We start from the raw sequence: 143354 nt of genomic DNA, 5'->3' as shown, positions 1-143354 counted from the left end.
CAGTCACAGAACCAAAAGCCAGCACAGTTGATGTGTTTCTGCCAGGATCAAATGAGGTAAGAATATATGACAAACAGCCATGTATCTTGCCTGTCTCCTATCTCCTCCCTTCATTCTGATGAATTAGCCCCTGTTAGGAAATAGATTTCTGCATCATGCAGTTGTGAAGACAGCCCAAATGCCTGTAACAGCTGAAGATTCTTGTAGGTCACAACCTCAATGGAAGAGTGGGGAGAAATTGATGAATAGGGAGAACACCAAGGAAGGTCAGCATGGTTCTTTACCTTCACACTTGGACTTGTGTAAGTGACTCCTTGTAAACACAGGAAGAAATTTTTAGTCTGCTAAGAGGTATCAGTTCGCTGGGGGGAAGCATAAGTAAAAAAGACTTTGCTCTTTGTTTCTGGCTCTATCTAAATTCTAAGTTTTTGGTACCAAAACCCGGTCTCCAGACACTCACCAAAGTGGGTAAAAAGTAACAGTGGTGACTTTCCTTTATGCTCCTCTGGCCTCCCAGCTCTTTTGTTGGTTATTGTCATTGATTATTATCACAGTATAAAATATCATCCTGCACTGCTGGAACCCAGGGCATTGAACCCAGGCAGGGCCCAGGGAAGAGGTAGGATTAGCCCCTGGGCTGCAGAGCAGAGGGCCATGGAGAAGAACAGCAACAGCCTCCAGGGACAGACCAAGGATATATGCAGAGGGGCCAGGAGAAGAGGCAGGGCAGAAACTTGGGGCACCAGACCAGGAAAAGAGGGTATGGAATGGGGAGCAAGGAGGAGACAGATCCTGGAGAGAGTCCTTGAGCACTGGAGCATCATCAGAGGCTTCTGCAGGCAGGGGGAGGAGGCATGAAGGTTACCAAACTGATGTGAGACCTCCATGTCAAGATATTCCTGGACTGACTCTGGAAAACAGTATGGAGGCTCCTCAAAAAGTTAAAAATAGAACTACCCTGTGACCCACCTACTGCACTGTTAGGTATTTATCCAAAGGATACAAACATAGTGATTTGAAGGGGCACATGCACCCCAATGTTTATAGTAGCAATGTCCGTGATAGCCACACTATGGAAAGAGCCCAGGTGTCCATTGACAGATGAATGGCTAAAGAAGACATGGTATATATATACAATGGAATATTACTCAGCCATCAAAAAATTGAAATCTTGACATTTTCAATGACGTGGATGGAACTATAGTGTATTATGCTAAGCGAAATAAGTCAATCAGAGAAAGACAAATAGCAAATGATTTCACTCGTATGTGGAATTTAAGAAATAAAACAGAAGGGCGCCTGGGTGGCTCAGTTGGTTAAGTGACTGCCTTCAGCTCAGGTCATGATCCTGGAGTCCCGGGATCGAGTCCCGCATTGGGCTCCCTGCTCGGCAGGGAGTCTGCTTCTCCCTCTGACCCTCCCCCCTCTCATGTGCTCTCTCTCATTCTCTCTCTCTCAAATAAATAAATAAATAAAATCTTTAAAAAAAAAAAAAAAGAAAGAAAACAGAAGAACATACGGGATGGGGCAAAAAGGGAGAGGGAAGCTAACCATGGGAGACTTAACTACAGAGAACAAACTGAGGGGTCATGGAGGGACATGGGTGGGGGATGGGCTAGATGGAGGATGGGCTTTAAGGAGGGCACTTGCTGTGATGAGCACTGGCTGTTGTATGTAAGTGGTAAATGACTAAATTCTACCGCTGAAACCAATATTACACTATACGTTAACTAAAGTTCAAATTTAAAAATATGTATCTCTCTATTCCTGGACTGTCTAGGCAGGTGGTGAGGCCACTGAGCCCGCCACGCTCGCTGCTTGGGACTGTCCAGTGCCTGCGTGGCAATACCGTGAAACACCGCTGCCAGTGGTCTCTGTCCACCCAGCTTTGTGTGTTTGCTTGGGCTAGTTTCCTGAGGCCACTGTCACAACTTACCACAACCCTGGTGGCTTAAAACAACACAGAAGAGGCTTGAAGCCCCAAACCAGGGTGTCGGCAGGCTTGGCTCCTTCTAGCAGTCCTGAGGGAGCGTCTCTTCCATGGCTCTGTCCTGGCTTCTGGCGGCCGCCCGCCGTCCTTGTGGTTCCTGGCTCTGCAGCCACGTCACGTCACTCCAATCTACGCCTCCGTCTTCACGCGCCTTCTCTGTGCGTCTGTGTCTCCTCTTCTGTTGCTCTTATGGGTGATGTGATGACATTTAGGACCCACCCGGATAATCCCAGATAATCTTCTAATCTCAAGATCCTTAATTTAATCAAATTTGTTACCATAGAAAGTGATATTCACTCCTTCCCAGTATTAGGAAGTGCATATAACTTTCTGAGGGGCCACTTCAGCCCACTACGCTTGTCTTTATTGATAAGACAGTACCCAGGCTTTTCTCCAGAATGTTCATCAATTATGTTCTTTCCTCTTGGTTTCTCCAGTAATTTGTAGTTCTGAAGATGAGGGCTCTTTATAAAGGTTCCCCCACCAAGTAAAAACCTGAGAAAAAGGTTAAATACAACAACAGATAAATAAATTGTCCTGCCAAGCACTTCACTGAGAGTTTCTCAAGTCGATTTTAACAAAGCAGTAGGCTCCCATTAAGAGGAACTAGCTCCCCTTCTGACGTAGCCACAGATTAATTTTTTAATTAATTTTTAATTAATAAAAACATTTTATTAATGACCTATCATCATTGCAAGCACACTGCAATGACTGTGTAACATATTCCTTCAACGCTATTTCCCTGAGTGTTCTGTGATTGTTTCTCTCACTACATCTTCAAAACCCTAGGTAGATGAGCCAAGCCATTTCTTGCCAGATTTTTACCTCACCAGTTAGCTAGTCCCACATCACACTGTGCAAGGGGGCTACCTACAGTTCCTCGTTGTCACTCTTCCCCATATTTCTAGATGGCCCATTCCCTCTATTTGAAGTCTTTGCTCGAATAGCTTTTTCTCAGTGAGGCCTTCTCTGACCACCTAGTAAGATTACAGACCACTCCCACTGCCCCGGTACTGTCCAGCCCCCCTCATCCTTCATTTTTCCCACAGAACCCGACACCTTTAACATTCTAGATATTTTACTGATATGTTTTGTTGATGATCTTTCTCTCCCATTAGAATGTTAGCTTCTTAAGGGCAGTGATTTTCCTCTATTATGTTCACTCTCTATCCCCAGCATCTAGAAGGGTACCTGACAGGTAGTAGGCCTTCAGTAAGTACTTGCTGAGGAGCTTGGTGACTGAGCACTAGGTCTGATCTACATAGTACTTTATACCAGTTTTACTCTTCCAAGGCTGGGGACCTTTGTGTATAACACCAGAGTACATACCCTATACATATACCTCTTACTCTAATTAGTTCTGGAAATGGGAGACAGGTAATCCCAAAATCTTATGTAAGTCCATTTTTTTGTTTTGTTTTATTTTTTACCTTTCACTCCCACTACTCTATCTGAAGCTACTGGAATTTGTCAAAGAAAGCTAAGACAATATCTCCCATAAACACAGACACAGAAATCTTTGACAAAACATTAGCAAATTGGATCCAGCCAAAGATAATACATAGAGACAAGGTGGGGTTGATCCTGTTGAATTGAGAGTTCACTGGAGCTGACGATGGTCAGGCCACAGCCCTCTCACCTTCACCGTGGGACAGGGCAGCTCTAGAAAGCATGTGGTAATCCCAGGAGGTGACCTTGTGAAATAGACTGTGGCTGCCAGAAATCATACTGGGCTAAAAAAGAGAAAAAGAGGTTTTTGTTTCCATGCTGCTGCTGCTGGTGGTGATGTCTTAAGGATTTGTCCTATCAGATTACTCTGTAGGACCTTCTTGGTACTTCAGCAACTAAACCGCCTTGACCAGGATCCCAGATAAGAATTTGAACCTTGTCCCTGAATTGTACTCTGCTAAAAAATGATACTATAGTAGCGATCCAAGTTTCCATTTGTCTTTCTCCTGGGTCTGTGTCCTTCTCTGACACTTCCCTTTTCTCCTGCCTCATTTGTAATTTATTTGCTCACAATGTGCTTTTCTTCTTTGGTACTGCTTTTTCTTTCTTCCATCATCTTTTTTACTATAAACACATTAAGTTTATAAGACAACCAGACTATAAAATCCACGAGGGCAGGAACTCTGTCTTTCTGTTCACCCATGCGTGCCTAGCAGTGCTGGGCATGTGGTAGGTTGTTGGGTAAATAACTTGGATGGATGGATGGACAAATGAATGGCCTTTTAGTGAACTTAATCCATCACAGTACTAGGTTAGTCCTTTTGGGGTCTTCTTAAAAACATATGTTCTTGCTAACTTCTACTTAAGATTTTTTTTTTAATTATACTTATTTTAGCATTCCAGTTATTTGAAATCCAGATAAATGAATGCTTTACTGAATAATGAGATTGTGAGCAGACTTGCTCATATACTCTTTTTCATTAGGGTCTGTTCCTTTCCAGGTCTGGTATGACTATAAAACATTTGCTCATTGGGCAGGGGCACGTACTGTGAAGATCCCGGTAGCCTTAGACACCGTAAGTCATTTTCAGGCTGTTATTTTTACCTGTTGTGTTATATCCGTCTGCTTGGGCTGCCACCATAAAATACCACAGACAGGGTGGCTTAACCAACAGAAGTTTATTTTCTCACAGTTCTAGATGTCCCAGATGAAGGTGCCAACAATTCACTTCCTAGTGAGGACTCTCTTCCTGACATGTAGGCAGCCACCTTCTGGCTGTGTCCTCACGTGGCAGAGGGAGAGAGTGAGCTCTCTTAATGTCTCTTCTTATAGACACTAATCCTATCAGTTAAGGCCCCACTTTCTGACCTCATTTATCCTTAATTACCTCTTTCAAGGCCCTATCTCCAAATACAGTCACATTGGTGGTTGGGGCTTCAACATATGAATTTGGGGGGGACACATTCAGTCCATACCATATGCCTACATAGAAAGAACCAAGGGCATTAGTGTTCTAATTAAAAACATTTAATTGTACACCTTAAATGGGTGAGTTGTATGGCATGTGAATTATACCAATAAAGCCGTGAAAACGTGAGATGAAAGTATCCACGTATAGCCTGATTTCACAGTATGAAGCGTCAAGGACAAACAGCTCTTCCCATATATTTCCATTTGTACGCCTAAGAAAAATAGTAACTCTGAAAACGGAGTAAAAATGGCGGTCACCACACACACCATACAGAATGTCCTCCTACAGGACCGAGTCACAAAACATGAGTTTTCAGTTGTAACCCTGGCCCTCTAGGCCCAAGGGAAGGCTGTCAGTTACGATGGTAGAGTCAAGGGGGCCCATCCAGACTGAACTTGTGAAGGGAAGTTTGCTCTTGCCGCTAAATCACAACCACTACTGCAGACCCTAAGTAGTGTTAGGATTCATACAGATATATTGACGTTATTTTTTAAAGCTGTTATCAGTAGTATGAACTCCATAATGAAACGATTTCAGATGTCAACTTTCAGATCTGAAAGATCCTTAACATTCATCTACTCCAATCCCTCGTGCTTACAGGTGAAGAAACTGAGTTCAGAGAAGTTAAATTACTTGTCCGGGGCTGTGGCTAGATTGTGGCAGAACTGAGATAAGACCCCAGGTCAGCTGCACTCCCACTTCAGAGCCCATTCTTTACTAACTTACTACCTCGGTCTTTGGGGAAAAAAGAAAAGAAGAAGTGATTGGTTGATGAGGGGGAGATAAATGTGCTTTACTTCTTGCTGCCAACTGTGAGTCAGAGGGTGGACATCTTAACTACTCCACCGTCACTCCCAACTTCACTTATATTCTTGTACTTTTTTCCCTCTTGTACTCAGAGCGAAGTACAAGCCCCCGTATGATCCAAAGAGCTTCCTTACAGAGGATTGTATGGGGACGCAGGAAATTTCCTGGGCTTTCCTTGCTGGGAATGCCATTCCAGAACCATAGCTATGGGCCATGCTTATAAACCTGCGGTTAGAGTCACTTCAGGTGTCTTTGGTGGCCTCTACAACAGAAGTTTCACAAATTTACTCTCAGAATTGAGTCCATCACCCTGGTGATTCAGGGAAGCAGGGAGCAGGAAGAGTGTAGACTCTAGTAAGGACAGAGTCATCTCCCTGAAACCAAGAAACCATAATATTTTTTATGCACACATACATACATGTGGGCCTACTTACACAGGTACAAAAACTCACTCCTTAGCAGGGCCCTAGAAATAAACACGTGTATTATTTGGCAAGAAAATTAAAAATACAAAATAGGAACTACTGATAGGATAGGCAGAAGAGATAACAAATTGATGAAGGGTGAGAAGTTTCCCTGATAATTAAAAAATGGACCACTTTTTAGTCTTGGAACTCTTTTCCTTTTAATGCCATGGCTTCCATATTTTCCATCTGTGTGTTCACAAATTTCTTTCACCTTTGAGTCTATACTTGTAAAGAATGGGAGTCTTGTATAATGAAATATTTTTAGATTCTGCATTGAAATTGCTTTCTACGAATACTCCTTCCCTGAGCATATTGTTCTGTTACAGATACCGGTATTTCAGCGAGGTGGAAGTATAGTACCAATAAAGACGACTATAGGAAAATCCACAGGCTACATGACTGATTCCCCATATGGACTCCAGGTGGCTCTAAGCACTAAGGTATTTGGAAAATGTTACCTTTACACATCTCATTCGTTACTACTTTATCTCTTTACAGGAGTAGTGGCCTTTTGAGTATGTGACACTATGTAAAAATGATAAGCCCCAGTGATGGGATGGGTGCTTCTGATGTTTTTCTAGAAATCAAAGTTTTGAATCATTTCTGAATCATAGTCCAGCTTACCTGGCTTTTCTGGAATTGTTCTGAAGAGAACTCTAAGAACTAGAAATGATAAAAATTTCCTCCGGGGCACTGTGACCCTTGGTGCTCTGCAGCTTGGCATTGATTACCACTGGACTAATTGACCATTGGGCCTAGTCAGCCTGCCACATGGATTAGCCCTAAAACTCTGTCTCCTATAAAAAGGTGCCTATATCTATGCAACATTTCAGGAACACCAGACCCACACAATGACTCTGTTCTCATCAGATGGCTCAAACAACTAAGATCTGGGGTAAAGCTCAGAAGGATCCAGAATTTGTCCTTTTTAGAAGATTTTTTTTTTTAAAGATTTTATTTATTCATTTGAGACACAGAGATACAGAGAGAGAGAGAGCATGAGCAGGGAGAGAGGCAAAGGGAGAGGGAGAAGCAGGCTCCCCACTGAGCAGAGAGCCTGATGCGGGACTCGATCCCAGGATCCTGGGATCCTGACCTGAGCCGAAGGCAGATGCTTAACCATCTGAGCCACCCAGGCACCCCTTTAGAAAACCTTTTGAGCCAAATGAAACCTATAGCAGACTCCTTTCCTGTCCATTTGCCCACCTATAGTACCAACACAAACTCTTCCTCTTCTACAGGACTGAACACAAATTCATACTCTTATGCAAATATAAAATAATTAAGCTTGCTTTCCTATCTGTTTCACTTAGGACATTCTTATTGGGCCAAATTACGAGCCTCAGACCATAGAATAAATACAAGAGACTCAAGATCCATAGCACATCAAGCATTGTCAATGAACAGTAAACGGCCATTGGCGTGCTGTGACTTTGTTTGACATGCCAGAGGCGTCCTCCTACTGAAAGGAAATAGGAGCCAGATGCTATCCTATAAGTGGAGGGCTTCTAAAGATAGCTAATCTCATCCATTATATACTAAATTTTTTTAGCTTTAGTTTCATTCTGTGAACTTTTTTCAAAGAAGCCACCTATGCCACTGACCATATTTTGTAGTTTAAATTTTTTTCAAGATCTTACTCTTTGAGCTCCTCTTACGTGACTTCCTTATTCATATTATTTCACTAATGGGTATTGAATGTATATATTTATATGACTACATTGTACAGCTTGAATATTAAGTTTTTGTTTAATAAAATTCTTCACAAATTTTTTACTTCCTTTAGGGGGTGACATGCTTTTCCTAGTAAGCTATTATATAAGCACATTCTCTTTCTATGTTTCTATGTTTCACTCTCCAGGATTCTGCCACGGGTGAATTCTATCTCGACGACGGCCATTCATTCCAATACCTCCACCAGAAGCAATTCTTGCACAGGAAGTTTTCATTCTTGTCAGGTGTTTTGATCAACAGGTAAAAAGCTGTGTGCTTTCTTAAATATGCGATCCTCAAAAACACAGCTAATATTTTAAGGTACTACTTAAATTATTGATGGTCATTTATGGAGTGTTTTTTTCAGCTTCACTAAATAATTGACAAGCACAATTCTAACGTATTTAAAGTGTACAACATGGTGAGTCACTACATGTATATACTGTAAAAGGATTCCCACATCAAGTTAATTCATCCATCACCTCACATACTTACTTTTTGTGTGTGTGTGAGAACACTTAAGTTCTACTCTGTTGGCAAATTTCAGTTATACAATATAGTATTGTCAACTGTGGTACCATCATATACATTAGATACTCAGACCTTATTCATCTTATAACAGAAAGTTTGTACCCTTTTACCAGCCTCTCCCTATTTCCATTTGCAAATACAATTTTATTTCTTCCTTTCCAATTTAGATGCCTTTTATTTCTTTTTCTTGCCTAATTGCTCTGGCTAAGATGTCCAGTACTATGTTAAACAAAAATGGTGAGAAGTGTGCATCCTTTTCTTGTTTCTGATCTTGATTCAGCTTTTCCCCATTGAGTATGTTAGCTGTGGGCTTGTCACATACAGCTTTTATTAAGTTGTGGTACATTCTTTCTTTTTCTTTTCTTTTCTTTTTTTTTTTTTTTTTTTTTTGAGAGAGAGAGAGCAGGAGCATGGGAGTGGGAAGGGGCAGAGGGAGAGGGAGAGAGAGAATCTTAAGTGGGCTCCACACTCAGCATGGAGCCCGATATGGGGCTCCATCTCACGACCCCGAGATCATGACCTGAGCCAAAATCAAGAGTTGGACACTTTACCCACTGAGCCATCCAGGTGCCCTGAGGTACATTCTTTCTATACCCAGTTTTTTGAGTTTTTATCATGAAAGGATGTTGAATTTTGTCAAATGCTTTTCCTATACCTACTGAAATAATCATATTATTTTTGTCCTTTTTTGTTAAGGTAATGTGTCACATTTATTGATTTGCCTATGTTGATGCATCTCTGTATCCCAGAAATAGATCCCACTTGATCATGGTGTGTGGTCCTTTGTTGAAGAATTCTACATCTGTGTTCCTCAAGGATATTGGCCTGTAATTTTCTTTTCTTATACTGTCCTTGCTAGCTTTAGTATCGCTGCCCTCATAAAATGAATTTGGAAGTGTTCCATTTTTGGAAGAATTTGAAAAGGATTGATATTCTTTAAATGTTCGATAGAATTCAACAGTGAAGCCATCTGGTCCTGGACTTTTCTTTGTTGGCAGTTTTTTATTTACAGATTCAGTATCCTTACTAGTAATTGGTCTGTTCAGATTTTCTGTTTCTTCATGATTCAGTATTGGTAGGTTGTATGTTCTAGGAATTTATCCATTTCTTCTATTTTATCCAATATATTATTAGCATGTAATTGTTCATAGTAGTTTCCTATGATCCTTAGTATTTCTGAGGTATCAAATATAACATCTCCTCTTTCATTTCTAATTTTATTTAAATTCTAGTATAGTAAACATACAGTGATACGTTTCTGATTTTATTTGAGTCCTCTCTCTTTTTTTGTTGGTGAGTCTAGCTAAAGATTTGTCTATTCTGTTTATTTTTTTTTAAACTAGCTCTTAGTTTCATTGATCTTTCCTATTGATCTTTTTAGCCTCTGTTCCATTTATTTTCACTCTGATCTTTGTTATTTCCTTCCTCCTACTAACTTTGGGCTTAGTTTGTTCTTCATTTTATAGTTCCTTGAGGTGTAAAAGTAGATTGTTTATTTAAGATTTTTCTTTTTCTTAATATAGGCACTTATTGCTATAAACTCCCCCCTTAGAATTGCTTTCGCTGCATCCCATAAGTTTTGGTATATTATGTTTCCATTTTAATCTAAGATATTTTATTTACCTTTTATTTTTTTGTTTGACCCATTGGTTATTTAGGGGCATGTTATTTAATCTCCATATATTTGTGAATTTTCCAGTTTTCTTCTTGTAATTGATACCTCCTCACCTACCATTATGGTCATAAAAGATGCTTAATATAATTTCAGTCTTTTTAAATTTGGTAAGACTTGTTTTTAGTTTAACGTATGGTCTGTCCTGGAGAAAGTTCCATGTGTGCTTGAGAACAATATGTATTTTTCTGCTGTTGAATGGAATGTTCTGTATATATCTATTAAGTTTATCTGGTCTAACATGTAGTTTAAGTTCACATTTTCCTTACTGATTTTCTGTCTGGATGATCTATTCATTGTTGAAAATGGGGTATGTAAGTCCTCTGCTATTACTGTGTTGCCATCTATTTCAACCTTCAGATCTGCTAATATTTGCTTTATATATTTAGGTGCTCTAATACTGGGTGCATAAATACTTACAAATGTTATATAGCCTCTTAGTGAATTGACCCATTATATAACTATCTTTGTTGTCTCTTATTACAGTTTCTGGCATAAAGTCTGTTTTGTCTGATATAAATATTAGCTACCCCTGCTATTTTTTGGTCTCCATTTGCATGGAATATCATTTTCCATCCCTTCACTTTCAGTCTGTATGTGTCCTTAAAGCTGAAGTGGGTCTCTTATAGGCAGCATATAGTTGGGTCTTGACTTTTTAACCATTCAGCAACTCTGTCTCTATTGATTGGAGGATTTAGTTCAAGTTACTTAAAGTAATTATTGATAGGTGATTTGGGGTCCCATACTCAGGTGGGGGTCTTAACACCGGGGCAGTAGGAGTGTGGTCCAAACCTTTCACTCTTCAGGGAGAAGTTGGGAGTTCCCCTCCTAATTGTATGGCACTGTCCCCGGGGTAGTGGTCACGGTAAGCGTGTTTCAGCCTTTCCTACCTGATTTGATGTGGCTATTTCCTCAGTCACCTGATGTATAAGAGTCACTCAGCTAGTTTCTGTATCTCTAAGAGGGAATTGCTCCACAGCTTTACATTTGGTGCATCTGTGGGAGGAAGGAAATTCAGGGGCCTCTTATGTTGCCATCTTGGTCTGGAGTTTCTCTGAAGTATTTTTCAATCCCCCTGTGAACCTTCCTTCCTTATTGTCTCCATCTTCCTGTTCTTCACTCTCTAAAAAATAAAAAATTCAGTTTAAGTTCTGATTAATCCCATTTATCTGCCCATTCAGCAATTCGTTAAGTATCCGATTTCTTAAAATCTGATTGCAGTGTCCAAGTCACATTTGAGACTTCAGTGTCCTTAGGTGATTTCTCTCCAAATGGCTTGTTAAATGGATTCTGGTTTGTCTACTGGTTAGGCAGTCCTCGGCACAGGGAATCATCGTTTCCATCTCTTCATCCTAGTAAACATGATAACCATATGGTTCATGCCTCCATAGGGAAAGATGGGAGGAGAACTCCCAAGGCTAGGATGTTGACCTAATAACCAGTCCAAACCCCTATTCCTCTCATTTTCCTAATACCACCTAATATCCATATTCCAGTTGTGCCGACAAAAGAGGTCGTTATCCCAGCAAGTGTGTGGTGGAGCAGATCTTTGTCCTAGGCCTCAAGAAGCAGCCATCTTCTGTGACCACCCGTTCATCTGGTGAGAAAACAGGTCATTTGTTTGTGTAAACATGGAAGTATCTGCAGCAAAGAAATGATTAGTCCTAAAACTGATGTAGCACGCTTAGCCAAGTGGACCCTGCACTTTCTGATGGAGGTCAAATATACTGGTATCTAGGGGGAGCAAGGCCATCCTGCTTCTCCTCATCAACTGGGCTTTCTGTGAACTGTAAGCTGTTGATATTTTTCTAAGGGAAATTATTTGGGGCTTGAAATAATATTGTAGCTTCTCTGAATGTATTTTTGACTGTAGATGTCTGAAGCCCCAGAGAATCCTACCCATGTTTATGGAGTTATTTAAAGAGCTATATCCTTTCTTATCTACTGAATTTCTTAGATAAATCACTTTGTTCCTTACAATTTCCTTTCAACCAATCTTGCACTCAAAATAATGGAGTGTTTAATGTTTAAAAAGTTCATGGACATCCATGGGTAAAAGTGCTATTAAATTGGATTCTCCCAGGTGGGGTATCAGGTTTTATGATCGAGTCAGAAATATTTTAGATTCAAAGGAAAGATTTTTTTCTCCTAGATATTCATTAAATTTTTCCTCTTATTGTCCTGATATTTAGATGGTAAAGATGAGCCTGTGGCTTTTACATATTGTGCCCAAATGTCCACCCTGCGGCTGGAAAAGCTGTCGCTGAACATCAGCACTGACTGGGAGGTCCACGTCCGATGATGGTGCAGTGTACCCGGGGTGAGCGTGGGAAGCAGCCTGCACCTTTCAGCCTTGCCCTCGGCCTCTTCTGAGATCTGTGCTGCATGCTAATTGACTTCTCTGGCTAAAAAGTATCCATTGATCAGCAGCTTACTAATGAGAATAGACTTCAGGTTTTACATTTTTAGAGGTACTAGTCATACTCTTTGTGTCAAACACCACTTCTTCTCCTAGATGCAACTAGCCCTGCGACATTTATAGAGTTCATTAATCTTCCACTGCTTATTGGACCGTGGTGCTGTGGTAAACGCTGTGGCCCAATGAGTAGCTTCTCCTTGAGCATAGCTGCATGGGTTTGTTTGGTTGTTGTTGTTGTTTTTGTTGTTTTAAGGAAACTCTACCCCCAACGGGGGCTTGAACTCACAACCTGAGATCAAGAGTCGCATGCTCTACCAACTGAGCCAACCAGGCGCCCCTGGATGGGTCTGTTTATGTGAGATTTGGGCCAAGCGCACCTTGTGTGGCCCATTTGTGGAAGCTTGCCTCAGGCCACACAGCAGAGTCAGGCCGGCTACAGCAGCTGAGTTACTCGAGGCCTGTCTCCAAGTGGACAGCAGCCTCTGGTACCCGGCCCCCCCAGTTACCTTTCACCCACTTAGACGTGGGCAAAACAACCCTTTTCTGCTTGTACCGCATACACCGCAGCAACAGAGGGTTACTCACCCCTAAAGACTGACTCGGGAGCAAAAGAGAATTCTTCTCCCTGTCATACTTTTTGGGCTTCAAAGTTCCTAATTAATCTTCTTAAAATCCTAATTTATCTTAATTGTTTTTATTAAATACTGTTTACTAGCCACAGAATATTTGTAACATGAGTAAGCTGTAGCTTATAATTAATAATAAAATGAATATCCATTTCCCTACTCCTGATCTTCAGAAATAGAACACAGGGCTGGGAGGAGGGTGAGGTAAGCGTACTTGCCTTGAGCAAAAAATTTAAGGGGATACAAAAAAAATGCAATCATCAAAATAAATGATATTTTAATGCAGTATTTTTTAAAAATCAAAATTAATGCAAAAAATAATAACAAAATATCAAAATTTTAAATAAAGACAGGATCGGTGTTACTGAGGTTTCCTTTTCCCTCAGGCTCCGATATGGCTTGGCATGGGCTAGAACATTCCAACAGCCCAGTCCCTCAGGAGCCGCCGGGGACCGCCCACGGCCGGCCGCAGCATCTGTGGGGCGACCCCGAGTCCTCGGCGCTCCTACACCAGTGCGCATTTTCACGTGTCCTTCACCCAGCAGCTTGCCGACTGCCACTTCTGTGCCTTGTGGTCCCTGGGCCGCCGTACCCACCCCCTTCCCCCCCAATGCAAACCTTACCATCCCTTCAGGCCCCACCCAAATGCCGCTGTTCCACTAAGCCTTTCTAACTACCCTAAAGACCCCGAGCCCCTATACCCGTGAGCAGTGATGTTGCCCATCTGTGAAATGTTGCTGCACTTACAATGTGTGTTCTACTTCGCATTCTCAGGGGTGGTCCCTTAACGTTTCAGTCTTGTCTGTCTTGTTCCCTGGCTAGAGTGCATGTTCCTTAAGAGCACGTTACATTTGTCTTCTGTCGGCCAGAGCAGCGTTATCCTTGGCTTTCACCAACTATTGGCTACAAGTGGTTAACTGATGAATTTGGTTGATTAAAAAATGAGAATTGGGGCGCTTGGGTGGCTCAGCCGTTGAGCATCTCCCTTTGGCTCAGGTCATGATCCCAGGGTCCTGGGATCGAGCCCCACATCAGGCTCCCTGCTCCGCGGGAAGCCTGCTTCTCCCTCTCCCACTCCCCCTGCTTGTGTTCCTGCTCTCGCTGTCTCTCTCTCTGTCAAATAAATAAATAAAATCTTTAAAAAAAAAATGAGAATTGAATGTATTTGTTTCTGATTTACTTTTCTGACAGGACTCTTCCCTCTAGACGAGTAGACATTGTGCATTTCCTCGTGGACACGTTTCATTATATCAGTTGAGATTTGGGCTTTGCACCGTTTGTCAGCTCATACAAACATTTGCAGATTCTTTGCTATTTCTGTAAGTTGTGCAATTCAGGAGAAGGGAGGAAGGTGACATTAGCTGAAGCAGTATTTCCCAGCTTCAGACTTACCTTAGCAACCTACAGTAAGAAACTGAAAATGGGGTGCTTTTACCTAATATAAGTGATGGCTTTTAATAGCATTTAAAGTTGAATAATTAAGACCTATCTTTAGATGAACATCTATCTATTGCATTTATTTTTCCATGTGAAGTATTTTGGGGGGAAGGAATGAATAAGAACTAGTAAATTGTGGGAAACTGCTCTACCTTGACCCAGAATGATACCGAAACGTTCACTTAGAGACACTGAGTGGAGAGAAATATAGTCTGGGTGTTAACTGTTCTCTGCCCTTTACTGCTTCTCCCCCTCCCCCACCCCCTGTTCCTGCAGCTGTGCCCAGAGCGCTGTGTGGGGGTGAGTTGACCTGCAGGTGTTCGATTACCTTGTTGTGGCTAATTCTTGACATGTTACTCAGGAAACTGGATTTCATGTAAGAATTAGAATAATTTCCACAGGGATTGAAACAAAGCTCTCAAATGCATGATGTGTCTCTACTTAAGGCTTAAATGCCAAGGAATGAGTTGACAAATTAGTTTAAAATCAGAAACTGCCCAACAGAAAAACAGGCAAAGGTAATTCGTAAAATAAAGTAAAACAGACAAGCATGAAGGGTGCTCAGCCTCATTAATAATCAAAGAAATGATTTTTTTTTTTTTTTTTTTTTTGCCTGACTGGCCAAGATGAAAAAGAGTGAAAATGTCCAGTGCTGATGTTGGTGTGGGGACAAGTCATTCTCGTGCATCACAGGTGGAGTTATAAATAAGTATAACCTCTCAGCATGAGTATCTGGCATTAGTGTCGGAACTTTAAATCTGCATACTCTAACCCAGCAATTCCACTTCAGATAAATCAGATAAATTGCTCAGAGCTACTAATTGCAGTGTGATTTACACTGTGGAAAACCAGGAATAAGCTGTGTTCTCTAACAGGGGGCTGGTTAAATACAGCCCTTTCATACAGCAGAATACTATATAATTATTAAAATAACAATATATACATCAACATAGAAGAAACATTTTTGTTAAATGTTTGAGTGATTTCACTTATGTAAAAGTTATAAACTGAAATCGAGGGACATCCTATACTCTTCAAAATGTAAAGGCCATGAAAAACAGGTCTGAGGAAATGTTCTAGATTGAAGAGGGTACAAAAGAGACATGACAACAAATGTGTGTGTGATCCTGGGCTGGAATCTGGGCCTAAAAGGGCATGATTGGGACAGTTGGCAAAATTTGAATGGGATCTTTTGATTACATGGTAATATTCCTAATTTTGAGGGTTATACTATAATTATATAGAAGAATTTCCTTGCTTTTAGGAAATACATACTAAGGTATTAAAGGGTAATGAGTCATCATATCTTTAACATATTCTCAAATGGCTCAGAAAATGTATGTATGTATGAGAAGGAGACAAAACAGAAAAAGGCAAAATGAGTTTAAATGTTACAATTGAAGAAACTGGGTGAAGGATATATAGGAACTCTTTATGCTGTATTTTCCACTTTCCTATGTTTTAAACTATTAAAAAAAAAAAGTTGAGCCATATCTCTATAATATCTAACAGCTTTAAACTGTTTGCTTTCTAGTATTGTAAAAGCTTATAAGCTGTGGCATATAAAATAGGATGAAACCAAGTTAATAAAAGAACATACCTCGATTTTAATGCTGCAGACCACTTCAGAATGTTCCTCAGATCAGCTCTTCTTCACCTGAGAAGCGCTGGACCACGTCAAGTCCTCTACTTCAGGGACACAAATCCCATCCTCTTGTTGGCTAGGACACAAAGGAGAGTTAGTCAGATCTGAGGGCTGAAAGCCATCAGCAGAAGGGAGGAGAGGGAAGGAACAAAAGCTGGGAAGCAATGTGCTTTGTCTTGCAGAACCAGCAGCCAGCCAAGGAGACTCCCCAGCCAGGTGGTTCACCAGATGGCCTCTTATGTGAGCCAGTTTTGGCTGGTTTGGAGCTGAGGACCTGCCAAAGAAGCCCCCCTGAGTTGTCCTAAAGTTAACTTTAGCTCATTATAATACTAAGATCTCCTCCCACGGGCTGAGTTTTCTGCCATTTTTGAACATACAATGTATGCACTAGCATGTTGACATGCTAGGCATGCTCAGTTGAACCAAAGTGCCTAAGCATAGAATATCTCTAAGTTTCTTAATGTATATACAAGTTCCCTGCTCCTGCCCCCCAATACAGAGTTAAAGCTTCTTGTACTAACCCCACAGGAAGACAGTACTTTGAGAGCTATCTTCCCGTCCTTACTTGTAACAAGTAATAAAAAGGTCTTTGTTTTCAACTTACTTGGGTTGTGTTCAATTTAATGCACACCAAACGGCAAAGCCCTTGAGTTCAGTCGTACTCTGAGCACCAGGCCAGCAGCCCCTGGCCCTACACACCCACACTGTGGCAGCACTTTGTTGTTCCTTCACCACAGAGGTCTTACCTGACGGCAGCAGCTGACCAGAGAGCCTTCAGGAGGGCTCACACTAAGAAACAGAATACACGTGGGGTGCCTGGGTGGTTCAGTCGGTTAAGCGTCTGCCTTCGGCTCAGGTCCTGATCCCAGGGTCCTGGGATCTAGCCCCGCATCGGGCTCCCTGCTCCGTGGGAGGCCCGCTTCTCCCTCTCCCACTCCCCCTGCTTTTGTTCCCTCTCTCACTGTCTCTCTGTCAAATAAATAAAATCTTAAAAAAAAAAAATAGAATACATGTTTACATGTTGATGGGGGCATTTATTTTAGGGCAGATGACCTGTATAGGGACCAGAGAAAGTCCTTCATGCGTTTGGAAGGTCGGCTTGGTCACCATCCTTCTCTTCCCAGATCTGAGTTATCCAGAAGATCCTGGCTGTGGTAAATCTGAGGTGGTCGGTTCCTCATAGAAGTGATCCCAAGATTTGGCTCCAGTTTGACTAGGTACCAAGACATTGTCCGTCCAAGGAGGCTGACTGTACTTGAGACTGACCTATAGGACTAACTATGTTCTGGGCACAGCTCACTTCAGAATAGGTGAACTCCCATGTGTCAACACGACCAGGGCCAATCCCAGATCAGGCCATTCTCCTAAAGGCTCCCTAGAGGAGAAAGCACAGTCTGTCACCAAGAGTTTGTCTTAAAGTTGCGCTGGGCCCTATATCCTGGTTAACTAAAACCAGTGAATCTGGGGGTGCCTGGGTGACTCAGTCTGTTAAATGTCTGCCTTCGGCTCAGGTCCTGATCTCCAGGTGCTGGGATCAGCCTGCATCAGACTCCCTGCTCAGCAGGGAGTCTGCTTCTCTCTCTCTGCCTCTCCTTTGCTCCTGCATGTGTGTTCTCACTCTCTCTCTCTCTCAAATGAATAAATAAAAACCTTAAAGAAAAAAACATGAATCCAATCACCACAGCCATAGAGAAAATCGCAATTCTGGAGTTTGGTCTGTGGGCAGGGTTCTTTCTCTTTTTCACACCTCTTTCAGTATCGGGGTATCATAATCATAGGCAGCAGAAACACAGTCAAAACACATAAATATCTGGAGCTTAATGGTTTTTCATCCATAATTGACCATCCTACCCAAGAGCCTTCTGGGAAATGGAATTCCTATGACAACATCAACCTTTCCACTCTGCTTTTAAGATTTCCACCTACCAAACCTCCTGAATGCCTTGCGTAAATCCCAGGGGCAGCACCCTAGACTAAAATAACTTCTAGGCCCAGGACACAGAAAGCCACTAGCAACTCCACTGGAAACAGATTACCATATTAACCACAGACAATGGAAGCCATATAAAGAGCATTCTAGGAGAAAGAAAGGATGGCATCTGATATCAGATCTGCCTGTCTTATGACCAGCCTCGCAAAAGACTGCAGTGCCCCAGAAAGGCCGGCCAGAATTCGACAGCTGCTTCTTGACAGTTGTTTCTAGCAGGGCTGTGGTATTAAATTCCTCTCCAGTCAGAGCTAAGGGAAGGGGAGCCCTCACTATTTATATGCAAGGATCCAGCGATCTTACACCTAGCCCACATTACTGGAGTCCTAGTTACGCATTCAAGTCCCTCCCTGGAAATCCGAAAACCTGGGGTCTAGTTTGGTTCTGCAGCTGAGTGATCTTGGCTATGTCATTTAATCTTTCCAGGTCTTGGTTTCCTCATTTGTTGAAGAAAAGAGGTAATTTCTAAAATTCTGTGAGCTTTCCACGACTTCACTATAAAATTACAGCAGATATCTCAAGTTTCCTCATGTAAAATAGGGTTAATCAAACCCGCAAGGTGGTCATACAGATTTAAAATATTCTATGTGGGGGGACCTGGGTAGCTCAGTCGGTTAAGTGTCCGACTCTTGATCTCAGCTTAGGTCTTGATCTCAGGACCATGAGTTCAACCCCCATGTTGGGCTCCACACTGGACGTGGCGCCTACTTAAGAAAAAAAACATGTATCCTATTGAGTAAGGGATAGGTGGGGCTAGGTAGGGAGAGATAGGTAGGGGGCTACATGACTAGGCTCACGCAGGGGGCTACGTGTTCAGGTTCATAGAAATCCTCGATGTGGAAAATGCTAAGGCGTACAAAGCCAGAGATAAGGGAATATAATGAGACTAACAAGAGTACCTCGTTTGTCTTAAATGTCAGAGACAAGATATCTCTGTAACAGCTACAGCTGGACCACTGAAAATTACCAAACGTCAAAGAAAAAGTAAACACCGTTGTCTTAGTGGTAGAGACATCAAGATTTAAGTTCCCTAGTCAGTTCTCAATAAAAGACTACCAGGAAAGCTCACAGTGGCAACCCATTCAGGACCCCTCTCACTCTAGAAAGCTTTTTTCTTTCCTTTCTGTTCCCCCCTTCACTAAATAAACTCACTTCACTTCACTTCACCCTTTTGTGTCCGCGAGATTCATTCTTCGACTCCGTGAGACAAGAACCCTGCAATCCTGTAACACTATGTGTATGGAAAGGAAAAAATAGTAACTTTACTTTGCAGAAACCTGGTAGATTCCACCTTAGCCAGATGATCAAGATTGCTGTCACCTGTGATAAAACACAGGTATATCATGTACCCCCAAATGAGAAGGGCATATGACCACTGTGATATTCTTTCCCCAAATCCATAACCTGTCTAATCAAATGAAAAACATCAAACTCAAGTTGAGGAATATTGTATAGCATGCCTGCCAAGTACTCTTCACCAGTCCCAAGTCATGAGACAAAGACTGTGGAACCATCAGAGATGGGAAGATCCTGGGGAGACATAACAGTTAAATGCAGTGCAGGAGCCCGAATCGGAGCCTGTAACAGAAGAGGAAAAAACAAAACCATTAGTGGAAACACTAAAGAAATCAAAATAATGTCTTTTGTAGATTAGTTAATAGTATTTTACCAGCATTAATTTCTTAGTTTGAATCACTGTACCATGGTTATGTAAGGTGTAAACATTAGGGGAAGCTGGGTGAAAGGCATACGGAAACTCTTACCATCTTGCAACTCTTTTGTAAATCTAAAATTACTTTAAAATTAAAAGTTTTGAAAGCTATGTGCAGTGGCTAACTCACAGCAGGCACTTAATGAATGATGGGTGTTATAAGCAAATGCATTGCTTCCAATAGAGTTAAATCAAAGAAATATTTATTGTTGGAAGAGACAGTGATACAAAGCCATTAGTTGGCTGTGTTGGTGCCGGAGGAACCATTCCAATCACAGATATTGCATGATGTTGGCTGAAATATGTTATAAAAACTAGTTCTTTATCCTTGAAGAGACTTCTGGGAATTGAAATGTGCAGCTCTTCACATGCTCATTCCCTGCCCTTTGTCCTTGGGCCCAGATTGGATTTCTCCCAGAAAGCAGGAGTTTCTACAGCTACTAACAAGCTGAATAAACCTTGTTTTTTAGACCTGCTAATCTGAGAGGGGGTTTTATCCACAACAGTCGTTAAAGCAAAATGAATAGCACCTTGCACTCCATGTGTTTGATATTCCCATCCTACTACGACAATAGGCTCATTTTATCACATGCTCATGTTAGTTACAAGTTACTTGGTGAGACAGCCAAGGAAAGCAAGGTCAGAGGGTGTGTGGCCCAGAGACAGCTCCTCCCCCCGGGACAAATAAGCCAAGATGCTTTGATTGCATTAGCAAAGCAATAAGAAGGGTAAGAAATTTCTCCTCACATAGGGAGATTTCATTCAACAGATAGACAATACATATTTATTAAAAGCTTTCAATGCGCTTAACCCTGACAGTGGAATGGGGACCCAGGGCCCAGCTTCACAGAGCTTACTGTCTTGTAGGGCAAACAGAAAGCTCAATGAGCAGAAACAATAAAATGTGGGTGGGTGCCGTGAAATTTCAAGATGGTATGGAACAGTGGGCTGGGACTCAAACGTTTGAGGGTGGAGAAAGGAAACTTCTCCCACTCTGCTTTCCATGTCATTGTTGAGTTTGAGAGTGGAAGTCAGTCTTTTTAGAGGCTCTTCTAGTGTAGGCAGATAGGCATGCTCTGATTAGAGACACTGTGACCATGTGATCCTGAGCAGATTACACATATCCCAGTGTTGTACACATGGGAAATATTCAGTAAATGCTCAGAGACTGAATGCTGATCTGCACCAATGAGTGACTCTAATGCAACCTGATCTAACCCCAAAATAATGTTAAATTTAGGTCACCTCTAACAACAACATTTATTGAGTGCTTAAGACAATCCTGGCATTATTTTAAGTAGTTTACATAAATTGTTTAATTTTTATGATAACTCAATAACAGAATGACTATCCACATACCCACTCTATAGGTGAGAAAACTGAGACATAGGAAAAAAGGAAGAAATAACTCACCTCAAGTTATATAGGCACAGCCAGCAAGCAACGAGCCCAGACTTTGAACCCAGGCGGTCAGCCTTCAGGCTGCCCTCCCCTATCCTGCCTCTCTAAGAGTAGTAGTAAAGGTCCTTGGGCATTTCCTTAGGGGACCGGAGGACAGGCTGAGGGTCCCTACAAGCAGCAGCTCCAGACACAGGGCTCCTCAAAGCTGCAGCCCCAGCGACCATGAGCCTGGTAGTCCTCCCTGTTTTCAGCTGTCACTTTCCACCTTCTCTCATAGCCTCTAGCCTTGGGCTGGTGAGACTGGTCACGTGGGAGCCGGCAGGGCCACAGTCTAGGACAAGCCCCCACTGAGCCACACGTGGAATGTAGCCATCTCCTGACGGCCCGGGTAGTAGCCACCATGGGTACAACACAAGGCGGACGACACCAGGCGCACAGTTCCCTTCCCCAGAGCCACTTGTGTTCTTATCTGAGAGCCCTGAAACCCACTCTTTTGGAATGACATCCCCCCGGGACTCAAGAGGCAACGCGATTCAGTGACCAATTCCACCTTCTGACTCAGCTGCCTAATGTGACGTGCCTGCATAGTCTACTCAGGGGCCCTCTTTGTAGCACATTTGGTCCAGTATTTATTTGGGGGGTGAGGAGAGACAAGAGGTATCTAGGTCAAGTGGGCAAGAAAGAGACAGGCATTTTTCTCAACTGGGGACTCTGCAGAGTGGCATTTTCCACCCAGACAGCTCCACGGATGCTGACACCATAACATTCTAGAAGAGATGCCAAACCCAACTGAATAATGTTCTGATAACCTAGGGTTTTAGAACGTAAAGATTATGTTCTCAACGATGTCTAGAATATCCTCCTAGAATTCAGGATCTCACATTCACTCTGGCTACCTTTTTTCTCAATATTGTTCTGCATTCACGTGGTGGCCGATGGGGGGACGATCTGCCTACGTGCCGACTCAATAACGCATCAGCAGTTCTTGGCTAATTTTCAGCGTCCAATCTCCTCAAATATTCCCCTTTCGTCTCCTGATAACACCAGCACTCAACGACAACGCGGGAACGTCCCTAGCCGGGTCCTTCTCGCTCCACCACGCCGTCTGGCTGCACGCTAGCCTCCCGGGCTCTCATACTCATAATCTTCCTTCATGTCTATTTTTAGTTTTCCTGGCTCAAGCTTCTCCAGGCCAGTGAAACACAAGCCTCCCTCTCCCCTCCGCCTCTCCCTCTGGCATGCGACCCCAGGTAAACACCGCCGCCGAAACCCTCTAGTGCTTCTGCCTCAGGAAAACCTCCGACTTAGGGATCACGGCTCGGCTTTTAGGATGGACAGAAGCTGGATGACCTTCTGATGGGCTTTAGCTCCGGGTGTGGATGTGGACGTTTTTCTCTCAGATGACAGAATCACTCCAACTTCCCCTTGGCCATTGCTTCCTTCCCTTGCAGGTAGCTGGATCTTGTTTTCCTTAAAAAACCTTTTCCTTTCAAATTTGCCTGCCATGCCAACTGTCATTAGCGCATCTGTGGCCCCACGGACGGGGGCGGAGCCCAGGTCCCCCGGGCCGATTCCCCAGCTGGGCCAAGGCAAGACCACCGAGGCCGGGGGCGCAAACCCAAGTGGCATCTATTCGGCCATCATCAGCCGCAATTTCCCCATTATTGGAGTGAAAGAGAAGACATTTGAGCAGCTTCGTAAGAAATGTCTAGAAAAGAAGGTTCTTTATCTGGATCCCGAGTTCCCACCAGATGAGACCTCTCTCTTTTACAGCCAGAAGTTCCCCATCCAGTTCATCTGGAAGAGACCTCCGGTGAGTAGCTCGCAGGCTTGGGGTTTTTTTTCCCTCCGAGAAGTCCTCCCCATCAGCACCTCCCCGCAGCTCCACAGTGCACATGGGCAGGAGGGGGAAGGATCCTGGCAGCCCCGTGGGCTCTGTCCTCAGCGGAGGCCAGGCCCATTCTCACTCTCTTGCTCTCTTTTTCTGAAAAACATCTTGCTTTGTATAAAAGTAATGGGAACTCAGTTTAATTCATCCTATAAAAGTAAGCATCCCTTTCCCAGAACAAGTCTTTGTAAGAGTCCTTCCATTTCTCGGGCTAAAATCATGATGTTGTTCCTTAGTTTGTCAGTAGCCATGACTTTCTGCAACACAGAAGCCCTGGAAAGAGGAGAGTAGCCAGCAAAGACCACTTTTTCTAGCATTAAATGTTAGGATGAGAAGAAATCCTAGCAATCATTTTTGTCCACATACCTCACCCCACAAACGAGAAGGGCACACAGAAGAAGTACATCCAGAGAGGGCATGACAGCCCGGATTAAAACCCCTTCTCTTTAGGTAACTCTTCCAGCCTCCAGGTTTCATTTATAGTGATCTATCAGACCGAAAATCCTATCCCCCTACTCCCCTCTCTGATCAGACCTCGCATACGACTCTTATTCTTAATTCAAGGAATTTATTGGGCATCTGCTAGAGCCAGAAAGTGGGCAATTGACTGAGGAGACAACAGTGAACAAGAAAGACAAAAATTGGGGCACCTGGGTGGCTCAGTCGGTTAAGCATCCAGATCTTGATTTCGGCTCAGGTCATGATCTCAGGGTCCTGGGATGGAGCCCCACATTGTCGTGGTCGGGGGGCTCTGCGCTCAGCAGGGAGTCTGCTTGAGATTCTCACTCTCCCTCTGCCCCTCCCCCTGCTCACTCCCCGCCCCAAATAAATAAATAAATCTTTTAAAAAAGAAAGAAAAAGAAAAATTCCTGCTGTCCTGGAGTCTAGAATCCTGAAGGGAAGGCTGTCAAGAGAGAACATTCAAATACTATGGGATCACAAGACAAGGGGAGCTAACCCCATCCAAGGAGAGAACGCCCCCCTACACACACACACACACACACACACACACACTGAGGAGATCATTGAAACTGAGGCTCAGTGCTATTCATTAGCTTAATCAAGTTACTCTGGGACCTAGTGCCATGTTTTTCTTTCTAACCTGAGATGCAATGTCCAAGGCTCCTTTCCTCTCCTGATAGTTCTGTGGTAAGTCCTGTGACTGCCCTGAGGACCCTCAGTTTAGAAGAAAGGACTGGCAAGAATTTCATTCCGCAGCCCAGTCCCTGCCCTGCTGCTAGAGGAATGGGACATGTCACATCCCTGTTGAAGTATCTTCGATGACACTGTTCTCCCCTCCCCACATGCCTTCAGGATAAGTCCAAACTCCTTAGCTGAGCTACAGGCCCTCCCATACAGGCCCCTGCCTACCTGTCCATCTCATCTTCACCCTCTCCCGTTGGACCCCGACACATTCAGCTGCTCTGTTGCTCCAGATCCTGTATCTCAAGGCCTTTGCTCATGCTCTCTGTTTGGAATGACCTTGTTTTTATCTGATCTGCTCCCCCTCCCCCTCTCCCCACTGCTCAGGTATCACTTCCTTCAAGCTTTCACATATCTGTTCCCCATCTGCTGAGAACTGGAACCATTCCTGGTCATCTCTGGACCCCCTTAGCCAGGGAAGGACCAGGCCCACAGTGGGTACTCAGCTGCTGGTGGTGAATGAAAACCCACAGCTGGAGGGCATTGAACATTAAGAGCTAAGGGCAGCCCAGCACTCCAAGGTGGTGGGGGTGTTCCTAAAAGCCTTTTTATTTATTTATTTATTTATTTTAAGTAGGCTCCATGCCCAGCGTGGAAACCAACTCAGGGCTTGAACTCACTACCTGAGCTTGAGATCAAGGGTTAGACACTTAAACAACTGAGCCACCCAGGCGCCCCCTAAAAGTCTTTTCTAATACTACTGCAGAGAAAAAAAAATTCACAAATGCTGTTTTTAGTGAAATCATTGGTGGATTTTAGTCTTAAAAGCTAGACTTGCATATTACTAAGAACAACGTAAGGGTCTGTTATGCTCTAGGCTCTGCGTCAGTCCTAAAATGTATACTGTCATTGTCAGTGTGACATTGGGGGGCACCAGAAGACCTGTCTGTTTCAAACTGTGCCCCCCCCACCAACACCCCCTCACGTACAGGTGAAGTGATTAAGGTCCAGAAAGGGCAATCACAAGTTGATTGACATTGAAACAGTGAAATGATTCCAGAAATTTCTGAAGTATAAAGCACTTCTTGGAGACCTAAGTTTCCCATGCATTCCATAGACTTCGTAACCTTTACCTGGTTCGAGCAGTCTGAAGTGGAGACTGTATCCTAGGAGAGGCCCTTCCTGCTTTTACTATGTGAGGCACAGAATCACTGAAAGCCAATCTGAGTATTCGCAATCAAGTAGTACTTATTTCAATTGGATGGTGGTGGTGGTGGTGATGGTGATGATGATAAGGGGAGAATTATTCAAGCCACCTATAATTCTAGTTAAGATGATGCTGTACTTTCAGCCTTTCCCTCCTCAAAGAAGGGACAGCCAGGCCCTCTGTCCAGGCACACCCACAATCTCTTCCCACTCACTCACCAGTGCTACCTCACTCTTTTCCTCCTCTACTAGGGAGCTTCATGCATTGAGTCTCCAGGCCAAACTGATTCCTTTTGCCCTTCCTTCTATGATCTATTTCTAGAATCAGAAAGCAAACAAACCATACAACACTTCCCAATTGTTGAGCCAAATTTTCTGATGACAAACCCCTAGACAGAAGAGAAACAGGGCCTCTGAGAAACTGATTACTCTTGCCCAATTTCATCAGGGAAATGCAAATCAAAAGCAATGAAATATCACTTTGTTAGAATGGCTAGAATCCAAAGGACATAGAAGGAACAAATGTTGGCGAGGATGTGGAGAAAAAGGAACCTTTGTGCACTGTTGGTGGGAATGTAAATTAGTACAGCCAATGTGGAAAACAGGTTCCTCAAAAAATTAAAAATAGAAATACATTATGATCCAATAATTCCACTACTGGGTATTTACCCAAAGAAAACAAAAATACTAATTCAAAAAAATATATGCACCCCTATGTTTACTGCAGTATTATTTACAATAGCCAAGATATGGAAGCAACATAAGTGCCCACAAACACACACACACACACACTGGAATATTACTCAGCCATAAAAAAGAATGAAATATTGCCATTTACAACATAGTAGTTGGACCTAGAGAGTATAATACTAAGTGAAATAAGTCAGACAGAGAAAGATAAATACTAAATGATTTCCCTCAAATGTGAAATCTAAGAAACAAAACAAATGAACAAATAAAAAAGACACACAAAAAAAAAGACTCTTAAATACATTAAACAAACTGGTGGTTACCAGGAGGGAAGTGGGTCGGGGAATGGGTGAAACAGATAAAAGGGATTAAGAGGTAAAAACTTCCAGTTATAAAATAAATAAGTCATGGAACTGAAAAGTACAACATAGGAAATATAGTCAATAAGACTGTAATAATGTTGTTTGGTGACAGATGGTGACTACACTTAATGAGGTGAGCACTGATTAACGTAATGTATAGAATTGTTGAATCACCTGAATGTTGTACACCTGAAACTAATATAACACTGTATGTTAATTATACTACAATAAAAAAGTAATAAATGGGGCATCTGGCTGGCTCCGTCGGAAGAGCGTGGGACTCGATCTCGGGGTCATGAGGCCCACGTTGGGTGTAGAGATTACTTAAATAAACAAAAATTTTAAAATAGTGATAATAATCATTACATTTTTCAGGTCAGGTCTTGTTACCACTACAAAATTCTCTGATTTTTTTACAGATACTTAGCCAAATGTGCTTAACAAAATGTGAATCCTTAGCATGGCAGACTCCAGCTTTTCTCTTCATGAGGAGAATTCATAAGGAAAAATTAGGAAGATTCTTATAACTACAAAAAGAATAATTTCTCTCTAGGGGTGGACATGATTGTTGTTTATAGTGGGGGAAAAAAAATGCTAGTTTATTTACAAGAGGGAAGGAGCCAGAACAGAAACCCAAGTGGGGTGGGGGGGAAGCAACGGGGCAAGAGGCCACATACCCCAGTGTCATCCCTCCGCTTGACCTGACACCCAAAGACATCTTTTTTAAGATTTTATTTATTTATTTGAAAGAGAATGAGTGAGAAAGCACAAACGGGGGGAAGGGCAGAAGGAGAGGGAGAAGCAGGCTTCCCTCTGAGCAGGGAGCCCGATGCGAGGCTCCATCCCAGGACCCTGGGATCATGACCTGAGCCGAAGACAGATGCTTAACAACTGAGTCACCCAGGAGCCCCAACACCCAAAGACATCTTTACTCACGAACTTGTGAAATGCCTGGGGTGAGTAAAAAGTAACTTGTTGGTAAAGGGAGGAAGTGCCTTCAGTTACACAGACAGGATGAGCCAGCACACCCAGAGGCCAGAGTGTGGAAAGCACAGTAGTGGGGAAAGAGAGAGCCATTCGGAAGCAACTGCCTGGAACCCCCTGAATGCTGGTGGGGGGAGGCCTCTCCTCTCCGACGCTATGAGGTGGGAGTTCCGGATCTCTGAGGGACTGTGAAGCCCCAACTAACGCCTGGAGAGTGCCCTGCTTAAGAGAAGCTGACACATGGTGCAGCCACTGTGGAAAACAGTATGGAGCTTACTCAAAAAGTTAAAAATAGAACTGCCCTACGATCCAACAATCGCGCTACTGAATATTTACCCAGAGAATACAAAAACACTAATTCAAAGGGATACATGCACCCCTATGTTTATAACAGCATTATTTACAATAGCCAAGAAATGGAAGCAGCCCAAGTTTCCATCCATAGATGAATGGATAAAGAAGAGGTGGGATGTATATATATATAGGACTATTATTCAGCCATAAAAAAAAAAAAAGAAATCTTGCCATTTGCAACGACATGGATGGAGCCAGAGTATAATGCTAAGCGAAATAAGTCCGAGAAAGACAAATACCATACGTTTTCACTCGTATGTGGAATTTTTTTTTTTTTTTTTTTTTTTTTTTTTTATTTGAGAGAGAGAGAATGAGAGACAGAGAGCATGAGAGGGAGGAGGGTCAGAGGGAGAAGCAGACTCCCTGCCGAGCAGGGAGCCCGATGCGGGACTCGATCCCGGGACTCCAGGATCATGACCTGAGCCGAAGGCAGTCGCCTAACCAACTGAGCCACCCAGGCGCCCTGGAATTTAAGAAACAAATCAGCAAATGGGGGAAAAGAGAAAGAGACAAATTAAAAAACAGATTCTTAATTATCGAAAACAAACTGGTGGTTACCAGAGGGGAGGTGAGTGGGGGGATGGGTGAAATAGGTGATTTAGATTAGGAAGGGCACTTGTGAGGTGAGCAGCAGGTGATGTATGGAATTGTTGAATCATTATATTGTACACCTGAAACTAATATTACACTGTATGTTAACTGGAATTAAGATAAAAATTTAAAAAGCCAAAACAAAAAAAGAAAGAGAAGCTGACACTTGCTTTACCATTTTCATCCCAACTTCAAATCTAAATAATCACCATCACAACTTTTAGAAGTTTATTATATTCCCCAGAATACCAGGAAGATAGTATTAAAACTGCTCTCAAAAATTCCTTATAGGGCACCTGGGTGGCTCAGTCGTTAAGCGTCTGCCTTCGGCTCAGGTCATGATCCCAGGTTACTTGAGAGAGAGAGAGAGAGAGAGCACAGCAGGGGAAGCGGCAGGCAGAGGGAGAGGGAGAAGCAGGCTCCCGATAAGCAGGGAGCCCGACGTGGGGCTCGATTGAGAACCCTGGGATCATGACCTGAGCCGAAGGCAGACGCTTAACCCCAGGCGTCCCAACCCCTTTAATCTTAAATAGCATCCTGTTTTCTGGCCACACCAAAATGTCCCAGGCTTGTCTTGTACATTTCTTCCCCCAGACCTGGAATGAATCATTTTTGCAAGTAGCCTGGTTCCTTTCAGTCTGAAACAAAGCTAATGGAAAGGGGTGAAATGTGGAGTATAGAGGACCACTGCCTCCCGAGCACCCAGTGCTTGGCCACTGCATCGGTACCCCGAAGTTGGAAGCTTCCTGACAACCCGGGGTGACAACAGAGGTCTCTTGCTCTCACGGTCCCTTCCATGTGCCCCAGCCCCTGCATAAATAACACTCTTCCCTGGGTGTCTTCCCAGCCAGGGGGTCACTTGGCTCGCCGTTACTCAACTCTAAAAAGAAGAAACTCCAGGTTGGCATAAAATAAAAGCTACTCCCTGCCAGTGTGGAATGAGAGGAAAGAAAGAGAATTATAGGAAAACCCAGGCTGTGTGCAGTGAGCCCTCTGTTTCCAGGTTAGGAGCCCAGTCGCTGGCTACGTAGCTTCTTCTCCCAGGGATATTACTTATCTTTCCTGAACCCAGCTCAGGAGGAAGGCTGCTTGCAACCTGATTGAGAGTGTCCTCTTCTGTCAGACAATTTAGAGAGAAGTGGGATCACTGGGCTGGCTACAAAGAGGAAGACCTGAGGGCATCCTGCAAAGTGGTTAAGAAAACTAAATTTAGAACCAAACAGACCTGGTCTGAACCCTGGCTGGCTCAGCCACTAACAAGTCAAATTAGGGGTGCATGGGTGGCATAGTCGGTTGGGCGACTGACTCTTGGTTTGGCTCAGGTGTGATCTCGGGGTCATGGGATTGAGTCCCACAAGGGGCTCCACGCTCAGTGTGGAGTCTGCTTAAAAGACTATTTCTCCCTCTCCCTCTGCCCCTCCCCACCTCAAATAAATAAATCTTTTTTTTTTAAGTTTAAATTAATAAATACCCTTAAGATGCCTGGGTGTTAAGCGTCTGACTCAATCTCAGCTCAGGTCTTAATCTCAGGGTTGTGAGTTAAAGCCCCATGTTGGGCTCCACGCTGGGTGTGGAGCCTACTTTAAAAAAAAAAAAAAAAGTAGGGACACCTGGGTGGCTCAGTCAGTTAAGTGTCTGCCTTTGGCTCAGGTCATGATCCCAGAGTCCTGGGATCAAGCCCAGCTTCTGGCTCCTTGCTCTGCAGGAAGCCTGCTTCTCCCTCTGCCTGCCACTCCCCCTGCTTGCCACTCCCCCTGCTTGTGCTCTCTCTCTCTCTGACAAATAAATAAATAAAATCTTTTTTTTTTTTTTAAAGCCCTTTAGAGAGTGAAAAGGCAACCATGAAGTGGGAGAAGATATTTATAGCACATCTAACCCTTAAGCAATCTGTATCCAAAGATGCCTAAAATTCAACTTGAAAAAGACAAACTCAATGGAAAAATTAGCAAAAGACAGGTATTTCACGGACAGCAAGTAACAAAGATCCAGAAATACATGAATGTATGAAAGATGTTCTGCCCATAACGGGCATAGTGATACTGTCATTGAGTAGCTGTTCTGAGCTAGCACCCTTGAAGTCCTAGTAGGTGTTCAAGGTAAGGTAGTAATTCCTAGGAGCCGCGACAGCAAAGGACTAGAGCATAACTCAGTGATGAAGGGCACAGGCTTCGAAGCCAGACAAACTTGATTCGAATCCCAACTCCACCTCTTAACAAGGTGGCCTCGGGCAGGTTACTGACCATTTTCAGGTCTCAGTTTCCTCATCTGTGAAAAGAATACGAAAATCCTTACTTCCATAAAGTTGTTGTAAGGATTAAATGGCATGTTGTAAATGACATACTGAACACAGTGAATCAATAAATAATGATGATGGTAAATCAAAGGCAAAATGAGGTACCCCATTGAGAGCCAGCCCTCTCTTGACTCAGTAGTCATGATAGCGCCGTGCTGGGGTGGGGTGGGGGGAGGTAAGTTCTGGTGAAAGTGTAAATTCAATAAATAATTAGGACTGCCTCCCCTTATATTCCGCAAGACAGCAGCTCCTACTGACAGGGACAGAGATCTAGACATCATAGCGAAGAAGCTGAAATAGCTCAGCAGTAAAATGCTGAAAATGGGGGACGCCTGGGTGGCTCAGATGGTTAAGCGTCTGCCTTCAGTTCAGGTCATGATCCCAGGGTCCTGGGATCGAGCCCCACATCTGGCTCCTGGCTCAGCAAGGAGCTTGCTTCTCCCTCTCCCCGCTCATGCTTTCTCTCTCTCTCTCTCTGTATCTCTGTGTCTCAAATGAATAAATAACAGCTTATAAAAAAAAAAAAAGCTGAAAATGGGAGGGGCAGGGACAGAAACAGCCAAGAAATGTATGAAAAAATGCATTTCCCTGATTATGAATGAGGCAGAGCATCTTTTCATACATTCATGTATTTCTTGACCATTTGTTACCTCGCTGTCCATTAAATACCTGTCTTTGCTAGTTTTTCTGTTGAGTTTGTCTTGTTCAACTTGAATTGTAGGCATCTTTGGATACTGATTTTTTTTATTGGTTAGATGTGTTATAAATATCTTCTTGGGGCACCTGGGTGGCTCAGTCGGTTAAACATCTTACTTCAGCTCAGGTCATGATCCCAGGGTCCTGGGATCGAGCCCCGCATTGGGCTCCTTACGCAGCGGGGAGCTTGCTTCTCCCTCTCCCTCTGCTGCTCCCCCTGCTTGTGCTCACTTGCTCTCTCTGTCAAATAAATAAATAAAATCTTTAAAAAATATATTTTCTCCCACTTTGTGACTTGCCTTTTCACTCTCTTAAGGGCTTTCTTAGTTTAAAAATTCTTAATTAAAATCTCTTAATTAAAATTCTAAATTCTTAATTTACTATTTTTTTCCTTTATAGCTAGTGCTTTTTATGTTCTGTTAAGAAAGTTTTTCTTAGGGCGCCTGGGTGGCTCAGTTGGTTAAACGACTGCCTTTGGCTCAGGTCATGATCCTGGAGTCCCTGGATCGAGTCCCGCATCCGGCTCCCTGCTCGGCAGGGAGTCTGCTTCTCCCTCTGACCCTCCCCCCTCTCATGTGCTTTCTCTCATTCTCTCTCGCTCAAATAAATAAATAAAATCTTAAAAAAAAAAAAAAAAGAAAGAAAGTTTTTCTTAGGGGCACATGGGTAGCTCCATCAGTTAACCTCCAACTCAATTTTGGCTCAGGTCATGATCTCAGGGTCATGAGATCGAGCCCCACATTGGGCTCTGCTCTGGGTGTGGAGCCTGCTTAAGATTCTCTCTCTCCCTCTGCCCCTCCACCCTCCACCCCCCACCCCCGCTCTCATGCATGCTCTCTCTCTCTCTCAAAAAAATTAAAATTAAAATTAAAAAAAAGTTTTTCCTAAACCAAAGTCATTCTTCTTTATTATCATTTAGAAACTTAATTTTTCTGCCTTTATATTTGGGTCTATAATCCATCTAGAAATGATTTTTCTTATATAAGATAGGGATCACATTTTGTTGTTTTTCCAACTATTCTGTAATGTTACTTTTTAAACAGGGCAAATGTCTACCAAGGTGTGGTTCTGTTTCCGCGGTCTCTACCATGTTCCACTTGTGTTTACTGATCTTTGTGCCGAATCCACATCTTCTGCCAACAAGTCTTGACATTCAGTAGAGCAAGTACTCCCAACTTGTTTTTCTTCTCCAGTATTGTTTTAACTATATCTGGCTCTTTGCCTTTCCATTAAACTTTAGAATCAGGATGTTGGGTTCCACAAAAAATCCTGTTGGGATTTTCATTGAGATTGCATTGAATCAATCTGGGAAGAATGCATGTCTTGACAATATTGAGTCTTCCTATCCATGAAGAAGGGATATCTCTCCATTTACTCGAGTCTCCTTTAGTATCTTATTTTTTTAATATTTATTTATTTGACAGAGAGAGACACAGCGAGAAAGGGAACACAAGCAGGAGGAGTGGGAGACGGAGAAGCAGGCTCCCCGCTGAGCAGGGAGCCCGATGCAGGGCTCCATCCTAGGACCCCAAGATCATGACCCAAGCCAAAGGCAGAAGTTCAACTGACTGAGCCACCCAGGCGCCCTCCTTTAGTATCTTTTAATCAAGTTCTTTGATAATTTTTTCCACAAAGGTCTTGAACATCCTTTGTCAGATTTCTTCTAGGCACCTTTTGTTTTTGTTGTTTTTAGGAAGGGCATCTTTCTTAAAATTGTACTCAATTTCTCAGGCATAAACATGCATTTGACTTTTATATCCAATATATTTGCTAAACTTAGTAATTCTAACAATTTAACTGTAGATCCCAAGTTATTTGTCTTAGGTTCTGTTTCTATATAGATAGTAAGGTCATTTGTAAATAATGACAGGACCACCCAGTACATTATGCGCAACTGTATTCAGCATCCTAATTCCTGTTTTACTGCACTGGCTAAAACCTCCAGCATCATGTTAATAATAAAGGAGATAACAGAATCTGTCCGGCTCCCAATTTTAAAGGGAACTCAATCTTAGTGTTTCATTGTTGGATAGACTAGATATAGATTTCTATGTCCTCATGTCTGGGGTGTGTTTCTTATAAACTGCTTAGAGTTTAGAAAAAAAATCTAATCTGAAAACCTTTGTCTTTTAACTGAAGGTTTTAGTCAATTTACACTGATTATGAACATTTATTATATATATAACATTTATTATATATATTTATGAAAATATATTGGATTTATTTCTATCATATTAACCATAACCTTTCTGTTGATATTGATTTTTAAATGTTCCTTTTTTCCTCATTCTGCCTTTTCAAAAATGTAATCAAAGTGTTTTCTCAGGGCGTCTGGGTGGCTCTGTTGGTTAAGTGTCCAACTCTTGATTTTGGCTCAGGTCATGATCTCAGGGTCGTGAGATCAAGCCCCACATCAGGCTCCATGCTGGGCATGGATCCCACTTAAGATTCTCCCTCTCCTTCTCCATCTGCCCCTCTCCCACCTAAAAAATTTTAAAAGTGTTTTATTTTTTTTCTTTCTACTAGTTCGGAAGTTATTGACTATTTCTGTTTTTTCAGTGGTTGCCCTAAATGATTAACACACATTTCATCTTGACAAAGCCTGAAATTGATCAATAGCTTTATTTTCCTCATAAACAGTATGAGGACCGTAAGGCACTTTGACTCCAAGTACTCATAATTTTAGTTCTATATTGATTTTACAACCTTAAAAATAGAAAATATTACAATTTTTAAAACCGTCAATATTCGGTCAGATTTACACATGTTTACCAATTTCTTTTTTTACTGTTCCTTCTTGAGTCTTAGACTTGTCCTCCTAAAATAATTTTGCTTTTTCCTAAAGGACCTTGTTGAGAAGTTTCCTTAGTGAGTGTCTATTTGTAGTAAGCATTCTCAATTTTTATTTGTATAAAATTTCCTCTCACTCATGAAATAGTTTTCCTGGGTAATCAGTAATAGGTTGATCCTCATTAATATCATCTGGCTTACATTCTTGCTGAAATGAGTCATTCTAATTGGTGTCCCTTAATAGGCCATCTGCCTTTCTCTCTGACTGCTTTTAAGATCTCCTCTCTATGGCATTTGCAATATCTCTATGATTTGTCCCAACATATATTTCTATATATCTTTCCTGTTTAGTATTCACTGGAATTCCTGAATCTGAGGATTGGCGTCATTGGTCAATCCTAAAAAATGTCTTAGAATATTAATTCTTTTCATATTTTCTATTATCTTCTTCTGGAACTCCAATTAGATATATGCTGAACTTACTTTGCTCTATCCCAAGTATCTCTTAACCGTTTTTCTCTTTCTTTTTAAAAAACTTCCCATATCTTTGATTCTCTGTGTGATATTCTAGGTGATTTCTTCTGCTCTCCCTTCTAATTCACTAATGCTCACTTCAACATCACATAATCCAATTATTAAATTATTAAATTTCAATGTGTGAAACTTAATTGGATTCTGGTTCAAAAAAAGCAGCTATGGGGTGCCTGGGTGGCTCAGTCAGTGAAGTGTCTGCCTTCGGCTCAGGTCATGATCCCAGGGTCCTGGGATAGAGCCCTGTGTGGAGCTCCCTGCTCAGTGGGAAGCCTGCTTCTCTCTCTGCCCCTTCCCCCACCCCCGCTTGTGCTCTCTCTCTCTGAAATAAATAAATAATTTTTTTTTTAAAAAGCATCTATAAAAGACATTTGGAGAACAACTGAAGAAATTAGCATATGGATATAGATCTTGGATAATATTAGAGAATAATAGTTAATAATAGTTTCTTAGTGATAAGGGCATTACAGTCAGTAGGAAAGTGCTCTTGTCCTTAGGAGATGCCTGCTGTATCCCAAGTATACTTCTAAGTATTTAGGTGTGAAGTGTCATGATATTGTCAACATTCTTTCAAATGGCTCAGCAAAAAAAATAAAATCTATATATACAAATATAGATAGGTAAAACAAAGATGACGAAATGTTAACAATTGTTGAGTCGAGACATAAGCTATATGGATGTCCGTTCTTTAAACTTTTCTGTAAGTTTGAAATTTTTCATAATATAAATATATAAATAATATAAAGTAGAAAACTATGAGAGTAGAAATTTAAATTTTTAATAGCTGGGTTAAATATAAAATCAAGGAAATCTATGTAGAACAAAAATAGGAAAATACAATAAAATTAGAGGAGGTTTAACATCTGATTTTTTAGAAGTTTCACAAAAAGAAAGAAAGGAAAAAGGAAGGAAGGGAGGAAGGAAAGAAATAATTGAAAGGGAGAGAAATGTCAAAGAAATAATATAAGAATATTCCAGAACTGAGGGCAAAATCTCTATATTGAAAGGAGTCACTGAGTGCTCAGCAAAGAATAAAAAAATAAACTCATACCAAGGCACATAAATGTGACTTTTGGAATTGGGGGCAGGAGGAATAGGAAGGAAGGGTAGAAAACCCTAAAAGCTTTCAGAGGGAAACGATAGGTCCCACACAAAGGAATGTTCATCAAGTTATACCATACTTCTCAACAATACCAGATGCTAGAAGCAATGAAACCATGCCTTAAAAATTCTGAGGGAAAATGCTTTTCAACTTAAAATACCTAGCCAAATTCTCAATCATGTGCAAAAGTAGAAAACAGAGTTAGCTGGGCAATGACTCAGGGGACTTACCTTCCATGCACCCTTTCTTACAAAGCTGCAAGTTGTTTGCCAATCCAGTCAAGGAATAAATGAAAGAAGAATTAAGATCTGGGAAATGGAATTCCACCCAGAAAGGCACAGTCAGTCCCAGGCCACAGCTTCTAACCTGGAGGGCAGCCAGTCCAGTCTGTAAGGAGAATGAGGCTGCAAAGGAAGGCCTTGGGGGGAGAGCAAAGGAACCACTAGGTTATCTGATGAGTTTAAGTATTTGGAGAAACTGCTTACTGAGGAAAAGCATTGATAGATACATAGAAAATCAGAAAATTATAAAGAATAAGAGAAAAGAAACATTTCTACAGAAAGGACTCTACAGCATAATACTTAGCTAAGAAGTGAACAATATTCACCTAATCATACTCAAGTAAATTCAGAATTTTAATTTTACGAAAATTTGTAACTATTTGGGAAACTATTTGGGAAAAATGGTGGGCAAAGCATAATGTGAGAAGCCTAAATCTCATTTGTCAAAATAGGAACTCTGCTGATACTTTCTAAAAATAATAAATTAGGGCCGCCTGGGTGGCTCAGTCAGTTGAGTCTCCAACTCTTGGTTTCGGCTCAGGCTGTGATTTCACGGTCCTGAGATCCAGCCCATGTCGGGCTCTGCACTCAGCATGGAGTCTGCTTGGGACTCTCTTTCCCCCTCCCTCAGCCCCTCCCCACTGTGCTCTCTCTCTCTCAAATAAATAAATAAATCTTAAAAGAAAAAAGTAAAGAGAGATCCATGATGAAAGACTGGACTCTTAATAATAATAATAAATTAAAAACTAACAATAGAAAGATATTATTTAGGGGCGCCTGGGTGGATCAGTCGGTTAAGTGTCTGCCTTCAGCTCAGGTCATGATCCCAGGATCCCAGGAGGACTGAGCCCCGCATTGGGCTCCCTGCTAAGTGGGGAGCCTGCTTCTCCCTCTCCCTCTGCTCTTCCCCCCAGTTTGTGATCTCTCACTCTCTCTCAAATAAATAAATAAATAAATAAACCTTTTTTTAAAAAAAGAAAGATATTATTTAGAAATATAGAGGTAAATCCCAAAAGAAATTGCTAAAAGAATTAAAAGTTGGGGCGCCTGGGTGGCTCAGTCAGTTAAGCGTCTGACTCTTGATTTTGGCTCTGGGTCATGAGATCAAGCCCCAAGTCGGGCTCCACACTCAGCACAGAGTCTGCTTAAGATTCTCTCACTCCCTCTCCCTCTGCCCCTCCCCTCACTCACTCACTAAATTAATTAATTAATTAATTAATTACATTTTAAAAAAAGAATTAAAAGTAGCTGTCTCTGAGGAGAGGGATTTGCCGGGCAAGAGGCTGCTATTCCTCTATGTACCTTTTGTATTGTTTGATTTTTTAAAACTTTGTTCATGTATAAATGTAATAAAAATATACTTATTTCTTAAAAGAACTGACCTCAAAAATTATATTGAGCTGTTACAGTAACTCTGTAATGCTAATGTCATGGATTCAAACCCCAGTGGACATAAGAATCTCCTGGCATGCTTCTTTAAACTGAAGAGTCCCAGAGCCCTACCAAGAATATGTGAATCCTTAGGTCTAGGGTGAATCCTGGGAATCTGCTTTTTAAACTGGCATCCAGGTGATTCTGATGCAGGTCGTCCAAAGACCACACTCGGAGGAGCCCAGAGCAGGTGCAGGCTGGCAGGAGTCAGTGACTGGACAGGGGCAGCATCCCCCGAGGGGGCAGGCTGCTAGGCCCCGGGGTCCACCTGCGTCGGCTCCCAGCTCTCACATTCGAGTCGTCCATCGAAGCATGGTGAAACTTTGAAAAAGCTGGGCTTTCTTGTGAATGTAATTCCGACACACACGTATCCTTCCTTCCCCACCCACGTTCTCTGCCTCAAAGTTCCTGAATTTGTAAGCGTGGAAGTCCGTCTGTTGCCACAGGGCCTACTCTAACAGGGACTTGCGTCTGAGGTCACGTTACCCACCCTCCACAGATTAGAGTCCCTGAATGGCCAGTCAAGGTCTTTGGGGGGATGGGGCAGGGACATCAGGAGAATGAAGGCTTCATTAACCTCAGACAATGGCTCGGAGCAGATTCCTTCTATGCATTCAGCAGCCTGTATAGGATTAGTGTATACAGCATGTTTCGAAGGCCCCATGCTGTATCCCCCTGGCCGCCAGTGTGAAAGGCATGAATGCCTTTTGCTGAGGCAGGGTAAGCCTCTCAGCAACTACATTTTTCCTTTTTAAAGAAAGAATCCCAGCAAGGCCGATGGAAGTCCCCTGGAGTTCTCCAAGCCACCATGGCCTGTCCTGGGGCTGTCCCTGGCTCTCTTGCTCCCCTTGCTGGCTCGCTCTCTGGCTGGCATGGTGTTGCCCCTTGACCGTGGGCTCAGGGGCCTCCAGCCAAAGCTGCTGACTCTGACCACGGCCTTTCTCTGGGCTGTGTTCATTTGCATTGCGCTGCTGAGGGCGGAGGAGTTATATAGGCTCCGGCCCATTCACGGGAGGATTAGGCCTGCACTGAGGGCGCAGGGGGAGAGAGGCCGCAGGGAAGGCCCAGCTCCTCTCCCTGAGCGGCCACCATGCCCTACCTGCTGCCAGGATTCTTCTGTGACCGCGTGATCAGGGAGCGGGACAGGAGAAATGGAGAGGGCACCGTCACACAGCCCCTCAAGTTTGAGGGGCAGGATTTTGTTGTTCTCAGACGACGGTGCCTAGCTCAGAAGTGCCTCTTTGAAGACCGTGTGTTCCCAGCAGGGGTTCAGGCCCTGGGCTCCCATGAGCTGAGCCAGAAAACCAAGATGAAGGCCATCACATGGAAAAGGCCAAAGGTAGGGATGGGAGGGACGGACGGGGCTTCAGGACCCAGTTCCTGGGGACAGGATGTCAGGTGGTCCAGAGCCTTGAAGCCGAGAACCCACGACCTGAGCAAGTGGCTTATCAAGGCTCTCTGACCCATGTGCCCCCAGAATGCCTTCCTGCTTGCTCCTGAAACTGGAGATGTTATTTTCTGTTCCTGAACTAGAGGTTATTATAACCCTCTAGAGGTCTCTGAGCCTGTAAATATTTTTAGGAGAGCTAATGCCCTGGCTTTAATTCGTAGTAAAATAGTAAGGCATAATTGATGATCAAGTCTTCTTGAGAGCAGGTATTCTGGGGATGGTAAAGCGGAGTGGCTAAGAGCACTGAGGCTCGCAGTTGCAAGGAGATTTCCACGAAAGGTGGTGAACAACTAAGAAACAGGAGGCTGTGGGAGGCTGGAGACGCCTCGGGAACCTTGCGCCTAAGGCTGGCTCATTAGGGATGCGCCGCTTCTGTTTAAACAGAAAGGTCCGTGCTGACCAGCCAGGCTTCTTACAATGCAATGTGGTGCATCCACATTTAGGATTATGTGTTTTCTTGGAGAATTGCCTCCTTTATCATTATGTGATGCAACTCTTTATCCCTAATATTCTTTGTTATGAAGTCGTCTTCGTCTGAAATTAATACAACTACTCCAGCTTCCCTCTGATTACTGCCAGCATGGCATATCCTTCTCTAGCTACCCGAGTCTTTATGTTTAAAGGGAGTTTCTCGTAGACAACATATAGACGAGTCTCTTTTTTTATCCGCGCTCACAATCTCTATCTTTTCACTGGCGTATTTAGACCATTCCCACTTAAGTGATTATGATACGGCTAGACTCCTATCTACCATGTTTGTAACTGTTTTCTATTTGTTAACAATTGTTCTTTGCTTCTCCTCTCACCTCTCTTCTGCCTTTTCTAATAATTTAATATTCTTCATGATTCCATTTTATCTCCTCTCTTAAGTGTATCAATTATACTTGTTTTAATGTTAATGGTTATGCTACAGTTTCCAATATACATTTACAACTAATCTAATTCCACCTTCAAATAACACTATGCTGTTATATATGCAGTCTAACACTTTATACTAGAAAATGCCCAGTTCCTCCCTGGCTTCCCTTCATTCATTTTACCTGTGCATATGCGATCATTACTCAACACATTGTTATTATTATTACTTTAAATAAAGTTATCTTTAGGGGCGCCTGGGTGGCTCAGTCGTTAAGCGTCTGCCTTCGGCTCAATTCGTAATCCCAGGGTCCTGGGATCGAACCCCGCATCGGGCTCCCTGCTCTGCGGGAAGCCTGCTTCTCCCTCTCCCACTCCCCCTGCTTGTGTTCCCTCTCTTGCTGTGTCTCTCTCTGTCAAATAAATAAATAAAATCTTTAAAAAATAAAGTTATTTTTAGATTAAGAATAAGAAAAACCCAAGTTTTATTCTACCTTCCTTTATTCCTTCTCTGAAGATCTTCCTTTCTTTAGGTAGGTCCAGGTTTCTGACCTCTATCATTTTCCTTCTCCCTGAAGCACTTCTCTTAACGTGTCTTGCAAGGCAAGTCTGTGGGCAATAAATTCTCTCTGGTTTTACTTGCCTGAGAAAGTCTTTCTCAGTCAGTCTTTTTTTTTTTTTTTTAAGATTTTTTTATTTATTTGACAGAGAGAGACACAGCGAGAGAAGGAACACAAGCAGGGGGAGTGGGAGAGGGAGAAGAAGGCTTCCCACGGAGCAGGGAGCCCAATGTGGGGCTCGATCCCAGGACCCTGGGATCATGACCTCAGCCGAAGGTAGACACTTAATGATTGAGCCACCCAGGTGCCCCTCTCGTTCAGTTTTTTTTTTTTTAAAGATTTTATTTATTTTTTAGAGAGCGAGCGAGAGAGAAACAGCATGAGAGGGGAGAAGGTCAGAGGGAGAAGCAGGCTCCCCACCTAGCAGGGAGCCCGATGCGGGACTCAATCCCAGGACCCCGGGATCATAACCTGAGCCGAAGGCAGATGCTTAACCATCTGAGCCACCCAGGCGCCCTCTCGTTCAGTTTTGAAAGATAATTTCTTGCAGCTAGAATTCGAGTTTGGTGGGTTTTTCTTTCATCAATTTAAATATTTCAATCCAGGGGCACCTGAGTGGCTCAGTCAGTTAAGCATCCTACTCTTGATCTCAACTCAGGTCTTAATCTCAGGTCATGAGTTCAAGCCCCAGCATGGAGCCTACTTAATAATTATTTATTAGTTTTTAATAATTAATTTCAATCCAGTCTTTCTCACTTACATGGCTTCTGAAGAGAAGTCTGCTGTAATTACTACCTTTGTTTCTCTGTAGGAAAGGTATTTTTCCCCTCTTGGCTTCTTTCAACATTTTTTTTGTCTCTGGTTATCTGCAGTTTGAACACGATATGCCTAAGTATAGTTTTGTGTCATTGTATTTTGCTGGTACTTACGCCATTTGGTGTTCTTTGAGCTTCCTGGATCTGTGGTTTGGTATCTGTCATTAATTTTGCAAAGTTACGTTTGCAAAGTTGCATTGTTACTTCAGATATTTCTTCTGCTCTGTTCTCTGTTTCTTTTCCTCTGGTATTCTGGTTATGCATGTGTTACACCTTTTGAAATTATCCCACAGTTTTTGGATGTTCTGCTCTGGTTTTTTTGGCTTTGGGTTTGTTTTGTTTTGTTTTGTTTTTTCATTATTTTTCCCTTTGCATTTCACTTTGGGAAGTTCCTCTTGTCTCACCTTCAGTCTCATTGCTTTTTCCCCTTGTCTTTACCCAGTTTGTGGATGAGCCCATCAAATATACGTTACAGTGTTTTTTATTTACATCATTTCCTTTTCATTCTTTCTTAGTGTTTCCATCTTCCTGCTTATATTACCCATCTTTTCTTGCACATTATCTACTTTTTCCATTAGACTCCTTGATGTACTCATCATGGTTATTATAATAACGATTCCTGCCTAATAATTTAGACACCTGTGTCATATCTGAACCTAGTTCTGCTTTCTCTCTTCACACTATTTTTGTTTGCCTTTTGGCATCCTTTGTAGTTTTTGCCTGAAGCCAGACATGTTGTTTTGGGTAATAAGTGAGATGGATAATCCTTTGCCATGAGGATTTATGTTAGGCTGACTGGGAGTTGTGCAGTGTTTAATGCCTCTTGTAGCTGCAGGGGCCAGAGCCTTCAAATTTTTCTAGTATTTTTGTTTTGCCCTTCACCCCACCCTCCTCTTGCCTTTGAACTTTCCTAAGTACTCCTTCTCAGTGTTTACACCTAGAAGCTCTTGGGCTGTAAGTGGCTGTTATTACACTGAAGCCCTGTTGATGAGGTGTTAAGGTGGGAAGGGAAGTGTTCCATAATCTAATGATTAAATCTCCACCTTTTAATGGGCCTATGTGACCTTCATACACATTTCCCCATTGGTATAGCGTTTTTTCCCCTTCTTAGGTGAGAAAGGAAGGCTGGAGGGGGCTGGAAGGGACACAGTGCCCTTCCCCCAACTTAGGTAAGACTCTGGAAAAGAGGGGGATCTCTCTTAGACCTTCACCATGAGAACTTGGTGGGATTTTTGGAGGTAAAAACCATGAAAGTATGTGTGGGAGTGGGGGAGGATCATCCCAAGACTGTGGCCTCCAGAAGTTTCTTACTCTCATGCTAGTCTACGCTCAGCCTCCAGAAATTCATCAAAATTACCAGTTAAGTGTTTCTACCACTTCATGGCCTCAGCAGCTTCTGTTCTAGATAAGCACATCTCGGCTGTAACTCTCTAGTTTCACTTGTGTCCATATTTCAGGGTGGTGGATTGCCCTGCAACCTCAGTTCTCTAATGGGTCCAAGCAAAGATGCTGATTTTCAGTTTGTTCAGCTTTTTCTTGTAGTAAGGACAAGAGTGATGACTTTCAAGCTCTTCACATGTTGGAACTGAACCAGAAGTCCTCCACATATATCTATTTTAGCCCATCCTTTTAAGTGTATGTTTCTATTTATTTTATAATGCACAGTATATGTTAGGGCAATCAATATACACATATATAATTTAAAACCAAAAAGAATATTTACATAGGGTTGCATGTTCAAAAATATTTTACTGCTGGAGGTAAACAATAAAAGTTTGGAGTCACTATGGAACACTTCATCTAAAACTAATGATGTAATGTATGGGGATTAACATAAGAATAAAAAACATAAAAACAAAATACTAAGAAAAGTTTGGAGTCACTGTGCGAACCATGGTACCCAAGAACTGAGGAAATGGTCATCTGTTGCCATTGCTGGGACTCCATCATTGACAGATCCAGTCTCCAGGCTAAATTATAGCCAAAGGAAGAGCTAGAAATCTTAGGTCCCCAAGCTAAAATGACAGAGCTGGGACCATTTACCCTTTGTTCATATTAGCCAACATAAACAGGTCTCAGACCCTCTAGGGGGTATTTACATAGTGTTTTTAAGTAAGGAAAGAGGGAGAAGTATGTGGTAGGGAGGGGTATCTAGGCAAATCAGAGCTTGTTTATGAATTAACCTTCAATAAGCTTGGTAACTGATCCTCACCAAACAGACATCTTTTATGAGGACAAACAGTTAAGAGCCTCTAGGCTGGAGGGCAGGCAGGGATGATTTCTCATTTTATTGTACCTTTAATTCCCCCAGCTCTGTACATACTTGGGGGCTCAATTAACGTTTGGTGAACCATAGCTAAGGTGGTGTTGAAGGTAAATGTGGTATATTGGGGAATCTACTACTGCAAAAAACGTAACTCCATTCCAATACCTGGACCTCCAAATAGATGGACGAGATATCAGAGTAGTTACTGCTGCCTTTCCAAGTAGCCAGCCCTGGAACTGGTGAGCAGGAAGACGATGAAGCATGCCTCTGAATGCATATCCCAAGGAGAAGAAGCTATACCTGTAACAACTAAAAACTGTAGCTACAAGTTGGGTATTTGAATCACTATATAATATATTCCTTATAGCAGGGGCAGAACATCCAGTAGTCAAGGGTTTCAGCTGGCAAGTAGGAGAGACCCAACTCAAATTAGCTTAAACCAAAAAAAAACAAAAACAAAAACAAAAAACTCATAGAATTTGAATGTTCAAGGGTGATGTTGGATTCAGACACACCTAAATCCAGCCCTCAAACCTTGTCATCAAGACACAGTCCCTAATAGCATCTATCTATAGACCTATCATCTGTTTATATATCTGTCCTCACCTCCTCTCTCTCCCCCCATCCCCATCTGTTTCCTCTGAGTTGGCTTTAGTCTCAAGCAGACTAACTTCGCAAGGGGCAAAGGTGCCACTGGCAGCTTCAGGCTGACCTTCTACCAGTTTAGCAACCATAGCAGAAGAATGTACAGTTGACTCTTGTGTAAACTGCATGGGTCCACTTATACATGGATTTTTTTTTATAAATCCAGTATTGTACTGTAAATGTATTTTCTCTCCCTTATGATTTTCTTAATAATATTTTCTTCTTCCCAGCTAATATTATTGTAAGAATACAGTATAAAATACATATAACATACAAAATACATGTTAAGCGACTGTTTAGGTCATCGGTAAGGCTTCTAGTCAAGAGTAGGCTACTGGTATTAAGCTTTTAGGGAGTCAAAAGTGATATGTGGATTTTTGATTGTGCAGGGGTCGATGCCTCCAATCCCAGTGTAGATCAAGGACCAATTATATATATTTTTTCTCAATAGTTAACAACAAAAGTCTTAGCCGATACCTCATTGACCCAGATTTGGTCATGTGCCCATCCCTGAACCAATCACTCTCACTCACTAGTTGCCCCTACTATATGTCTAGAGCTGGGTGAAGGGGGAAGCTCACCAGAAGGGTGTGATTTGACAGTGGAGCTGTTCCCCAGTGAAAAGGTGAGGTATAACCCTGGGAGAAGGGGCTGTTTTCCAAGGAAGCAAAACACTGGGGAGACCAAAAAACATGTCCGCTATCCCTTACTTGGCTTCTTTTTAAGAGGAAGGAGTCTTGGAGCACCTGGGTGGGTCAGTTGGTTAGGTATCTGCCTCAGGTCACGATCCTGGGGTCCTGGGATCCAGCCCAGCCTCAGGCTCCCTGCTCAGTGGGGAGTTTGCTCCTCCCTCTCCCTCGGCTCCTCCCTCACTGCTTGTTCTCTCTCTCTCTCTCTCAAATAAATAAAATCTTTAAAATAATAATAATTTTTTAAAGAAGAGGAAGGAGTCTTGGTCTGGAATAATGAGTTTTACCTTTTGTCTTTGTGGAAAATGGTTTTTTTTGTTTTTGTTTTTGTTTTTAAAGATTTTATTTATTTATTTGACAGAGAGAGACACAGCGAGAGAGGGAACACAAGCAGGGAGACTGGGAGAGGGAGAAGCAGGCTTCCCGCGGAGCAGGGAGCCCGATGCGGGACTCGATCCCGGGACTCCAGGATCATGACCTGAGCCGAAGGCAGTCGCTTAACCAACTGAGCCACCCAGGAGCCCGGAAAATGGTTTTTAAAAACCACAATCTGGGGGCACCTGGCTGGCTCAGTCAGTAGAGCATGTGACTCTTGGTCTCGGGGTTGTGGGCTCTATCCCTACATTGGGCAAGGAGCCTACTTAAAAAATAATAATAAAATCTTAAAAAAAAACCCACACACAACACAATCTGGATGTTGATGTTCTCTTTATTACCAGATTGTTACTGCTCCTAGGTTTTTGGGGAGATTTTTTTGGTGGGGGTTGTTTAGTTGTTTTCAATGCAGAGAGATAGGAAATATTTTCTTAGGAAAAAAAGAAATCATGAGTTATATTTATATATCTAATTCAACTCTAACATTGCAGAGTTGTTACTTAAATTATTTGATTTTGTAATATTACATATTTTCTTTTATGGTAAAAAAAATCTTGGTACCTAATGACATTAATATAAGTTCTTATTTATCATATAGCATACATGTCAAAGTTTTGAAATAATGACATTATTATTATTATTTCTTATGATTCGTATTTCTTTATGATTTGGGTTTTTGACCTTAGGATCTATCCCAAGAGGAATAAAGAGTCAAAATACTACATTTTAAGTCACTTGAAATAATTCTTTTTATGTGTGTGGTCATGTCACCAACTTGATATGCAGTTAAGCTCCTTTGCTTCAATTTGCTTTCAGCTTTTACAAACTGTTTTTAAAAATTGTCTTTCTTGGGGCACCTGGGTGGCTCAGTCTTTAAGCATCTGCCTTCGGCTCAGGTCATGATCCCAGGGTCCTGGAACTGAGACCAGCATCGGGCTCCCTGCTCAGCGGGAAGCCTGCTTCTCCCTCTCCACTCTCCCTGCTTGTGTTCCCTCTCTCGCTGTCTCTCTCTCTGTCAAATAAATAAATAAAATCTTTAAAAAAAATTGTCTTTCCTTTTATTTTGGCTTTAAGAAAAAAAAAATTTTTTTTTTAAGTAGGGCTCCATGCCCAACATGGGGCTTAAACTCATGACCCTGAAGTCAAGACTAGCAACACTCTACAAGACTGAGCCAGCCAGGTATCGCTTGGCTTTTAATTATGTACAAATTTACTTGGTTCCTAAGTCAAAACTCTTTTCAGTTATATTCAGTTTTACTTCCATCCCTATTCCCACCACCTTCCCCCTATAGGTAACCTTTTTATGAATTCTTGATTGGGGTTTATCCTTCCATTGCATTAAGAGTTTCAGACAAGAGGTGCATGCCGTGTGACCTTAGCAAGACATTGCATCCAGTAGGAGGGTGAGATCCCCGAGTACAGGGAGCTTCAACTCAACACGGGTATATGGAGTTGTCATGGGGGCTGGCATGGGGAGAGAGACATGCGCAGACACACAAGGAGATACAGAGAGAGAGAGAGGGCTGGGTCACAGGGATAGCAAGGCTTCTTCAAGCTCTGAGGAATGGTGTTAAAACCAAAACAAAGAATCTACAATTATTTCAAAATTTTCTAAGTTAAAAAACAAAGCGTAAGTCCTAGAAAGAAAAAACAAGAGCGCCCTCTGTTGGCCGCTGTTGGACTGCACATAATCTGTAGTTGTAAACTACAGCCCCCGCCCGGCCCGGGGTGCGTACTGGGTTAGCTTGAGTCAAGAAATGTGCCCTGGGGCTCTCTGATCTCAGGTCAGGTCTTGATCTCTCAGAGTCGTGAGTTCAAGCCCCGAGTTGGGTGCCACACTGGGTGTGGCGCCTACTTAAAAAAAAAAAATGTACCCTCAACTGACCTGGGGGCCTGCAGGGCCCACACCAAATTTACTCTCTGCTCTCCCCAGCTCTCAAGTGCTACAGACCCTGGGATCTATGCTGACTCTAAATATCTATGTTACCACATCTTGGCAAGAAAGATCTTTATTTTCCTTCCTGCACTTATTTTCCTGGCATAGAAAACAACAACAACAGCCATGCTTTCTGTCGTCCCTTGCCAAAGATACGACAGTAACAACATTGCCCTAACTCTCAAGGTATATCCTTACGTAGATAGTATGTCAGTGTGAGGGAACAATGTCGAACAATGGGAAAAGGAGGCATGTTTCTGGCTTCCGCCACTTACTAGCTGTGTGTCCTTGGGCAAATTCCCTCACCTCTCTGAGCCCTGGTTTCCTTATCTGAAAAATAAGAATGAGAGTATCCAATTCACAGGCTGTTTGGGGGGCTTACCTGAGTGGTGTGTACAACGCTCCTGATGTGGGATGTCAGCACGACATTACATAAGGAGCCTCAATAAACAATAGCTCCTACTACTGTCATTATTTCCTTTCTGTTTCACAGGAAATTTGCGAGAATCCCCGATTTATCATTGGTGGAGCCAACAGAACTGACATCTGTCAAGGAGATCTAGGTAGGCAAGTCCCCTGAGATCATATCCAGCCAAACAATCAAGGGGTGATTAAAAGGTGTGGTCCCTTTACAGGAAGTAAAGGGACAATAATCTGGTTTTGGTCTTAATGCATTTTGGGGAGGAGGCTTTTCTAACAGTACTTCATGCCCATGTATCTATGTGCTGGTGATGGCTTCATTTACTTTCTGTTCCTCCCACATCTCTCATCAGTTCTTTGCCTCCTGTCACGGGAGATATGCCTCGTTCCACAGCATCCTCCCTAGAGTCTCAAGGACACTTGCACACCCCACTCCGCAAGATAAAAGCCTTGCTTTTAACTGTACCCACTCCCTTAAAAGAGAGCTCTGAAACTCTGCGCACCAAGCACGTCCCTGGAATCTATATGGAATCTGTATGCACACGGAAAGTGCACTTGTAACTCACTCTCTTGTTGACAATGCCCCAGCGTCGCTCCATATGAAAGGAGTCTTTCCACAAAGATGGCAGTTGCCACAGGATGCGCGTCCAGTGTTCTGTCTGGGTGGTCAGCTTGGCTCTTCCACCAGACCTTCCTCTCAGGAAGTATTCTCTCCGGTGTGGACCGCGGGAAAGCTCTGCGAAGCAAAACTGGAGAGAACATCAACAGGCATAGTTTAAAAGTTGCGGGGAAAGAGCATCCAAGACCCAGTGAAACGAACTTGGCTTATTTGGCCCCAGAAAGAGAGGCTAAGGAGGTTTTCAGTATCTGGGTTCCTGCACCCGGGGGAAGGCTGCCTACAGAGCCCTGGGCAAGCTCATAATCTGGACCTTCTAACAGAAACTGTTTCAAAGGAGAGGCTTGCTTCTTCTGGAGGGGGGTGGGACGTGGTGGGGGAGGGCGGGGGGGGTAGGGCTGCTGGCCGCTCTTAGTCTCCCCTCTGCAGGCTCAAGGATGCCCTCACATCTGCACAGCCAAACAAAGGCCTTGCACAACTTAACCCATCCTCCTTAGAGGGCAGCTCTGTGACTGCGAGTGTACCAGGCATGCCCCCTGGGCATTCTCTCTCTCTCTCTCTCTCTCTCTCTCTCACACACACACACACACACACACACACACATATAGCAAAATGACTACACACCATGCTCTGCCAGAAAGGAAGTTCAGGGAATAAGAAAATATCCCACCTCATTCTATTGTGAGCAATGTCTTCGTGCCCCCTGTAAACTGGTTGCAGGGCAGCTGCCCAACCGACTTTCCTTCCAGTACCAATGGACTTGGCCGATGGCTCTCAGATGCTCAGGCTCCCCCAAAGGGGAGAAATGCACTCAAGTTGCAAAGGTCTGGGCAGTGCAGATTTCATACGGGTGTTAGGAAGAATGACCCAATGTTGACCTACTGCTCTGTCTTCCTTGAGGCCCAAAAAGGAAGTGAGCTTATATTACAGAGGGAGGAATTGCCTACAGCCTTCAGGTAAACCTGTCAGAAGGGAGTAGGTTACCCTGACCTCATTGCCAAGGGACCACTAGCAAACTGCTCTGGGTCGACACCTCTGGAAGTAGGACAGTGAACACTGAGTGAACTCGTTCGGCAGAAGGGTCAGCTGGGATGGGGCCTTTTTCCTCCCCGGATGTAACCCCTGCCCTGTACTTGCCTGCAGGGGACTGCTGGTTTCTCGCAGCCATTGCTTGCCTGACCCTGAATGAGCGCCTGCTTTTCCGAGTCATACCCCACGATCAGAGTTTCACCGAAAACTACGCGGGGATCTTCCACTTCCAGGTGAGGGAACTGGAGTGTGGTTAAGAGGCCCAGCTGCTGTCCACCCAGCCCCGGTCTCCTGGCCTTGCCTTCCCAGCAGCTTCAGGAAAGGTTCCACCCACACCCTCCCCGCCTTGGCCGTGGGCAGGGACCCCCTTAAGGTCTCAGGCCTGCGAGGAAGCAGTTGTTTATCTCTGCCCCCTGAGCCTGTCTCCCCCTGCCCCCCACCTTCCGCTGTGCCCCAGAAAGGCAGGAAGACATCCTGTTTGCTGGCCTGCGGGTCTATTTTTGCCTCTCCGGCTGGCTGGCTGCTACGCTATTACCCACATCCCTTCTCAAGTAGGTCCCAAGCTACTAGCAATGGGAATTCGTAAGGCCCTTTGGTTCACGAAGGAAACAACGGGCACCCTGCGTGATTATGGCTCCTTTTCTTGTTGCCCTTTAAGGCGGGTCTATACGGCCTCTCACACTCCCCTTTTCTAGGGAAGGGAGTCTGGTCCCCTGGAAGGAAAGTCTGGTCAATCTGGGGACCAGGCTTCTGGTTCGGCCCCTAAATGAGTCTTTGGTTTCCAGATGCAATTAAACCACTGGAAATTTTCTAGATCCAAATTGTCCTGTCAGAGAGCCAAATCCTGGTGCTGGCCCAGCACTGAAGTGAGTTCCACATGTGGGGATCCAGCAGAGGCTGGGATTCTGAGGCATCGATCTGTTTCCAGCCCTGGAAGCTCCTAATGTCCTGGAACTGACCTGAGTCATCACTTGGTGTACCTGCTGATCTTGTACCTCAGCACTGAAGGCCTCAGAAAAGGTCCCTGATCAGGTTCAGGTTCACGGTCCTGCTGCCCCCTGGAGCATGGGTAAGGCAGCCAGGTCCTCATTTTTGTTTCTCTCCTGGGCCATCAAGCTACTAAGTATCCCTCTGATATTTCAAGGGTCTTATGCCTCGAGGGTCATATATATAAAGACCAGATAGATTTTTGCCCTCTTTTCAATAAGGGAGAAAATGTCATTAGAAAGAGATTAAACCGTATTTGGCCTTCTTCAGTTAAAACTGATTTGTTCAAGAAAGAACAACATCCAGGGGCGCCTGGGTGGTTCAGTCGGTTAAGCAGCTGACTCTTGATTTTGGCTCAGGTCATGATCTCAGGGCCGTGAGATTGAGCCCCTGTCGGTCTCTTCGCTCAGTGTGGAGTCTGCTTCAGATTCTCTCCCTCTCCATCCAGCTCATGCTCTATCTCAAATAAATAAATAAAACCTTTAAAAAAGAAGAGAGAGAGAACAACATCCAGAACTGGAATTAGTAGACAATGATCCTGTTACAGCCAGAGTCTATTCTGGGCCACTTCCCTCTTCCCTGTCAATCTTTCTTCTTCAGCAGCAATTTCTACCTTGTTTGTCATCAAGAAATCTATAATCAATACGTCACCCTCACCTAGACCAGTAGTTCTCAACACTGGCTGCACATTAGAATCAGTTAAAATACCTAAAATACAATACGTAGACCCCACTCCAGACCTACTGAGCAGGAGAATGAAAATCTCAAGTCCTCAGATGTGCACGGAGCACCTACCATCCCCAGGACAGTCCTGGACTGTGTGGAAGAGATAAAGTGGTAGGTACCTCACTTTCTGCCCCCGAGGAACTCACGGTCCAGTTAGACAAAGATACGCACATCCCAAACCATAAGAATATGGACAAGCACCAAGGCGCAGAGTGGAGGAAGTGGGACTGCTTGTCAAAGAGACTCTAAGGAATGTGGAGTAGAGACACGTTTCCCAAAGGTGGTCTGACAATGTGACTCGTTGTTTTTGTGCAGTTCTGGCGCTATGGAGACTGGGTGGATGTGGTTATCGATGACTGCCTGCCGACTTACAACAATCAACTGGTTTTCACCAAATCGAACCACCGCAATGAATTCTGGAGTGCTCTGCTGGAGAAGGCTTATGCTAAGTAAGGCAACACTTTAGGATGTGAGGCAGGGCTAGAGGTGGGGGGCTGCAAACTCCAGCCAAAGTCTTGTCACAAGAGAAGGTATTTGTGTGTGCATGTGTGTGCGTGTGTGTGTTTGTGTGAGTGTGTTCAACTGTGACCCAAAGTCAGAGACGATCGGGTCTAGGCAGCAATGGCTCAAACTAAAAACACTATATTTAAGAGTAGAATGAAGACATGTGTAGAAAATCTTTAGATATAGCTTCCCATAGCGAGCACTTTAATTCTGCCTTTAGAATTAAAGGTTGGTGTTGCAAGCCTTGGATCTGAGCATTGTATCTGTGAAGCTCACATCCCAGGGTCTTGCTTGGCTCAACCTCCTGATCTTGCAGTATATTAATAAAGTCATGTTATCTCTCAACTCCGAAGCTTCACCCCAGCTACTACTAATGGCTTTAATGGAACCCTTCCTTAGGGTTTAGGGTATGGTGGAAAGAGAACTATCAGGAGGTAGGAATAGCTGGGTTCCTGTCCCAGTGCTTCCGGGTCTCTGGTGCCTTGGGTAAGCCACTTGGCCTCTGGAGCTCAGTTTTCCAATGTGAAGAAAGGGAGTCGTAGTATCCATCCCATTAGCTTACAGGGTTGTTGGGGGATTAGATAAGAAAACATCACAGGACCTGAGAGTAAAATTCTGGTGGCATGGCACCTGGGTCATGTCTCCTGGAACCCTGTGATCTCAGATTGATCTTCATTCTCTCTCCAAGGCTCCACGGTTCCTATGAGGCTCTGAAAGGCGGGAACACTACTGAGGCCATGGAGGACTTCACAGGAGGGGTGACTGAGTTTTTTGAGATCAAGGATGCTCCCAGAGACATGTACAAGATCATGAAGAAAGCCATCGAGAGAGGCTCCCTCATGGGCTGCTCCATTGATGTAAGTCTGGGGTGTGGGATGCAGGGCAGGGAGCTGCCGACTGTCAGGAAGCCTGTCGTGTGATGAATAGCAGCATAGGGCTTTCCTCTGGGACAGGGTGGATGTTTTTAGGAAGCAGGCACTGGCTCTCAACTTCGAAAATTTCTCAAGGAAGAAGTGTTCCTGGGGATTTTCACCAAAGAGATGGGATAAAGACATTCCAAGCCCTGGACTTTAGGTAGAAATAGGTCCAGAGGCCTGCATCAGCATGGGCCTCCTGTGGTCAGTGGGGTTCAGCCTCAGCATGGCCCAATTATGCTGGCCACATATCTGGTTCTGGACCAGAGCCCGCCATTCCCCAAGACAGCCTCCCAGTCCCTGAGCTTTGGTCTTGTCTCTCTTAGGACGTGGGCTTTGTGTTGTAATCTGAGAGACACTTGGCGAGCAGGCACGGCCTCGGTGTGGCAGAGTGGTGTGAACCGAGACTGGGGCCAAGGGGAAGAGATGGTAGGCTGGCCAGGCCTCCTGACTTTCAGGAGACACACCTGCCCTGGAGACTGCTTGGTGTGTAATAGTCTTGGCCCTTTCCATCACTGAGGAAGGGGCCCAAGCTGAATTCCCGAATTTCCTTCCTTTCCCCATACTCCAAATGGGTCCAAAAGCATGGGAAGATCAGTTAGCGTTAAACACCCATAGATGAACATTTTCTTTCTGTATCACTTTTCTCCATCTTGTCTCCATTCACGCTGTTTATCTCTCCTCTTTTCCTTGTCTGTCCCCTTCCTTCTCTCTATCTCCTTCCCTTTCCATCACCCTCCCTTGTTTGCTCTCGCTCCCTCTCCTGCACTGTCCTTGTCCCCATCGGGCATCAGGATGGCACAAACATGACCTATGGAACATCACCTTCTGGACTGAAAATGGGGGAGTTGATTGCGCGGATGGTGAGGAATATGGATAACTCGCAGCTCAGGGACTCAGACCTCGTCCCCGGAGGCTCAGATGACAGACCGACCCGGGTGTGTACACCTCCAGTTGTCAGGACTGACCACCCCTCTGACCTGCATGACCCGGGCCTCCTGGTGTTAGATTCCCCTCAGCAGCCAGTGCCTCCCACACTGACCTCTGTGTGGGCCTCCCAAGGGTCTGGGTTGGAATAACTTGCCCACTCCAAGGCTCCTGAAGAAGGTGGGAGAGACCGGATTTGGAGGGAATCTCTGTGGGAGTTCCTTCACACCCGTGGTCCTGGCAGTTTGTCTGATAACAAATTAACAAGCAGAAATACAAGAGAGACTTCACTTATTTTAAAATACTTCTCCTCTTCTAATTCATTCAACTGTTCCTTCAACACATATTTATTGAGCTCCTACTGAGTGCCAGACACTCTTCTAGTAAACATACAAAATAGTTTTTGTTCACTAGAATAGTCTCTTCCCTCATGGAGCTATATTCTAGTACTTTCGGAAGTAATGCACGTTCACTGAAGAATACTGCCTGAGCCATCCAGAAAAGCACAGAGGAAAAATTAACCTACATTCTCTCCCATCTAAAGGTAGTAACTCTAAGTATCTAGTATACATCCATCTAGGATTTTTCTTTGCATACAGTTCATCTAAATGTTTGTTTTTAAAATCTCATACTCTATGTACCTCTTTGCAGTTATGCTTTTCTCAGCTAGCTTTATGTTCTTAATATGCCAATATGAATTATATTGTTAATGTGTCTCCTAAAACATTTTTTGGTGGCTGCACAGTATGCTGACATACTGATAAGTTATAATTTATTAACCCAATACCCTATTATTGGAAAATTGTTTTCTCTTTCTTGTGTTGGCTATTATTTTTAAATGCTATCATGAAAACATTCTAAGAGATACATCTTTGTGTGTGTTGTGATGATCCTTTGGGACAGATTGCCAGGGGCTGATTTGCTAGGTGTGCATAAGTAATGCCAAAGGAGTTGTTTCAGGTGGTTTCCCAGGTCTAGACTTGAGGGATGTGTGGGTCTCCTGCCCCATCCCTTTCTATTCAGCATGATCTGGGTCATGTAAGGACTGAGATGTTGAAGAGGCTAAGATGCCAAAGAGCCCCGGCTCCACCCACATCCCTGAGCTTGAAAAGGCTCACGATCTATACAGCCCAGCATGGCTGCCGGGAGCTCTTCTTAAAGCTGTCACATTACCAGGCAATGTGAAGCCACAGAAATACGGTCTAGGGCTCACTGGGCGTTGGAGATCCTACCCCTCTGCCGAGCATCTCCTGGGGCTGCCACTTGGGAATTTCTGCAAATGGAAAAGCTTCTCCTGCCCCTTAGGCTGAATCATGTCTGAGCAGGACTCACCTCGGGCCTCCTCCAGATTCCCCTCCCTGGGCACTGTGACTCTTGATTTCTCAAGTATCATGTTCTCAGTGGGTCTGGAGGACGTGAGGGGATATACAGAAAGGAGGTTAGACCTATGTTTCATCTAACCTCTTTTCTCACTTCTTTCCTCTTCCGAGAGGAGTCAGCTCTGGGTGGGCTCAGGGGAAAGGGGGAGCCTGAGTCCCAGGGCAGCCGCCATCTGTCCCTGTTCCTCCTCTGAAGACCCCAAGAGATCCAGAAAGGAGTGGGGATGTTCTCGCCTACCTCGACATCATCCCAGCCTCACATGGATCTCCAATGGTCAGAACAGACCTTTTCGGGGCCACCAGCTTGAGGGGAACCACTGGTCTCGGCTGTGTCTTCTTGCCTCTCTGAAAGGGCCAGCAGTGGTCCTTGCACGGCCGGGAGGCCCCCTTTCAGAGCGCGGAGGGGTCCTTGTCCTCGCAGAACCTGGAAAATTACCTCATGTGCACTTTGTCTCAGAGGAAACAGAACTTCTGCCGCCCAACCCCTGACAGGCTGTCTGGTTTTTGCTCCACAGACAATTGTTCCGGTTCAGTATGAAACAAGAATGGCTTGCGGGCTAGTCAAGGGCCATGCCTACTCTGTCACTGGGCTGGAGGAGGTGAGGCTGGTGGGGCGGGAGCCACTTGGGTCGCCTTCCGAAGTCAGGACTTAGCTTCCTGGGCCCCTTCACCTCTGCAGAGCCTGCCTCCTCTCGGGACAGGGGAGGGGGGTGTTCTGCTCAAGGTCTGGGTCCAGTGCCTGTGGCTGGAGGCCCCCCACCCCCACCCCCACCCCCCGGGACGGGTAGAGGTGGATCTTGCCACAAGGTGGCGCTCAGATCATCTTTGCTTTTAGTGCTAAAGTGTCAGTTTTCCCCACATTTCCAGGGAACAAATAGAAATCGCTTTGGTTTTATGGAATTGATTTCACGGGCTCTCGTGTTTCCTGTTCTCCGGGAGTTGAACAGTTACAATACTTTGCTCCTCTTGGCACGTCTGGCTGGAGACAGGAAACTTGTCAGGACCACTGTGCACAGCTGGGCAGGCTGGGCCCCATCCACAGGGATTGGCAGAGACTGGAGGAAGGGGCACCTTCTTCTAACCGGTCCACCTATGGGGGCCATTTGTCTGTAGTCCCTCAGCCGGCAGGGGGGTTTCGTTTTGTTTTGTTTTGTTTTCTAATTCAAACAGAGACACCTAGTGTGCTAGACTGGCCCCACAATTTACACCCTCTCTCCTCTCCTCAAGCTCATAATGGCTGGGAAAATCACTTCTTAGCAGACAGTCAAGCCCTGACCACGGCAGACTCAGTCTTAGGGTGCTGACATTCCCTCTGCCATTCCACAGAGAGCCTCTGATTAGTCTCCTTGACCAGGACCAGGCAGGACAGCCCCTGTACAGGATTCTCTCCCTATCCCCATCCTAGCCCTCAGGGCAAGACAGAAAACCCCCTTTCCAGGAAGGCCCAGACCAAGAGAGCTTTTTCTCTTTGTCCAAGGCCCTGTTCAAGGGAGAGAAGGTGAAGCTGGTGCGGCTGCGGAACCCCTGGGGCCAGGTGGAGTGGAACGGCTCCTGGAGTGATGGGTAGGTGGCGGGGGCCCGCAGAGCCTGGGGCCAGGCTGTGTTGGATACTGCACCATAAGAGTACTACAAATTACCCTCAAAACCCATGATCTGCAGAGGGGAAGAGGGGATGTGGGCTCCAGGGAAGGGCCCGCAGAGGAGCCAGGGGAGCTGAGTATCCACAGACCTCACTGATGGCCATTGGCTGAAAAGGAAAGATTCTAGAAAGCATGGGCTAGGTCCAGGTAGAAGCAAAGTTTGAAGGCAGGGGTCTGGACTAGAGGAGTGATTTCCCTTCTCTGTTTCCTTATCTGTAAAATGGGAGCAATGTTACCACTTACATGGTAAGCTGGAGAGTGCCTAGCTAGTGCTAAGATTTCCTCTCCTTCGCTGCGCCTGAAAGATCTTGCTGCTTATCACCAAGAGGAATGAACCGGGTGCAGCAAAAGTAACAAACACAGGCAAGTTGTATGATGGCTCGAAAACATTTACAAAGCTTTTAGAGTGCACGCAATCACTGGATCCCAATTGCCTCACTGAGTGGGGGGCAGCCCCTCGAGCTCTTTCATTCCCGAGAGGACATAGCCGGACTGTGTAGCTGCGCGTGCGCTCTTCAGCCCCTGGGCTTACCTCCACCCAGGGCACCAGCATTGCTGGTTCATTCAGCTCTACCTTCACTTAGTATCACTGAGCACCTGCTGGACAGCAGGCACAGGTCTGGGCACTGAGGATATTCCCTGAACAGGCAGCCTCCCCGGAGAGACTGGGATAATCTGTTGACTCTAGTCTTCCTACTGCCTCTTGCAGACATTTGCGGCATTCCTTCCCTCAGCAGTGAGACAAATTGTCACTTCCTCTGTGCCCAGACGTTACTACCTGGGGACTTAGAAATGAACAGGGAGGCACAGGCCCTGCCCCTGTGAACTTTAAGTTCCAGTGGGAAGGACAAAACGACCACTAATAATGAAGATAAAGGTCCCAAAGGGGGAGTCCCTCACCTAGTTTGAGTGGGATAGGAAGAGTAGAGAAAGTTTGCCAGAGAGAGCCACATAGGACTTAGGCTCTCTGCTCTGGGAAGGCCCTCGAGGCCCCGTCAGCGGCCCGCTAGCCCAGGTCACCCACAGGGACCCTCGCTGTGTTCTCCAGCCCCATAGTTTGGTGTCCAGCCTTAACCCACATCCTGCCAATGCCTCCACGCTGGGACTGCTGACAAGTGGGGCCCATCTCTGGGTCACTCAAGGAGACCACCCTCCCTGCTCTGGGTCCCTCCTTCTGCTCTCCGGAACCTCCATTTCCCCTTGAGCATTCCCTGACCCCAAGCCCTTCCTCAATCCCTTACCTTGCCAAGGACAACCCAGTTTAGCTTTATTCTCCTCAGCAAGACTGAAACACACATGTGCTTCATTTCCTCCCTCCTGAGGAGAGTATGGAAAACCAGCCAGCCTTTAGAAACACGCAGCCAGGCTATTTCCTGAGGTGGCAGGAGAAAGGAAATGTTTACATGCTTGGTCTTCTTCTCAGAACTCAAACAGTTATTTATTGGAGGGCAGGCACTGGTCTAAAACTTTTGCATGCGTTATTTCATTCATTGTTCATCGCAGCCCTCTAAGTAGATGATAATACTCATTCCCCTTTTGCAGTTGGGAAAGCAGACGCTGAGAGGTTAAGCGACATGCTCAAGGTTACGCAGCTAGTACTGGTATTATTAAATGGAATCCTGAGGGGCGCCCAGGTAGCTCAGTCTGTTAAGTGTCCGACTCTTGATCTCAGCTCTGGTCTTAATCTCAGAGTTGTGAGTTTAAGCCCCATGTTGGGCTCCCTGCTGGCCATGAAGCCTACTTAAAAAAAAAAAAAAAAAAAAACTACAACTAATGGAATCCAGTTTGTCTATTTCCAGAGGTCAACTCTTAACCTTTAAAGTGTGAGGGGGGATAAAAACAAATGAACAAACAAACAAAAAACAAAAAACTGAGCCAGAGAGGGATAAAGCCCTTACAAACCCATTTAAGGTCTTACTCCTGCGGATGGTGAGAAGCCATTATTGGGTTTTACACGGAGGGGATCAGATCAGATTTCCATTTTGATGCTTCATGCCTGCTGCAATTTGGAGGTGGGCTAGTCTTTCAACATATTTCTCTTGATACCTCCTGCACCAACCTACATCAGGTCTCCCCTTCTTCTTCCTTCCCTAATTCCTCCATTTTCCCTCCAGTTGGAAGGACTGGAGCTTTGTGGACAAAGCTGAGAAGGCTCGTCTGCAGCACCAGGTCACTGAGGATGGAGAGTTCTGGTGAGTCCAAGACCCAGGAGGACCCCGAAGGGTAAGGGATGAGGTGGGGAGCTGAAATCTCAAACCTCAATCCCCGGAAAGAGGCCATCAGACCCCGGCCCTCAGGAGATCTGGGCCCTGTTCTCCTCCTCCAGTCCAAGGCCCAGCAAGGAGGGGGTTCTGAGAGGAGCCGACCAGGTCACGGTGGTGACTGAGCCTGGGACCAGGCCAGCATGATGTGGCTCCTGCCTCACCTGTGCCCCTCTGTGGCACACGCAGCTCCAGCTACTTGCCCCCTGGCCTTTGCAGAGCTGTCTTCTGAGCCAAGGCAGCTCTACTTTGCTCACCCAATGCCATGCTCACCCTTCACTCAGATCATTTCTACTCAGCCCTCAAGTCTCAGCTTAAAGGGAACTTTCTTCAGGATCCCCTGTTTTGCCCAGGCCTGGGATTAATTAGTGAGACTCATCATCCTCGAAATTGCTTGCTTAGTTGTCTGTCTCTCTTTCTGCTGAGCCCAGCACAGTGCCTGGGTCCAGTGCAGAGGGACACGGTTCCATTGGAGAACTAAATGCTGCCAAGCTCTGCCATCAAGGACACAGAAGTTTGAGTCATTACCGGACGAGATGCTAGTTTGGGGTGCAGACATGAGAACAGATAGTGTGCACCCTAACGAGGAGAGACAGGGTCCTCTCTGGGGCCGTGCCCGAGTTTGTCTGAACTGTCTGATCGCGCTGCGCTCGTCCCAGCCTCCCCCATGGGTCTCTCTCTTCCAACCCCTCAGGATGTCGTATGACGATTTCATCTACCATTTCACGAAGCTGGAGATCTGCAACCTCACAGCCGATGCCCTGGAGTCCGACAAGCTGCAGACGTGGACGGTGTCCGTGAATGAGGGCCGCTGGGTGAGGGGCTGCTCTGCCGGAGGCTGCCGCAACTTCCCAGGTGGGAGAGGCTCGGGATGGCGGAAGGGCCGCGCAGAACCAGTTCCAGGGGGAGCTGAGTCTGTACTAAGTTCCCGGGGGTATCTCGTCTTACGAAACCCTCCCCATTTTACCGAGAAGGAGACGGCCAGGCTGAGGAGCGTGCAGTAGGGAGCTGGTAACAACTTTTAAGCAGGACACCGTGTCAGAACGATGCTGCATTCCTAATGCTGAGGATGGGACTGAACCCAGAGTTAGCGGCGATGGCAAGGGTGCAAGCCAGAGATGATGAGAGCCGGAGCAAGTCCCTGGCAGTGGAGATGGAGGGAAGGGGGCAGATTCAGCGGACAGAATATTGGGTGAAGTCCCTGAAGAGTGACTTCAAGTTTCCCAGTTTGGGGGGGCCTGAGGGGATGGGGTCAGTGTTGCAACATAAGACACACAGGAGAAAAAACTCAGCGTGTTGTTGGCTTTTCGGTGGAGTTGGTCGTGGGCTTGTAGGGAGGGGAGTTGAGCTGGGGACATGGGAAGTTTGAGGCCCCTGTAGAATATCCAGGTGAAGATGTGTCACAGAGAATTGGATGCACAGATTAGAGGTCCTCGGTTGTATGATTAGAACTCAACATATATTTGTGGAAGAGAGGATGGAAAGAAGAGAAGGAAGGAGGGAAGACAGAAGGGACAGAGGTAGGGAAGGAGGGAGGGAGGGAGTCAAATGCAGATGGGGGCTGGGATCTGCATCGAAATTATGCAGGGACAGTTAAAAAGTGGATAAGACGGTGTAGGGTCGCAGAACAGTGGGGTGGGAGGGAGGCCTAAGCCCACATCCCAGGGACCAACAGCATTTCAAGGGCAGGCGAGGAAAGGGAAGCCATCAGCAGAGACTGAGAATCACAGTTCAGAGAGGGAGGAGGAGCCAAACAGCCAAGCAGTGGGACTCCATCTGTAGAAAGGTCAAGGCTACCCACTGCTCCCCCCACATCATTTGACAAATGCCGGAATCACTCCTTCTGTATTTATTGAGCACCTAGAGGCAGGAGATAAGCAGGTCCCCTCTGTCTTATTCCTCTTCCTGCCCGTTCTCTGAGAGGCAGATCCGAACGTACATTTCCTTCCTGGGGGGCACAGACACTTTCTGGACCAACCCACAGTACCGTCTGAAGCTCCTGGAGGAGGACGATGACCCCGACGACTCTGAGGTGATCTGCAGCTTCCTGGTGGCCCTGATGCAGAAGAACCGGCGGAAGGACCGGAAGCTGGGGGCCAACCTCTTCACCATTGGCTTTGCCATCTACGAGGTGTGCAGCTCCTGACCAGCTTCAGCCCCAGACACACATACATTGCTCAGAGGGGAGGGTTTCGGGGGCTTCCCCAGTACTCAGTGACCTCCAGAACTCCTGGTATCAGGCCCACTTGTGTCAGAAGCTCTTAGATATTTGTCACAGGAGGAAAAAAACTCGGGATGGGAGAGGCGGAGTGGGGCTGGGGCTGGCTGGATAGGTGGTGGGAAATCAGGCTTCTGCATTCACTCCATGCTTGCTGGCATTCCCTTCCTGCGTGCTCTTCATCCCGATTCAGATGTGAAATCCACAGAATCTGAGCATCTTCTTTTTTCTGTTTCTCCCCAAGGTTCCCAAAGAGGTATAGAAGTGGCAGTGGCCAACAATTGTGTGCAGCATTGCCCGGGGGTCCTGTGTCCGTCAGTGGCACGTCGGGAAGCTTCCTGGTGGGGTTTGACGGCAGGACTATGATAGGGGAGGGTCTTGCCTGTGTCACGAACCCCAGAGAGGGTGCCTCAGGGTGACCTCCCGACTGTCACCATCATGATGTGCCCTTTCTCCCTTCCCACCACAGACAGTCACACACATGCTCTCACACATTCATATTCATGTCTCACACGCATGTGCACACAATTGCTCATACTCATACACATTTGCACTCACAATTACACACACACACAGTCACACAGACACATTCTGAGGGTGACTGCCCTCTTTGGGATGGAGGAATCGCCTCCCTCAGACCCCAGCCAAGGCCCCTCCTGCCTCCTTGGGGTCCTTCCCCAGCCTGGAGGTGATTTGGAGCTGACCAGCAGCAGTTCCGGTAAGTGGGGGAATGATAGACTTGGCCTTCACTTCTGAATCACAACAGAAAAGGAGGAGGAAATGGGGTAGGGAGCTCCAGGGATATTGAGCTATTTGAGGCCTTGGGAGTCGGAGGTAGGTAGGTCATGACTGTGAACTGGGTGACCAGGGAGTCGGGAAGAGACCCCCAGGGGGCTGTGAGCAGGACTGGGTGTCCTTCGCAAGGAGCTCAGTCCCTTGGCTCTTCTCTCCATCAGATGCACGGGAACAAACAGCACCTGCAGAAGGACTTCTTCCTGTACAATGCCTCCAAGGCCAGGAGCAAAACCTACATCAACATGCGAGAGGTGTCCGAGCGCTTCCGCCTGCCTCCCAGCGAGTACGTCATTGTGCCCTCCACCTATGAGCCCCACCAGGAGGGAGAATTCATCCTCCGGGTCTTCTCCGAAAAGAGGAACCTCTCTGAGTGAGTCAGCCCCCCGTTCCCCACCTGTCCCTAAAAGCCCATGCAGCCCATTCCAGAGATTGGAGGCATGAGGTAGCTGGGCCAGTCCCCTCTAGAAGTCCTGGATAGGCTGACCAGGCTGCCCCTCTTCCCCTGCTCCCGAGCCACTGGCCCCACCTCCTCCATTCAGTCAGTCTGTCATCCCACAGATACTTCTTGAGCATCTGCTATGTTCCAGGCACTCTTCTTCTAGGCACTGAGGATAGGCAGTGAATCAAACAAAGAAATCCCTGCCCTCATGGAGTTTAACATTCTAACAGGAGACAAGGCATGGGGATAAACACACACATATATATGTTAGAGGAAGATAAGTGATAAGAAGAAAGAGAGAGAGTAGGGAACAGGGAGAGGAGGCATTGGGGGTGATGGAATTTTTAGGTAAGGTGGCCAGGGAAGTCAGCATGGCCATATCCTGCATTTTTGGTCACTGCAGATGAGCTCATAAGCCCAACTCCTCTGAACTCTGCCCTTGAAAGAAACACAAGGTCCCTGGGTAGGTGGCTGGGCCTGAATTTGAGGAGCTCTGGGCAAAGCCAACAAGAACCCATGTGTGTGCCCTTGGCTGCTGGGGCTGGTGCCGACATGAGGCTGGTTCCTGCGGTGGGAGAATTAGGTCCTGGGGTTCCTTTGAGGTCAGTCCCGATCTGGCTCTGAGAAGCTGCGTGACCTGAGCAAATCCTCTCTGTGCTTCCTGCTTGCTCCTGGTGACACTGAGACCCTCCCCCCAACCATTTGTGTTTCTCACAGGGAAGTTGAAAATACAATCTCCGTGGATCGGCCAGTGGTGAGTGGTTTGGTTCTAATGTGTGAAAAGGTCCCGAAGGTCACCTTCCCTAACCCAGGCAGGGAGAGAAGGGTGGGGGGAGGGGAGAGAGGGTACTGGCAGAGGAAGATGGGAGTCGGGGGGCATGCAGAGCAATTCTTTCACATTCTTGCAATTTTTCTTTGCCATGACTAGAGTAACAGGCCTCATGGCGCTGGGGTCACATAGCCCAGGAGCTAGGACATGCAGAAGGGAGTCCTAGAGGGGAGAAGCGGTTTGAACTGCTAGAGGGAGGGGTCAAGGCCATAGGAAGGGACACCAAGGGCAGCAACTAGCTTGCATTATGAGGGCCAATCTCAGATACATAATATACACACTGGCTTTGGAGTCAGTGTCAAAACCTGGGTCCTCCACCTACCACCTGGGTCATTTGGACAAGTTACATAACCCCTCAGTTTTCCTCCTCTGTCAAATAGGGATAATAGGAGGTGCCTTGCAAGGCTTTTGTGATGTTGGAATCTGTGAGATCATGTATGCGAAGTGTCTGGCACAGCATGGGCTCCCACATGGTGGTTATTAGTCATGGGCTTTATATCTTACAAGGTACTTCTCCCGTGCATTACCTCACCTGATTCTTGCAAGGTTTCTGAGATGCAATAAGATTATTATCCCTGGCATTAAAGTAAGGGAGGAGAGGCTCAGTGGGGTTAAATGGCTCCCTTGAGTTCCCAGAGCTCACAGGTGGCAGGGCTGGAACTGACATCCAGATTCCTGGAGCCCAGGCTCAGGCTCTTTCCTTGGTCGCCATGCCGAGACCTGTTCCCAGGGATGTGAATCCCAGAGTTACAAGCACAGAGTTGGCGTTATGTGGTGTCTCCTTGTATTAAGGAGTCTTGTGCCTGCCTTGGGCCTTGGGGCCCTGGTTTGTAAACCAGTCCCTTGTGCTGTGTGACTTTGGCCAATAAGAGGACAGCAAACGCCCCACCGAACTGTCTTCTGGGTAGTCATACTCACGGTTCTAATCCTGACCCTGTCCAAGTGCCTTCTGAATTATCACGGGACACTGGTTTTAGTATTAAGCGCATTTGGTTCTGCTCTTATCTTTTATTTTATATATTTTTAAATATTTTATGTATTTATTTGAGAGAGAGAGAGAGAGCACGCAAGGGGTGGGGCAGAGGGAGAGGGAGAGGGACAAGCAGACTCCCCTGAATGTGGAACCCAATGCAGGGTTTGACCCCAACATCACGACCTGAGCCAAAGTCAGACGCTTAACCCACTGAGCCACCCAGGCGCCCCTCTTCTTATCTTTTAAACATTAGTCATCAGGGTAGTGTATTTATCAGGAATTTCAAACTCAGGAGAGTATGGGAACTGGCATGCCACCTGAACAGGGCAGGCAGGTGTGGGGGTTTGGATGTCCCTGGACACACGCATATGGCCTGCAGCTCTCAACTGACTCTTAAGCTTCAGTGTTGGAGGGACAACTGGAGTGATGGTGACTGTGGCATCTGGAGGGCGCAGACAGCAGCTACTCTCAGCTCCCCATTTTTGCCACAGCGGGTCGCAGGCACATGCAGCCTGCCAGACCTTCTAGTTTTATTTTTTAAAGCCCAAAACCTAGATTTCCATATTAAGTCTCTCCCTATGTTAAATAGTTGCAAAAACAACAACAGAAAAAAAAAAGAAAACAAAACCCAAAACTCTGTAAATCAAACAAAATTCATTTTTAGGCCAATTTGGGTGAGCCACTTCTTTTGGTGTTTTAGTAACTAACTTCCATTAAAAATACAAAACACTGGCACCTGGGTGGCTTAGTCATTAAGCGTCTGCCTTTGGCTCAGGTCATGATCCCAGGGTCCTGGGATCGAGCCCCGCATCCGGCTCCCTGCTCCGCGGGAAGCCTGCTTCTCCCTCTCCCACCACCCCCTGCTTGTGTTCCCTCTCTCGCTATCTCTCTCTCTGTCAAATAAATAAATTAAAAAAAAAATACAAAACATTAGCCAGAAGATCCCTTTCCTGGGCGGTGTCCAGAATAGGAGTGGACTATAAACCAGAGCTGCCGCCAGGGCAGCCGCCAGTCTCTGAGCCCGGAAAATTCTCACCTCCCTTCACCCTCCAGGCCTCTTTTGGTTCTGTGTAGCCCAGATTCCTGGACCCCGGAACCTCACCCGAAGCTGAGGACCAGGTCACAGGGAAGCCAAAAGCCACTGGGTTTTCTGGAAACTTGACTTTCACTTATTCTGCATTTATTGTTTCCTTTCCTTATGCAGAAAAAGAAAAAAATCAAGGTGGGTGTAACAGGGTGAGTGGGCAGACAGCAGAGGGTGTTTGTGCATGTGTGTGTGTGACAGCATGTGTACCAGACTTGCCTCCTCCCTCACTGCCCCCCCCCCCCCCGCCCTCCTGGGCCCAGCTGCTGGGTGTGGACCAATGTTACACTGGCCAAGGGAAGGCTGCATGCCAGGCACTCTTCCAGGTGCTTTGCATGGATATACTCAATCCTCACAACGACCCTGTGAGACTGGTACTGTTAGTATCCCCACTTCCAGAGGACAACAAGGTACAGATGAACTGACTTGTCTAAGGCCACAGAGCCAGTAAGTGGCAGAGCCCGCACTGGGAGCCGGGCAGTCTGCCCCAGAGTCTGCTCGGCACCCCCATGCCCACCTCTCCAATGAGGGAGGGAGGGGATGGCCAACCAGTGAAAACAGACCTCTTGCAAAAACCAGAAGGAGCACCCCTTCTTTCTCAGAAGTGGGTTTGGCTCTGCTAAGCAAGGCTTGATTCTTGGGGGGAATGGCAGCTGGTTGTTTCTCAGGGTACAGTGAGATAGGTGTGTGAGGGTTTCCAAGGAGACGGTCTCAAGATGCCAGCCACCTGCTCTGTAGACAGGACTGCTCCTTCTCCCTCCTTTCTTTTCCCTGCCTGCTCCCCACTCCTCCTTTTTCCTTGGCCTGCTGGGGTTAGAGCAGAAGAGGATGCCCAGAGAGGCTAAGTCATTGCCGGGGCTCTTATTCCAGGAGAAGCTCTTGCTCCAAATCCCCTTCTAGACAAGTGACCTCTCGTTCCAAACGCAGGCTCCGCTAAGCCATGGGACCCGACAGACTTGGCATGCTGTGTCCAGCTAGCAGTGGGGAAGAGGGAAGAGATCTTCACCCTCACAGCCCCAGAGGAGCTCATCAACCTGACTGGTTTAATGGGGAATGAGAGCTACCTGGGCAGCTTCCCCTCTTGGGGTCTTGGTAGGTTGTGGTGATCTATGGATTCACCAGGGCCTCTAAGATCTCCTCCTACGTGTCCTGGTTATAACCACTCGGCTGTAAGGACACTGTTGCTAAAGGCGACCATGTGTGCTTAAAGCATCTCAGGGGCCTCCGAGCAAAGCTTTCATCTGGGACCAGGGGCACTGTTCCCTTTGTGTGATTTTAGAATTCAAGACTACAGTTGTTGAGCAATTCCAACTCCCTCCTACATCCTTGTTCCATTTACCCCATAACCTTCCCATGGTCTCCAGGGCCTACCCATGATGGCTAACCCTTTCCAAATTTTGGGTTGACCACTCAGAGTGCCATCCGGAAATGACTGACCTTTGAGCATCCTCAAGCCCATGAGGTAGTAGCCATAGGCCATCAGACAAGGTTTGGTGTTAGTGTTTATGGTGGTTCCTGGAAAGATCCAACATAGAGGTCCTCTGAGTACTGAAGCTGGTGTAGATCAGAGCTGACATTGATCAAGCACCTACCACATATGAGACACTGTGCTAGGGGTAAAACATACACTGCTTTCTGTTACAACAGTATCTATAAGGTAGGTGCTATTATCATTCCCTTTCTATAAATAGTTTACAGATATTCAGAGAAGTGAAGAAACTTGCCCAAGGACACACAACTAATGAATGGGGAAACTGGAAGCCATATCTATCTGCTCTAAACCCATGTTTCTTGCCCTCACCAATCTGGTTCAGGCTCCTTACACTCCAAGACCTGTCTTATCCAGACCCACACTTAGGCCCGGAGACGTATGCCTTAGCAGGGGTGACCCATGGACACACCACGTCCAGAGGCACACATTTCCCCTCCAACTGTGATCCACACTGGCTCTAGGACCCCTACAAGAATCAGTTGCTTGAGCAAGACCCTTTGCTTGAAAGGCAGGGCAAGCCAGGGCCTTTGGGGCCTGCTGGGAACCAAAGTTCTGGAAGCTTGTTTCCACAGGTCTGCCCATGGTGCTGTTCTAGATGAATAGCATGGGAAAGCAGACGGAGATTCAGAAACTGGTCAGATTGCTTTTCTGCATTGAGAGACTGATTGCCCCATTGCTTTCTGCACGGCAGCCACAGCCCTGACGCCCTAGCCTTCTTCTAGTTTTCCCTGTGCGGCGTATGGCTCCAGCTAGGATCCACGTAGCATGGCAACTGCTCTCTACTCTTTTTGTGTCCTCTTCACTTGCATGAGCATGTCTTGAGTGAAATATTTTGCAGTACAATTTTATACTCGGTATCTCATGCGCACCCCCACCCAAGAGCCCTATGGGAAAGGTCAAGCAGGTTTTGTCATCCACATTAATGGATGAGTAACCTGAGGCCAGAGAGGATATTGCTTGTATGTGAGGGCAGCGCTGGACTTCCAGCTCAGTGTTCTGACCTCTCCCCCACCGACCGTGCCACTAATCTGAGACCTTTTTTCAGTCTGTCCTCTGCAGAGTCGTAGAGGTTCCTTGGCAGTGCCTCCCAGCTACCATGGGTGACATGGGTGTGCTGAGGGAAAAAAGCTCTACCCTCTTCATTGAGCAGAGAAGCTTGTTCTTAATGACTTCATATACACTGGGCTTCTGGAGAAATTTAATTTGAACAGTATTTCCATTTGAAAAAAAAAAAGCCTTCATGATATTTGAAAATCATTGCACTAAATCACACTGCTTCTAACATTCTTAGCATTTTCACGTGTACTGACGGCCTTGTTTAACCCTCAGAGCTCCACCATCAGGAGATAAGGAACTGAGATAGTTTCTATAGTTTACAGATATTCAGAGAAGTGAAGAAACTTGCCCAAGCACACACAACTAATGAGTGGGGAAACTGGAAGTCATATCTACCTGCTCTCAACCCATGTTTTTACTTGAAACATGCTTGAAAGGCAGGGCAATGGAGGCCCATCAAGACTTAGCATCTTTCCCCAAATCACAGACAGCTTGCTAGTGGCAGGGATGGAGCTGGGACTGAGGTTCAAGAGCTCCCAACTCTGCTCTTCTCTTCATTGGACAAAGCTGCTCCAGGAAGGAGGCTGCATCCACATGCCCGCTCAGCCTGTAATCCCTGCTTCCTTCCTGCCCCTTCCCCACTTCCCTCTTCTCTCCAGCCCATCATCTTCGTTTCGGACAGAGCAAACAGCAACAAGGAACTGGGTGTGGACCAGGAATCAGAGGAGGGCAAAGACAAAACGAGCCCTGATAAGCAAGAGAAATCCCCACAGGTTTTTGAGCATGTGGCATGAATGGGGTGGCCAGCGTACCGTGGGGTCCTCTGGATTGTAGGGGCTGTAGGGTGGGGTGTCCCTATAGCATCTGGAGGTTTGGATGTATCCCACTGACCTTTTCTCTCATCAAGTTCTCCTAAAATTTGGGGTGCTGCTTGGGTGAATGTCTTGGGGGTTGGCAGCCATTCCACACCAGTCCTGGGCTTGGGAAGGACAGGCTGAGCCTGCCCGCTGGAGCCCCCAGCCCGGACAGTGAAGGAAAGGGGAGGCAAAGTCTGAGACGCAACAGCTTGAGAGAGCCCAAGACAGAGCAACCCCTGTTTCCTGGTATCTTCGAGCTCTTGACAGTGAGAGGATAGAGGATAGTAGCAGAAAAGGGGGTGGACCTCAGAAATGGAGGCCCGCAGAGCCAAGGGAAGGGTATTCTATTGAAGTGGGGAGAAGGGGGCATAGAAAGCTTAGTGGAGCTGAGGCTAAGGGACCAAAGCCCACAGACAAAGCCAGGGCCACGTCCTCTATGCTGCAGTGTCCATGCAGCGGAGTGGGGGGTCCTCTGAGGACTTAGCCTTGAAGACACAGGTGGACACAGGTGGCTGGAGGTGTCAGAATGCTCTGGTCCCCTCTGTCCTTCTCATCTGGTTGAGAAGGTCAAGTTGAAAACAGTGGGGGGAAGGCTCTAGCTGGTGGGGGTGGGGAGAGAGGGCCAAGGGGGCTGTCCACATGTCTGCATGGCTGACGTAAGCTCTCTGGCTAGGATGTCTGGAATGAACGGTCACTGGGGCCTAGAGGATTCTCACTCCAGCTCACTAGGCTCAACTAAGAAAGAAAAGCCTTTGTCCTGTACCCAGCTCCTGCTGCCACCTAGGCCTGTTTAGGCACTCTGGCTCCTTCGGCCCTGAAAGAACTTTCCTCCTGCATCTGCCCATCTCCCTGATTACCTGTGAACCAGTTTTCCTTTGTGCTTCCACAGCCACGGCCTGGCAACACTGACCAAGAGAGTGAGGAGCAGTTGCAATTCCGGAACATTTTTAGGCAGATAGCAGGCGATGTGAGTACTGCCGACCCTGACTCCTCTCCTGCTCAAATGACTGGTTATTTCATTATTGTTCAGTAGGGGTCATTAGGCTTTTGGTGGAAGCAGGGGCTATGTATGTGTAGCACAGAAAAAACCCACCAGTCAGGTCCTAGACCATCATCCGCTTGGGTGGCTCAGAGGCCTTTTTGCCCTGAGCTGCCCACTGCAGTCTGGACGCGGAGGGCGCCGTGTCTTCCTTGGAAAAGCCCCGGCTTCCCAGGACGGCACGGCAGTGATGGAGACTTGACAAGCACGGGGACTTGTTTTGCAAACCCTGTGCTCCATCAGGAGCTGCCCTCTAGAACTGTTCTTCTCTACTCCCTTCCTCCTCAGGACATGGAGGTCTGTGCAGATGAGCTCAAGAATATCCTTAACACGGTTGTGAACAAACGTGAGTGGCTCACAGTGTATGTGGAGGATGGGCAGGCAGGAGCGGGTGTCCAGGTACCTGAAAGAAGCTCCTCACTCTTTTCCCTACCGCCCAGATAAGGACCTGAAGACACAAGGGTTCACGCTGGAGTCCTGCCGTAGCATGATTGCCCTCATGGATGTATCCTTCCTGCCGCTCTTCCCCACTATGCTTCTCTGTCATCAGCCCCTGTGCAGCCCACGGGGGCCAAGGCAACAAGGGGTGCCCAGTCAGAAAGAGAGGCCCAAATTTGTGCCTAAGGGAGGACTTGAGGTCCTGAGCTACTGGTCTGAAGGGGGCTGTTGGAGGAGGCACAGTTGGGCAGGACATTGGGCTATAACCAGCTCCTAACCTCTGCCCTCACCTTAGGCCTAGGATTCTGCCTAGGGCCTGGTCCAAGCCAACATGGTCCTGAGGAGACAGGCTCCCTGGGTTTTAGAGCAGACACGAACTCTGACTGCAGAGGCGTGGAAGGGAGGGTTAAATACCAGGACAGGGCGGTGGGAGGCTACCTGGGGCAGAGCCTTCCTGTGAGGTGACCTTCCCTGTAGTCGCTAGAACCCCCTCCTCCCAGTCCAGGGGGATCTCGCTATGCGTGTCCTGTAGCCCTGACCTCCTTCCTCCAGACAGACGGCTCTGGGAGACTGAACTTGCAAGAGTTCCACCACCTCTGGAAGAAGATTAAAGCCTGGCAGGTGAGAAGAGAAGGAAGCATGGGAGTGAAGGAGGGGGGCTAATTCAGGGGTTTACTGTGTGACCTCTGTCTGCAAATTTTCTGTTGCCAGAGAATTTTCAAACACTATGACACAGACCAGTCTGGTACCATCAACAGCTATGAGATGCGAAATGCAGTCAATGACGCAGGTGCTGGGGAAGACAGTGGGGGGCGGGGACGTGGACAGGGCTGGTGGAATCAGTGGGTTGGGGGGACAGAGGAGGGACACGGGGTGGCTGAGAGGCAGGGAATAGGACAGAATGCAGGCAAGGACTCAGCCTACTTCCTCCTTCCCCACGCCGCCCTCCACAGGTTTTCACCTCAACAGCCAGCTCTACGACATCATTACCATGCGCTATGCAGACAAACACATGAACATCGACTTCGACAGCTTCATCTGCTGCTTCGTCAGGCTGGAGGGCATGTTCAGTAAGTGGGGGGCCGCCCTTCCGCACCCTGGGGCCGGACGGCAGCAGCGGTAGAAAATCTTGGCCTGACCATCTTCCAGTCTACTCTCTCCAAGCTGAACTAAGGCAAAGGCCCACTTTAAGCTCAGAATGGGCTGGTAAAGGGAGGGTGATTGTGCATACTCTGCCTGGCACATTTTTGTGCTGAAGGACAGCACTTAGCACATGGTCTTCTGAAGAGAAGTTACAGTAGTGGAGGGGAAGTGAGCCCGTAACTGCCTGTGTTCTTCCCCACAGGAGCTTTTAATGCATTTGACAAGGATGGAGACGGTATCATCAAACTCAACGTTCTAGAGGTAAAGCCTAATAGAAGCAGTATATTCACCCTGTACCTTAAAATTCCAGGTAGAGGAGCCAATGAGGGCGACTGGAGGCACTGTGTGCTCCTCACTTCCAAATGCTGGGGGAGGGATGGCCTAGGAAAGGAATAGAAAGGCAAGCTCATAGGGAATGAGTACTGGGGGAAGACTCCAAAGGGTACTCAGATCCTAAAAGGCTTTTCTGCTGGAAAACATACCTTCCTAGTAGAGACTGGGGAAGCAGGCCCTAAACCACTGCTTCTTAGAAAATCTTCCCAGGGTCTGGCATGCTGGGGCTGTCCTTCTCCCCCCACCCTATCAGACCCTTAGGGTTGGGCTCTCTTTTCTTGGTTGCATTCTGATCTTGGGACTTCCTCTTTCAGTGGCTGCAGCTCACCATGTATGCCTGAACCAAGCTGGCCTCATCCAAGGCCATACAGATCACTCAGGATTTCCATTTCATCCAATATAGCTAGAGCCACTTACCTCAAAGGACACTGTAGCTGCGCCCTGCCCGGCCCCCCAGCAAGCCTCCAGGCACCTCATCGGTCTTGTTCCTCCTCTGCTTCACTCCCCACTCGGCCTCAGGGCATCTGTCCATCTGTCACGCCCACATTGACCCTTTGGTTAAGAAATGAGAGAGAATAATTTTGTCCTTTTGCCACATGGAGCCAAGTGTCTGTCTGCCTCAGCAAGTTGTAGCCCAGCTGAGACGTTTGCTCAGGATCTGAGTGGCCTCAGCTCTGAAGTAAATGCTCTCCTTAGCTTGCCCTAGGCTGTTCACAGAAGCATTTGCCAATGGCACTCAGCACTTCCTGTGCTAGTGTCCTCCATCGCCTTCGTGTCACCCATGGGACGGTAACCAAACTAGCACTTGGTTCTGTCTCATTGTTTCAGGATGGGCCTGCTCCGGGATAAACTAGCTCAGTGGAAGAGGGCTGGATACTTTGGGCTGTCTGACTCATAAGTTTGGCTGCATTCTGAAAAAGAGTTGATCTAAATAAAGGCATGTGTATGGCTGGTTCAGTTGTGTTTTGTCTTCTCACATTTAGAATATCAGCCAGAGCAGGGCTGAGTAGCTTCCAATGTTACACTCAACTGTCATGCAGAGAGCCCGAGTTTCAGAAGACAAGAGACACATATGCACACACAAACAAAACCTGGACCCCATGGTAACCGTGCCTATTGGCATTTCTTGAACATAGGAATCACTCCGATACTTTTCAAGATTGGTAAGAAAGGGAAGAGCTGTTGGTGTATAGAATATCAAGAATAAATGAGCAGCCCTGTCACTGGAGGGGCCAGTTACCTGAGTGTAATGCAACAGAGATGTAGTTGTGGTTTTTGTTTTTGAGGAGTGTCAGGTATACGACACTGTGATTGGACATCTGTAGACACTATAAAGTAATCACCCAAAAGTCTGCTTGCTATCCATCACCCTACCATCCACCCCATTTCGCGCCTATCACCCACCTTCCACCCCTCCAAACCTCTCTCCCTCTGGTAACCACTGATCTGTTTTCTGTATCTGAGTTTTGTTTTTTTAGATTCCATGTACAAGCAAGACCATACAGTATTTGTTTTTCTCCTTCTGAGTTATTTCACTGCTTAATACCCTCAAGGTCCACCTATGTTGTTGCCAATAGCAAGATTTCATTCTTTTTTTATGGCTCAGTAGTATGCCATACATATACACCACAGCTTCTTTATTCACGCATCCACTGATGGACACTTAGGTTATTTCCATATTTTGATTATTGTAAAGAATGCTGCAGTGAGCATAGAGGAGTGTAGGTATCTTCTCAAATTAGTGTTTTGGTACCCTTCAAATACTCTGTAGTTCAATAGCTGGATCACACGGTCATTCTTCATTTTTTTAACAATCTCCATACTGTTCTTCAAAATGACTGCACCAACTTATAACCCACCAAGTGTCCAAGGATTCCCTTTCCTCTACATCCTCACTGACACTTATTACTTTTAATCTTTTTGATAAAAGCCATTCTGACAGATGTGAGGTGATAACTCATGGGTTTTCATTTACATTTCCCTAATAATTAATGATGTTGAATATCTTTTCACATGCCTGCTGGCCATCTGAATGTCTTCTTTGGAGAAATGTCTATTTCTCTCCATTTTTTAATTGTTTGTTGTTGTTGTTGTGTGAGTTCTTCATATATTTTACACATGAACCCCTTATCAGATGTATAGTTTCCAATTATGTTCTTCCTTTTAGTAGGTTACCTTTTCGTTTTGATGATGGTTTCCTTTGCTGTGCAGAAACCTCTCAGCTTATCAAGTCCCACTTGTTTATTTTTGCTTTTATTTCTGTTGCCTTTGGAGTCTGATCACAAAAACAATGCTAAGACTGTTGTCATGGAGCTTACCACTTATGTTTTCTTCTAGGAACAGGTCTCACATTCAAGCCTTTAATACGTTTTGAATAAATTTTTGTGCATGGCATAAGATCATGATCTAGTTTCTTTCGTTTGCATGTGGCTGATCAGTTTTCCCAAAACCATGTATTTAAGAGAGTGTCCTTTCTCATTATATGTTCTCGGTTTCTTTATCAGAAATTATCTGTACAGGTGTAGGTTTATTTCTGGGTTCTCAGTTCTCTTCCATTGATCTGGGTGTGTTTTTTGCCAGTACCATACTGTTTTGATTCCTATAGCTTGGTAGAATAGTTTGAAACAGGGAGCAACCAGCTTGGCTCTTCTTTGTTAAGATTGCTTTGGGTTTTGGGGCTCTTGTGCTTCCATAAAAATTTGAGGATTGGCCCCACATTGGGCTCCCTGCTCAGCGGGAAGCCTGCTTCTCCCTCTCTCACTCCCCCTGCTTGTGTTCCCTCTCTCCGCTCTGTCAAATAAATAAAATCTTAAAAAATTTTAGTATTGTCTATTCTATTTCTGTGAAATATGTCATTGGGGCTTTGACAGGGATTGCGCTGAAATCTGTAGATCGCTTTGGGTAGTATGGCATTGTAACAATATTAATTCTTCCAATCCATGAGCACCGAATATCTTTCCATTTATTTGTGTCTTCTTCAATTTCTTTCATTAATGTTTTATAGTTTCCAGTGTATAGGTCTTTTACTTCCTTGGTTATATTTATTCGTAGGCACTTTATGATACAATTGTAAATGGGATTTTCTGGATTTGATAGTTCAAACTATTATCAGTGTTTAGCAATGCAACATATTTTTATATCTTGATTTTGTATCCTGCAACTTCACTGAATTCTTTTTATTCTAAGTTTGTGGGGTCTTTGGGGTTTTCTATATATATATCATGTCATCTGCAAATAGTGAGTTTTACTTCTTCCTTTCCAATCTGGATGCCTTTTATATCTTTTTCTTACCTAATTGCTTTGCCTAGGACTTCTAATACCTATGTTGAGTAAGTGGTGAGAGTGGGCATCCTTGTCTCGTTCCTGATCTTAGAGAAAAAGCTTGCAGCTTTTCCCCATTATGTTGTTAGCTGTGGGCTTGTCATATATGGCCTTTATTATGTTGAGGTATATTCCCTCTACACCCACCACTTTTGAGAGTTTTTATCATTAATGGGTGTTGGAATTATGTCAAATACTTTTTCTCCATTTATTGAGATGATCATGTTTTTATCATTCTTTTTGTTAATGTGGTTAATTACATTGATTTACAGATGTTGAACCATCCTTGTATCACTGGAGTAAATCCCATTTGATCATGGGGTATGACCCTTTTTTTTAATGCATTGTTTAATTTGATTTGCTAATATTTTGTTGAGAATTCTTGAATGTATATTCATCAGGAATACTGGCTTATAATTTTCTAGTGTCATCCTTGTTTTGGTATTAGGGTAATGATGGCCTTATAGAATGAGTTTGGAAATGTTCCCTTCTCTTCTGGTTTTCTTTTTTTTTGGAAGAATTTGAGAAGAATTGGTATTAATTCTTCTTTGAATGTTTGGTAGAATTCACCAGTGAAGCTGTCTGGTCCTGGGCTTTTGTTTGTTGGGAGGTTTTTGATTATTGATTTGAGTTTCCTTACTAGCAATCAGTCTGTTCAAAGATTTTCTGTTTCCGCTTGATTCAGCATTGGTAGGTTGTTTCCAGAAATTTATCCATGTTTTCCAGGGCATCAAATGTGTTGGTATAGAATTGTTCACAGTAGTCGCTTATGACCCTTTGTATTTCTGTGGTATCAGTCGTAATGTCTCCTCTTTCATTTCTGATTTTGAGTCCTCTTTTTTTCTTGGGTGAGTCTAGCTAAAGGTTTGTCTGTTTTATCAAAGCAACAGCTCTTAGTCATTTATCTTTCTACTGTCTTGGTAGTCTCTTTTTTATATAAATATATTTGTTTCCTTCCTTCTACTTACTTTTGGGCTTCGTTTCTTCCTCCCCCCCACCTTTTTTTTTTAAGAGAGAGCATGCACATGAGTCAGGGGAGAGAGAATCCCAAGCAGGCTCCACACCCAGCACAGAGCCTGACGCACGGCTCAATCTCACGACCCTGATATCATGACCTGAGCTAAAATCTAGAGTTGGACCCTTAACCAACTGAGCCACCCAGGTACCAGTTTCTTCCCTTTTTTTTTTTAAGTTCTTTTAGCTATAACATTAGACTACTTGAGCTTTTTTTCTTGAACTAGGTCTGTGCTGTAGCCCATAGATTTGGTATGTCGTATTTCTGTTTCATTTGTCTCTAAGTATTTTTTTCTATCTCCTTTATTTCAATGACCTATCGATGGTTCAGTGGCATGTTTAATCTATTTTTGTGGTTTTTCCAGCTTTCTTATTATAACTGATTTCTAGTTTCATACCATTGTAGTTGGAGAATATGCTTGATATGACTTCAATATTTAATTTATTGAAACTTGTTTTGCTGCTAATCTAACCAGGAGATTGTTCCATGGGCATGGAATATGTATTCTGCTGCTTGAATGGAATGTTCTGTACATATCTATTGAGCCCATCTGGTTGTGGCACAGCTGTTGCAGAGGGAGGGTGAACATGGAACATGCCCAGCCCAGATGCGATGTACTCACTTGGCCCAGTTGTGGTGTGGCTGCTTGCATAGGTTCAGTGGGACAAGGAGCATGCTTACCAGTGCTAGCAGGCTAGAGGGAGGGCACCAAACATGGTGCCCACCAACTCTGTTACCAGCTAGTTAGAATGAGATTGCAAAAATGGCACCAGCCAGTGCTTCTGTCCCCAGAGAAAGTCACTGCAGGTTCTTGCCTGTAGTCACGTTAGGATTAGCAAATGGGTCTCTCCCTCAGTTATAGTCTAGGCTCTTTTCAAATTATTTTTGCAGTGGTTTTCAGGATGAGTGGATGGGCGTGTGAGCCCTTTACGAGCAGGTTCTTTGTTCTCTACACTTCTATGGTTCCCCTGGACTTAATAATCCAAAACCAGATGTTTGGGGAGCTTGTCTTTCTGGGTATACTCCTTCACTCTTCGAGGAAAAGCTCTGTATTTTGGGGATCCCTTCCTGATAGTGGGTCATCGTACCTCAAGTAGGATCCGGAGGGAGACCGCAGCTCTGCCTCTCCTACCTGTCTCAATGCATCTCTTTTATCTTTTGTTGTGGAGGCGCTGTTAATCTAGTTCCCAGGTCATTTGCAGAGGAAAATTATTCTTTATATAACTGTAAATTTGTTATCTGTGGGAGGAGATGAATTCAAGGTCTTCCTACACAGCCATCTTGAACCCCGAAGATGTAGTTTTCATCCTAGCTCCTTCACTAAATGACTGACCTATTTTATGACCTTGGACAAATCCTTAAATGTAGCTGTTTGCCAAACTTATCTGGACCATGGTCTGTGGTATATCTATAACCATCTTGTGTTTTCCACTCAATTTCCTTCTTGCTGTCTATACCGACATGGAGAAAAAAGGATGGGCTATTAATATGCAGATAAGGTAGCAAAAGTAAACAATTAGTAAAAGTACTTTATTTTCCTCTTGTATTTGCTTTATAACTTGCTTTACAAAGTTATGAAGTTCACAGCTTTATACCAAAATGTAAGAAGGCTAAGCTATTTGCTTATAAACATTTTTGCCGTCAAATGTCATCTGATTTCATTCTTCTAATCCATATTCAATATATAAAAAAATTCAGATACCAAGGGTACTGGAGCAGCTCTAGGGCATATATTTCTCTTAAGCAGGAGAAAGCTCTTCAACAGCCTTTCCTCCTGGACTTCCTTCCCCACCAATTCAACTGGGCTACTACCTTGAATTTAAAGCAAATCTAGGAAACTTCAGTTGCCATGTGACCCAGCAGGGCCATATACTTGGGGGCTGGAGGTGAGGTTAGAGGTTATTGTCTAATAAGCATTATGTTTGGTTTACACCAGGATTTCACATCCACTTGCACATGGAACTCAGTATAGACCAAATCACCTCCACTGTAGCTTCTACCCTATCCATTAGACAGTCACTCTGAAATCCTGAAGATCGTGATGATTTGGGGCAGGGATGAAATCACAGTTTTACCAATGTGGCGGGCATGGCCTTCTTAACAGTTCTAGGAGCTCTCCTTTTGGTAGCAGAAACAAAATTTGTTAAGTCCGCGTATACAAACTACAGTTATGTGCGCAAACCAGAGGGTATGTGCTGTTTAAATCCCACTTCACAATATACTGTGATCTCCCCTCCTATGAATTCTCTTCCATAAAATATACCACACCATTCCACTAAGTGTTGTATACCTCCTCCCAACACATCATCCACATACCTAGTCACTAAAGTTGTCTACTATATAATCTACCCCAAAACCAAAACCAAAACCAAAAAGCCCCTTTGTTAGGCAAATAATCACTTAAACAGCAATGGTACTGCCTATACATTATAGGTAGGTCAGGAGCTAAACACTCAACTGTTAACTTCTGAGGCAGAAAAACATTTTCCCCCACAAAAGCAGGAGTGTAGTAGCAATAGCGTTCCCTCGAATTCAAGTAACACCGGGTGGAGATCATTCTTTGCTCTTATGTGTTTACCTGCTTTATAACTCAGTAGAGGAGTATGTCAAAACACACTCTGAACCTGGTTTAAAACTTTAGGATAAAACTTGAAGTGACTGACAGTTTGTTGTAAACTGCCATTACAACAAAGGACGGATACCATGGTTTTCTTGGCTTCTGGCCATTAGAAGTAGGCACAGGCAACTACGGATAACATTCTCGAAATGGCCTCCAACCCCTTATAAGAAATGAGTTGGGTTTTGTCAGGTCATGTAACACTTTCCTTCCTTCGTTAAGTACTAAATACCAAGTCAACACAGAAACCTGAGCCACCGCTCTTCTCTAAGGGAAGACGGAAGGCTAGAAGCAGTTAAGACACTGTAAAAGACAAAAAACAGCCTAAGTTCTGCATAACTCTCAAGGCTCTTAAAAGCAGTAACACAACCATAAGCAGCCAAGATGCTTATGGTGCCTTTATTTCTAAATCAACAGCTAGAACAGTGCATTTAGGATGACACACTAACCTGGGGTTAAAATAATTCCACAAATTCTTGAAACAAAGATGTTATTACCAGGGCTTCAAAAAAACAAATGTTTGTGAAATGAGGGAAAGTATTACAAGTAGAGGTACCCACACCCACACACACGTACAAGAAACATTCACACCTGCACACACAAAGGCAGATAGACTGTGCACAATTCTACCAAAAGTAAACGCGAATCGGTTGTTACTTGATTCTATCAGTCTGTTCATACCTTCAAAGGCTCCCCACGATTGCCCAACACCTCACATAACCCGTCCCTGCTGTACAACGGCTCCAGCACTCTCATCTTTTCAGACATGTCCTCAGGCAGGACAGAAGGGCATCTATGCAACAGAGTGCGCAAGGCTTTCTTAGCACACTGCCCAGTCAACATGGAAATGCAGCTTCACTACAACCCCGAATAAAACGCCAGGTTTAGTAATAAATTCCAATATGCTTTCCTGGGAAATCGCCCTTCTCAAACCCACACAACAGCCTGACTGCTCCGGTCATCCTTACAAGAAATGGGGAGGAGAGGTAAGAAAGCTTCTTAATCTCAGACAGAAACAGCACAAAGACATTTTATGCAAGAGATTCTTCTCTGTTCTCTCTCAAGTATCATGCAACTATCAATAGTGTGGTCAAAAGAAAAAAAAGAAAAGTTTTCCCGTTCATAAGGATAGACGTAAATAGTTCATGGGGCCATTATTTGGTAGTAGCTCCTAGATTAGTTGTTTATGGATCCAGTAAGAACCACTGGAGCCTTTCCTGAAAAAAAAAAAAAAAAAAAAAGAACACATCCTAAGTCTTGCATCCAATTTCATACCCTCCTGAAATCCAACCATGAAGCCCAGTGAAGTCTCCAGCCCTAGAGCCAGAGTGAAGACCTACGAGTAGGTGTGTGCACACGAACAGGGGTGGAGAGAAACCTGCGTGCTATGCAATCCCTGAAAACAGTATGCATCACATCCCCAAGTCTGGTATGTGGCACTGGGCTCTTCACCCTTCTTTAGCTCTCTGAAGAACCTTTCAGAGTTTTGAGAATCCAGAAACAAAAGGCTGGAAAGCAACACTTCTATAGCTTCTCTCAAGAGTCTAGAGAAATTCCAAAAAACAAAGCAGTCTCACTAGGCTTTGTTAATTTGGCTGCTCTCAGTGGAAAAATGGAGTCTTTCCCTTCTTCATACTCCACTCTTCTTTGCCAGCAAGAGGGGAGGTGAAGGCAAGATTCTAGTTTCAGAAATCAGTCTCTAAGAAGCCTGCTTGGACCCCTAAAGACTGTATGCAGATGCTTTATCTTAACTCCCCCATCTTGGGTGCTGCAGGTGGGGGGAAGCACCCTGGGAGCCTAGAGGAAGTATGTGATGGCCACCAACAGTCTAGGCACAGCCAGAGAGCAGGGGAGAGAGGGTTTGGCAATGGAGCAAACTAAGAGGTTTCATACCCGCAGCAGGCCTGGAGAGTCAGAAACTGGAAAGGAAGATAAAGGCTACACTCCAGTTCGAAAGGCCTGATAATACCTGCAGCGTGAGCACCCGGGCCTAACAGCAACATTGCAAGGTAGATGTTAGGTCTGTGCACTGTCTTGAACTGAGCACTCCCATCAAAATGTGCACAGACGTTCGATAGGAAGTACTGTCTGTGAGGACTTGTCATTATGTGATTTGCTGAGTTCCTAAAATATAACCAGCAGAGCAGTCACTCTAGCTGTTGAAAATCTACTGTGTGTCCCTTTGGCATTTAAAGCCAGCTCTGTCTACCTACAAAGCAAGAGAATAGTGAAACACACTGCACATAATTGTTAAGAAAGGGAACTAGTTGCTTCTAATTTAAATACCCAGTTATTAGAACTAAAGAAATTAAAAGTGATCCTAAAAATCTAGCATTTGCACAAACTTGTACTTAAAAGCCGGACTACAGGTTTAAACCATCATAAGAACATAAACTAAAAATCGCAAACTGAAAGCAATTAAAAAAATACATATGATTAGGGTCAGACTGGGTAGCCAATTAAGATCTGTATCTTTAATCCACATCTGGAGAATACTAGTAGCACAGATTACTAGGTTCCATGCTGTCCCAGAGAAGTATAGTTCCTTAAAATCTGTTTCAATCTGACAAACCTCCAGTAAGAACTTAACGTGTAACTATCATCCCATAGAGCTGCCCAGACTTATGCTAGTGGTAAGCCTGGCTAGTAACCACTTTCTCCTTCCCTGATTCTCTGCGGAAGGGAAGACTGTGGCCTCTGTGAAGGGCCGATGTAAAATTAGTTCAAATGATAACTTCCCAACATGGGAGGCAAAAAACTTCATGAATCAATTTTGCTGTCATCCTCAGCATGTCGTTCAATGTGTCCCGCAGCATCCTAGAAATAAAGGGAAAGGGGCCCGTGAGAGAAAAGTTGGTAGTAAGACAAGAAAAAATCCAAGCCAAGGAGAGCTTCACGGGTACATTCTAAAATCCATACATGGAAGGCGATTAGGACCCAGCACTTTGCTCATTTATATGAAACTATGCGCTTAAAGATGAGTTCTTATCTTACACAAGAACACAGTAATAATCCTCTAGGTCCAGTTACTGGATTTGAAACATTTGAAAACATTCTCTTGGGGCGCCTGGGTGGCTCCGCCGGGAGCCTGCTTCTCCCTCTGCCTGCCGCTCCCCCTGCTTGTGTTCCCTCTCCGTCAAATAAATAAATAAAATCTTCAAAAAAATTAAAAAAGAAAACATTCTCTTTACGCTCTTTCTCAAAAACTACCTATGTCATCATTTGAAACCTCATTAAGCTATTCCCCAAATCTGTGAATAACAATAAAAAGGAAAATCCCTAGACTCTCCCTGTTTATTGCAATTCTGAACATTCTAATTAAGGCAAAAAAGGTCTGCCTGCTCTGAGCCGTTGAATGACCCCAGGCCGGCCTCAGGTCCCACTCATGTACCTGTTTGGATCCTTTCCTAGCAGTGAAGAAAGCGTCACAGTTCTTCCAGCGACATTTCAGAGTTTGAAAGTTTGGATTTGTATGGTCAGTGAGCAAATGTTGTTTCAAATGATCTACAACACCAAATATCAGAGCGCAACCGTGCCACTGAGGAGAAAGACAATGAAAGGGTGAGGGAAAAACAGTACAGGAAACATGCAACCACAATTTACAGCAGTCCTCACTTGTATCTTTTAAGTACTGTGGAAGCAAAAGCAAGCCCTTTATTCTTTATTCTTGGCTAGAAAATATAACAAAGCCAGAGGCATCCACATTAATTACCAATATTCTGAGGAGCCTTGAAAAGACTGGAAAGTCTTGACACTCTGCTCTATTGAGAAGGCAACGCACCCAGAGAGCCACATTGTTAGAGGAAAAGGTTAGCAAATATTGACAGACAAGTTACCATAAAATTCAGTTTAAGCCACATTTATTTTTTATCTTGCCATCATAAAATGAGTTCCTTAGTCCATTTATTTAAAAAAGGCGGGGTGCTGGGTGGCTCAGTCGGTTAAGCATCTGACTCTTGATTTCGGCTCAGGTCATGATTTCAGGGTCGTGAGATCAAGTCCTGAGTCGGGCTCCATGTTCAGCAGGGAGTCTGCTTGAGATTCTCTCCCCCCCTCCCCCGCCTCCCCCTGCTCGCTCTCTAATAAATGAAATCTTTAAAAAAAAAAAAAAAAAAAGGCTAAGAGCTCTCTATAATACTGAAGGGGCTGTATTTCACAATTCTGAGAACTGCTGACTCGTAAACTTGAAAATAAAAAGGTCTGACAAAGAAAGCTATGCCTTGGAAACCCGACTTTACTGAGAATCTTTATCACTTGAATCGCAATCTTTTTTTCAAGATTTTAGGTATGTATGTATGTATGTATGTATTCATTTAGCATGCATCCAAGTGGGCAGAGGGAAAGGCAGAGGGAGAGAATCTTAAGCAGACCTCCCACTGAGCATGGTACCCAACTCGGGGCTCAATCTCACGACCTTGACAACATGACCTGAGCTGAAACCAAGAGTCGGATGCTTAACCAACAGAGCCACCCAGGTGCCCCTCTTTTTTTTTTTTTTAATTCCTACTTTACTAAAAATGTGGCTCAACTCTCAATCTCACTCATTGGTCAGAAAGCATAAAGACTCTTTGTCTTGGTTTTTTCCCCCTCCAGGCTTGCTTGTTTTAAATCTTAAAATTCTGGGGCGCCTGGGTGGCTCAGTCGTTGGTTAAGCGTCTGCCTTCGGCTCAGGTCATGATCCCAGGGTTCTGGGATCGAGCCCCGCATCGGGCTCCCTGCTCGCCGGGAAGCCTGCTTCTCCCTCTCCCACTCCCCCTGCTTGTGTTCCTGCTCTCGCTGTCTCCCTGGACTCTGTCAAATGAATAAAATCTTAAAAAAAAAAAAAAAAGATCTTAAAATTCTAACAGGTTCATTTCTATGAAATAATGCAAATTTGAATTTTTCCTGTAGCACTATTCCTTCCATCCCCTCCAACTTTAAAGCCAGATGGTATTTTCTCCATTTCTCTAGATAAGTTAACCCTCTATTTGTATTCTAGATTCTGCTGTACTATATTTTGTGTCCTTCACTGAGAAAACCAAAAAGCAAACACAGTAACGTGTAAAAAGCTGCGAAGTAACCAGGCTGTGGACAAGTCTAAATCAAATCTAAAAATGGAGAGTATTTTAATTCCATTCCATTATTTCTGCAAAACAACATGTTAGGGTATGGGGGCCGGGGCGGGGTGGGGAGTGGAAGATCAGTGCCAGAAACTTTTCTCTGATCACCACTAATATTAGAACTGATGAAACAACTGAAGGCCTATAAGGAATAGTATAAAAGTGTGGAGCTCCCACCCCAAAATAAAAACCATGCAATTTGGCCTAGGCAACAGGCGTTTAAAACCTTCAAGAATACACATTTTTATTTGCCTATAATCCCATGAGGACACAAATCCAATTTATTTGCCTCAAAATCCAATGAGGACACAAACCAAACTATGAATACATGAAATCCCCGAGGCATGAGTATCAGATAGTGAGCAGGTCACAAAAATAAGCACTTCCACTTTTTATTTCACATACAGTTGACCCCTGAACAACATGGTTTCAAAATGCATGGGGTCCACTTATACATGAACTTTTCTCAATAAATATAGTACAGTACTGTAAATGTATCTTCGTTTCCTTACGATTTTATTTACTTACTTAAGTAGGCTCCACGCCCAACATGGGACTCAAACTCACGACCCTGAGATCAAGTCGCACGTTCCACCAACTGAACCAGCCAGGCAGTGCTTCTTAGATTTTAGTAACATTTTCTTTTCTTTAGCTCACCATATTGTGAGGCTACAGTATATAATACATATAACATACAAAATATGTGTAAACTGACTGTTTGTCAGTAAGGCCTCTGATCAAGAGTAGGCTATTAGTAGGTAAGCGTTTGGGGAGTCAAAGTTATATGCGGATTTTCAACTGCACAGGGTTTGATGCCCTTATCCCTGCACTGTATCGTTGATATTTTTGTAAGCATGTACTGATTTACAATAAAACAAACAAAAACCACCATAGAGATGACCTCTGAGTGGATGATATATAGACATACCTCATATCTAATCTTAAAACAGACTATTCATGAAAGAAGTATGGAAGCATTTTATTGTTAGCTTTTAAAAATAAGCTTCCTTGGGGCATTGGGTGGTGCAACTGGTTAAGCATCCGACTCTTGGTTTCGGCTCAGGTTGTGATCTCAGGGTTGTGAGATCAAGCCCCATGTCGGGCTCCATGCTCAGTGCTGAGTCTGCTTAAGATTCTCTCTCCCTCTCCCCCTCCCACCCATGCTCACTCTCTCTCCCCACCCTCTAACCCTCTAAAATAATCTTAAAAAAAAAAATAAAACAATAAAAATAAGCTTCCTTGTCCTACAGTGGGAGGCATAAAATAGATGCTCAAATATAAAAATATAAAAATATAAAAATGCTTAATTGATGCTAATGAAGATCTATAAATTAGCCTAGGGGCAAGCACTCCTTACCCAACAACGGTAATTCTGCATCAGATTCAGCCTCACAGCTTGAATACTGCCATCGTAACAGCCAGTATAAATCTGGAAAAAGAGGTTTCTCACATCAGACCAAAACAACACACAAAAAAACAACTACTAAACATCCTCAAAATACATGTCAAAAGCTCTTGTGCCGGGTGTAAGAAAACACAAACCTACAGCAAAGCCGGCCGCGCGTCCTACCGTCCTACCGTGGGTAAGTATGTCTGGTGGGGCTACATTGAAGCTATGCTGCTTAGACAGCCACTCCTGAGACACTGGCTGAGAGCAGTAGCGGGGCTTGGGCTGGGAGGCACCTGCCCACACTGTAAGCTGTGCACCCAGGCTCCTGAGCATCGTATGCTACACCGCACGCCACACAGTAGCCATCTGCCTTTCGTTGCAACAAGGGGTTCTACTGCTCAAAATCTAGAAAACATCCACTCTGGTTCAACCACATAATTTAAAAATAAAATAAATCGAGACTTAGCAGGGTTGAGTGAATTAGCTTCTACTTTTAGGTCTGCTTTCGCTATGCCGTACTGGCCAAATCTCCGGGCTCTATTCCAATGTTCTGTTTGGATCGTAATGTCTCTGGAAAAAGCACCACTCAATTTTTAGGGGAAACATCTTAAACTTATTTTCTGTTTAATGGTGGTATCAGATTTTTATTGTAATTATTTTAGCTTATGAATAGCAAAGAGAATATTCAACAACGTCACTGGGTTACTTCTCAGTGATACTATGGCAAGACAGAAAAGCATTCAATAATGAGGCATATCAGAAACAGATGTCATCTTTGGAAGTGATAAATAGGAACATTATTATCAGTTTGTAGTTTTTAGTAAACATATTCAAAAGCATTATGTGACATGGCTAATAACACTCACCATACTTTTATGGATGGTCATACACATAATCATGTCTTTGTGTCCTCCATAAACTTGCAGTCGATCATGGGACTTAGGTGGAGGAAATAAATAGAGAATTAGGGTTATTTATACCCTGTGTTTAATAAGCCTAATCCCTGGAGGCCTCTGGCAGGTTTAAAACCATCCCTAAGGCACTATGCTGAGGCACAGTGGCATTTTCAGAGAAACACAATCTTTCTAGTAAGTCCGCAAGGGAGGAGTTGGTAATTGGAAATGAGAAAACTAATTTCTGTGTAGTGTCAAAGTCTCAAACCTGAAACTGCACACAAGGAGCACCAGATAGGCTTTAGAGACTACAGGTGCAGTCTGGAAACCATCCGGTATTAACCTCTGTGAGCCTCACCAGGAACCTCAGAGCCATGTTTCTCAAAGTGTAGTGCACGGACCATCTGCTTCATAATTATCAGGAGGGCTTGTGAAAAATGCAGATTTCTGGGCCCCACCCGTCTTACTATATTAAAAAAAAAAAAAAAAAAGATTAACACCAAACCCAAACAGACCTTCTCCCCAAATTGTTCAAGCAAAACAGTGGATCTAAATTCTACCTGTAATTCATAGACACGAACAAATTTATCCAGGCAAGCGGTCACCATCACTTTTCCTAGGATATTCACCACAGTCACTGCATGATTGTGACCTTTATAGATCCGCACAAGCTCACCAGTCTGCATCCAAAAAAGAAACAAGTCACTAGACTGGCTTTCAAGATTCCTTCTGACTTTTGAGATTTACGATTCGTTTATTCCAAAAGTCATCGTTCTGAAACTACTTGTAGCTGAACTAATTTTAACAGAGGAAGTACTCACACAAGCATTTACTACAATATAGGTAATACAATATATATGAAATGTATCCTGATGGAGAGAAGCTGGTGTCATAGAAAGAGAAGGCCCACAACTCTATCTGTATGTATTTTATAGGTTGTGAAGTATTTCCACTTTTATCATTTTATTGCATCTGGACAAGTTCCTGAGGATGCATTATCCTCAGGTTTACAGCCCAGGCACTGAGCTTCACAGAGCTGTCTCTATGACCTGAGCAGAGTCTCTCAGCTGTTTTTATTTGTTCTATTTTAAACTACATAACATATCCACTTTCTTAGAGCCTCAGATGCTCAATTTATCTCAAGTTTAAATGAGTTTAAACTTTGAATCTGTCCCCCATTAAAAATTTTGATGAGGTCAGAATTTCTAGAGTGCTCACTATCTTCCAAGAGCTTATGCGGGTAGGGATTATTATTAAGCTTTTCCCTGGAAAAGGGGTTTCATTTAAATTGCAAGAGGTCTGAGGAATCCTTCAAGCTTTAACCATCATTCCATTAAAGATTTCTTTACATCAACACAACTTACATGAATGTTATGGGCGTGGACTGACTGATCGCTGGAGCCACTGAACACAAGGTCATTCACCACCTTGAAAAAAATTCACTGAGTTAGATTTGGTATAAGGTTCTGACTTTCCTCTGTAACTTGTAAAGCACATCGTTGAATTCTAATTTCTAACTTACTTTGACATGAGCATGAACTAGGGATAAAATAGTAAGTTCCTCAGACAAATTTTCTAAAGTTAAACTTCCGTCCTACCACCAGGTACTGTGAGGAACTGCCAATGTATTATTGGGTTTGTTGTCTCTTCAGAATGATTGCGAAATAGCCGAGAAGGGCTTTAAAGTATATCTACATTCTATGATAAAACACACCTGTTTCTCTGTTGATACAGTAAAATACAGTCCATCCCTTGGTGACCCAAGCCTAAAGAGAAGCACTGTAATCTCCTTGCTCTTCTCAAGATGATGTGTTCTAAATAAGGCATTAGACAAGAAGGGAAATGCCACTCAAAGTCTTCTATTTGTGCCAGACAACCAACTCCTCTTCTCTTGCACTGTACTTGCCTTCATGCAAAGAATGGTTTTGCTGTGGCCCTCCAGAGTTCTGAGGAGGAGTCCATTCCGTGCATCACGAACACTAATGGTACAGTCATAAGACCCAACAACAAGCAGCTTTCGGGCACCCTCCTGTGCTGTGGCAAGACAGCTGACAGCCCGAGGGCCGTGGCATTCAAAGATTTCAAGTCGTTTATTGTTCTGAAAAATAAGCCACCATTATATGAAGTAAAAGCAACTTAGGTGGTAAATGTCAAAATCACCTAACCCAAATCACTACCTGAATACGAACTCTTAAATTCTATTACCTGTACTTAAGTTCTCATACCTCACCCCTGCCTTTAACTTCCCAACCTCTGCCATTCCCATTCCAACTCATGACTCCCTCCTCCCCGCTTCCAGTGGGGGCACGGTAAACTTGTGCATTATAAACACATTTCTAACTTCAAACTACACTATCTGATCATAGTTAGCACTTGATTCTCTTTTTATGCCTTTGCTCACTTCCCTGAAGTTAATGATAATGATCAACTTTTTTTTTTCATATTCTAATTTCCATGCCATAGACCCAGAAACTCTTTCCCTGATTTTTTTGTCATCAAAAATTATGCAATCAGTCACATGTTTCCAAATTTCTCTACTGAGAATTACTTATTTAGATAATTTCGGTAAGAGTCTCTCATTCTCCACCTTTCTGTTATTCTCAAGTTCTTCTGATTTCTCGTTCTATGCTATCTCTCATGACATCATTTAGTGAACTAGAGAAGCCTTTTATATCAGTCAGAGTGGCATGGTCACATCCCGAATTCCCAAACACTCCTTTACCTCAAATCTTACTTGCTTCCCTCATTCCCACACCAATCTTGTTCATAAAGTTTCCCCCTTCCTCAAAACTTCTAAAAAGGAACTTTAGGGGGGGGTTGCCTGGCTGTCTCAGGAGGTGGAGCATGCTACTCTTGATCTTGGGGTCATGCCAAGCCCTGCATTGGGTGTAGAGATTACTTTAGTAAATAAATAAATAAATTGAGTGCAGAGATTACTTTAATGAATAGATAGATAGATAGATAGATAGATAGATAGATAGATAGATAGATAGATAGATAGGAACTTCAGGTGCACACAAGCAGTGAAACTCCCAGAAACTAAGCACTAAGCTCCGAGCAGCTGGGAGCCTCCAGGGCTAAGCAATGACTCCAGCCATCTTAGGTGCTGGGGAGACAGCCTGATGGAGCTCAAGGTCCACTGGTGGACAGCACAGAGAAATAGCCCTGGCTTTCTGTTGAGACCTCAGAAGTACTGCATTCTAGGTGTATGGGCAATCCAAAAAGGGCCCAGCCCTCACAAGGCTTCAAAATTCCCATGTCTGCAGAGATTCTCAAATCTGTGTGTCAAGGTCCATCTTCTCTGCAGCTTGTCAACCAGTTAAAGACCATTTCCATTTGAATTTCTTGTCCTCATCTTACCTCAGAAGTCCTGCTCCTAACTTCTGTCCACCTTTGATAACGTTACTCTTCCGAAAGAGAATTAGGCAATTATCAAATTTTATCCTTTAAAATATTTTAAACTTATTCTTTCTTATTCATTTCTATTGCCCTAACCAAATCTAATGTAGGCTGTTAACACTTCACATATGGAATGCAACAACTTCCACTAATGAGCCATCTGTGATCCATTCCTATCAAGTGGACCAAATAACCTGACACTTGATTATCTATGTGCTAGATTCTTCTAACTTGATTCTAAGCTTCTGAAAGGCAAAAGCCATGACATATTTTATTGTATCCCTTATAAGCAGTGGTTTCAGCTCACATGTGGAAGGAGAGTTGGTACGTATTCGCTAAACACATGAATGATACTATAATTGGGCATAACACAGTAAACATTGTTTTGTTTTTTAAAGATTTTATTTATTTGACAGGGAGAGACACACAGCAAGAGAAGGAACACAAGCAGGGGGAGTGAGAGAGGAAGAAGCAGGCTTCCCGCGGAGCAGAGAGCCCGACGCGGGGCTTGATCCCAGGACCCTGGGATCATGACCTGAGCCGAAGGCAGACGCCCAACGACTGAGCCACCCAGGCGCCCCAACACAGTAAACATTTTAACATGCTGTTAAAAGATGACCATGGAGTGCCTGGGTGGCACAGTTGGTTAGGCATCCAACTCTTGATTTAGGCTCAGGTCATGATCTCAGGGTCATGAGATCAAGCCCCATGTTGGGCTCCATCTGTGGAGCCTGCATAAGATTTTCTCTCTCCCTCTCCTGCTCTCCACCCCCAGCCCCCGCATTGGCACACTCACACTCTCTCACTCAAAAAAAAAAAAAAAAAAAAGATGACCAGATGACCTTGGGATATGGTGCTACAACTCATTAGTAACCAAACCCATCAACTCTACCTCTTACATCTTTTATCCATTCTCTTCTCTTCATCCTTAGTCTGACCTTTCTACTTCATCTTCTACAACAAAGCCTCCTAAATGATCTTCCTGCCTCTACTAGTACCAGTACTTTCCTATCATCAGAATGACTTTTTCTAAAATACAAATTGGGGGCGCCTGGGTGGCTCAGTTGGTTAAGCGACTGCCTTCGGCTCAGGTCATGATCCTGGAGTCCCTGGATCGAGTCCCGCATCAGGCTCCCTGCTCGGCAGGGAGCCTGCTTCTGCCTCTGACCCTCCCCCCTCTCATGTGCTCTCTCTCTCTCATTCTCTCTGTCTCAAATAAATAAATAAAATCTTTAAAAAAAATAAAATAAAATAAAATAAAATACAAATTGGATCATGTCTCTCCTACTTTAAAGCCCACATGATGGAAGTCCACCTACATTAACAAAGCATATAGGGCCATCAAGAACTGGTCCTCCCTCATTTCCTAAGCTTTATCCTGAGGCTCAGCATGTAACACATGCTCAGTAAAGGTTTGCTCAACAAATGAATTTATCTTTGGATTAGGAAAGAATGAAGCCATATGAGCAAAAAGCAAACCTACAACTGGGTTCACATTACAGAATAGGCTATCCTCATGAAACCCTAAATCAGTTCCAAACCACATCAATGTCATACTCAAAAGAATTTAAAAGAATTTAAGCTCATTTTTCATGGTGTCATTCTTAAAATGAGATAGACTAGTTCAACCTATGACTCATTATTGGCCCCAAATCATCAGGCTTGGTTTAACTTAGTAGAGTTACCTTTTGGTCCTGGCACACTTGGGCCTGAGCAGACAGAATGAAGGCTCTTGTTTCACTTATACTAGAAGATAACAGTTTTTGAGTAGCAGCTCCTTCTGTTGTTTTCTCACACAAGAAAGCAGGAAAATGTCTGCCTTCTACTTCTTCCCACACGCACGCTACTTTCAAGTGATATGGGAATGTAGCCTTCTCCCCCACACACTAACCTTTATGTTGAAGGTGACCACAGTGCCATTTGCCAGTCCTGCATAGAGGATTCGCCATCGACTATGGAGGCAGAGAACCCGATCTTCCAGCTGTAACTGCTCCACACACTCTCGCGTCTGACAAAGTACACAACATCTCATCAGCAGAGGTTAACAGCAAATAAAATGTGAAATCAATCCTTCTTAAAGCAGAGTCTGAAATGATTTCTATGAGGAAGAAAATGTAGCATCCTCTATCTTGTAGAAGACTATCATAGATTTGGCCAAAGACCCTCAAGCTCTAAACAAATATTAACTCTAATAATGTCCCTCGTGTTCCTAATTTGGAACGCAGAAATTATTTGAAGGGCACTAAGAAGTGGGCCTTAAAATTTCAAATTAAGGAGCCAAAGGTAAAGCTGCACTTGACATCTAAAAAGGAAAATAAAGGTTACAGGAAATATACAATTGTATATTTGATACTTGAATTAATCATGTATGTGCTTTCCTGTAATTGATTCTCTATTTCAATAGTTCCCAAATGCCTCCTTCAAACCAGCGCTCGGTTGGCCGATCCATAATTAGCTGAGAAGCTTTTAAAATATACAGAACCCTTTGGGGTGCCTGGGTGGCTCAGCTGTTAAGTGTCTGCCTTCGGCTCAGGTCATGGTCCCAGGGTCCTGGGATTAAGGCCGACATCCAGCTCCCTACTTGGCGGGAAGCCTGCTTCTCCCTCTCCCACTCCCCCTGCTTGTGTTCCCTCTCTCGTTGTGTCTCTCTCGGTCAAATAAGTAAAAAATCTTAAAAACAAAAACAAAAACAATTTATATATAACCCCAAGCTTCATCCTCAACCCCTGAGATTCTAATTCGGTAGGCTCTGGAATATGCATTTTAAAAAATTTCTTTAGTTATATCCAGGTTAAATAAGTACTATTTGATCTCACCTTCAAGAAATGATTTCCATGAATTTCCAGAACTGGGTTATACTAGCAATTCTAGTTACCTAGGTAACCTGGCCCTGTTTCCAGTAAGATAGTGAGCTCTCAAGATTTGTTAATGAATGATACTAAGCAACTAAAGGCCCAAGTGTAGCTTTTAAACAGGATTGGAAACAGATGATAAAATCAAGATGGTTAAAACTGGATAGAATGAGACAAGCTGTGGGTAGGATGATAAAAGCTGTAGGCTGTCAAAGCTTTTGACCTCTTTCCCCAACCTTCTTTTATAAAGAGCCAGTCTCCGAAATTAGTCAATTCTCTTCCATAAAATTATAAATATAAATGCCATGTATAAAATTGTGAAATAGAAAGACAGTAAATATGCCCAAATGTTAAAATTCATGTTGCCTCTGGTTAAGCCATGTGAGAGCTTTTTGTAGCTTTTATAGGGGAATCAGATATATACTGTAATAAAAAAGAAAAAAAGATTCCTTTTAAAATATGAATGCTCGCTGACAAGCACCTAGTCACCCAAGAAATCTAATGGAGATGTACAAGATTAATGTTGTTTTCATACTTGCTAACATCCGTCTGCAGCCCATGAATCGAGGAGCCATTTCGACTTCCAAGTCCTATTTTTTTTTTTTTTAAGATTTTATTTATTTATTTGACAGAGAGAGAGAGACAGCAAGAGAGGGAACACAAGCAGGGGGAGTGGGAGAGGGAGAAGCAGGCTTCCCGCCGAGCAGGGAGCCCGATGCGGGGCTCGATCCCAGGACCCTGAGATCATGACCTGAGCCGAAGGCAGCCGCTTAACCGACTGAGCCACCCAGGCGCCCCCCAAGTCCTATTTTTTAAGAAATACATTTCACAAGACCATAGCTGCTGTGACAGTGATTCCTCTGATGGATCTCAGCAAAGTAAACTGCAAACTTTCTGGAAAGGATTCGCCATTCTAAAGATGCCATTAAGGGAAGAAGTCAAAATATCAATGTAAAAGGGGGTTTGGAAGAAGCTGATTCCAGCCCTCAACGATGGCTTTGAGGGGGCCAAGGCTTCAGTGGAGGAAGTCACTGCAGACGTGGTGGGAATAGCAGCAAGAGAACTAGAATGAGAAGTGGGGCCCGAAGACGTGACGGACTTGCTGCCATCTCAGGATAAAACTGTACTGGATGAGGAGTTGCTTCTTACGGAAGAGCAAAGAAAGTGGTTTCCTGAGATGGAATCTACTCCTGGTGAAGATGCTGTGAAGACTGTTGAAATGACAGCCAAGGGTTTAGAATATTCCATAAAGTTAGCTGATAAAGCAGCAGCAAGGTTTGAGAGGATGGACCGCAGTTTTGGAAGAAGTTCTACTGGGGGTAGAATGCTGTCAATATAGCACTGCACGCTACAGAGAAATGGTTCCTGAAAGGAAGAGTCGATCACGGAGGCACACTTCACTGTGGTCTTATTTTAAGAAATTGCTGCAGCCACCCCAGGCCTCAACAACCAACCCCACATCAGTCAGTGGCCATCAACACTGAGGTAGGACCTTCCACCAGCAAAAAGACTACAGACTGCTGAAAACTCAGATGAGGGTTAGCATTTGATTAGCAATAAAGTATTCATTCTCTTTTTTTTCCTTCCTTTTTTCCCTCTCTGTGGAGAAGAGAAAAAAGTGTTTCTTAATTAAGGCACATAGTTCTTTTTAGATACAATGCCACTGCACACCTAACCGAGCAGTGTATAGCATCAACGTAACTTTTATGTTCACTAGGAAACCAAAAACTTCATTTGACTAGTTTTATTGTGATGTTCACACCTTACTGCAATGGTCTGGAACCCATCCTGCAGTATCTTTGAGGTATGCTACTAAAATAGGCTCAAAGCATAATCAAGTGGGCAGAATGAAGCATCTGTCTCAGCGTCTCCACTCTACACAGTAAATACAGCCAGAGCAGCTTCATATGATCACTTCTGATTTCTCTGGACTCACTTACCTTGACATTATAGCAGTGAATGGTATGGTCACTGGAACCAGTGTAAAGGGCAGCGTTCTTCCCAGAGGTTTGTGTAACCAGGAGGCAGTTCACTTTGGAGGTGTGCCCCTCGAACACACCAATGCACTGGCGACTCTGAAGTTAAGCACATATCAGATCATTACTTGTGGATACACGAGGATTAGGTAACACAGTTCCTCAACAACAACAAAAATGCTGAAACATAGTTTGCTGCTGTATCCTCAGTGCCTCAGCTAGTGCCTGGTATACAAAAGGTGCTCAGTATCTGCTCACTAAATGCCCAGTCAACAGTCACATGAACTAAGTACCTCCAACTCTATGTTAGCTGAGCCATACCAAAAATACTTAGGGCAATCTGCTGTAAGATAGATCAGAATTTTAATTAATGCCTAGGGCAAGGATCTCCAACATAAGAACAAAGATCTGACAAATCCAAACTGTAGCTAATTTCCCAGATAAGTTCCTGCATCTCATCAGTAAGTATGGATGTTCCACGATATTCAGAGATGTGTCACATGCCATGGCGGGCCGTAGTGGTCCAGGGGCGGTTTCACAAGGGAGTGTCCTACATGTTATCTTCGTGCACATATGGAGATCCACTTAGAATGTGCATACATATATACATTTATCTTGCAATTCAGAGTTAGAGCCAATCCCCCAAATGTTACACTCCTACTTCCTGGTACCACTGCTTCCTTCCTAGACACCTGTTGCCTAGAGCGAACACATTTTCATGGTCCATCATCTAACCTTTTGACTTTCAAGACTTCAGTAATTTCAAATACTTTCATGGTGTTTGCTCAGACAACAGAGTGTTCCTAAAGTTTCTTGGCTATCACTGTTGATTAGCAAAATCAGTTTGACATACACCAAAATCAAAACTCGTTCTATGAAAAGTTCGTTCTATGAAAATTGAGACTAACGAGCATCAGATTACACTAAGTGTGAGGAACTAGAACACTGTTGCTCTCCTTGGTAACTTGGGACAATTAATGAACTGTAAGGAAAAATGCCTCCTCCAGTACTTCCCTGACATTCATTCTACCCTATTGTGTAGCAGCTATGGGACTGACCTCATCAACAACGCCAGGACTAGAACCTGACTGGCCAAGCCCACTGCTGTCATCTCATCTCCCTTTGCTAAGTGGTTGTTCACGGTCAAGCACAGGACCCATTTTTATGGCGATGGGAGGAAAAAGAAACCCCAAGGGCTTCCAAAATCTGTGAGCAGAACTAGCTTTAGGAAGAGGTGACACCAGAGAAAGCAGAATGGAGAGACAGAAAGAAGCTAAGTCCCCAGTGACCCTCTAAGCCACTGCATCAACCTCATCTACGGTTAGTCTAAAACTCACCTCATCTCTGGACAGCAAATAGATCCCTATTGTTTAAGAGAGTGTAAAATGGAGTTCCTAAACCCTGCAGAAACATTCCAATTGAGTTATCAACTCACCACCAGATTATAAGCTCGGACAGTTTTATCTGCTGAACAGGTGTACAGTAAGTTCCCAAATATCTGAATTGCATTCACTGCGGCTTGGTGCCCCTCAAAGCTCCCTTCTGTGGGCTCATCATCATCTCCTGGCTCAGAAGATATTTCTGGAAAACAAGAATATGTTTCAGAGACCTGTCTGCTTTTGTCTGAAAAGATACTCAAAATTTAAAACCATTACATAATATAGTGGTCCCTGGATTCTCCTTAAAACCTTGTTCCCCTAGCAAAACACATCTTTCATTAATTATCTTCATTATGAAGACTTTATAACAAGAGAAGGCAGAGGAGGCTTCCATGTAGGAAAAAAGATACTTATTTTTTGAGTCAACCTGGAAAGTACCAAATCGCTCTCTATATCCTCTCTTCTGCTGCCAGTTCTTCTGTTGAATAAGGCACTATTCTTTAAGCAGTTCCTTCTCAAAGCAAAAACCCCGGGAGGCAATGAAACCTTAATACTCATTAGTTGAACAGCTAAGACAGATGAGAATAAGAAACTAAAAAGGCAGGATTTAGGATTTACAGATACCATAATTGCTGGTCAAAGCAATCCTTCTGGTGACAATCACCCCACCTCACCCCATTCTATAGGCTTACTTAAACCCTGGCTCTACTATTTATAAGCCTTTTTTTCTGTGGTTAATTTAAATGAAGCTGAATAACCAATACCTGAAGAGTTCTTTGAGCCTTTTATGGAGGAGATCACAGTCTGAGTTTCTGCCACACTACAAAATAATAACAAAAGTCTTTTTAGCACCTGTGAATAGGACAGGCCATAAAACTTATTTTTCCTGACTCAAAAGATTGTTCTAAACAATGGGCAACACAGCAGTGATAGATCAGTTTTTCCATCTGAAATTTCTATATGAAAGGAAATAGAAGTACAGTAAATATTTACAACACAAATGAGAAAGCAGAAAAATCTCCATTGCCAAGGTTTGATTCCTCCATACCCATAATCTCTACTGATTTTCTATACATCTGATTCATTTAAAAACTGATTCATAACCACAAGTTCTATTTTTTACGAAAAGAATAATGGTGAAAGCTGTTCTGATCAGACCAGCACAACATCCTCACCTTACAGGGATACCATCTTTATAACGAGTGCCAATCTCACTGGTAGAGCTAACTTCATCACAACCAGAACGAGAAGTTTCTAATGAGTTTTGCTCTGTGGAGTTCCAAATATCCTTTTTAGATGGACTGTCTGGTTTCTCCTCTCCAGATTCAGAAGAATCAATGGCCACCACTTCCAATTGAGGGTTAGGGATCTCTAGGACTTCCAGAGACGAGTCACTATCTGGCTCATCTCTGACACTCTCTTGTTCCGGGCCAGTTCTGCTATCTTCCCAGGTGGAGGTTGTTACCTTCCCCCCTTTAGTTGACTTTCCAGTCTTTACTTTCCTTACAGGTTTAGCAGTAAATACATCCTGTTCAGTGTCACTGTTCTCGGGAACATGAGCAGCCCGAAGCGTTTTCTTCTTCCTAAGTTTCTTCTTTTTCTTGTTTCCCCGCGTTTCAGCTGATGTCAGGGTAGACTCTGCCTGCTGCTCAGGCTGGTCCGCTGGAGAGTGGGGGTCCCTCTCTAAGGGGGTTTCGGGAACAAACGACAATCTTGGAAAGGAACTGGTACAGGCCTCAGACCCGCTGTTGCCTCTGACTAGCTCTTCATGAAGATCAGCTGGTTGGGAAGAGGGGGCATTTCCTCTGTTGCTGGTATTTCCTTGCTCCATGGAAAACTTCAGTTCTTGGCTAGGCTCATGGAAACTTTCTGTGGCCTCTGATAAGGACAATGTTGCAGTGATGACTGGATAAACTGGACAACTGTCACTGTTCTCTCCTGAATTGGGAAGAAAAAAAATTATTGCATCTTCTTTTGTGTCTGCTGTTTATCATCACAAACTGCCATTATTTATCAATGATCGAATCTCTACCAAGTAATGACCTTTCAGTGATATGTGAACAAAGCTACAACTGTTACAGTGGTTATCTCATCCCTCAGCTTCCCATAACCTACAGAAATTTCTGTGACAGCACTTACTACACTTTGCCCTGCACTGATCTCACAAATAACATGCATGTCTTATGCTGTACAAAAGCTCTTTATGGGCACAGACTGTTTCTACCCATCTTTTTTCTTTCTTTCCTGTTTGACATGTCCATATATTTAACGTCATGTTTTATTCTTGGTAGACATTTAAATATCTACTCAGCTCGGGGCACCTGGGTGGCTCAGATGGTTAAGCATCTGCCTTCGGCTCAGGTCATGATCCCAGGGTCCTGGGATCGAGTCCCACATCGGGCTCCCTGCTCCTTGGGAGCCTGCTTCTCCCTCTGCTTCTCTCTCTCTCTCTCTCTCTCTCTGTCTCTCATGAATAAATAAATAAAATCTTTAAAAAAAAAAAAAAGTAAAAATAAATAAATAAATAAATACTCAGCTCAAGTGCTTTTGCCTTTATTTCTTAGATGTTTTCACTATGCCATTATGGGTACATCATCCAGTTTGGCTACATAACAGTAGTTAAAAAGTCAGCTGACTTAAAAATGTCTATTTTCTTTGACTTAGTTATTTCATGTGGAGGAATTTAAACTGATAAAATAATCATAGACATACTCAAAGACATACACAATGTACTGTTATACAGAATACTAAAAAAAAGATAAAAAGCAAATATTCAAAGGAGATTATAAATTAACATACCCATATAATGCAACTTCTCAAGTATTATTCAACTAGTAAAATTAAAATATTTCAGATGAATTATTTTTATGACACAGGAAAATGATCATGATGTATCAAGTGGAAAAAAGTCAGGTTATATAACAGACTATGATTTTCTCTTTGTATAAAGTCTATGGGTAAACACACATTTCTAATTTAAGACTGAAATAATATATAACAAAATAACATCTACATTTTTAAAGATTTTATTTATTCATGAGAGAGAGAGAGAGGCAGAGGGAGAAGCAGGCTTCCCGCAGAGCAGGAAGCCCAATGCGGGACTCGATCCCAGGACCCTGGGATCACGACCTGAGCTAAAGGCAGATGCTTACTGACTGAGCCACCCAGGCACCCAGTCTTCCATCTTTTTACAGTGAACACGAATTATTTTGCAGAGAAAGAAATCTAATATTAGCTTAAAAAGTCACTATAATACTTCTTTACCAGTCTTTAAAAAAGTATTGAATACTATTCACAGAAAAGCAACAAAATTCAAGATGGAAGATAATATACATTTGAGATAAATATCTAGATTAGTGTTGCAACAGGTAGCAAAACCTAGGGTAATTCTTCAGACTTTTTTTTTTTTAAAGATTTTATTTATTTATTTGACAGAGAGAGACAGTGAGAGAGGGAACAGAAGCAGGGGGAGTGGGAGAGGGAGAAGCAGGCTTCCCGCCGAGCAGGGAGCCCGATGCGGGGCTCGATCCCAGGACTCTGGGATCATGACCCAAGCCAAAGGCAGACGCCCAACGACTGAGCCACCGAGGCGCCCCTCTTCAGACTTTTTTTGTTTAGGTCACACAATGCCAGTTTATACCATTACAGTTACACAAACTTTGGGTAAGGTTTAAAACAGCTTAGAAGTTATTCTCAAATGGTAACCAGGTGAGTGTTACTTTATGAAGAGAGTAAAAACTGGCTATTTCTCAAAACCACTCAAGTTCCTACTGATGATTCCAGCCCCAGTGTCCTCTGCCTTTCATCATGGGCACCTGCCTCTTAGGCTTATATTAAACCTGTCTTGCCTTTATTTATTTATTTATTTTTAAAGATTTTATTTATTTGAGAGAGCGAGAATGAGAGAGAGAGAGAGAGAGAGCACATGAGAGGGGGAAGGTCAGAGGGAGAAGCAGACTCCCTGCTGAGCAGGGAGCCCGACGTGGGACTCAATCCCGGGACTCCAGGATCATGACCTGAGCTAAGGCAGTCGCTTAACCAACTGAGCCACCCAGGCACCCCTGTCTTGCCTTTAAATGATAAAGTTAAGTGCTGAGAAATTCAGAGGATATAGTTTATCTAGGAAGTTGACTGAGTAACTTCAACTCCACTTATCTCACAAAAAAAACAATTCTGGGGGCGCCTGGGTGGCTCAGTTGGTTATGCGACTGCCTTCGGCTCAGGTCATGATCCTGGAGTCCCGAGATCAAGTCCCGCATCGGGCTCCCTGCTCAGCAGGGAGTCTGCTTCTCCCTCTGACCCTACCCCTCTCATGTTCTCTCTCTCTCCCAAATAAATAAATAAAAAATCTTTAAAAAATAAAACCATTCTGCACCAATCCTCATTATGGAACCTTTTCGGTGCTAATGCAAAGTCAATTTAGTAATCCTAGATTAGGGAAAATTGAGGAAAAGTTACTGATATTTAAATAATCCTCGTAGGGGCGCCTGGGTAGCTCAGAACTCTTGATTGCGGCTCAAGTACTTATCTCACAGTTATGAGATCGAGCCCCGTGTCAGGCTCTGCACTGGGCGTGGAGCTTGTTTAAGATTCTCTCTCCCTCTGCACCTCCCCCACCACAAGTGCACATAATCTCTCTCTCAAAAATAAACAATCCTCTCTAAATGAAGGAAACTTAAAGAAAAATTAATTCCATCAATTTTAGTTTTAATGGGGCAAATATGACTTCATCACTGACCTAAAACTGCCCTAAACCCACTGCCAGTCTGCCCCTAACCCACAGAAAGGTTTACATACTATTAGCTTGCAGTAATTCCTTGGACACATTGCCAGCAGAGCCTTGTGACACAGCAGTCACACCCTCGTCGTGTTCAGGAGACATGGGTTCTTGTTTAATCTGAATTGAAGAGTCTGGAGCAGGAACACTGCCGTGAGCTTGGAAAGTAGGAGACGTGGTTACTTGGAGAGGGACTCCAGTGGATGATGGAGACATGTGGGAAGATGGAGGCTCCAGAACAACTGGGAAAAAGGGAGTAGGCAGCAGGGTGGCATCAGCAGATGTCTGAGATCTACTGTTCCTTCGCTCTCGTGGAAGGCTATAAGGAACCTGGTCTGGGCGCTCAGAAGGTTCATATGTTTCTAGAATGGGAAACATACGTATGTACAAATGCAAAAATGTTCTCTGAAAAGTCACTCATTTCAGAGCCAATTTGTATTTTTAAAGATTACAAGAGAATTCCGAAGTCCCTGATAATTCTTCGAAATATGTTGTCATAAAATCTATACGACCAACAAGGACACAGGCAGAACAGGGATTAGTATTCCATTTTTAAATTTTAAGTGACTTATCCAAAGTCATAGAGTTACTAATGGAAGAGCCAAGATTTGAACCCAGGTCTTTTGATTCCGAACCCAAGGCTCTTTCTGTAACATACTGCCCCTGTTGCTAAGCATTTTCGGGGCCTACAGTCTCACAGGCTCTTCTACAGAAGGATGAAAGCAAGGAGACAGGAGAGAAAACATATGACCTCTTCATGATTACTTCAATTCCCCTGTATAAGTAACAAAGAAATAAACAAGCTACAGAGGATCCAATCCATCAGATGCTCTCTGAATACCTTGTAATCCCTGTAGAATCTGTATTCTGTGGGTCCTCAGTGCACTCATCTCCATAGTTATCTAAAAATAAAGTAATTGGTTAAGCATTTTGAAGTCCAACTTTAGAGATGACACGTTCTCATTAAACGTTCTGTCCGCTGTTACCTGCTGCTTCAGCATAAGAAGCCTCTGAACTTCAACATATGCTGTCTGCAGGGCTGCACGGGCTTGCAGAAGGTTGTTATCCATGCACTGCAATGATTTGCTCAGTTCTTCCTCCCTTAAAGAAATATTCAGCAGCTGGTCAACCTGAGAACGTTCTGCCAAGAGAAACCATAAGACTCAGTTTAATACGGGAGACAATTCTTGATAATACAGCTCCTCAGAAGGTGGAACTACATCAGTTCTCTAGAAGCCTTTATTTTCTCTCCAAAAGGGCAACTGGAGACTCATCAAATCTCGCAAATCACTGATGTATTAAGTTAAGACTGATGTCAGAGCTAAACGAGAAGTGAGAACTGGTAAGATGGAGGTAGCTCATAGGTACAAGTGTGTCGCCACATGGTCCCATCTTACCTCGTCACCATCTTCCACCACTCCCCTTCCAAGTGAAATCTTTGTCCCAGGCAAAGCAACTGCTGTACATTTCATTTCCCATTTTTCCTTTATCTACCACCCTCTTCACCTATGGTTTTTGCTTAGATTAGGCCTCAGATGTGAATGGCTTGCACTCTCTTCCCAATCTGTATTTTTCTAGTCTCTTAGTTAATATAAAATAGTTCGCTTTGTCAGACAAAAACTTCCTGAAGAAAATATAGCTTCAAAATAGTACATTTAAATTACTTTAAATAAAATGTCCTACCACGTGTATGTATGTTTGTCTCTTTCCCATTCGGTAAGTCAAGATCTCTATCCTAAACTCCAGATCCACATACCCAACTACTACCTTGATATCTTTACTGAGGTATCTCTAAGATCCTTTAACTCAAAGGATCCAAAAAGGAACTCCTCATCTTCCTCTACCCTCAACTTGTTCCTCTCATGGAGTTTTCTAGCTCTACAAATGATACCAACACCCCAAAGATGCCTCAGCCAGAAACTGGGGTCATCCTCGACACTTACCTTATCCATCACATCCAACCACCCCAAGGTTCATCCAATCACTTCCCACACTAGCCCTTACACCAGAAAGGGTTCAGAGTCAGTGGAAAGCAAGAATCACAGAAGTGTATCATGAGGGAGCGACTCTAACAACTTCCCTCAATTCAAGTAAGAGAAGCAACAAAGATACCTCAGAAATGGCAATTGAGAGAAATGGCTATAAAAAACCAACAGAGACAAAATCTTTACTAAATGGCCTATTCCTCTTCATCACTGAAAAGGACCAATGAGACTTTCTGACTTTATACTGAACTCAATTTGTCCAAGATGCATATTAACTTTAGCTTATGGGTCTATGTGGCATCAAACATTTCTTCTGTAGCTGCACTGGATATGGTAGAAAAATCAAACTTTTCTATGCCCTTAAGCAAGACAACAAAAATGTCAAAAAATAAGAATAAATGGGGGATCAGTGTTTGATAACCACAAGCAATACTGTGTCCAGTTGTAAAAAAGGCTGAATTGCTATAAGAACAATTTCTTTCTGTCAGAATATTTTGCACTATACCTTTCTTTCCTTTAATTTTCCTTCTTTTGTTTTTTCTCTCAAGACTTGGGAGTTCGGGAGAAGATCCATCCTGAGAAGAGAAAGAAAACTGAGTAATATTGAATGTGTAAAGGCCATTACCCAGGAAGGGAAAAACCGAATCAATTCTAAGACCACTGTACATTATTCTTCACTATTGCTGCCATCTCTAACAGGATACTAGGAATCTCATGCACAAGGTATGAACTCAAACATCAACTGAATGTATAGGATTAAAAAAATAAAACAGGGGCGCCTGGGTGGCACAGTCAGGTAGGCATCCACCTCTAGGTTTCAGCTCAGGTCATGATCTCAAGTGTCGTGAGATTGAGCCCCGCATCGGGCTCCGAGCTCAGCATGGAGTCTGCTTGAGATTCTCTCTCCTTCTCCCTCTGCCCCTCCTGCTCATGCGCATGCTCGTGTGCATGCTCATGCACGCTCTCTCTCTCCCTCCCTTAAATAAATTAAAATCTTTAAAAAACAAACAAAAAAAACCCAGAACAGAATTTGAGGTCAAGTACCTTCCTAGCATCCTAGAGGTGGTGAAGCACTGGGGCTAAGGCAAAGCATTTCACGTTGGTAAAGCAAGGCATAGTTAGAAGTATGGACAAAGCCAGTAATGCATATACCTGATTTCACCGTGGCATAGTTTCTACTTTACTAGGAAATCTTCACAACAAAACCTTTACAACAAAAAGCTGAACAGTCTTTGAGACAAGCCCCTAGATATGAGCTTTGTTACAGGACAAACTTTCATCCAACAATATCCACTACAGTGTCCAACTCAAAGGAGCAAAGCTGGAATTTGAACCCAGGTCTACAAGCCAAGCCCTTAACTACTCTGCTTTATTGCCTCAGTATTAATGAACACAGCCCCATTAAGGAGGGCACGTGATGTAATGAGCACTGGGTATTATATAAGACTGATGAATCACTGACCTCTACCTCTGAAACCAGTAATACATTATATTAATTAATTGATTTTAAATCAAAAAATGGGGGGGAAAAGCAAATATAAAAAAATGGAAGGTGAAAAAAGTAAAAATTAAATTTAAAAATAAAAATAAATAAATAAAGGACACAGCCCATTTTCTCACAGTGTCACATTCCAGACTATATCACTACCAACAACTCTTTCTTTTCAGAAAGGGTTCCTGAGAGGGCTAGGCAGTATTAGCAACAGAGATACCAGAAGAGAAGTGGTGTCAGTGCAGGAACGTATTCTGAAAGGGCCAAGCTGGGTAACTGAGGTACAAAACACTGAGTAACAGAGACTAAAAATATTTCTAAGACTATGTTCACATAGATGCACTCCAGTAGTATTAAAACTACCTTAGCGTTGAGCCCAGCGGTCCTGGGTCTAACAAGCATTCACGCCCTACCAATGCAACACTAGAGTGCCTTTCTTCAGTAGCAGTACAGAATGCATGGTGAAAAGAGATAGAGTTACAGCTAAAGATGTGTCTTACTCCTTGGTAAGGTGATACAAAGAATCACTGGCTTGGAGACTAGTTTTAGAGATGACTTCATATTTTCCTAGTACTGTACATTCATATTCAATTACATCTAACTTAGGAGAATTACTCAGCGAAAGAAACCAAGAGGATAAGAATATGACAGTAAGAGCCTCACAAACCTATTTCAGAGTAAGAAGCAGCAGAACCCCAGCTACCCAGAAGCAATTAAACAGTTACATCCTGGGTGCCTGGGTGGCTCAGTTGGTTAAGCGACTGCCTTCGGCTCAGGTCATGATCCTGGAGTCCCAGGATCGAGTCCCGCATCGGGCTCCCTGCTCAGCGGGGAGTCTGCTTCTCCCTCATCCTCCCCCATCTCATGCTCTCTCTCTCTGTCTCATTCTCTCTCTCAAATAAATAAAATCTTAAAAAAAAAAAAAAAAAAAAACAACAGTTACATCCTTCTTCCAACAGCCAAGCCACCACGTGAAATGTCCTACAACAAGCGTGGGCAATTATACTCACCCCAGTGGCTCTGCGTTTCTTCCGCACACTCTGGCTGTCGTTTTGTTCGGCACCAGAGGTGCAGCTACTGTCTGTGGCTGCGTCTGCCAGACTGGAGATTCCGAGGGCTGGGGATGTATTTGATGATAAAGAGTTTCCTTCGCCATTACTTTCCTGGGTATTCTGGTTCTCTGAAGATGGCGTAGAACTCTCCTGGTTGTTCAGGTCTTTGGCCAAGTGCATCAAAGGTATCGTTCGGTCAGTGGACAACTGTGCACTGTGTCGCCTTTGACTAGCAACATTTTCAGCCCTTTCACCTGTTCTCAGGGAGGCAGCGAGAGGTGTCACTTCCTGCTTAAGGCCCAGGGTCGTTGTCTGACTCTGTGCAGCCCTCAATGAGTTACTAGGTGAAAAAATCTGCTGGGGCTCATTTTCTTTGCCTGTACCTTCCTCACTGAAGAAGCTATACACAGAAGGAGCCCTGTCCATGATCACACTGCTCTCAGAAAGGCTTCGCTTCCTTGCCAATCCAGGAGATGAAGAAATGGAAATACCCTCCCACTGGAATCCTTCTAGATTGGACAGATCAGGCTCCCCATCCAAATCCAAGACCTCTTGTTCATTTTGAACCAAAGGCACCATTTCTATGCCAAACCTTAAGAAAAAACAAAGAAAAAAGCCATAAATCAGACTTGGGTAGGGAAGAGGGGGCACCACTTAATGAGATTACAAATATAAGTAAGATGGTTTCTGCCCTCAAGAAGCTCACAGTCTAGTAAGTATTCCAGACACAAAGTAAATAACCATCTGTAAGTACTATCATGTAACAAGTACTAAATTAGAGATTTGTGCACAGTTATGAGAATACATTTGAGGAAGTGAATATTGAGAGTTTTATTAGTATGGAGCTTTTCCAAACCAACAACAAATAATTTTTAAACAGCACACAAATCCAAACCAACCAACCAAAAATATTTACTGAGCATTCACAAGTGCCAGGCATGAGGCTAAGAACAAGAACTCTGTAATCTCAATATTCAAGGGATGGAAAAGGGTGCACAATAAATATGCTATTTCAACAAGGATAAAAATTTAAGCCTGAAGGGCCATACAATTAATAATAATACAGCAGGTTGATTTTCACATAGCAAACCTATGTTGAATGCTGCTTTCCCATCCAGAGAAGTTTAGCACCTCAACCTAAGATGAATAGCCAAAATGCCACACAAGGACTTAAGAGAAAGTATTTTGTGATCATGAATACAATGCCCAGAGTATATACAGAAGGGTAACTATTCATAGGTTCTGAGTAAAAGGTAATAAGAGCAGTGACACTTAAAAACTGTACTGCTCATTAAGATCTAGAGATAGATACAGATCTATAGATACACTTTTTCATGCTGTCACTTTCTGGCCCCTATAACTAAAGTGATGGATTTCTGATCATCTTTTTCTATGTCCCCGTCTCATTTCTTTTTTTTTTTTTTTAAGATTTTATTTATTTATTTATTCATGAGAGAGAGAGAAGCAGGCTCCCAAGGAGCAGGGAGCCCGATGTGGGACTCGATCCCAGGACCCTTGGATCATGACCTGAGCCGAAGGCAGACGCTTAACCATCTGAGCCACCCAGGCGCCCCCCCGCCTCATTTTTTAGAGGCTGACGTGCTTCTTTGCAACCTGAATTCCCTGTCAGGAAACACTCTACTGCATTTGTTATAGGGTAGCAGTCACTCTTTGCTATTTAAACCAGACATCTACAACATACATTTCTTACAAACATTTAATTAACCAGAATTCTCTTGACCAGGGTCAAAGGGTAAGTTTAAAAGACAGAGAAATGGGATACTAAAAAGAGGTACACACCTGGGCAAGCCTTTGCCTAGCTCTTGCTTTTTCTTGGTTACTTGCTGGATGACTTGTTCCCAGTTGACATTTCTCCGAGATGCATTTAGAATCTGTCGAAGGGTTGGCTTGAGCCCAGATTCCTTCTCTGTCTCACCCTTTCGATGACCACTAATATTGCGAATGCGGCGAGCACTATTGAGATTTGGCTCGGGAAGGTGTGCTCCAGTTTTGCTCTTCAAACTAATGTGCCGGGTTAGATCTCTCTGGAGAGAGGCAGGAAAGCCAAGCTTACTGAGTTCAGGCAGAAGAGGGCCTGAGGACTGACCTAGATCGTTTTTCTGAAGCTCTGCATCCAAGCTAGTGCTCTCAAAACCTTCTGTTTCGTAAGATACATGAGATTTAACAGGGTCATCCACCTGTGCATCTTCTAGAGAAGTTTTCAAGTCTAGCAGTAAGCCAGAGGGTGGACTGGCCGCAGAGGTCATCTGCATCTCAGGTTCTTTCTGATGAACTGTTGAATTACATGCATTAGTGGAGAGTTTTCTACATGTTTTCAGGTTTTGGTCATCCCCCTCTTTCTCGTCAGCGAGGTGCGTGCTGCAGGATAACATTTCTGTAGTGGCAGAGCCCAGGGTCCCAATTTTTGATCCTCGCTTTTCCGTGTCAGAGAGCTCCCCATCGCTTTCATCTTCTAACGTGTGTACCTGAAACTCTATCTTCAAAGATCCTTTTTCAGACTCTTCTACATTCCTACTTGCTTTTGCAAAGTTCCTGGTCTTTTTAGAAGTGCCAAGAAGTGGATTTTGCAATGATTCATGACACTGTAGCACCTCTTTGGCTTTTTGTAATGTATCGCTGAAATTCTCATCAGGTTCTCTCTGAGTGCCAAATGTACTTTTATTCCCTTTTAAAACATGAGGACATGAACTTCGCAATTTGGTTACATGAGACCCATGACTGTCTTCCATAGCAGGTTTGTTCAAGGGATTTGAGTGTTCTCCAGGAAAAAAAGAATTTGTTCTGGTGTTTTTTGAGGGATTCTTTAAATCTGGCTTTTGAGGAACTGACTTGGTGACTGGAATTGGAAGGAGTGGGGATTTTAAGGATGGCATCTTACTTAAGTGAAGCTCTTGTTCGTGCTTTTCTGTAACAGGGCAATCTCTCACCGCCTCGTAAGAAGCGGTGCAGTCAGAAGGGGCTTTGTGAGTAAGAGATCCACCATGTGTTTCTTTCTGTGTTTTCAGCGTTGGGGAATTATTTGTTTCATCAATCTGGGGCTCTGGTGTTGCTGCGGTTGTCAAGCTGAAGTCAAAGAAAGGCTTATCTATCATTTCTGACTTGTTACCAGTGACTTCCTTCATTCCTGATTGTAAATCCAGAGTCTTCTGGGAAGGGTAAGGAGTCCAGCGATGGAGCTTGTCCCTCGCTACACTGCCATTCTTCCCACCCATTTTGGAAGCTATGGGATCTGTCTGCTTGGTAGTTTTGCTTTCCAGCTGCTCAAAATTGAAGTTAAGTAAGCCCTCTGAAGGAAATTTATCACCTGTAAATCCTTCAGAAGGACCTCTATACGTGGCAGCCGTACCAACTTGGTCACTTTCTTGCCGCTGCCAACTGTATCTCTCTTGATTGTATTTGTTTGGCTTAGATTTCTTGTTCCACAGCATAGTCAGGTCGTCCATCTGACAGTTAGAATTTCTGTTTCTGCCTGGTTGAAATTTGTCTCCGGGGCCACTGTAATTCCAACTATTTGTACTACGGACACTGGATTTCCAGTTTCCGTTACTGCTGTTCATATGCCAACTGGAAAAGGCACCTGTTCCTTCAGAATGCCAACTGGAATTCCTTCCTGTACCATTAGGATTCCAATCTACTGCACCACTCTTTGAATGCCAACCACCTCCAGAATTGCTATGGTTGTGAAACCAAGTCGAGGAGCCTCCTGCAACGCCCTTGTGCCACCCGGAACATCCTCTTGGTCCACCGTTATTCCTCAAAGAATGTGCAAAGTTGTTTTTCCTGTTATTATTAAAGCCATCTTTCTCCCACTTCCAGTCTCGCTGAGGAGGTCCACGATGATGCCACGCTGGCTGACTGCAGCTCTCTCTGTCTTGGTAAGGGATTCGGTCTTCTCGTCTCCATTGGGGTCGCCTGTCATCAGAGTTTATTTCTTGGCTGCTATTGGAAGGTTCATCTTGTCTGGAAGAAGAGCAGTTTTCCATTAGAGATGTAAAGAAATTATCATGCTTCACAGGCAGAGCGCATCAAACTTCCCACTACCTATCTCCTCAGTTACTCAAAATATATAATAGAGTCTATTTTTATTTCTAATAGTGGCTGCTTTCCTATCTTTAATATAGCTCAACTTATATTTCACAATTGATTTAGACATTAAACAATATCTTCATTCTGCTACCACCTCAGAAATATTAAAAATTAACACATTTATACTATCCACCTTTTCCTGCTCCTATTTTTCTTAGCAAGTTCCGGGACTTTTGTCCCTATCATCCAATTATTGTTTTTACATTATGCACCTATTTGAAAAGCACAATTATATTTTGTAGCTTTGGCTAGCTATCATAGTTAATACAACTTAAGTTCAGCAGCTCTTAATACTGTGGATTTTTCCAGTTGTAGGTTCTTTCTCAAAAACCCAGTTTCTTAACCTATTTTAAACACTAAGATTTCACTTTGCATCAGCACCTGCATTAATAAACACTTTTATCAGGCACACATCCAATGACTGTGGTGAGAGAGAACTTTTATGTACAGTGCCCGTTCCTGAAAGGCTTACAGCCTAGCTGAGAAAGTGAGATCACACACAGGAGTAAAATAGCACACACCGAATAAGCAGCACCTGCAATCAGGGCTAGCTACAAGGAGCTCCGCGAGCTGGAGGCTTTTATAAAGCTACAAGGAGCTCCGCGAGCTGGAGGCTTTTTTTTTTTTTTTAATTTTATTTATTTATTTGACAGAGAGAGAGATAGCGAGAGCAGGAACACAAGCAGGGGGAGTGGGAGAGGGAGAAGCAGGCTTCCTGCCGAGCCGGGAGCCCGATGCGGGACTCGATCCCAGGACCCTGAGATCATGACCTGAGCTGAAGGCAGACGCTTAATGACTGAGCCACCCAGGCACCCGAGCTGGAGGCTTTTATAAAGCTACAAGGAGCTCCGCGAGCTGGAGGCTTTTGTAAAGCTACAGCTGTTTCAACTATTCGTGTTAGCCATGGAGCCCACAGACATGTGGGTAAACCTAAGTCAACATCACAGAAATAGGTGCAAAACCACTTTCCTCTACAAACTGCCTGTAGTGTGCCTGGCATTGTGCTTAACGTGCCACAGGTGCTCGAAACACGGAGTCATACTAGCCAGAACGTACTGAGTACCTACTGTCAGGCATTTGAGGCACTTTATATAGACTATCTCATTTAGTTTTCACAGCCCTGAAGCAATCTTCTTCTTATTCCTACCTTTTGGATGAGGAAACTGAGGACTGGAGAGACTGAGTCACTTGCCTAGAGTAAGACAGCCAGAGTGGTACAGCAGAGACGTGAACCTCGGCAGTGTGACTCTAGCATCTACACTCTTCACCGCTGGGGCTTTGAGAGACTGAAAATCCCCCAACGAAGTTTTTGCTGTTGGGCTCCCTCCTCTAAATCTGACTTAAACTCAGTTTCTAAAAACTCTAAAAAAGTTTCAAATGTGTCTAAGATTTTGGAAATTTGGAATTTCTTCCTTTTTCAACAAGATGGAACTGAAAGTTAATTTACCTGAAAGTTCAAACATCTACTTACATTATGAATTACAACCACTTCTAAACCGGAGATCCTAAGTCCCCAAGTGACAAGTGTTACTACAAACATGTGCAGGATTTTTGTAACACCAGTGACCAAACTGTTTTTATCTTTTGTTTCTAGGCAGTATACAACTTTTGACATCCAAGGAGATTCTTGGATCTGACTCGGCAACACTAATGGGATCCAGAAATGGGAGAATCGGGCAATAAATCTGTCACAAAGTAGAATTCCTAGATCACCCTGAATTAGCTAGATCAAGGGGCCAACAGTATGCAGCCAAATCCATAGCCCAGAAAAAGCAATGTAAATTAAAAACCTCATGAAGGAAAGAAGAAAAAAACTTCCTAAAAAAATAAGACTATATATAAATCACCAAAGTAGCATATCAGAATATTCAAAGAATATTAACTATGATATGAATGTCTAATTTACTGAGAAGCTCTTTTACCTTCTGACTCAATATTTAATCATCTATACAGATAAGCTAATAATGGCACAAGTGTGTAAGAAAAAAATAAACGTTAATCTCCTAGAGACTTCAACGCCCTTAAAACAAGAGTAAACTATAGCTATACTGATAGTAGTAACAATGTCATTTGAAGGACTAAGCAACTAAACGGGTTTAAGAACCATGCTGCTACTGATGTTTTAAGACTAAGAAAGTCTCCTTCAAGGACTTGTTCAGAACACTTGCAGCATGTACAGTGAAAGCTACTTCCTTTTTACACTAAACCTCTAACTAAAAATGAAATGCATACCAAGTATAACTAGTATTCAAGAAGAATCTTTAAAATTTTATTTTAGAATTGTAATGTTTCTCCTTATACTCCAAGACTTGAAAAAATTACCCAGCCTCTTAACCGGTTCTCTTACCCGAAAAGAAAGAGAAATCTGAAAATTTCTGCTTCATGAATTAAACTCTTTAGACCACAACTCAGTAATGCAAAAATACAAAAGCCTAATACCTGAATTATAGATGTAGGTGTCAAATTATAGAGTATAAGCTGGAAAACTTATATTGATCTTGACAATGTCAAACTTACAATACAAATTTATTCAATAAATATTTACTGAAGCACTAAATAATGAAGGATGAATCAAATTTGGTAGAAGCACCATGTTAATTCATATCAGGCAAAGTATTTTTACCTAATGGATATAATAAGAAATACTTAAAAGAAGAAGCTTTTACACTAATACCTTTCCACTAGAAATTCTGGATACCAAATAAAACAATTCACTGGTGTCCAAAAGAAATTGGAACCAATAAAAACAGTTCTAAACACGGTTATCAACATAGGAAAAATTTCAGATATGTAGCACCTACAGATAATTTTTATAGAAACAATACTGAGTTGTTTGTTTTTTTTTTAATACAGATAGTATAGTAGCTCAAAGAAGGATTCCAATCACCTTTTATGCGTAAGAAAGCAACCTCAAGCTAACCTTTGCCATGAAGGTAAGTCTGAAAGCTACAGGCTAAAAAGTATAGAAATGGAAAATGTATTCTCTATTATATTTTATTTTAGACAGCCTTTTTAAAAACCAAAATCATTACTTACCGACTTTGTTCTTTCCTTTGTTTTATTAATTGAACGAGTTCCTTGTCGAAATAATCTTCTTCCTCTTCTTCTCCCTTTCCATCGTCTTCTCTTTCCTGGGCATCAACATTATCTTTGTGCAACTGGCTAGAAATGTGCTTTGCATATGCAGAAAGACCCACTTCTGTGACCCCGCACACTCGGCACTCATGACTACTGTCCCTAGGGAAAGAGGGAGATGAGGGACATTCAATTCTCCCCACTGGCATGGCACACTCAACAGATCTCTTCCGGTTTCCTCTGAAAAACGCTGCACACTTTGGCACAGTGAAAGATTAGTGCTAATCAACTTCAATGCTCCTTTCATCACTTTTAGTAAGTTTGTTCTAAAGTTATTTTTGAAATGATTTTAAGATTCTTTTCCAGCAATCAAGAGGCAGTACACTTCAGAATAATATAGTTTAGGAGGAGAAATCTTCTTGAATTGCTGTACTTAAAATCTTGCCAGAGGAAACATGGTGAAAGGGGAGGCAGGGCAGGGGGCTCAGAGCAAACAAAAGTTGCTCTAGAGCACACCCATGGTGCCAGGGGCACTCAGGAGCCTGGTCACAGCGCGAACATTTTATCTCAGGCTCAAGAGCTTTCTCCCAGGGAGAGTTAAGGGGTGGAGAAAAGAGCAGGCAGCCTAGCCAATCCCAATGTGGTAGCTAAATCGGAACAGCGGGAGCTCTGCCTGGAATGTGAAGATTCCGGACCCCAGGGCAAAGGATAGGAGTAGTCTCAGCAAACTTTTTTGGTCTGGATGATACATGTGACCTACATTCTGCTTCAGAAGGGCTTATTTAAAAGGGAATGGAAAGCATTTCAGTTGTAGGAAGTTAACAGCTGTGCTAGGCAAATGGTTTTTCTCAAGTTTCAGAAAACGCAAGTTTGGAGAGAAGTGAAGCCAGGTTCTTAGTTCAGAAAGAAATTGAGCAGGTTTTTTTCCTTTTACTTTACGCAGTCAATGGTAAATCTCATACTTGGCCAGTTTAAGAAACCAAAACCTTGAACCAACACCCAGAGCTGTAGTGGATGAATAATTTAACAGCTTTTTTAGCTTCCTGAAATCCCTTGATTGGTTCAGCTGTCTATGTAGCCACTGATGAGAAACATCTGAACACCATGGCCACAAATGTAATGAATGGAGAGTAATAGCCATTCAATAATGGCTCAACGGGCTTAACTCTGTATCACTTGTCTTGGGTTTACACTAGTGATATTTTTGCATATTTTCCTATGCCAATCTCTATTATCCATTCATTCATTTATTTATTTTACAAACAGAAGCTTATTACCATGCATATCCCAGGTATACATGAGAGACACCCAGGAAAAATGAGTGACTCTCCTAGGTAACCTAAGCCACCAGCTTAAATACCATCTTCAGCTAACGGCAAAAGAAAGAAAAGCAGGAAGGAGGAACAGTTATGGGAGGTAACCAGGAAAAGCAAGGAAAGCAATGGTAAGGGTAGTTATGTAGATTTAAGTTGGTGCTTTCTCCACTGATAAAATTCTCTATGCCAATCTTAAAAACAAAACAAAACAAAAAAAAAACCCACAAAAATACATCCTGTCTTATAAGACAGGCAGAAAGACACACATACACACATGCACAACACTGTTCCATCCTCCCCTCACATATATCTATAAAGACAGGGTGGAATTCATATCAATTAACCAGAAGAGAACCTCAAAACTGAGCACTTCATTTACCAAAAGATGGTTTCTATTACAGACCACCTGAACATTCATTAAAAAAAAAAAAAAACCGGGCACCTGGGTGGCTCAGTCGGTTAAGCGACTGCCTTCGGCTCAGGTCATGATCCTGGAGTCCTGGGATCGAGTCCCGCATCGGGCTCCCTGCTCGGAGGGGAGTCTGCTTCTCCCTCTGACCCTCCCCCTTCTCATGCTCTCTATCTCATTCTCTCTCTCAAATAAATAAATAAAATCTTTAAAAAAAAAAAAAAAAAAAAAAAAAACCTTGCGGAATACCTAATAAATTCTGGGCATCATGCTAACTATATGGTTACAGTTGTCTAGCATGACAAAGTAGAAATAATGCCCAGTAAATTAAAAGTTTTTCCCCTTGTAAGAATTATGGAAAACACCTCAGAAAAATGGAGAAAATTCCTAAGTTTTTACCTTTTTTGAACTCTGTAACCTCAAATGCTCTGGACACAATACAGTCTCTGACATTAAGATTCATTTTAATGAGTTCTGACCAGGTTCCCTGAAAAATCTCATTACCTTATTATCCTGTATATCAATATTCTAATTCCCCAAAAGCTTAAATCTATTCTTTCACTGAGCATTTTCCACTAAAGTATAATCCTCAAATTCCTCAAGTTTGCCACGGATACCCCTACTCTTCTCTCAAAATTACGGTAGCTCATACAAAGTGTTAACTTGTAGCAGAAATCAAGCCTTTTCTCATGGCAACACAAAAAGAAGCTAAAAATATGTAAGCATAAATCTGTCCAGCATTGGAAGAGTCTGAAAACTGCAACTAACCTAGAATACATAATTTACACTATCATAAAAATTCGAATCATACTTGTGGTGAGCACAGAGGTGTTGCATCATGATGTCTTACTCCTAAAACTAATGTAACACTGTGTGTCAACTATACTTCAGTTAAAAAAATTTTTTTTAATTTAAAACATAAAGTTAAAAAGAAAATTCAAATCAACTGAATTTTCTGGTTAGAAAATCTTTTGAGCTTTAAATTCTCTAAAACTAGGGAAAATGTTTTAGTCCACTTTTCTACATAAAACTTATAGAACACTAAACTGTATATTGTAATACCAAGGATATCTTTCCTAAAGGCATTCTTAAATAAAACTTCTGCTTATACCCTTACTTCTAAAATGCTGAGAATTTTTCTCATGTTCAAGCTATTAAGAACCCTCTCTTTACAGATATAACTGGAAGACCACACTGTTTAAAATATTAAGGAACGCAGTGTAGACAGTATTTAACTCTGTTAAAAATAAATATCCATAATCATAAACCCACACACTTTGCAATCTCCAAAGCACAGGCATATGTTGGATATGTAACAAATACTCAAACACAGATTTTTAGAACATATGTGCGTTCCTTCTAAGAAAGGGTATTAACCATAGTTCTAAAGTTATATTTAATAGAAAAACACCTAAAGAGATCCTGCCCACAAGGGTAGAGGCAATAAGTGTAACAAAAAAGCACTAAAAACAAACTCTCCAAAACCAAAAATTCCTAAAATTTTTCCTATAAATGAATTCTAGTTTAAAGAGAGAGAGAGAATCTTTACAAGAAACTTCAAAATGAGGGGTGCCTGGGTGGCTCAGCTGGTTAAGTGTCTGCCTTTGGCTCAGGTCATGATCCTGGAGTCCCAGGATTGAGCCCCACGTCTGGCTCCCTGCTCAGCGGGGAGTCCGCTTCTCCCTCGCCCTCTGCCCCTCCCCCTGCTCCTTCTCTCTCTGTCTCTCACTCTCTCAAATAAATAAATTTAAAAAAATTTAAAAAAAAAAGAAATGTCAAAATGAGAAAAGAGAGGATCCACATTTATCTAGGGAAAGAATGGGTTAGGACAACCACATCTCTTAAAAATGCGAGTGTGTCTGTGTCTGCAGGAAAGCATATTACCCGTTTTACATACAAGAGGCATTCATGCTTCTACATATGATGTTAGGGAAACCACGTATTTAAAAACTTAATGGCAAATTAAATAATATTTTAATGATGCTATTTTCCAATTCTCTATCAATAACCAGTTAAAACACTTACTACTTTGTATAACTATATAAAGTAACTGCTGGGGAACACGTACTACTTCACTTCTTGACTAATAAAGGCAAAAACTGTCCTTGGGACATTTAAAGGAGGGCCCAAATTAACTTCATCCTGTTACCACACAATTTCCTCTCATGTGTGGAAGGCAAAGCCTTAAGATATTCTACCCATAAGCTTTTCTTTATTAAGCTTGCTCTAACTATACCACAACAGCTGGTTGATAAATAAAGGTTTGAGCCCTTTTAATAGCATTTATCTGTAGAAAGAGGCCACACATCTGAGTAAGTATACCGGGAAAAAAAAAGAGAAATGTTCCAGATGTCCAAAATTGTGAACCAAATAAGAAAGTTTCTTACTGAACATAATAAAAAAATAAATTTAAATTATTATTAAAATAAAAAGAAAGTTTCTTACTTTTCAAATTTGTATTCAAAACCTAAAAAATATGCTCTTTAAATTTCTTAACCAGATCACAGCTAAAAATTAGACTGATACAAATATAAAGAGAAACAGAAAGCTTTAACATCAGAAAGCCAGTAATTAAACATGAATTCCACAGAAAATAATCACAAACTGAGAGAAAGGAAAAATAATGACCAATAACTACTTGTCCCTATGGTCCAAACTAGTGATCACAGTTTGTCACTACAGTAAATGCTCCAAGTAAGTAAATGATTTTTGAGATTTTGTTTTTTATAGTTTTGTCGGTTGTTTTTCCTTGCTACCTGCTTTGCCTTTGCCCTTAGAATTTATTACAGGCTAGGAGACCATATAAAACTTGTTAGCTCTGTACCTAAAATATGAATAAGTAAGTACTAAGGTGTTTCCCTCTAAATAAAATGACTTTGGATGCTAAGGTTGACACTCTTATTGTCAGCTTGGAGGCTTCTCAATGCTTTCTCCTCGATCACTTGACTATCTACGCTCCAAATAACTGAAAATGATACACAAAATCTCCAAGGCACAGTTAAGTTGATGGGTGGAGGAGAGGGAAAAAGTTACTGAACAATAAATATACAGCATGTAGTTCAGTTACGTGAATAAGACAAGACCAAATGTGTCTATATAGAAACGTAAGGCTATGTATACCCACAGAACGAGGTTTAGGTAGGATATGGGCCGAACTGTTGGCTTTCCTGTAGGAAGGGAGCAGGGCTGGGGCACGTAGGACTGAGAGGACTTCTACCTTTTTTACTTTTTACAATTAATTCTGTATTCATTATGAACACGAATCTTAAGTAATCAAAATTCTTTTTAACATTTTAAATAGCTGTTTAGTGGATGTATGAAGAAAATAAGGCATTAATCTTGGAATAAAAGTGGCTTCTCTCCTAATGACTAGATTTACTGACCTCATATGTTTCATTTGATTTATAATATAGTCACATGGCAGGTAGATAGCCCAGAAAAAGGTGAATTCCAACAGGAAGTCTGCTGGAAATGGGATTAAGTAATTAAGATAATACCCATTTAGAGAATCAAAGGTTGACTCTATTTCATAGGTTTCCAATGATAATGAGTTAAAGATCATATGTATGCAAGGTATTATGACAAGGATTCTCCACACTAAATCTGAATGAAAGCCTCTTTTATGTTGCTGCTAAGACCTAAACTTCCTATGGTAAGAAACTGAGACCATGCAAAAATTCTACAAATATGCTAAACAGATGCTAAAAGTTTACTAACATATTAATTTGCCCACACCATATAAAACTGTATTATTTTAAATACAAATAACGTCAAATGACTTAGTCTGGCTTCATGATTAAAGCTTGTATCTATTATTCATGCAATAAGTATTTCTCAGTTCCCCAATGTTTCTCTGTTCCATACTATCTCCAAACCTCAAATTCAAGTCAAAAACATCAAAAAAAAAAAAAAAACATAGATGGGAAAAAAAGAGAGACAAGGAATATATACATCCGCTACATTTAATTTTTTAAAGGTGCTTATTAGACTTACTTTCTTTAAATATCTCAAGTTTTGCATCACAAAATAGCATTCTTAGATATTCAAAGTTTGTGCCCTGATTTTATTTACACTAATGAGACTCAGTGCTATTCAGCAGACTTTGGACTTCTCAGACTTTTTCAGTAACACTACAGGTTTCTGCCATGTAATAATTTTTGTAACACAGCTGAGGCAATAACAGAGAAATGTCTTAGTTTCAAGGCTGGTGTACAGGAATGAGAAAACACCCTAATGAGAGAACTAGCTCATCCTCACCCACCTCTGTTGCAATCTACTACCTAGAGCTGCAGTGAATTCTCCATATTGGAGATGCACAAAGATTTATCCTTTTGGAATGCCAAAACACTACTGTAGTTGTTAATAATTCTAAAAGATCATTCTATGTCATAGGACCATATTCATTTATGAAGAATTACTATAAAATAAGCTAAGAGGCACCCTCAGCACTGAGATCCCCCGACAGTCGCAAGTTGATGGAAGACAGCCGTTCCCATACCTGCCCTTCAGGTTCTCAAGTTCCCTGTGATGCAACATGCTCCGCATGTGTTCGTCCATCTCCTTCAAAATTAAAGAAAGCAGATTAAACTAAGGGAGATTGCTTTGGGAAAAGAAATTCCTCTGTTTTTATTCAATCAACAGTTGGGGTTCAGGTTCTTTGTGTCATTAAGTGTTTGTCCTGGTTACCCTTCTCAATTCAATATTGAAATCAATTCCTCATAGTTCTTTAGCTATGTTTTTGACATTATTTCATTCTTAAATAAAGGACTTTTTAAGAAAAACCTATTTAAATGGCTTTCAAAAAATATTAGAACGTATATTGTCTTTAGGGGGCAAAAGATTTAAGAATAAACTATGTGGGTTAAATTCTATCTCAAAGAATTTACTTGTTTTTTTAAAATCTGAAATCACTTAACTTCTCAACTATTTGGTTATTTTTCTCCATACTTTCCCCACTCAACTGAGAGTTTCTCAAAAATAAGCTAAAATTCTTACTCAAGTCTTGGCCAGGGCTTGGCATACGGTTGTCCACATTTGCTGAATGATAGATATATTAATTCTAGGTAGAAGTTATGGATATAACAGAAGTTCCCTGTGGTTGATTAGAAGTGTTTTTTTTTGTTTTTTTTTTTTTAATATTTATTTATTTTTAATGAGAGAGAGAGAGCACATGAGAGGGGGGAGGGTCAGAGGGAGAAGCAGACTCCCTGCCGAGCAGGAAGCCCGATGCGGGACTCGATCCCGGGACTCCAGGATCATGACCTGAGCCGAAGGCAGTCGCTTAACCAACTGAGCCACCCAGGCGTCCCGATTAGAAGTTTTTTAAAACTGTTTTGAACACAGCTCAATCATGCCTTCATCGTCACTGCCCACTCTCGCCCAATTGATTTGTTTGGTTCCAATGAAATGTTTGAAAATCTACTAGGGCCTCGTGTACCTCCATCCCATCCTTAGTGGGAGGAAAATGAAATCTGTGGGAAGAGTTTCCACTTAAAAACATGCGCACATACACGCAAATCTCAAAAAGCTGTAAATGTCTACCCCTTTGTCACGCAGGCATATATATAGGTAGCACGCCATAATTAGAGAATGGCTGTTCACGTATAAAATAAAATGAAGGGCCACTGGGGCGCCTGGGTGGCTCAGTCAGTTAAGCGTCTGCCTTCGGCTCAGGTCGTGATCTCAGGGTCCTGGGATCAAGCCCCACATCGAGCTCCCTGCTCCGCGGGGAGCCTGCTTCTCCCTCTCCCTCTGCCTGCCGCTCCCCCTGCTTGTGCTCTCTCTCTCTCTCTCCCTCTCTTCTGTCAAAAAAAAAAAAAAAAGCTTAAAAAAATAAAATAAAATAAAGGGCTACTATAATTGTTGAGTATTACTATTAACTGTGCCCTGTGTTTAAGTGCCTCAAACATTTCCTCATATGAACTACAAACACTGCTGAGGGAATATTACTAATTTCATAAGGATACAAGAATACACAGAGCTTACTCATTTATTCACCAAGTATTTATCATTGCTTGTTCAGTGCCAAATACAGAGCTAGGCATTGAAGGGATAAGTGTGAAAATATTCAGTCTTACCCTCTCAGAGTCATAGATAATCAAGTGGTCAAACTAGGACTCAGACCCTGACATATCTGACACCAAAGCCAAGGTTTTATATACCACTTCACACTGTAACCATCTAGTGCATTGAGATTTTTCTTCATATACAATTCATTTGTCAAAAAGAATACAACAACCCAATAACCTATTCTTACTTTATCTACTACAGTGTGACAAACAGCTTTGTGATTCCAAACACTTCCTTTAAATGACAATTTTACTGAAGATGACCATCACTTCCTTCCTGTCTCTATAAATGCTTCACTTGGAGGGGATAGCTTTACATGTGACCTTCCCCCCCACCCCACCCGCCCCACCTACAATTGACTGGCCACTAACTAGAATGAACACTTACAGAGCTGAAAGCTGAATCAGATTAGTGACATAATCAAGAATGAAAAAAATCCATGAACAATATAAACACCTGCTCAAATCCCTATGTATTCTTTTGTTCTATCTTTCCTTATATTAGATTTATATTATATATTATATATATATTATATATATATTATATATATTATATATATATTTATATTATATTTAGATTATATTTATATTAGATTGTGCCAAATCCCCTTTCTGTGAGCTAAATTTAAGTTGGTTCTTTTTCTTACAATGAAACCATTCCTGATCAAAACAGCATTCACTGAAATAGGTTATTCTCAGATAGAAAAACCAATTCTGTATCCTATTTCAGTTATAAAAATGTTATCATTCAAAATTTGTTTTAGGGTAACTTCCGACTAGATGTCTAAAACCCTTCACAAATCTTTTCCTAAATTTACATGCAAAATTCTCTCCTACCCTGCTCCAAGGAATAAATGCAAATAGCGTGACAACCTGAGCTTTCAAAATAACTAGGAAAGATCCACGGGTAGTAGGATTAAATAACCCCAAGTGCTCAGTTACCAAGCTTCTTTTTCGTTCTTATAATATTAATCAGTATTATGTTTTTTAAAGAAGGGGGGAGAAAGGAAGTTTTTTTTTTAAAAGATTTGGCAGTTGAACAAATTTATAAAACAGTGAGTAATACAACAGAATTTTTTTTTTTTAGTGTTTTTAACTCCAGGGTTTCTCAGTCTTTTAATAAATTAATGAACATCCAGCAGGGAGCCTGCTTCTCCCTCTCCCCACCCAGCCCCCGCCCCGGTTCGTGCTCCCTCTCTCTCTCAAATAAATGAAAAATCTTTTAAAAAATAAAATTAAAATAAAAAAATAAATTAGTGAACATCAGAATGCTCAGGGATGTAGTACACAGCTTTTTCCCACACTTACGGAGTATTTTTCTTCTCCACAGTATATTTGGAGAAATCAGGGTTACACTAGTTTGGGAGACTACAGGAAAGCACTGCTTCAACGTAAATTGTTGATAATCGATTTAAAACTCAGTATCAGGGACGCCTGGGTGGCTCAGTCGTTAAGCATCTGCCTTCGGCTCAGGTCATGATCCCAGGGTCCTGGGATGGAGCCCCAAGTCAGGCTCCCCGCTTGGCGGGGAGCCTGCTTCTCCCTCTTCCTCTGCCCCTCCCCCTGCTTGTGCTCTCTCTCTTTCTGTGTCAAATAAATAAATAAAAATCTTTAAAAAAAAGTAAAAAAAAAATACATTTATAAATAAATAAAACTCAGTATCAGAGTTATCTCTTTCAATTAACCCATTCCACTAATTCCTTAGACCACATTAACCTTAACACTCAAATCATGTCATTCCCTTGCTTAAAAACCTGTAACTGGCATTTCCTAAGGCAGGAGTGGGTAATCCCAGCTCTTGATTTTTCATTATGATCCACGGAAAAATATGAAGAGATGAAAACATGTTTAAACCAGAGTAGAGGGGCGCCTTGGTGGCTCAGTCAGTTAAGCATCTGCCATTGGCTCAGCTCATGATCCTGGGGTCCTGGGATCCAGCCCACCATAAGGCTCCTTGCTCAGCAGGGAGTCTGCTTCTCCCTCTCCCTCTGCCCCTGCTCAGGTGCTCTCTCTCTTGCTCACACTCTCTCTCCCAAATAAATAAAATTGTTAAAAAATTGTTAAAAAGAAAAAAACAAGGATCCTAGGTGATTCTTATTAAATAAACAAACAAGCAAACCAGAGTGGAAGAAATGCCAAAAGACTTAAAACGGCAAAATTATGAGCTATCACAAGGCAGGGCTGCTACTCCATGAGAAGTCTGACACCACACCTCTGAGTGTCTGCCTATCCCTCTCACACCTTCTCAATTTCCCATCTCCCCTCAACCTGAAAGGAGCCATAGGAATTTTTATTTATTATAAATTTGCATAAACTCTGGTCAAAAAATTTTAAAACTAGAAGGGCTCTTTTACTGTTGTAAAAGGCAGCAGCTATATTATTAAACATGAATTTAAAATCTCAACTGATTTTTCCATCACTAACAGAAATCCTAAATGGGGGGGGGGAATTCACCCCAGCCTACTGGATGAATTATAATTGAACCCCTCAGTCTGGCATTCAACACATTTTATAACTGTTTGCATTTAAATTACAAATTATATTGCAGTCCCACTATCCCCATTACAAACTGTCTTAATCAGGTAAGCCTTCTCATGGACTCCTAGAACTCTTAGACTCCATTCTACCTCTGTATCTCTGTACATGTTGTTATCCCACCTAAAATATCTCTCTTCTATTTCTCTGAAACCATCTTACTCCCAAACATCTTTCCAGGTTCACTCAAACCTCCCTGGCTAACCTAGCTCATGATAAGATAATCTTCCCAGTTCTCCGAATTTTCATTGACAATCCAGAGCATCTTAAAAGCTTAGAAAAAAATTTCTCAGTAGTTAAGATAGCAGCACTACTTTGAAAGCAAAGGATACAGGCAAGAAAAAGCAAAAAAGTAAGTCAAATTGCAGCCAATTTCCCGAAGACACAGGTAAAATTCTTTTAGTTCTTAAAAATGTTTTTCTCTGAGCAACATCCCCCCCTTGTGGACATCTAGGGTACTGTTAATGCCGTTTCTGCTCTGCAGCACTTTTCACAAGGCAGAAACAGAACGCAGGTACGGAAAACTAATGCTGTATCCTTAGCTCATCAGAAAGTAGTACAACCTCAAATAAACTGAATTTTAAGGTCTTTTCTCTGTAACTGGTTACTGACTAAATTAGTAACTATTTACTGTCGACTTCTGAGTATCCTCAAATTTTGGGTAGATTTAATAATATAGTTATATTGGCTTTATGAGGCACTAAAGAGAAAGAAACCAGTGGAATGAGACTATGATATAGGAAAGAAGCATAAATAAGACACTGTTAAAAGCTTTTACCCATCTACAAATTCCAAAAAGAGCAGTCATAAAGCCTCAGATTCTCCCTCTTCTATGTATTACCTTTTTTGAGCTGTACACAATGTGGCACAATATGCATTTTCGTTCTCGTACCATAGTGACCAGATCTGAAGCACTCAACTTCACACCTGCAATGAGGAAGTAACATTTAGTAACCTTTCTCCCCCGGATGTCTTCTTAGATCCACCTTAACATAGCTAAAAATCCAAGTCTTGCAACGCCCTCGCCTCCACCCTGCTCTTCCCAGCCTTCCCATCTTGGTAAACGAAAATTCAAGCTTTCCAGGTACCTAGGGCAAAAACTGTGGAAGTCAACCTTGATCCCTCTTTCTCACCCCATAGCTTCCCTCATCAGCAAATCTTGTCAGTCCCCCCCTTGAAATACATCCCAAATCCAACCCCTCCTCACTACTGAGCTCAACTGCCATCTCACAAGCCACCAGCCTACTGACTTGCCTCCCTAGTTCCACTCTTGTCCTCTTATAGTCTATTCTCAAAACAGTAGCCAAAGATTCTCACAAGATTCTTTTAAAATTTAAGGCAGATCATTTAGCTCCTCTGTGCAAAATGTTCCGAGAGATTCCCAACTCACACAACATCCAGTCCTTTGCCATGGGCTACAAAATCTGTTTCCTCTCCCGCTCTCGGACTCCATGCCCCACCTCACTGCCTCTGTCACTTCATTCCAGTCACACTGCCCTCCTTCCTAGTCCTTGATCACCCCAGGGCTTCTCCCACCTTTGAATTTCTACATTTCCTATTCTCTCTGCCTGTAATTTGCTTAAGACGTCTTTTATGTTCTCATGGCTCACTCATTTCCATTGGTATCTGAAATGTTGCTTCACCAGGGATGAGGGAGGCCTTTCCTGACCTATACAATGATGTATTTTTTGCTCCCCATTCCTTCTATCCTATTAACCTGCTTATTTTTTTGGCTGCAAAAAGCTTTATTGTTTCCATTTGGTCTATGGCTCGGGAGAGGGCTCCAGGGTGGTTAAAAAGCTGCCTAGTGGCTGTAGGGGGAGGCTCAGGCAGAAGCCCTGACACCAGGAAGATGCCAAAGGGCCCCTCAGAGGCCACTGGGCTCTAGAGGCTTAGTCATGCTTGAGGGTGAGCCTCTGGAACAGATACTTGCCCAGCCCAGCCTAGGGGCCAGCCAACCTGCCGAGATTAGTCAGGTGGTTGCCCATCTTCTAGGTGAGTTTCACCTGCTCATCTAGGAAATGGCTCTGCAAGAAGTCACAGAGATTAGGGTCTGCATGGGCAAAACCCAAGGCATGCACATATAAAAGGGGCCTCGTCCAGGTTCTTCTCCAGGATCACAGCATCTCCCATAGTGTCCAAGCTTTCATCCCCCCCATCTAGGGACAGCTTCTACACGTCCTGTCACAGGGCACAGCCACCCACATTTTGCATCTTCAGGAGATACTGGGCACCCTTGCACTTCTCCTCAGTTAACTGTAGAAGTGCCGGAGCCACAACGTCATGGCCAAAATACAAGCCCAGAGAGAAGGAGGTGTAGGAAGGCTGCAGAAATGTGTTTTGGTTTGGTTTTGTTTTTTTTTAAAGTAGGTTCCATGCCTAACGTGGGGCTTGAACTCATGACCCTGAGATCAAGAATCGCATGCTCCACTGAACTGAGCTAGCCAGGCCCCCCATGTCCAGAAATGTTTTTAATACTTCCTCAAGTTATTAACCATCAAAGCAAAACAGGATCAAAAAAACTTAAAAGCAATAAAATCAATGAAAAAGTGTGACTTTCTGGCATAAGCAACAGCTACTGTGGTGTTTTCACATATTCAGTCAACTGAGAACTGGGCACTAAAATACAAACTGTGTTTCTATTTAGTAAAGCCAAAGGCATCAACTCCTAGTAAATAGTCATATAATAATAATATTCTCTATCAACCTTTTAACCAAAGACTCCCTCTTTTTGTTTTCCTTTCACAAGCTCCGTGTTTCTAACCTGCATGAATTAAGTAAATTCATCTTCATTTCTGTAAAAAAAAATCAAAAAGTATAACTGCTAGCAAAGCATTTAATCAAAAAGGAAGACCTAGTATTTAAGCACTAAGTTGATAGGATTCCAGCCAAAGACAAAGGCATTTTAATTTCTACATCCTTGGGGCGGCTGGGTGGCTCAGTTGGTTAAGCGACTGCCTTCGGCTCAGGTCATGATCCTGGAGTCCCGGGATCGAGTCCCAGGTCGGGCTTCCTGCTCAACAGGGAGTCTGCTTCTCCCTCTGACCCTCCCCCCTCTCATGAGCTCTCTCTCTCTCAAATAAATAAAATCTTTAAATAATAATAATAATTTCTACATCCTTAATCTGGGTTAATATATGATTTCCATTAAGCTTTCTGAAATACATTAGCTCACAGCTTTCTAGATGGCAACCACTGGTCTCCTTAAAGGTCTTACTTAACAAGGGGGTGCCTGGGTGACTCAGTAGGTTAAGCACCTGACTGTTGATTTCAGCTTAGATCATGATCTCAGGGTCTTCAGATGGAGCCCCGTGTTGGGCTCCAGGCTGAGCATGGAGCTTGCTTGGGATTCTCTCTCTCCCTCTCCCCCGCTCCTGCCCCACTCGCTCGCTCACGTGCTCTCTCCCTCTCCCATTCACTCTCTTAAAAAAATAATAAAGGTCTTAACAATTATTAGAAGTCAAGGAAATAGAAACCATCCAACTTTGCAATCTCGAAGTGCTTGAGAGGTTACATTATACAAATCAAGTAAGTGTAAATAAACAATTCAACTACTGCTGTTCTTACTTTAACCACCTTGCATTTTCCTCCCATTATCACTTAAAAACACCCACTATGAAATCTTTCAATTTTCTCCAAACAACTATGAGAAATATCTGATATTTTTTTGTCATAATAGCCTTAAAAATACTGTAATAAATACCTTTTCTCAACATGCTATTTACTGTTCTGTCAATACAATTACCATGTCTGTGGGCAAAAACCCTATTATTAATTATTCTCCTTCAGATTCTTGTATTTAGTCGAGTCCTAATAGATCTCTATTTTTCATTTTTGCTGTCTATTCTTCAATGTGATAAGCCTTCAAGACCTTACATCTATTCTTCCTTCACCCAACTGCTCCACTCATTAAAGATTCCTGCCTTGACTCCCACCCCCAATAAAGAAGTTCTACACTCAAGCAGTACCTCAGAATCATCCACATAGCTGATTAGTAAAAAGAATTACAGTTGTGAAGGCAGAGTAGAATTATTGCACTGTAATCTCCAGAGACTCCATTTTGTACTTTACTATGCTCTCGCCATCCCTATGCAAGGGTCGTCATTCAAACGTGACTTAAATAGGTCAGAAAAACACACTTCCAAGTAACCACTATCTCATAATACTGTATCCCATCTCAAATATCAATGTTATAATATTTCTCCAAATATTTATTATGTAACTCAAGGCTGGAAAACACACTGTTTAGTGTCATAGAACTTTATTTGAAACATTGTCACATTATCTCATCCTACTATTCAAACACCCAGCAATGTAAGTGCAGGCTATCTGATGGTAGGTTATGTCTATCTCCCTGACCTTACCATAAGGAAGGGATCTGTCTTTTTATAAATCTCCTAAGATTCATTACAGTAAACCCGGTAATGCTTAAGATATTTGAACTCAGACTTAATTAAAGTCAACTCAGACTCTACAGGACAATGATAAACTGTGAAGAAAAAAAGCTTAGAGGTGGCTGGCTGGCTCAGTCAGAGGAGCATGCGACTCTTGATCTTGGGGTCATGGATTCGAGCCTCACGTTGGGTGTAGAGATTACTTAAATAAATAAAAACTTTAAAGAAAAAAAAGTTTTAATTATTGGGTTGAGGTTGGGGGAGTGGTACTCAGATTAGAATCCCTTCTCTGAATCTCACAGGTTAACTTTCTGTGCTTCCACCTCAACCCTGACCAAAAAACTAATAGATTTCTGATGAGCAAGACAGGGCAAGAGAGAGACCGTACTCAGTGACAGAACAAATCTTTGCCACTACCCCTAGGTTGCCCAGAAGGTTATAGAGCAAAGGTATGACTGGCACTTCTGGAAGGTCCTCACTTTCCCGAGAAAGTTTCAAGTCTCCTAGCTAAGGAAGGAATAAGCTGGTAACAGAGGTCAGAAAGTATTTTTGGTCACATCAACCTATAACCACAACTTTCAAAGGCTTATTCTGGGTAGCTGTCATATTTGCTAGTTCTAAGTTCTGGCTGGCTCCTGTTTCCCAAGGCAAGTGACTGGTGGTTTCTGCATCCAATATCGTTGACTGAGCATAAGCTTATCAGGATTTTACTCACTAGCATTCCTACTTTTTATATTATCAGCCCTAACACACTTACCAAGAGTTCATGTACCAACCACTCTTTTTAAATAAGCACAGGGCTAACAAGGCTGTGACCAGAAAAAGGCATTAAAAGTTGTGCCCCCCAAAATGAAGCTGTTCACATTGTCCATTACCAGGCAAGGAAATGGACAGGGTGGCCCACTGATCCCTTAATTCAGAATCAGAACTACCGCCAGGTTCCAATTTTTTACTCAATTATGGAACTTAGCAAGCATTACATCTTACAGGGAAGTGACTGAGGAAGAAACTGGGATAACACCAACCCTAACAAGACAGTAACATATTGCAAACGTCGTCATCATATAACAGACTAAGTTTTAAGCCCAAAGATAGCCTGTACAAACACTTTTTTAAAAGTATAACTTGGTAGCTTGTTGCATGTATTTAACAATTTTAAAAATTTTTATTCCTGTACTCAATATATCTTATAAAGATATTAAAATTTAAAATTCTGTGACATGAAATTTAAAATTCTGTGGCATGGAGATACGTTCGTTACGCCTTTCTGCCCACTGAGTCTCCCCTCCCACCACTGTCATGTCTAAGTCAGAGTCTCCTAAAAAGCCTGAACAGCTGCAGAAGCTCTTCATCAGAGGTTTGAGATTTGAAACCAATGAGAGTCTGAGAAGCCATTTTGAGCAATGGGGAATGCTTACGGACTGTGTGGTAATGAGAGATCCAAACACCAAGTGCTCCAGAGGCTTTGGCTTTGTCACGAATGCCACTGTGGAGATGGATGCAGCCATGAATACAACGCCACACAATGTGGATGGAAGAGTTGTGGAACCAAAGAAGGCTGTCCCAAGAGAAAATTCTCAAAGACGTGGTGCCCACTTAACTGTGAGAAAGATTTATGTTGGTGGCGTTAAAGACGACACTGAAGAACATCATCTAAGGGATTATTTTGAACAGTATCAGAAAACTGAAGTGACTTAAATCATGACTGACCGAGGCAGTGGCAAAAAGAGAGCCTTTGCTTTTCTATAACATTTGATGACCACGACTCTGTAGATAAGACGGCCATGACTGTGAACTAAGGAGAGCCCTATCTCAGCAAGCGACGAAGTGGTTCTGGAAACTATGAAGGTGGTTTTGGTGGGAATGACAACTTTGATTATGGAGGACACTTCAGTGGGCAAGGTAGCTTTGGTGGTGGTCGAGGTGGTGGTGAATATGGTGGCAGTGGGGATGGCCATAACAAATTTGGTAATGAAAGAAGCAATTTTGGAGGTGGCGGAAGTTATGATGATTCTGGCAATTAAAACAATCAATCCTCAGATTTTGGATTTGGAGGAAATTTTGGAGGCAGAAGCTCTGGCCCCCATGGTGGTGGAGGCCAATACTTTGCCAAACCACGAAACCAAGGTGGCTGTGGTGGTTCCAGCAGCAGCAGGAGCTACGGCAGTGGCAGGAGGTTTTAATCACTGCCAGGAAACAAAGCTTAGCAGGAGAGGAGAGCCAGAGAAGCGAGAGGGAAGCTACAGGTTACAACAGATTTGTGAACTCAGCCAAGCACAGTGGTGGCAGGGCCCACCTGCTGCAAAGAAGACATGTTTTAGGCAATGCTCATGTGTATGGGCAAAAAACTGAAGACTAATTGTATAACAGGTTATTTTAGTTTCTATTCTGTGGAAAGTGTAAAGCATTCCAACAAAGGGTTTTAATGTAGATTTTTTTTTTGCACACATGTGGTTGATTGCTAAGTAATGGTCTGATCATGATGCTGAATAAATGTGTCTTTAAAAAAATTCGGGGGGGGGGGGCGCCTGGATGGCTCAGTCGTTGGGCGTCTGCCTTCAGCTCAGGTCATGATCCCAGGGTCCTGGGATCCAGCCCCGCAATGGGCTCCCTGCTCAGCGGGAAGCCTGCTTCTCCCTCTCCCACTACTCCTGCTTGTGTTCCCTCTCTCGCTGTCTCTGTCAAATAAATAAATAAATCTTTAAAAAATAAAATAAAATTCTGGGGACACCTGGGTGGCTCAGTCAGTTGGGTGTCTGGCTCTTGGTTTCAGCTTGGATCATGATCTTAGGGTTGTGGGATCGAGCCCCATGTAGGGCTCCGTGTTCAGCAGGGAGTCTGCTTGGGATTGTCTCCCTCTCCCTCTGGCCCTCTTCCCCCAGGCTTACTCACACGCTCTCTAAAATAAATAAATAAATCTTTAAAAAAATAAAAATCACTGAATTACAATCACTGCAAGCTAATGAGCGAGTCTAGCTAACTGCCCAACATCTCCCCCAAAAGCTTTGCCGTTCTCCAGGCATCTTGTTGCTAACAATACATTCAGTAATCTTCAACCACTTTATATAAGTAGGACTACAATAGCTATCATCTTCATTATTTCTTCCTTTTATATAATCTTTTAAGTTCATTGACTACAGTCCTGGTGTAATACAATAAAGCATTTACTTTAGCAGTTGATGTTAATAGCTTTCTAAATGCCTCTGTCCTATACTTAAAAAAGTATACTTTAAAAAAAAAAAAGTACACTTAAGTCTCTGAGGGCAACCCCTTTGGGTCCCCTCCTTGGGAGCTCTGTACTATCACTCTGCTATGACTCAATAAATCTTGCTTTGTTGCCCACCAAAAAAAGAAAAAAAATAAGTCTCTGAAAAAGTCACCATATATTTTATCAGATTTTAGGGAGGAATTTATGTGCCACTAAAGTAGTGGTATTGCAAATTTTAGAATTTGCAAAAATGCTCAATATCGCTCTGTAAATGTCAAAAGTCTAATGCTCACTAAAAGCTCACATGGGGGCGCCAGGCTGGCTCAGTTAGTTGTGTCTGACACTTGGCTTCAGCTCAGGTCCTGACCTCATGGGTTGTGGGATCGAGCCATCAAGCGCATGCTCTCTCTCTCAAATAGTTTTTTTTAATTTTATTTTTTTTATTTGACAGAGAGAGAGAGCATAAGCAGGGGGAGCAGCAGAGGCAGAGGGAGAAGCAGACTCCCCGCCAAGCAGGGAGCCCGATGTAGGGCTCGATCCCGGGACCCCAAGATCATTACCTGAGCTGAAGGCAGATGCTTAACCGACTGAGCCACACAGACGCCCCTCAAATAAATCAATCTTTAAAAAAAATTAGAAATCAAAAAATTAAAGCTCTGATGCATACTGTGCATGTGGCAGTGATATATCCAAACTTCTCAGCAAGTAGGTAGTAAAAAAAATACGCTTAGACAAAATTTGGTACTATTCAAAAGTTCAGCAATCCAACAGCTTGGAAATTTTCCCAGGGCTCAAATTCTACCTCAAAATTGCCAGCCTAAAATGAACAGTCATATATCCTCCTAAATGGTCTCAGCATCCTCTCTCAAACTATTCTCAGGTAATCCTCTACTTTCCTAATCCTTACACAGCAGCAGGAGAAATCCCTTTAAAATACAAATCTGTTCATAATATTCCCTTTTCTCCCTATATTGTATTTTAGAAAATTTCAAGCACAAAAATGCTGGGAGAATCTCATAGTGAATATCCTACACCCAGTTTCCCATATATCCCTGTATCTACCACCTAGATTCTACCATTAACAATTTACCATATGTTTTATCAGATAGATACCTTTCCATCTATCCTTAATCACTTCATCATAATGTATTATGGCTTGTTAATAGTTTGCCCAGAATTATTTAGGGTCTATGTTCATAAGGCACACTTTTGTAATTTTCTTTTAAATCTGTAACGTCTTTATCAGGTTTTAGTTACTGGGGTTATGCTGGCCTAGTGAAATGAGTTTGGAAGTGATTTCCCTTTGTCTATTTTCTGTAATTTTATATAAGATTGATGTTATTTCTTCTTTAAATACTTGATAGAATTCATCAATGAAACCATTATGGCCCTAAGTTTTCATTATGGGAAGTTTTTTTCAATCATTATTCCATTTCTTTAATATAAGCATCTTCAGATCTTATCTCAACTTGTGACAGCTTTAGTATATAGATATTTTCAAGAAACTGTCCAGTTATGTTGTGAAATTTTTTGGCATAAGGTTGCCTATAATATCCTCTTATTGTTCTACAGGATCTGTAGTGGTAAATCCCTTTCATTCCTGATACTAGTAATTTGTGTTGTTTTCATCAGTGTATTTATGGATTTAACATTATTGATCTTTTCAAAGAACCAACTTCTGACTTTGTAATTTTGTGTAGTTTGTCTTTTCCTATTTCACTGATTGCTTCTGTTGTCTTATTTCTTTTCTTCTATATACTTTAGAAGTATCTTGCTCTCTACTAGCTTCATAAGGTAGAACTTTAGGCCATTGTCTTTAGACCTTCCTTTTCTAAAATAGGTGCCTAAAGTTATAAACTTCCCTCTACACACTCCATTAACTGCATCCTACAAATTTTTAAAGCACTTTTTTTTTTAAAGATTTTATTTATTCATTTGAGAGAGAGAAAGAGAGACAGAGAGTGCACAAGCAGGGGTAGAGGCAGAAGCAGACTCCCTGCTGAGCAGGGAGCCCAATGTGGGGCTCGATCCCAGGACCTGGAGATCACCACCCGAGAAGAAGGCAGATGCTTAAGCATCTGAGCCACCCAGGTGCCCCTTAAAGCACTTTTTAATAAACTATTTATTCTAGAATAGTTTTAGACTTACAGAGAAATTGCAGAAATAGTAAAGTACCATATACCCCACTCCCAGTTTCCCGTATTATTTACAACTTGCATCAGTATGAGAGCTTGTCATAATTAAAAAAACTGATATTGATACATTATTCATTTAAGTCCATTATTTTATTTCCTCACTTTTTACCTAGTATCCTTTTTCTCTTCCAGGATCTCAACCAGGATACCACATTACATTTGGTTGTGATGTCTCCGCAGGCTCCTCTTGGCTATGACCATTATCCCACAAATTTTGATGCTCTATTTTCATCATCCAGTTCAAATTACTTTCTCTCGTGATGTCTTCATTCACACAAAGGTGTAGAATATGTGTGTTATTTTTTTTTTCTAAAGATTTTATTTATTTGACAGAGACACAGAGAAAGGGAACACAAGCAGGGTGAGTGGGAGAGGGAGAAGCAGGCTTCCCGCTGAGCAGGAAGCCCGATGCGGGACTCGATCCCAGGACCCTGGGATCATGACCTGAGCCGAAGGCAGACGCTTAACGACTGAGCCACCCAGGAGCCCCTGTGTGGGTTATTTTAGACATCTTGATTTCTACTTTAATCCCACCATGGTCAAAGAACATATTCTGTATTATTTCAATCCTTTCAAATTTATTGAGACTTGATTCAAAGCTCAGCATCTGGTCTGTAAGTACACCTGGGGAAAGAAGTATATTCTGTAGTAGTTGGGTGGAGCTCTATACTGACTTTTTGTTAGTTTAGTTGTCTATCAGTTGTTGAGAAGAGTGTTAAAATCGCCATGATTGTTGTCTATTTCTTTTTTTAATTTTATCCATTTTTGTTTGATGTAATTTGAACCTCTGTATTAGGCACATACATGTTTATGATTATGTCATGAATTGACCTCTTTATCATTACGAAATGACCCCCTTAACTCTAGCAACACACTTTATCTTGAACTCTACTTTATCTGATATGAATATAGCCACTCCAGCCTTCTTATGCTTACTCATTAAAAGGTGTATTTTTTTCCATGCATTTACTTTTAGCCAATCTGTCCATATGCATTGAATCAGAGTATCTATTCCATTAAACTAAATGAAATTATTGATATGGTTGGATTAGGTCTACCATTATTTCTGTTCGGCTGTACCTCTAACCTCTTTTGGATTATTCACTTTAATTTTTCTACTAGCTTTTAAGCAACACTTCACATTTTTTCCGTAGTGAGTATTCTTTTTTTTTTTTTTTTTTTTAAGATTTTTTATTTGTTTGACAGAGAGAGCACAAGGAGAGGGAGAGAGAGGGAGAAGCAGGTTCCCTGCTGAGCAAGGAGCCCGATGTGGGACTCGATCCCAGGACCCTGGGATCATGACCTGGGCCGAAGGCAGCCGCTTAACCGACTGAGCCACCCAGGCGTCCCTCGTAGTGAGTATTCTAAGAATTACAAAATACATTCCTCTCATTTTACACTTTACTCAATGTTAATAATTTGCCATTTCACATAATATATACAAACCTTGTTCCCATATAGGTCCATATACCCCCACCTCCCATTCCATGCTTTATCGTATAGGTTTCGTATCTACATTATGTGATGATCGCCACAAGATGCTTTTTAAAAATTATTTCAACAGTTATATGTTGAAGAAAAAAGTGAGAGATTTATAACTATCCACATATTTACCATTTCTGATGTTCTTCATTTCCTTATGAAGATTCAAGTTTCCACCAGGTATCATTTCCCTTCAGACTGAAGCACTTTAGCATTTCTTGTAGTGCAAACCTGCTAGTTATGAACTCTCTTGGTTTTCTTTTATCTGACAATATTTTTATTTCACTTTCATTCTTGAAGGCGATACTACTGAATCTGAAATTCTGGATTGTCAAATTTTTCTTTCAGCATTTTAATCATTTTCTATTCTCTCTGGCCTTTATGATTACCCTTCTGTATGCAACATGGCTTCTTCTGCTGTTTTCTGGATTTTTCCTTTGATTTTTGGCTTTCAACAGTTTGATTATGAAGCACCCAGTTACGGTTTTCTTCATTTTTATTTATTTATTATTTTTTAAAGATTTTATTTATTTGAGACAGAGAGAATGAGAGAGAGAGAGCACATGAGAGGGGGGAGGGTCAGAGGGAGAAGCAGGCTCCCTGCCGAGCAGGGAGCCCGATGCGGGACTCAATCCAGGGACTCCAGGATCATGACATAAGCCGAAAGCAGTCGCTTAACCAACTGAGCCACCCAGGCGCCCTTCTTCATTTTTAAACCTGTGGTTTGCATGGTTTTGTCTTTATCCTTACTGGGATTTGCTGAGCTTATTGAATCTGTGAATTTATGCCTTTCACTAAATTTGGGAGATTTTCAGCCATTATATTTGCAAATATTTTTCTTTCCCATTCTTTCACCTCTACTTCTTCTTCTGGGACTTTAATTACATATGTTGGATTTTTTGATATTGCCCCCAGGTCCTTGAGGATATGCTGCTCCTTTCCCTGAATAATTTCTACTGATCTTTAATTTCATGGATTCTTTCCTCAGTCATCTCTATTCTGATTTTAGCCCATCCACTTTATTTTCAGTATCATATTTTTCAACTTTGGAATATCCATTTGGTTACTTAATACTCATTCTTTGTGAACATATTTTCCTATACATCGCTTTCCTTTTATAAGAGTTACAAAAGTTTCAAATCCTTTCCTGCTAATTCCAACATTTATGTATTTTAAAGTTAGTCTCTGTAGATTGTCTTTTAACTTGAGGTTACATTTCTCTGATCCTTTGTATGTAAGTAATTTTAGAATATATGCTGCATGTTGTAAATGTTCTGTTGTGGAGGCCCTGGATTCCTTTATATTCCTCTGAAGAATGTTTTTATTTTTGTTTTAGTAGGTACTTAAATTGGTTGACTCAAACTGCAAACTCTGTGTCTTAGGTAGATGAAATCTCAATTTAGTCCTTTTATCCTTAGTTGATCTTCTTGGAGTCTGCTCTACACATGCATAATTCAACAGTCTGCCAAGATTTGGGTAGAATTCATTCACAGAGTTTGATGCTTCTCTATGTTCCAGGATTCTCCTCTCACTTCCCAACAGCTGTGTCTGCCTTGAGCCTTAACTTTTGTTTCTTCAGGAACCAAAACACTGCAGTTTATTTCAGAATTTTAACCATCCTACCTGGTACAGATTGGGGCCGTGAAAATGGGAAATCATGCCCATGTCGTTCTGTTCCTCAAATGTTAATTCCCTTCCAGAATCTGCTTGCTTTGGGTAACTCCCCATTGATCTTAGTTGTATTATGTACTTCTGGTCTAAATAGCTGTTATGCACAGGAGGGTCTACCAGTAGGAGCTTACTAAGCCATGACCAGAACTGGATTCCCATGCTTGCACTTTTAAAAGCCCTCAGACTGACTAAATGGCTCCAGGCAATGTTCAAGCAGGTGGGGCTGTTCAAAAAAGACTTACCTATCAATCCTGTGATGGAGTAGGTAGGAGGCCCTAGGTTTAGTGACAAAGTTGGCTAGGGTCTGCAGTGACTCTTAAATGGCAGTTGTCTTTCATGAAATGACTCAGCATTCTGGTCTACTTCAATTTCACTTTCACCTAAACATACATTTCTATGATTCCCTCAACCATACACTGAAAAAGCCAAGCCCATACACTCATGTTTAATGCCTCAGCCCCTGACTTTTAAAAGCCCTTCATTACGTCCAATAATTTAAGATAAAAACCAAAATATTTTAAAAAGCCCACTTGATATGACCCTTGCTAATAAGTACTAGGTTTGAGCTACTTTTCCCCTAGATCTCTGTACACCAGACAAAATGGTATTTCCAGTTCTTCCCATCTACCATGTTCCCTCCCTTTTTCATATGTTGGTCCCTCTCCCTGGAAAGCTTTTATTCTTTTCCATCTTGTTAACTACTCATCCTTCAAATCTCAGTCCAAATGTCAGCTGCCTGGGGAAGTGCTCCCTGATCTCTCAGATTAGGCCATATTCCCTCATATACACTTCTTTCCTAAAATCCTGTACTTTCTTCATACCACTTGTCACAACTGTGACTATTTCTGAGGCAGGGAGTAGAGCAGCAGTTCTCAACCATATCAGACCCAATATCCTTTTTTTTTTCTAAAACATGATGGGAATTTTCATTCTTACATAAATGTGAGGGATTAATATAACACTCCCCAGTGTGCTCATCAACCAGCTTCCCCAACTGTCACCACACAATTTTTCTTTCAAGATATTTATACCTTTTCTTAATCATAAATATTTTGTAATATCGCCTATCCTTTTTTTTTTTAAGATTTTATTTATTTATTTGACAGAGAAAGACACAGCGAGAGAAGGAACACAGCAGGGGGAGTGGGAGAGGGAGAAGCAGGCCTCCCACTGAGCAGGGAGCCCCATGTGGGGCTTGATCCCAGGACTCTGGGATCATGACCTGAGCCGAAGGCAGATGCTAAACGACTGAGCCACCCAGGTGCCCCTAATATCTCCTATCCTTAATGAAATGAAATTCAGGGCGGTAGGGGGAGGGGGAGTGGAAGAAGCAGATTTCCCCCTGAACAGAAAGCCCAATGTGGGACTCGATCCCAAGACCCTGGGATCATGTATGCACACGTTCTCTCTCAAATAAAAATCTTTAAAAAAAAAAAGAAACGACATTCAGAGCTACTGTAACTTACACAAGTAAAATCTAAAATATCAATATAATGTGCTAACTATAACAAAAAAGTAATTTCTCATAAAAAATATGCATTTCAACATGCAAATGCTTGGACATGACTAGATTAGATGATGTAAGACTATGAAGGTAACAATTACAAATACAGACTGAGGTAGACATGTTATGTTGTTGATAAAAATACCAGGAATAGCACTGCTGTCTATGATATGATTTTCCAAAATAGGGGCCAACTCTTTGTAAACTTTCTAAAGTAAAGAAAGCACAATCACTTGATTTATACAGTAACTATGCTGTATGTAAAAACAAAACAAAAAAAAAATAGAGTTTCTGTGTAAAACAAATTGGTTCTAGGCCATACGATCATAAACAGATTTTTCACATACATGAACATCTTCTGGAACATTTGAAAGTGATGCAAAATGTGTAACAATTTTTACCACATAGGTTAGGGATGTCCTTTACATTGCAGGATGTCCAACATCCCTGATCTCCATCCACTAAAGTCAATGTCATCCTCTCAATGATTCTGAAACCAAAAAACACTCCCACAAATTTCCAAACTTCCTTAGGGGATGATCTCAAACTCATTAAAAACCATTGCATTAGGATAAAGGAAGATAGCCAAGATCTCTATAGCCAGACTGCTTGTGTTTGAAACCTGGCTCTATCACTTACTAGTTGTGTGCAATCTTGACCAAATAATTTAATCTTTTTGTGCATTCATGAAATAAAAATATTATTAGTATCAATGTCATAGGGCTGTTTTGAGAAATAAATTTAAAAATCCACATAAAGTGTTTGGCACAGAGCAGGTACTGAATCTTTGCTATTGTCATTAGTATAATGATTTGCTTAATGACTGCCTCTCCCAATAGAGGGTAACCTCCTTGACAGCTAGCAGGAATGCCTGTCTTGTTCATCATTTTATTCCTATGACTTGCCACACCATCTGGTATAGAATAAGCACTCAATACTGTTGAATGAATGAACACAAGTTAGCAAAGACATTCAAAATATAAACAATAAAAACTGGAGTATAAACTTCAACAGTATTATTTTAGGTTATGCTGCTAAGATACTTCTATAGAAGAATGACAAAATTTATCCTAGTGACATATACATAAACATGCAGAGTATCTATAGTGGGATACCCAAGGAACTGGTAACAGTTACTGCCTCTGGGGAAAAAAGTGAGGGTGTGCAGGTTTTCATTACAGACCCTTTTGTACTTTTAAAAAAATTAAACAATAATACACATATAGTTTTAATTTTTTAATTTTCTTTTAACTCATATTTTTTTTAAACCTTGAAGACTTTAGGCACAAGAACCAAGACTGCATAATGCTTCCACGTATAGAACTTTTTTGGAACTCCAGAAATCATTAAGAGCTTCGACTTGCACACATATTTTGAACTTTCAAAATGGCTCATTATAGACTATTACATTACAGAGATCTATCCACATTTACTGATACTCCAAAATGTCTAATATCATTAGATACTGATTACCTGTTCAAAAAGATATGAGAGACAAGTAACATAACTACTAGGAGTAATAACAATTTTACTTTTACATACCAGTGTATAGTTTACAAAGTATGGTGGAAAAGCATGACCTTGGAAACAGATAAAATTAATAGGTCTACCACCTTGAGTAAATTTTAACCTCTGAACTTGAAATTCCTCTTGTATAAAATGAGATACTACCACCTAGTTATCAGGGATTCAGTTTTAAAAAGCAGCAGCATGGGGCATCTGGGTGGCTCAGTTGATTAAGGGTCTGCCTTCGGCTCAGGTCCTGGGATCCAGCCCCACAGCGGGCTCCCTGCTCAGTGGGGAGCCTGCTTCTCCCTCTCCCTCTGCTTGGGATCCTTTGTTCACTCTCTCTCTCAAATAAATAAATAAAATCTTAAAAAAAAAAAAAAAAAGGCAGCATGGGGCACCTGAATGTCCCAGTCGGTTAAATGTTGGGACTCTTGATTCCAGCTCAGGTCATGAATTCAGGGTTCTGAGATTGAGCCCCATGTAGGGGTCCACGCTGAGCACAGAGACTGCTTAAGATCCTCTCTCTCCCTCTGCCCCTACCTTCCCCCCGCACCCCACCCCCCCCAAAAAAACAGCATGGAGCACCTGAGTGGCTCAGTTGGTTAAGAAATCGACTTTTTTTTTTAAGATTTTATTTATTTATTTATTTGACAGAAAGAAACACAGCGAGAGAGGGAACACAAGCAAGGGGAGTGGGAGAGGGAGAAGCAGGCTTCCCACGGAGCAGGGAGCCCAATGCGGGGCTCAATCCCAGGACCCTGGGATAATGACCTGAGCCGAAGGCTGACGCTTAAGGACTGAGCCACCCAGGCGCCCAGCAACCGACTCTTGATTTCAGCTCAGGTCATGATCTCCGGGTTGTGAGATGGAGCCCCACCTTGCGCTTAGCACGGAGTCAGCTGGAGATGCCCTCTCCCTCTCCCACTGCTCTTGCTCTCTCTAAACAAGTAAATAAATAAAAAAATTTTTTTTTTAAGATTTTATTTGTCAGAGAAAAAGTGCACAAGCAGGGGGGAGCAGGACGCAGAGGGAGAAACAGGCTCCCCGCTGAGCAAGGAACCCAAAGCGGGATTGATTCCAGGACCCTGGGATCATGACCTGAGCCGAAGGCAGTCGCTTAACTGACTGAGCCACCCAGGCATCCCTAAATAAAATCTTTAAAAAATAAAAAATAAGCAGCAGCAATTTCTTCCAGTAAGCTTTGTCTTTTTATTTTTTTTTTTTAAGATTTTATTAGAGAGAGACAAAAGAGAGCAAGGGTAGAGGGAGAGGGAGAAGCAGACTCCCTGCTGAGCCTGGAGCCCAACCTGGGGCTCTTGGAGCTCAATACCAGGACCTGGAGATCGTGACCTGAGCCAAAGGCAGACGCTTAACCATGTGAGGCACCCAGGCACCCAAGCTTTGTCTTTTTAAAGGTAATTATTTATATTTTGAATAGGTAACACTAGTTTTAAATTTTAAATATACAAAAGGGCTTACAGCTGGTTTCCAAGGGGAGAAATACAATTTTACAATGGAGAATCTCACATTTACCATCTGAATCCACTAATCTCAACATCATTAATAGAAAAACTAGAGTACACAGCATAGTCTATGATAGCCCCAAAGTGTTTAACCTGAATCCAATCAAGCATTTACCTGTACCTTCCAGTTTGCAGTAACCAGCTAAGTAAACCACTAGGAATCAATCAGATAAATCCAGATAATTGACCAGGTCTCTTTCAACAAGTCATGACGAAAGAAGAGAAAGGGAGAGAAAAAAGGTAACTGTTCTAGATTTAAAAAGATTTCAAGAGACATAATAGCCAAATGCAATGCATAGACTTTGATTGCAAATAGGATCAAAAACAGTGCGGGAGGGAGGACAATTTGGGGAAAATTTTTAAGGTTTTTTTTGTAATCTCTACACCCAACATGGGGCTTGAACTCACAACCCCAAAGATCAATAGTCGCATGTTCCTGAGCCAACCAGGTGCCCCCAATTTGGGGAAATTTTAATAAAGACTGGGTATTACATAATACAGAAAAATTAGTTGTTCAGTGTGATTGTGTTACCGGGTTATGCAGGAAAATGTTCTTTTTATGAGAGATGTGTATTAAATTGTTTAGAGATGTCAGGAATAAAATACAGCAATGTAACAACAGATTTTAAAATGATCAATTTGCACAGATTCAATACAGCATTTTCTCTACTTTTCTGGATGTTTTTAAGTTTCATAAAACAATTCTTAAAAACATGATGTGGGAAACAAAGGCAGAAGAAAAAATTAAATTTCCTTACTATCTACAGCCCACGGACAAGTCCCTGAAACAGGTAGAGTGACCTCTCTCTAGGAACTCAGCTGCCTCAATATAAATACTTTGCTAAGGGCAAAAGGCTAGTTTTAGCCCACCCCGTAAGTCTACTTTAACATATAAAAATTCCTTTGGAAACTTCCTTTATCTACTCCCCCCATGATACAAGTTGTCAATCATCCCCCAAGCATATGACCCACAGATATACATCTGAAGGGTCTCATGACTAAGTTTTTACTAAACAGTAATATAAGACCTTTCCTAACAATTGCTAGCCCCCTCAGGATCCGGGAAACCTTGTTTCCAAAATAGCTGGGAGGCTAACACTATCCCTAACCCCCTCCCAACTTGAAAGTATATAATGGGCCACTCCTCATGACCCCAGGGCAACTCTACCCACAGGTCCTGTCCCCGTGCTTTAATAAAACCACCTTTTTGCGCAAATGCGCGCGCATGCGCGCACACGCGCGCGCGCACACACACACAATCTTAAAAACACAGAAAATTATTCCCTTCCCATTCCTATTTCCCAGCCATGTGCACCTACAGTCACTGTTACCACTTTCTTACATGTTCCTCCAGACGTATTCTATACATATATATGCAAATACATAAACTTTTTAAAAAAGTAACAAACGGTTGCAAAATACAAAACCTCTTTTGCACTTTTTGTTTCACTTAACATATCTTGGTTATTACTCAGTATCAGCACAGAGGGCTGGCTTGTTCTAACAAATGCGTAATTTCTTTAACCAGTCCTCTACTGATGAACACTTAGGAACTCTCATTTCTTGATAGTTCCTTTCAGATTAGATTCTAGGAGGAAAAAACCCAACTGACTGTAAGGTTTCAATTAAGAGACTTAGCATGCTGAATGTGCAACTGGAGTATTCCTATGTAACTTATCTACCTACATGTTCTTACTCACTGGATACACAAATTAAACCTAAACGTCCCACTAAAATATTCCAATTACGAAATGCACAATATGTATATTTCTCACAGAGCCATTCATGGTCCCAGAACCAAGTCAGCTAGCATCTACCATTATTCCTTGCTTTCTTTGTACAGGAGACTCTTCTACAGATTACACGTACTGCGCTCTAATGTAGATAAAAAATTACCATTTGCAGTTTTTCCTTTCTAAATATCGTCCTTTTAATCAAAGCAACTGGTTCTGAACTAACTTGATCATTTTCCTTCACACCCTCCTACCACCTTCCAAGCCACGTTGAAGTTCTTCAAAAACCATCTAGTACCTTTAAAGGTGTCTACCATTTTCTAAAGAGTTAACTCTAGAAACTAAAACTGTCATGTAGTTGCTTCTCAAAAGTGCTTAGGATTCTTGGTGTAACAGGACAAGATGAGCCTTGGCATATGTGAATTTCACCACTTACCCTAGCTAGGTTAGCTTGAGCAAATTACCATCAAACTTTCAGCGGCCTAATCTGAAATCAAAAAAACACTTTCCATTACAGTATCTCATCAATCTTTGTGAGAAACCTGAGTGTGTCTGGCACATACGCAGTGGTGCTAAATGTATCCTAACTGAATCGAAATATTATCTTCCATTGTTTCATTCACAACCAAACTGGAGAACAGGGATTTAAACAAATTTTACTATTTCCCATGGGCTTTAGAATAGTATTGGGCTCGGGCGCCTGGGTGGCTCAGTTGGTTAAGCGACTGCCTTCAGCTCAGGTCATGATCCCAGGGTCCTGGGATCGAGCCCCGCATCGGGCTCCCTGCTCCGCGGGAAGCCTGCTTCTCCCTCTCCCACTCCCCCTGCTTGTGTTCTCTCTCTCTGTCAGATAAATAAATAAATAAAATCTTAAAAAAAAAAAAAAAAAGAATAGTATTGGGCTCTTAAGTGCTAAAAAGTTATTTCGGCTTGAGTAAATTCTATATAAACCATTATGGTGGATAAGGCACCTATTTGTTAGTAAGAGAACTTCCCTTAACTAGCATGGCAGTCCCAAATTTCTAAAAGCCATGGAAATCTCAAACTTCCCAATAAAATGGCTTACTGACTCTCAAGGATGATTAAATTGAGCAGACTCAAGCGGGAGCGGGGTGCAAAGTATTTCCTCCCCCATAATTATGCACCGGACTAAATATTAAACTGACACGTAGTAAACGCTCCATAATTAGTAGCTGTTATTAAGAGGCATCCCACGGGGAGAGAAGACGGAAGGAGGCAAAAGAACGGAGGCTGTCAGTCACAAGAGGTCGAAAGGTGTTCCTGGCCTGTGACCCGTAGGCCTTGAAGCACCTGGGTCTACGAGATCCCTGAGGAACCGGGGGCCGAAAGAGGTCAGTGGCCTCCCCTAAAGGTCAGGGTTCTTTCAGGCGCGTTTCCTGCAGGGGCCAGAAGCAGAGCAGAACGCCCCCGCGAGAATCTGTACCCCGAAGCCAGAAGCACCGCCTGCCTGTAAACCGCGCGGGCTCTGGGAGAGGGGAGGACCGGGATGCCGCTGCGCCGCAGCCTGCAGGAGCAGAAACCCGGCCGCGTCCTGCAGCTCGAAACCTTAGGGGCAGACCACCAGGACCCCGCCGTTCCGGGATGCCTCAACGCAGCCCGGCCCCTCGATACTCACAATCACAGCCGACCCCTCTTACTCCATCAGGCCGCCAAGGTCCCCGGGAGGGGGCTCCCCGAGGCCCCCCTCAGTTTTGGGTCCGGCGGCCCACTCCGGACCCCTTCCCCGCCGGGCACCGCCGCCGCTGCCGCCAGCGCGCAGGCGCACACCGCCGCCGTCACGCTCCTTTTTTTCCCCCCCCTTTGCTGCCCGCCTTTCTCAATAATCTAGCTTTATTTGAACACACGAGAGTGAACAACGGACACAGGGGAAAGAGGCTTTACTGGAAAAGAAAGATCAAGAAGGCAGCCCGGCTTGCAGAAGTTACTCGGCTGCACTGAACGCACCTGTGACCAGCCTCCCTAGTTCCTTTCTCATTCTTTTACTCTTTCTGGGCCTCC

General features: G+C 43.0%; 3 protein-coding genes, 1 long non-coding RNA gene and 1 pseudogene across 22 annotated transcripts in view; 3 read left to right on the top strand and 2 right to left on the bottom strand.

Annotated features, from left to right (window-relative positions):
* GANC (glucosidase alpha, neutral C) overlaps positions 1 to 14508 on the top strand; it is a 72244-nt gene extending 57736 nt beyond the window's left edge. For 3 of the 9 annotated variants that reach the window (XM_064570594.1, XM_064570593.1, XM_045900275.3), the window contains exons 20-25: positions 1 to 56; positions 4441 to 4515; positions 6512 to 6625; positions 8047 to 8159; positions 11598 to 11701; positions 12294 to 14498. The exon at positions 1 to 56 is cut by the window's left edge and continues 21 nt beyond it. In XM_064570594.1, the coding sequence (XP_064426664.1) occupies positions 1 to 56; positions 4441 to 4515; positions 6512 to 6625; positions 8047 to 8159; positions 11598 to 11701; positions 12294 to 12403 (572 nt within the window). In that variant the 3' untranslated portion in view covers positions 12404 to 14498. Of the gene's footprint in view, positions 57 to 4440; positions 4516 to 6511; positions 6626 to 8046; positions 8160 to 11597; positions 11702 to 12293 lie in introns of all 9 variants that reach the window. The other 6 variants (XM_045900276.3, XM_064570596.1, XM_045900277.3 and 3 more) reach the window with 6 other exon arrangements.
* LOC123861306 (uncharacterized) lies at positions 9753 to 24693 on the bottom strand. 7 transcript variants are annotated; one of them, XR_006795007.3, is made up of 4 exons: positions 24587 to 24693; positions 16184 to 19793; positions 11580 to 11698; positions 9753 to 11453 (listed from the first exon to the last, which is right to left on the bottom strand). It is a non-coding gene; the product is annotated as an uncharacterized LOC123861306 (long non-coding RNA). The 7 variants fall into 7 exon arrangements; XR_010405043.1 differs by having other exon boundaries at positions 9753 to 11698; positions 16184 to 16304; positions 16975 to 19793; XR_010405042.1 differs by having other exon boundaries at positions 9753 to 11698; positions 16184 to 17603; positions 19368 to 19793.
* CAPN3 (calpain 3) lies at positions 22566 to 72316 on the top strand. Its single transcript, XM_045900284.3, has 24 exons — positions 22566 to 23140; positions 47754 to 47823; positions 49440 to 49558; positions 51354 to 51487; positions 52231 to 52399; positions 53251 to 53394; positions 55278 to 55361; positions 56240 to 56325; positions 58517 to 58594; positions 59358 to 59518; positions 60625 to 60794; positions 61126 to 61137; positions 61838 to 62046; positions 62833 to 62869; positions 65122 to 65139; positions 68209 to 68322; positions 69296 to 69373; positions 69734 to 69791; positions 69886 to 69950; positions 70436 to 70504; positions 70595 to 70673; positions 70837 to 70953; positions 71229 to 71287; positions 71674 to 72316. The coding sequence occupies exons 1-24, from the start codon at positions 22832 to 22834 to the stop codon at positions 71698 to 71700; spliced, it is 2466 nt and encodes an 821-aa protein (XP_045756240.1). The 5' UTR covers positions 22566 to 22831; the 3' UTR covers positions 71701 to 72316.
* A 4888-nt stretch (positions 72317 to 77204) lies between these two features.
* Positions 77205 to 143124, bottom strand: ZNF106 (zinc finger protein 106). Of its 5 annotated transcripts, none has more exons than XM_045900272.3 (22): positions 142972 to 143124; positions 122958 to 123043; positions 118012 to 118073; positions 111750 to 111950; positions 106407 to 108587; positions 104565 to 105198; positions 102568 to 102637; positions 101064 to 101218; positions 100919 to 100979; positions 100098 to 100439; positions 96476 to 97238; positions 96065 to 96120; positions 95357 to 95502; positions 93886 to 94020; positions 90985 to 91101; positions 87601 to 87792; positions 87059 to 87121; positions 86255 to 86374; positions 85668 to 85739; positions 84769 to 84840; positions 81704 to 81850; positions 77205 to 81129 (listed from the first exon to the last, which is right to left on the bottom strand). In XM_045900272.3, exons 2-22 carry the CDS (start codon positions 123009 to 123011, stop codon positions 81073 to 81075), a joined length of 5700 nt encoding a protein of 1899 aa, XP_045756228.1. In that variant the 5' UTR covers positions 123012 to 123043; positions 142972 to 143124; the 3' UTR covers positions 77205 to 81072. The 5 variants fall into 5 exon arrangements, 4 of the variants coding, with proteins under 4 accessions (XP_045756228.1, XP_045756229.1, XP_045756230.1 ...); XM_045900273.3 differs by having other exon boundaries at positions 100098 to 100235; XM_045900274.3 differs by lacking the exon at positions 100098 to 100439.
* Positions 127810 to 128776, top strand: LOC123861301 (heterogeneous nuclear ribonucleoprotein A1-like; annotated as a pseudogene).
* Positions 143125 to 143354: the final 230 nt, after the last annotated feature.

Source organism: Mirounga angustirostris, unplaced genomic scaffold, assembly GCF_029215605.1.
Source record: "Mirounga angustirostris isolate CCGP_5_RB_7025 unplaced genomic scaffold, mMirAng1.0.hap1 SCAF_9, whole genome shotgun sequence".
Lineage (NCBI taxonomy): Eukaryota > Metazoa > Chordata > Mammalia > Carnivora > Phocidae > Mirounga > Mirounga angustirostris.
This window is presented reverse-complemented; position numbering and strand designations above follow the sequence as displayed.

Excerpts from the sequence above, each read along its gene's own strand:
- ZNF106 (XM_045900272.3), bottom strand. The coding sequence starts at position 123,011 with ATGGTACGAGAACGAAAATGCATATTGTGCCACATTGTGTACAGCTCA. Across the intron at positions 111,951-118,011 it reads CTTGAGAACCTGAAGGGCAG|GGACAGTAGTCATGAGTGCC; the intron begins GTATGGGAACGG and ends CTCTTTCCCTAG. Across the intron at positions 97,239-100,097 it reads GGAATTACTGCAAGCTAATA|GAGAGAACAGTGACAGTTGT; the intron begins GTATGTAAACCT and ends TTCCCAATTCAG.
- CAPN3 (XM_045900284.3), top strand. The coding sequence starts at position 22,832 with ATGCCAACTGTCATTAGCGCATCTGTGGCCCCACGGACGGGGGCGGAG. Across the intron at positions 47,824-49,439 it reads CATCTGTCAAGGAGATCTAG|GGGACTGCTGGTTTCTCGCA; the intron begins GTAGGCAAGTCC and ends ACTTGCCTGCAG. Across the intron at positions 59,519-60,624 it reads AGGCTGCCGCAACTTCCCAG|ACACTTTCTGGACCAACCCA; the intron begins GTGGGAGAGGCT and ends TGGGGGGCACAG.